Raw genomic sequence first — 130,000 nt, forward strand, 5'->3', positions numbered from 1 at the left:
AAAGTTGCCAAATTCAATTTACTTTCCGCAAATTGCACTCAGTCTGTCTGTTTCCTTTCAGATGCACTTAAAGAGCTTCGTGTTAACTGAATAAAACACGGCAAAGACAGCGGTATCGCGTGTCCTGAGAACACAACACTCTCTCACACACACACACACACACAGGGATGGGCAGTGTTTATGATACATGTATTTTTCATCTGTATTTGAGAAGGTTGATTCAAAAATTGGTTTAATATTTTGTATCGAAATACTTGTTTTAAAATACTGTAAAATACTTTGTAGGAAGTTCTACATGATGACATCATAAAAATGAGGCCTCGGATTGGTGCTATTCAGTAGTTTTCCCAGACCTGCAGGCTGCCAGCTTCCAAATAGGTGTCCAATGATCGATAAATAAATATTTGATTGCTGAATATTGTACCCTCATTAAAGCAGCTGTTTAGTAGGATCATGATTTTGCACACTATTGCATGAATGTTTACCGTATGCATGATATATTATTATTTCATTATTTTTTTTTTTTTCATTTTGTCTTCTCCCGCTTATCCGTAATTCGGGTCGCGGGGGCAGCAGTCTAAGCAGATTCCCCAGACACTTCTCCGTGTCCAGGGATCGGGCTGTCAAGGCCCCCGCCTTCGACTGCCGCCCAATCCTCTCAGCACCGGTCCCTAACGGTCCCTCCTGCAGGTGGTGAGCCCACAGGAAGGCGGCCCCACGTCGCTCCGACGTCACGGTCCTTGATTGATTTTTCTCGTAAGGGTCCCCTGGAGCATAGAGGGTTAAGGGCCTTGCTCAAGGGCCCAAGAGTGGCAGCACCTTAACCGCTGGAGCCACCACTTCCCCATATATATATATATTATATTTATGATTAACAATAAAATTAATAATCAGTAAGAAACTAGTTGCTATAATGCAGGTGCCATCAGTCGTCTTCTTATGAATGACTTGTTTGTCATTGAGTCGGTGTTGCTGATGTGAAGCAGCCCCTCGTTAACGAACACCGAGTTACTAAATTAGGATCCAATTATGATTCATTCGCAAACTGTTCAACATTAAACTGCTGGTTACTTTAAAACTAATATTTGATCTGTTAACTGGTTGCGTGACTCGTATAACGCAATACTATAATAATATACTATAATACAGTAGTTTATTTTAATACATTTATGCCCCTGAGCAGTTGACGTCTAAGGGCCTCACTCAAGGGCCCAACAGGAGCAGCCTAGTGGTGCTTAGATTTAAACTCACAACCTTCTGATTAGAAGCCCAAGGTCTTAACCACTGATCTAACGTTGAACTACCACATCCCCATCATGGACACAATAAACTTGTCTGTATTTCTTTCTGAAACAGATTTACATTATAAAAGGATTCTGGATTCTGATTGGTCAGAAAGTGTTGATTAATGTACATACTAATATTTACTCCGTAAACATTCAGCAGTCTTCAGTGTAGCTATAAATGGATGAAAAGTACAATGTGTTCTATATAATGAAAGAATCTTCGTGGGCGACATGAAATGTAGCTATAAATGGATAAAAAGGGCATTTTACGCGATGCCAAAAAAAAAAATAAAAATAGTAAATGTCAACAAATTACACTTCCGGAAAACAAAAACAGATTTTGTGTTTTCGGGGACGTTCGCCAACATTAAATGTAGCTACAAATAGATTCAAAAACATGTTTGTTTGAAATGCATTGCATGTTAATAAATGCAAATGTAAAATAAAGAATGTAAATGTTAGAATAAAAGAATAAAACACTTTGGAGAAACAAAAACGAGTTTACTAGCTTAGTGGATGTTGCACAACATAGCTATAAATGTATATAAAACTACGGATATATTATTCCATTTTATATAAAAAAAAAATAATAAAACATTGAACATTGACAAATTATGCAAATATTGAAATATTTAATCAAAAGGAATATTATATCTCAAAGCATTCTGGGTAATCAGGGGAAAGTGAACAGTGTGTGGAGCAGGAAAAAAAGGTTACAGTAGTGTTCTTTCTGAAGTTTACAACGTGTTAAGTGATAAAGGTTACGGCGCTATAGCGAGCTTTGGGGTGAACCCGAGCCAAGTGGGTAATAAACAGGAACACGGTTTCTGTCGTCAAAAAGGCGCACCAAAAAAAACAACCATCCAAATGCTGTAGTTACCTGTGGAAGCTTTTAAGCAGCTAGCATGCTAATCGCCGTGTTTTAACGCAAAGGTGACCTTCACGTAGCACAAAACGGACCTGCAGCCTACTGTTCTCATTCACACACTGACTGACGAGGACTGAGACAACGAGGGACACGAGCTGGGGATCAGTTTAGAGATACGGTAGAAATGAGAGATACCTGTAATGAGAAATAATCTCTGTGTACAGTCCAGTGAGGGGATGGAACATATCAATTCTGTCAAGTCGTTGTACACGTCATGATACCTTTTTATTACTTTTATCATATATATATATATATATATATAAATAAAACAATATTAAATAGAAACATACAAATAATATAAATTTAGCAATTTTGAGTTACCAGTTTTGAGTTAAAAGCCTTTTAACCCTGAACTGCTCAGCATCAATGAGAGTAATGTAAAAATAAAGTCTTTTCACTCCTGTATGTTGTTCTGAATGCGTCTCTCGTAAAACCATAAAAATAAGTGGAATGTTTTCAGAATGACTTGCGCGCGCTCTCTCTCTCTCTCTCTCTCTCTCTCTCTCTCTCTCTCTCTCTCTCTCACGCTATATACAGGTATTCCTCCACTTACGATGGTCGTAATATATCGTAAGTTGAAGATTGAGTTTTTCCTGCTTCATGCTGATTTATAGTTTCTATTTTCTGCTCTAAACTGATGCCTTTCCTCTTTTTTTTTTTTCACCAGCAGCAGGAGATGTACTTGGCGAATGGGAGATGCTTTTATCACTAAAATTGCTGTTTGAAACCTCTTGAAACAGAAATAAATACACACTGAAACAACTTTACTCTGTGGACCGCTAGCAAAAGCGAGACATCTCACAGGGCGAGAGATTCGCTCATCCCAGCTGCGTCCAACCTACATATCCTACATCGTACGCTGCGGCCTGTAGAGCCATATTTGAAATATTTTGTCGTATCGATATCGTCATAGTGAGATCGAAAAATCGTAACTCAAGGACCATGTAGAGTAAGTAAAAAGTGTTCTGTATTTTGTGTACATGTATATCCAGACAGACAGACAGACAGACAGACAGACAGACAGACAGATAGATAGATAGATAGATAGATAAATAGATAGATATTCATTCATTCATTCATTTTCTCCCGCTTATCCGTAATTCGGGTCGCGGGGGCAGCAGTCTAAGCAGGCCCCCGCCTTCGACTGCTGCCCAATCCTCACAGCACCGTCCCTTACGGTCCCTCCTGCAGGTGGTGAGCCCACGGGAAGGGATAGATAGATATAATAATTATAATTCTTTTGGTCTTGAAAGTAAAAGTTTACTTCACAAACTGTTTCTCAGAAACATCTCAGCCCGAGGCTAAAGATTAGCGAACTTCTAAAGAATGCATCATGAATATTGTTTACAGCAAAATCTACGTTTCATGACGAATTATATTTATGACATTTATACATCTGGTAAAGAAAATAAAAACAGGATAAGAAAACGAACGAGCAACTTCCTGGTTACGTTTATCGACGGGCGGCTAGGAAGAAAAAGGGATTGTGAGCGATGGCTGATTTGGAGATCAGATTCGATACGAAGAAAAAAAATCTGACCTTAATAAATAAATAGATTCCTGCATTTCTGAGCTGCTTGGAACAGTTTGGTGAAACCCCGGGCGAATATTTAAACCTCATGCATCATCAACCCTTCAGCTCATTCTCACGTCTCTGATGGACTGTGAGCGTCTCGGACTCCCGCCAGTGTTATCATGATCGCTGGATCACGTGGACTTTGGAAGGGATAAAAGAAAAAAACGACTGCGGACAAAGACATGCTGCAAAGGAGACTTAATAGGGTGTGTTGTAGTTTTGTGTATGTGTGTGTGTGTGAGTGTGTGTGTGTGTGAGTGTGTGTGTGTGTGTGTGTGTGTGTGTGTGTGTGTGTTACTTGGGACGAGCATAGTTTAATATTCATAATCGAATAATACAAAAGTTTTGAAAACGTTTTTATATGAATAATTCAAAAATATTAATCAAACATTAACAAAGTTATTCAAAACAAGTCCGCATTCTGTCAATCATTCATACATCCCCGGCTTCCCTGCAATCAAGGTTCAGAGAGGAAATTATCAGCCTGATGGCTTTTAATAAACTATTCAGAATTTAAAATATCACAATAAACTAAAACAGTTCATATATCGATATCAGTTTCACTACGACGATACTGATGTGGGTATCGGATCAGATCGGAATCGGAGTTCCTTCGCCCGTGCCTGTTGTGTCCAGGAAAGCTGAAAGGTTGTCTATGGTACGTGAAGAAAGATTAAACTGTCCTGCGACAAAAAAACTGAAGACTGTCCTGCATCTTGCAAGTTCAGAACGCCTGTAATGAAAAGGAGAGGGAATCGTCCTCCAGCATGAAGACCATTATCACGCAATAAACTACAACAACAACAACAACAACAACAGTAAGCAAGTCTGCACTGCTAGACTTTATGAAGTCATGCTGATCAAAATCCATGTGTGCAACATGTCCTTCCTGAAAAACAGAAGGTCAAAGCAAAAGAATCCAGCGTTGTAGTGACTCGTGAAGAGGAAACGAGGTGTTTAAATGTAAACCTCTTGCACTCCCTGTTCGCTAGAAATCTAACACTTCCGCATGTTTGCTTTATGAACTCAACATAAAGCGATTTGGAGAGTTGATCTGAATTTGACATCTCGTACGCCCCCCACACCCCCCCACCACACACACACACACACACACACACACACACACACACACACACACCTCCAGGCCCAAATGCCTGTCGAGCTCGTCAGGTAAAACCAGACGCGGGTTTCTTCCTTTTAGCCTACTTTCACCTCCTCCTGCGGCACGTTATATCACGCCGTCTGAAGAACAAGTTGTTAAAGTATGAAGAAAAGAAAAAAAGGATAAACCTGTGCATGCACACACACACACACACACACACACACACACACACACACATATATACACACACCTTTTTTTCCACAGGTTAACTCAGTAACTCTCTGCCTGCTCCCTCGCATGAAACGAGACTTTCTTACTTTCTTACTTTCTTACTTTCTTACTTTCTTACTTACTTTCTTTCTTTCTTTCTTTCTTTCTTTCTTTCTTTCTTTCTCTCTCTCTCTTTCTCTGGATCGATCTGGGGTCGGGAAGGTCCAGTGAGGAAATTCAGGAAACTGGGGAATGCGTTGTGATGTGTAAGAAGGCAGGATCCTAATCTCCAGACAATGTAATGACAGGCGTAATCAGGATGGGTGGGCTGCATGGGCTTGACTTCCTCTTTATAGCATACGTACAAGAATATGAAATTGAGGGGGGGGAGGGGGGGTGAAAAGCTTGTAATTCTTTATTGCACACAGGGCATCATGAAACGTGGATCGAATCTGACGTGAGAGAAGAAAGAAACATAATCGATGAACAGATGCAGGCACAATTTAGATATATTTACAAGTCCAAAAGATCATAATCTGGTGCGTGTTTAGATCCTTTCTAAAACGTGTGCATGCTTGAATGTGTGTGTGTGTGTGTGTGTGTGTGTGTGTGTGTGTGTGTGTGTGTGTGTGTGTGGGGGGGGGGGTAGCCAAACAGCAGCTGTATGGATTAAGGGTTTTGTAGGTTTTTAGGTCCCTCAGACTTTTTACATAAAAAATGACATAAATTCAGTGCTGTTTTTTTAGATTCCAGTTGATCCTTGAGATTTCAGCCTCCAGCCTCCAGCCTCAGGCTTGGAGCTCCACCCAGATGTAAATCTTAAACCTTCCCAAAGCCTCCTAATTGCTTGTGTTATGCTGCTGTCAGTGAAAGGACACTAAGTGCTTTAAAGAATTTCGATACGCCTGAAAATTATAGCTCTCGATTCCTAACGCAGCAGAATAAATCTGCCAGCTTCGGCGCATCCCGCCTCGGGCTCCCGGGGGCCAAACCGCAACCAGGACCACACGTATTCTCTCAACAAGCCGGCGCGTGGACCCGCAACAGATCCACCGATCCGACTGACGCATAAACACCGAATCAGTTTGGAGTTTGGAGATCGAATGGAGATTCCTGTGGATCTGAACGCTGACGCAGACTCGTTTCTCATCTCACATCCCACTACATCCTGAGAAGCGTACGGTGGTCCCACGAGCAGGATGAAAAGAGATCAACAGATCCTTCTGTCTTGCTACAATAAACAACCCTTAATGAGTGTGTTGGAACTTTCACTCTAATCGCTCCTGAAACCTGAAAAACCTATTTTTTTTATTCACCACAAGCCTGGTGCTAGATTAATATTTAGCATGTTGAAACCTGTCCCGTGACGCCTGTTGAGGTGTGTGTGTGTGTGTGTGTGTGTGTGTGTGTGTGTGTGTGTGTGTGTGTGTGTGTGTGTGTGTGTTTTGCATTTAAGAACTCTCCAAGCTAATTATTAAGACATCCATACTAATGGAATGTATTTTTATCATCTTGTGAGCTTTATGACTTTTTTTTTTTTTTTTCGAGACTCCAAAAATAACACGTGTTTCTCGTTTTCAGTGTCAAACCAAAAAAAAAAAGAAAAAAAAAGAAAAAGAAAAAAAAAATGTCATGCCTAATTTGATGACCCTGGAGAAAAAAAAAAAGGAGAGTGATGATGTGCTTGTGGATGGAGGAAATGTGGAGAGGAATCACCTGATGTGTGTCTGAAAGCACACATTAATATCTGGAGAGTTCAGTATATATACATATATATGATGCGAATTATTCATGAATAAATCTGGATCTTTAATCTCGCAACTACAGAGTTACATAAGTCTGGTGATTAAGAGCTTGTGTGCATATTTGCATAACTGTAAAAGATATCGAATTCATACTATTATACAGTGCAGCATTTTATGCATAATGTTATAATGAAATAAATCCAAATGCAATGCATCGGTGAATAATTAATGAATCCCTAATTAATTAATATTCAATTAATGAATAGATTCGCACATGCGTAAATTAAATGCGGATTCAAAGCTGCACCACTTTCACTCCAATAACAACAACGCTTAATGCATTTGCATCTAAACTGCAGCCACGCGAACATGATCCGAAAGTTTGTGCACCCGTGCGCAATGCGTTACAATAAGACGGTACGCTGCGCGAGAGCGCGCACACGCACACATACGCAAAAAAAACCCCTAAAAACTAAAAAACAAAACAAATGCACGACTTACTTTTGACTTCTTCATAGGGAACGGGAGGATTTTAGTGTCCACTGTGAATGAAACCCTATTTTATTTTACTTCTGCGCGCAGGAAAGGGCTTCTCTTCATCCCGTTTGCGCATATCCAAAATCATCATAGGGGTAAAATCCAAAGTCAACTCGGGGAAGAAGAAAAAGAAGAGGAAAAAAACATCAACCCTGAAATGACTTCACCTTAAAAAAGAAAAAAGAAACCAAACCGAGAAGACCACACTGCTTGTTATCCAGGAGCGCGCTTCATTACGCACGGTGACGGGGAACGGAGCGCGCTCTCTCTCTCTCTCTCTCTCTCTCTCTCTCTCTCTCTCTCTCTCTCTCTCTCGGTGCGTGCGTGAGTGAGCGCGTGCGTGCGTGTAAACTAACGTGTGACCGTGTGTGCTTGTATATGGCTCCGTTTTCAAGCACGGCCTCCTTTTATGGCGTGACTGCACCCCTAGAAACCCGCCCACTCGCCATTACCCCGCCCATTTCTGCACGGAAACCCCGCCCTGTCGCACTGGTCCTGTTTTCAGAGCGCATTTCATCATTTCTCAGAGGGTTTTAGCTCAAAATGTGGTGAACACATAAGGTGAAGACCTACATGTTCTTGAAACATTAAAACAAAACTAACACTTCTCCAGGTTTGCTTTGTGTAAAAAAATAATCTAATGTACCAGTGTAGAGTTTTTAATTGATAGAGACTCAAAGCACTGGACAAGGGTGTCTGCTAAAATGACACAAATGTCAAAGTTATAATTGTAAGTGTGTCCCTAATGAGCGAGAGAGTGGCGACTGCGGCAAGGAAAATCTGCTTGAGATGGCATAAAGAGGAAAGGAAGGAATCCCATCATCATCCTCATCCTCATCATCAATGTTCATTCATTACAGTTCCATCCTTGTTGAGGTGCTGTTCTGTGATATGCACTTAAATGCCGAACTCTTCATGCAAACTGCAGTCTTGAGCCATTGTAGCAGACTGTTGATATTAATTACAAACAAAATCCATCCCAAAAGTTCTTGAGGTGCTCAGATGATTAAGAAACACTCAGTTTAGTAAAGAGAAAAGACAGTCCATCATCACTTCAGAAAATCATTGGCATTCAATTCAAAAAGTCGCAAAAGTTTTAAATGTATCGGAAGTGCAGACTCCAAAACCGTCAAATGCTACAATAAAACATTCTCTCACAAGGACTGTCCCGGAAGACCTGGAAGCCAAAGAGCTACCACTGCTGCAGAGGATGCGTTTATTAGAATTCCTAGCATCATAGACTGCTGATTTACATAAACGCTATTCTGCATTTAAAGGAATCTGTGTGAGTGAGTTAAGCTTCGGAAAAGCAACAAGAGACTATCTGATATCTTTGGAAAACTTCCCCTTTCGTCTGATGAGTCTCAGATTTTAAGTTCTAACCACAGAGTTGTAGATATGCAAAGGGTGAACGGATGGTTCCTGAATGTATGGTTCCAACTGTGAAGCATGGTGGAGGAGGTGTGATGGTGTGGAGATGCTTTGCTGGTGACACTGTTGGTGATTAGATTAAATCTGAGGGCATAATGAACCAGCATGGCTACCAGATTACTCCAAAAGAGCAACACACAGAAGGAACCTGCTTGGGCCAAGAAATACCTTTTGGTTTGATAAGTCCAAATTTGCTTAGATTACAATGTGTCATTTTAGCTAGTTTTTTAAAGTGCAAATCTACAGCATCCTAGTAAGATGGAGCCTAAAACTGATGCTCCTTCAGGTACAATAATACAATTTGTTTTACACATTTTATATATATATATATATATATATATATATATATATATATATATATATATATATATATATATATATTACATGCATGTATGTAAGGTACGTAATTGGACTCTTTCAGAGTTACTATGTAATCAAAAGGTACAACATGGGTACGGTTGAGTTTTACCAAACCAGTACCAAAGAAGTGAGTTAAGGAAGTGGAGAAGTATTCTATCTGGTGGGCAGATGTTTCTGCTGAAATGTACAAAATTTTTCTCCAAAAAACGGTCTGAAAGCAAGAAAAAAAAAATCACACCACGCCAGATCACATTACTTCAGTTTGGATTTTATGAGGCAGTTTAATATTGGACACATTAAAACGTGTCCAATATGCTGTCTCGTAAACGTGGTGTGTTGTTTGTAGCCAGATTCTCGGAGCACAATAATAGCTTTAGCACATTTTCTTCACACTTTTCTTTTTCCTGACTATGAGCTTAAACATTTTTAGGACATCTGAAGAAGCCTGAGAAACAGCCTGTTATACCAGGAAAAAAAAAACCCCAAAACAAACAAAAGAAAAGAAGAAAAGAAAAGCTAGTAGCACGACAATGGCGGTGTTGGGAAAATATGCTCTTGGATTCGGGACAAAATCTTGCGCCTGATTAATCAGTTTAATCAAAAGGCCCTTTGTAGTTTACGGTTTATCCAATTTGGAAGGTTCCATGTGCTTTTGTGTGGAGAGAAATAATGCACAAAAGCGCCAGACTGAGGTTACTGCATTGTTTTGTCGTTTTTACACAGTCACAATCAGCCAAGAGGACTGTTATTCCTGCTTACGTCTGCATCTACAGTACCAGCTAAAGGTTTGAGCTCACCTTCTCCTTCTCAAAATTGCACATTAATGCTGAAGACGTCCAAACAATGAAATAACTCATGGACTTATATAGTCATCAAAAAGTGATAACAACACAAAGTACAAAATAGCTCCATTTAGCTTTGATCCCAGCTTGGCAGTGTTCTCTCAATAGATTTACGAGAAAGTTACTTTGAATGGTTTTTAATTTACAGGTGAGCCTCGTTTCCCTTTCAGGAACCGGGAGCTGCGTCAACAACGTTTTGAGAACGCCTCCGTGTTGTCCATGCTCTTAATCACGTGTGTAATCTGTCCAATGGAAAAGAATGGCACAATTAGGAAGCTATAAAAGCACATGGAGTGAAGCCGGCGCTAGCTTCTGTTTGTTCATGAAGCGCTCTCTGTTTTGTGTTTTGGATGAACCCAGTCATCGCGTCACGATAATGATGGATGCTTCCCTCATATATATTTCCTATAAGTTACTATTCTATATCTTCTTCTTCTTCTTCTTCTTCTTCTTCTTATGGCTACTCCCATTAAGGGTCGCTACAGCGGATCATCTATCTCAATACCCCTCTGTCCTCTACATCTGCCTCTTTCAAACCAACTACCTGCATGTCTTCCCTCACCACATCCATAAACCTCCTCCTTGGTCTTTATCTCCTCCTACTTCCTGGTGGCGCCATCCTAAACATTCCCCTACCGAAATACCCCTTGTCCCTCCTCTGCACATGTCCAAACCATCTCAATCTGGCCTCTTTGTCCCCAAAATGTCCTACATGCACAGTCCCTCTAATAATCTCATTTCTAATCCTGTCCTATCTTCAGCTTTGTTACCTCCAGCTCCACCTTCTGCTAAATGCCACTTATCACTTCTGCAGTAGTTGCCCAATTATCCAGCATCTCTTCACCAACACCGAGCCCCTGTCTGACCTCTTCCCTGAATCTCATACTACAGTCTTTCTCCTTCAGTTTCCACCATTTTATTCTTCTTTCAGTCCTTATTCATTCGTTCATTCTTAGGTACATCATCTACCACTTCATTGAACTCACTCCAGAAATTTTCCTTCTCCTCCATCTCACAGCCCACTTGTGGAGCATAAGCACCTATGACGTTTATCATCACCCCTTCAACTTCCCGCTTCGTATTCATTACCAGAAACTCTCTTCACATCCACTACACTCTTACCGTACTCTTCCTTCAGGATCACTCCTACACCATTTATCTTTCCATCCACACCATGATAGAACAGTTTAAACCCACCAATCTCCCTGGTCTTACTCTCTTTTTACTTGGTCTCCTGAACACACAACATATCTACTTTTCTCCTCTCCATCATATTAGATCCCTCTCTTCCTTTACCAGTTATAGTACCAACATTTAGAGTACCAACCTGAACCTCCACTCTCCTACACTTCTCCTTTTCCTGCTGTCTCTGTAGACGTCTTCCTCCTGTTCTTCTCCTCCTTCGGCCAACAGTAGTTTTTACCGGTACCCTGTTGGCTAACAATACCTGTGGTGGTCATTGGTAGCCCGGGCCTTTGTGCACTGGGGCATTGTCATGCTGGAACAGTTTTGAGTCTCCTTGCTTAAGTAAAGGGAAAATTACGTGTGTATAATTTGGTGAAAAACCACATACCACGGCTGGAAAATAAGGTGTCCCTATACTTTTGTTTATAGAGTGTAAGTTGATTAAGATAAAAAAAAATTTTTTTATGCATAAATGAAGAAAATAGATCCATTTCATAACATTATTGTCCTGAACAGATACTTGGACCTGGTTATCTGGGTAATTTTTTGATGAATGTTATGGAGGGTGAAACTCCCTGGCCAAGGGGAAGCATTTCTTTCCGATGTAGACATCTCCTCCCTGTGAATTTGATTGGTTTCCTGAGATAAGGAAGTGGCTCAATAATTATCCCAAACCAAACATGATCGTTTATCTCAGGAAAAGTACTCGCCTGTTTTTGATAGGTGTGAGCTTTTATTGCACTGGAAACAAGTGCCAAATCAGTGTCTGGTAATGAAGAATAATGGAAGGCTAAAAGGATTGTGTAAATTATTACTGTTTTTTTTTTTTTATTATTATTTTTGAGCCCTGTGAAGTTTGATTTATAAAATAATTACCAGATTTTTTTTGGGGGGGGGGGAAATTGAAGTGTTTATGTGGTCTTTAAACAAAAACAAAAAACAACAAAAAACCATTGATTACCATTTACAATTATTTCATTTTTTATCATATTTGATACATTGGACATTTATAACAATTTACTGATCACAACAATGTACATGTACTGTATATTTAATAACAAAAACAAACTGATTATTGTATTTGGAACGTCCACTCCTATTCAACATCATTCTTATCTTCCCCTTCAAAAAAGTACATATATTTATATAAAAAATCAGATCAAAAAGATGTCCCTGCCAAAAGACTAGCATGTCAATTTATGAAGTCAGCCATATTGGAAAAACCTGCCTAAAGCCTGCTATTGACTGGAGAGCATAGTTAAATCCAATAGGGGGAAGAAGACAAGTCTAAGATTGTATTCCACGCGATTACACCAGATTACGGTACACAATAACATCCAAACGTGTGCTTGAATTGATGATATGGTGCCACAGCTATATTACATAAACCCTCAAATACAAAGTCAACTAGACTCAGGGCTTCTCTGTTAACAGGTACTGATGCCAGTGAGGTGAGGAGACCTCACAGTAAGGTGCATTCATCTTTCCAATTCATCCTAATGGTTTTCAATAGGGTTAAGGTCAGAGCCTAGATCTTCCACACCAAAATCTACATGGAGAGGGCATAGGGGCATTGTCATGCTGGAACTGGTTTGGGTCTCTAGCTCAAGTGAAGGGAAAATTTAATGTAACCCCATCCGAAGACATTTAATACAATTGTTTGCCTCCAACATTCAACATTCGCAAAGAAGCACATTTGGCTGGAAAATTCAGGGGCCCCAATACAAATGACCTGGTCATTAGTCATGATTAGTGGACTATGACATTCATAATACATCCAAAAGGTACCTTTTCTCTTCTTAACGCAAAAGTTCTCCTCAAAGAACATTTTCATATAACAATTAACAATAAACAAATGGACAGGGAGCCGAAGTAAAGAAGAAAAAAACTATTATTTTACAACCACCTGTCTAAAAGGGTGTAGGTTCCCTTTGTGTCACCAAAACACCTCAGAGCCTTTGAAGCCTGGAATCCACAAGATCTCTAAATGTGTGTTGTGGTATCTGGCCTCTAGAAGTTACAAAGAAATCCTTTAAATCCTGTAAATAGCCTGGACCATTTATCTAATCACTGTTGCAAACCATTGTTGGTAGACCTTTCATGTTAATGGAATTCTCTAATCGCAGTGGCCTCATTCAGCAGGATAATGCGCCCTACATTTACATTCATGGCATTTGGCAGACGCCCTTATCCAGAGTGACTGGAGCAGTTAAGGGGTTTAGAGCTTTGCTAAAGGACCCAGCTTGGAGGTACTGGGATTTGACCATCCTGGTGCATCCAGAGTAAATCTTCCATCACCTTCCATTCCAAAATCCAGTGCATTAACCACTGAGCAAAAACCTCCACCCTCCCTACACATCCACACTGCTGTGGAATAGTTTAAGGAACAAGAAAAAGAGCTATTGGTATTGACTTGGCCTTTAAAATTCCCTAGATCACAATTCGATCAAGTCCAACCAAGTGCCTGCTGACAAACATGTTCTTGACAAACAAGTGTGATGGCCCATTGTACCTAGGTTAGTGGTAGCTCAGTGGTTTGGGATTTTTGGGGATATAAAGCATTTGGCAAATGCCCTTATCCAGAGCAAATTACAACTGAGCAGTTTAGGGTTAAGAGCCTTGTTCAAGAGCCCACCAGTGGCAACTTTGTGGTGCTGGAATTTGATCTTATGACTGAAATACCCCCCTTCTGACTGAACGCTGCCACTTCTGGGCCCTTTGAGCAAGGCCTCAACTGCTCCGTTCTATAAATAAGATATTGGTGAGGTGCTCTGGATAAGGGCATCTGCCAGATGCCAGAAATGCAAATGTAAACTTACCAGATCTGCTTCTAATGTCTTGGTGCTGGACACCACAGGAAGGCATTAAGTGCTGTGGCGAGAGAGTCCAGGCCTTGATGGGTCAGAGCTGTTTTAGTGGCAAAAAGACAAAATACACTATGGACAGGGACATTTGCCTGTAAGCAGACAGAGCATTGCCTAATCTCTTGGTTTTGGGCCTTATCCCAGCAGTGGCAGCCTGGGGGTGCTGGGATTTGGACTTGTGACCTTCTGATCTAAAGTCCAATGCCTTAAACATTTGGGTGATTATTATATTTACTCACATTTCCGTAGTAGTTTTTAAGTAGATTTTAAAACCAGTAGTTTTACATTTACTTCAGCATGTTTTGATGGAATATTGTACTTAACTACATTTTACTACGTAAAAAAAACTGCACTGATGATTTATGTGCGGAGAACAAACCCGCTAAACTCACACACGGACAAGACAGGCGTCGATGATGAGGCCAGCCGAAAACGAAATGTCGTCGAATGGAATGTTGTCCAAAGTGTGCGCTCGATGTCGGAATTCTGAATCTACATTTGAGTTTTCTCTCGTTATCATAAATGACATTATAACAAGAGATTTGATTTTACTGCAAAAGTGCACAACTCACATTAGACTCGTCATTGACTGTTGTGTTTCTGCATTGCACTTTAATATGTAAAAGTGTTTCTTTCTTTTGAAAACAACTAGTTCAAGATTTATATCTCCTTGTTCTTTTTGAACCACACTAGAATCCCCCACCCAAAAATGAACATGTACTGTACGTAAATAAAATTTATTTGAAGTAATAGTAATTTTTACTTGGAGAATAATTTATTATTTGTTCCACCTCTGCCATTGCGCTACCACATCACATCCCATTTGGCAAACGGCAATTTGTAAATTTTGATATTTAGTTAAGCAGAATTCACTCGGGACACAAAGTTTTGGTAAAACTGGACGTTTTGATGCTTTCTCATGCATTCACTCAGGCTCTGTTCTGTCAAGCTGCTTTGCAAAAAAAAAAGGTTTCTTTTTGATTTTCTATAACAGGAACTTTCCAAATGAGCCTTCTAATCTGTAATTCTTGTAAACATTAGTCATACGAGGTCTTTCTCATTGTAATGCTCCGGCTCTCTGGCCAACTGATCTCATGAGATTTGTACAAATCCTATAAAAATACACAATGTTTTGATTGTAATATCACACATGCTACATCTGGAAAGCCATCCAACCTACTTAAATTTTAATAGATTATTTCCTTCTGTTTACTCCCTCACACTGGGTTTAAACTAAAAAAAAAGGTTTATATTGCTCCTTGCTTCTGGTTATTCTTTTCACTGTACTTGCTATGCACAGAGAAAGATTTTGAAGTGAGTTTCTTTAGAGGGGAAATAAATTCCTTCTGTGGGCTGCAGGAAATTACAATCACAACAATATGTGTAGTTGCTCCGTCAACACCAGTGTGCCTCGGGAAAGTGGAGTAAATGGAAAAACATACAAACATACACCATATAGCATAACCTTAAACAAATTGTATTTATAGCAAAAATATCTCATGGCCTATGAAGTGCCAAGGAAATATAGCGATCGCTATGAGTTTAGATCTCAAAGTTATACTTTTGAGAAGCCGAGGTCAGTGATTGGAATGGCTACATGTTGGAAATATTGCATAACCAAGGAAATCAAAACAGTACTAAGCTTAAGTTTCCGCTTATATACGTTCTCTTCTGTCAGATTGCCCAAGCTTGTTTTTACGGGGTGCTAGCTATCTTCCCTCCTGTGTCCTATAAGCATATTTGTCCAAGCATCCTTCAGAAGAAAGTGCACCTTATGGACTACATTGCATCCCTCTGATCACGTTTTTATTATTCCAACTTTCTCCACTTTCATTCCATCACACCATGATACCCCAGTGGGGTGGAAGGGTGGGTGGTGGTGTGTGTGGTGGTTAAAAGGGTTGAAAGAGTGATTGACAAACCAGGCACTCCTCAGAGGGCCACCATGCTTCATGGTATGCTTCTTTACAACCTGATTTTAAGTGCGTTGGATGCCTGCGGAGGCCGGCTCTGATGTTCATGTTTTGCTCTGCCGCTTAGTGAGTGTATTGTTGGGCTGATCGTGTGAGACAGTTGCATAACAGGAGCTAAAGATTTATTTGCGGTATTTAAAACCTCCAACATTTTCCAGCCTTCGGAAAGAAATAAGAAGTCTTATGATAATAAATCAGAGTTCTTGCATTCCACACCCAAAAAAAAACAAAGCAGGAGGGAAAGGATTTTACCCTCTTGAGTAAAAGCATGTAAAACAATTTGCTTCGTTGCTCATTCTGAAATTATAAAGATCAGCCACCGTTTTAGCAAGTTTTTTCAATCCATACCAAGTGACATAAACATGTTATAAACACATAGACCTCAAGCCCAGGTCTAGCTCACAAACATAAGGAAGCTGTGATCAGAGCAAAACTCAGAATAAACATTCAAGCTTCAGCACCAAACTCTCCACAACCCATCAATCTGTCTTAGTGCGGTCTGAATTTACTAATGGATTGGAATTCCATTATAGGTTTTTAAACTACATTCAACCAATCAGCACACTCTTTTAGGTGGTCCCAAACACTCCCATAGACCTACAATGAAGTAATGTCCATAGCATGGCTTTAAGTTTCTTTCAATCATTCTACCTTCATCATTTATTAACTCATTATATCAACTCGAATCAGTTTCTCTCCATCTCCATCCATCTCCATCTATTTGTCACTCTCTTATTCTATTAGACTTTCTCACAAACTTGGTAAAGCTCTCATCAAAGCAAAACTCTACATAAACTTATTTAGCTTGTTATTAATTATGTTCTTCGAGACCCCTCTAGAACTCGCAAGCTGCAACCACCAAACTCACCGCACACCATCGGCTAGTTCTGTCTTAGAATGGCCAATATTCTCATAAAGTTCCTATAAAACTGTTGGACTAATATAACTCCTAAAGTTTTCCATGAACTTGTTCTGTGTTAGTGTGGTCTGACTTTATGAACTGATTGGAATTTCCTTTTTTTTTTTATTACAGAAGCTCAAATTGGGCAAAATTCCTATAGATTTCATCAGGACTGATATAACTCCAAATCCTTTGCTTTAGGTTTCTTTCTATCAATCTACCTGTATCACTCTTTTATTCTTCTGTTTATCTAGACTACTACAGATATACTGTAACTCCCAAACCTTTTCAAGTTAGATTTAAAAAACCCAGCACACACCTTCAGGTGGTTCCAAAAACTGCAAAATCTCTCACAGAAGGAATGAGATTGACTTGATAGACTTTCATTCTATCAATCACCCTGTATTACTCTTTCACTCTTTCTGTGTTTCTAGACTTTTACTGGTATCATAGCAAAAAATTCCCTTAGACTTCCATTGAAACCACTGCATTGATTAACTGTGACTCCCAAACCCTTTCGAGCAAAACCTTTCAGCCAACTCGGCAAACTACAGACTTTCATTAAGGGAATGTTCGGAGCATGGCTGTCTTTCTTTCTATCATTCTACCTGTATCACTTTCTTACTTCACTTCTTCTGACATGAAACACACTCTCTCATCAGTTTATCTCCCAAACGTAGCAAAGCTGTGATCAGGGCAGAACCCAATACAAGACTGTGAGGCAGTTTTTTCTCATGAATAACAAATATACAAATCTATGTGCGATTTGAGGGATTTCTCCGGCTTCTAAGCTTCACTTACGCAAACAGGTGGTAAAATAATAGAACAAAGGATAAACAAAAGCACTGGGGCAAAGTGTTTAACTCCTAAACCTTTTAAGCTACATTCAGCAAACTCAGCACACTCCTTCTGACTGCTCACATCTATTGAGGTCAATTATATTATATATTACATATTAATTATTTACAAAACCTTGGACTTTTTCCTTTCCTGTATTAACCATTAATCATCCATTTACTAGCTGTGAAAACTTTCATAGACGTTCACTGAGGGAATGTTCATGATCCATACTTCTGAAAGAAAACTCTCTTCCAGCCTGAAGCCCTTTTCTTGCCCTCTGAATCTTTCTTCCTGTCTTCCAACTCCAGTCTATCTACAAGCTAATGAAACAGATTTAAACCATCACACTGGCTCTTTAAGGCATCTTTCAGTGTCAAATTTTGTCAGGACGAACTTTGCCTACCGTTGCTGGTTCTACCGGTATCTACAAACACCACATTTACCTTCCAAGACAGGGATGCAGCCAAAGTCTTTATTGCAAACAAGTACTTTTATGACTTCTTCCACTCCCATTCTGGCTAAAGAACACTGCATTCTGTACATCACTAGCATTCACAAAGTTGAACTTTCTGATCTTTCCAGGCTTTTTTTTTTTTTTACTGCTATGAAAATCTTGGCAAGAGTAGCACATGGCTAGTCTCACAGAGTCTTTATAAATAACGCGTCGACAGGACGTAGCCTTCCCATGAGCCGCTTGAGTGTGTTCTTAATAAAACAGCCTGATTTATTCCAATAAGTAATACCACATGGCAGGTGGAAGGAAGAGTGAGTACTTTAGTTAGAAAAGGGGGAATGTTGTATTTTGGAAATGCTTCATCATACTCAGCATACTCAGACCACCCCAAATAAAACAAAACAGCAATTTGGTAAAACAAACAAAAAAACTCACATGGTAGCTGTTTTGTCTTTAACAAGAGAAAACAGCAAAAAAAAAAAAAAAAAAAAAAAAAAGAAATTTAATAATAATAATAATAATAATAATAATAATAATAATAATAATAAGGAAAAAAAAAAAAAAACAAATATATATATATTTATTTATGTATGAGGGACCAAAATATATATATATATATATATTTATTTATGTATGAGGGACCAATATATATTGGTCTAACCCTAACCCTAACCCTAACCCTAACCCTAACCCTAACCCTAACCCTAACCCTAACCCTAACCCTCATGCTAGTTAAGGGTCTTACTAACTAAAACCCTGAATACCCTAAACTCTAAATTAGCTGAGGGGGATTAGACAGTGACCCATGGCTCAACTATTAGACTTTACAGTAGTTACCTGTAAGGTACACACAGCAAATGAGGAAGTTAAAAAGAGAGGGTTGCAGCAGTGTTCTAGATCAGTTGCATGAGCTTAGAGAAAGAGCTGCAGCCGACTATTCTCAAAGTGAGAATAAACTGGACAAAATTCTTTTGAAGCTGCAAGATGTGATCACTTTGTTTTAAAATACTTTGATGGTCATGTTTCTGTTGATATGGGATGTTGTAGTTGATAGGGTACATTTTAGTTAATGGAATATGGTTTGAGTTAATGGGATATGTTTAAGTTGAAGTGGTATGGTTTAGTTGATGGTGTATGTTTTAATTAATGTGGTATGTTACAGTTAATAGGGTATGTTTTATTTAATAGGGTATGTTACAATTAATGGGGTATGTTACAGTAGATGTGGTTTGTTTTACTTAATAGGGTATGTTAAAGTTAATTGGGTATGTTACAGTTATTAGGTTATGTTACAGATGATGGGGTATGTTACAGTTAATGGGGTATGTTACAGATGATGGGGTATGTTACAGTTAATAGTTTATGTTTTAGTTAATGGGGTATGTTACAGATGATGGGGTATGTTACAGTTAATGGGGTATGTTACAGTTAATGGGGTATGTTTTAGTTAATGGGGTATGTTACAGATGATGGGGTATGTTTTAGTTAATGGGGTATGTTACAGTTAATAGGTTATGTTTTAGTTAATGGGGTATGTTACAGATGATGGGGTATGTTACAGTTAATGGGGTATGTTACAGTTAATGGGGTATGTTTTAGTTAATAGGGTATGTTACAGTTAATGGGGTATGTTACAGATGATGGGGTATGTTACAGTTAATGGGGTATGTTACAGTTAATGGGGTATGTTTTAGTTAATAGGGTATGTTACAGTTAATGGGGTATGTTTTAGTTAATGGGGTATGTTACAGTTAATGGGGTATGTTTTAGTTAATAGGGTATGTTACAGTTAATAGGTTATGTTTTAGTTAATGGGGTATGTTACAGATGATGGGGTATGTTACAGTTAATGGGGTATGTTACAGTTAATGGGGTATGTTTTAGTTAATAGGGTATGTTTTAGGTAATAGGTTATGTTTTAGTTAATGGGGTATGTTACAGATGATGGGGTATGTTACAGTTATTGGGGTATGTTACAGTTAATGGGGTATGTTTTAGTTAATGGGGTATGTTACAGATGATAGGGTATGTTACAGTTGATGGGGTATGATACAGTTAATGGGGTATGTTTTAGTTAATAGGGTATGTTACAGTTAATGGGGTATGTTTTAGTTAATGGGGTATGTTACAGTTAATATGTTATGTTTTAGTTAATGGGGTATGTTACAGATGATGGGGTATGTTACAGTTGATGGGGTATGATACAGTTAATGGGGTATGTTTTAGTTAATGGGGTATGTTACAGTTAATAGGTTATGTTTTAGTTAATGGGGTATGTTACAGATGATGGGGTATGTTACAGTTGATGGGGTATGTTACAGTTAATGGGGTATGTTTTAGTTAATGGGGTATGTTACAGTAATAGGTTATGTTTTAGTTAATGGGGTATGTTACAGTTAATGGGGTATGTTTTAGTTAATAGGGTATGTTACAGTTAATAGGTTATGTTTTAGTTAATGGGGTATGTTACAGATGATGGGGTATGTTACAGTTAATGGGGTATGTTACAGTTAATGGGGTATGTTTTAGTTAATGGGGTATGTTACAGTTAATAGGTTATGTTACAGTTAATGGGGTATGTTTTAGTTAATGGGGTATGTTACAGATGATGGGGTATGTTACAGTTGATGGGGTATGTTACAGTTAATAGGGTTTGTTTTAGTTAATGGGGTATGTTACAGTTGATGGGGTATGTTACAGTTGATAGGATTTGTTACATGGGGTATGTTACAGTTGATGGGGTATGTTACAGTGATGGGGTATGTTACAGTTAATAGGATTTGTTACAGTTGATGGGGTATGTTACAGTTAATGGGGTATGTTTTAGTTAATAGGATATGTTACAGTTGATGAGGTACGTTACAGTTAATGGGGTATGTTACAGTTAATAGGGTATGTTTTAGTTAATAGGGTATGTTACAGTTGATGGGGTATGTTACAGTTGATAGGATTTGTTACATGGGGTATGTTACAGTTAATGGGGTATGTTACAGTTGATGGGGTATGTTACAGTTGATAGGATTTGTTACATGGGGTATGTTACAGTTGATGGGGTATGTTACAGTTGATAGGATTTGTTACATGGGGTATGTTACAGTTAATGGGGTAGGTTTTAGTTAATATGGTATGTTTTAGTTAATGGGGTATGTTTTAATAATAGGATATATTACAGTTAATAGGATATGTTACAGTTGATGGGGTATGTTACAGTTAATGAAGTATGTTACATTTATTGGAATGTCTTTTTTTGAGAGTGTTTTTTTTTAAGTTAAATGGGTATGTTTCAAGTAATAGGGTACATTTCCTATGATGGGGTACGTTTTAGTTGATGTGATACTTATCATTTGATAGGGGGTTTTTTAATGATGGGGTAAGATTCAGATGAGAGTATGTTTGCAAATCAAAACTCTGAATTGACAGTTAACTTTTGACTACTTTGGAGAAAAAACCTTAAATGTTTTATTTATTATAAATGATGTGTTAGAACTTTGGTTCAAGTGGAGCTGATGTTTGAACAGTTTTCTTCTCCTGGCTCACTTAATGGCAGTACGATCATTACATGTGCTTATCCATGTGGGATCTGAAGACACCAGCTGGCGAGCCTCAGCTTCAGTAGAGATAATGCAATACAATGTTCTCTGGGCTAATGCTGGATAAAGACTCTTTTGATGCCCAAGACAGGCAGTGTTTATGGCAGTGATCCAGCTCAAGGCTTTCTGCTTTGCAGGGACTAAGACGGTTGAGACAGTTGAGATGATGTCCCATGGCACTGTTATCACTGTTATTAGAGCTTGTAAAGGGAGACCAAGAGAGCAGATACTGCAAGTTAATTAGAATTAAACAAACTTAAATGTCAGCTTGTTATTACTCGCCAGCAAAAAATAATGTGCGAGTCTGTTTATCAGATACTTACATTTAGTGACTTGGTAGAAGTAATAAAACTGCAACTTTTACTAGATAATCAATAAATAATTATTTAGCATTGTGTAACACAAACTTAGATCATAGTTCATGCTGGAAATTTGTCAAGATATAAATAATAATTTTTTAAATCCATAAACAAATACATATATTTAAAAAAAAAGAGTGAAATTATTTAAAATGTTAAACAAACACATACAGATTCGTCATATTCACGTGGCAGCAGTGGTACTGAGAGAACGCGCCTACATCTATATATAAAATATTGATCACAAATTACTGGTCACTTTTTAAATAATACAAGTAAAGCACATCTACTGATATTATATATTAATATAAAAATCTTTTTTTTACAAATGCCAACCTGTATCCAATACAAACCTTTTTAAAGCAATGCATCACATCAATACATTGTTAACTTTTATGCCGATTCTCAGAAGCATAATATATATATATATGACGTGTGAAGGACGTTTTGGAGACAAGGTGAGGGAGGTGAGATTGAGATGGTTTGGACATGTGCAGGGGAGGGACATGGGGTATATCAGTAGGAGAATGCTGAGGATGGAGCCACCAGGTAGGAGGAAAAGAGGAAGGTCAAGGAGGAGGTTAATGGATGTGGTGAGAGAAGACATGCAGGTAGTTGGGGTGAAAGAGGCAGATGTAAGGGGGGGGGGGCGGTATGGAGACGATGATCTGCTGTGGCGCCCCCTAATGGCAGAAGAAAAAAAATAAGTTATTACATTTATTGAACCAGTTTCTTCTTCTTCTTCTTCTTCTTCTTCTTCTTCTTCTTCTTCTTCTTCTTATTATTATTATTATTATTATTATTATTATTATCATCATTGTTGTTGTTTTTATTATTATTATTATTATTATTATTATTATTATTATTATTATTATTAACCTTTGTGATCATCAGCATTTGAACAGTTTACATTTACATACAAAAGACTACATACAAAATACCTGCTGGTTAAATAATATATAAAATCACATTATAGTTATAAAGTAGAATGAATCTAATTACAGTTTTTCTTAGTCTTTTCTCAGTTTTTGCAAACCAGTAAGTACATTTCTCAAAACAATTTGTACAAACAGCACAACACAATGGATTTTCAATTCAATTCCATTCATGTTTATTGTATTGCGCTTTTAAAAATGAATAAGATGTTCTTTATAAGTGTAAGTTATCGTAAAAGCCTGAATGTTGGTGCTCCATGTCACAGCAGTTAATAGAAATAGTGAAGCACCAATGGCCAAATGAACAAACAGGAAAAGACAGAATTCTAATCATGTATTTATTTGTTTGTTGCATTGTTCAAGTACTTCTGAATAATATTAGTTTAGGATAATCAGCACATTTGTGTTGCTTTAATAAAAAGGAAGAACCCAGTGATTTGGAATGTGCATTAAAGCTCACAGTGAAGCAAATGTGTCTTATATATAATGTGAGCAACATATACACAATGTACATGTCTGTGTTGCCTTCTGGTTCTCCCTTTTAGTTATGCTGCTATAGCGAGTCTTGCCGGAGTCCAAACTGCACAGTGACTTTAACTCTCATGCAACAATAGGTACACTTAATAATCCATATCCTTCTCTTCCTGTCACCCTCTTCTCTCTCTCTCTCTCTCTCTCTCTCTCTCTCTCTCTCTCTCTCTCTCTCTCTCTCTCTCGGTCGAGTTAAACATGCTCCTGAGGCTCCAGTGACCACTGTTCCTGCCCCTCTCCCCCCCGTGGCTCTTCCCACTTCATCCAGGCCTGCCTGGATTGGACTGTAGTTGAAGTCAACAGTCTCCTACACTGACTCAGAAATACACTTCGCTTTTGATCATCATCACTGCACCCCGCAACATTGTATACCCGCCACAAATGGACATTCGGTGTAACCCAGATGAGGATGGGTTCCCTCTTGAGTCTGGTTCCTCTCAAGGTTTCTTCCTTATGCCATCTCGGGGAGTTTTTCCTTGCCACAGTCGCCAGTCGCCACCGGCTTGCTCATCAGGGACAAACTTACTCATAAAGAACATATTCATTTTTAATCACCGCATTATCTGTGTAAAGCTGCTTTGAGACAATGTTCATTGTTAAAAGCGCTATACAAATAAAAATGAATTGAATTGAATTGAACATGTGTAAAAGTTTGTCGATCATCCGCTTTTGATTATTTATTTTACCTTGTCGAATACACTTTTTTACTATTATTGATAAAATAAAATATATAATTGATAAAAAAAACTTGATTTGAAAAAAAAAAACTAAATGGAAAAGTTTTGCATTAAAACTAAATGAAATGAAACAGAAATTTATAATCAAAATATGAAATAAAAAAAAATACTAGTCATATTTTGCAAATATCTCTAAAATTGAATGCAGATGCATCAATACGATTTATTAATAAACTTTCTCCAGACTCAGAGATAGCGTGCATACGTCTAAGCTTTTCTCTTTCCCTAGCAATGAAAAGGAAAACGCATTCCTGAGGTAATGTGCCATTATTTCTTCCAGCAACATTCCTGAGATAAAAGCCTTATCTAAGCAAAAAGAACCTAAAACAAAAAAGCTTTAGAAATGTTTTTATTAATTATTTTGGCACAATCAGCTGAGGTATCACAAGGCCAATGTGAACAAACAAATGCAAGAAATTCTTTATAAGCATACTTATTTTGAAAAAATATAAACATTCATATATAATAAACGCACCCTTTTAAATGCACTTAATGAGAATTTACCGGCTCCTGTTGTGCTAGATTAAATTGGCCCTGTGTGTGTGTGTGTGTGTGTGTGTGTGTGTGTGTGTGTGTGTGTGTGTGTGTGTGTGTGTGTGTGTGTTTGTGTGTGTGTGTGTGTGTGTGTGTGATGTCCGGCAATTAACCAGCATCCCATCCACAGAGTATTCCCACCCCAGAACCAGAATGTCCTGGACTTGAAGATAAATGAAGGTGGCAACACCAAAAACAACATGGAATTATAAAGTGATTAATAACACATTATTCTTCTTCATATTTTTTTTTTCAATTAACAAAATCTTTTTCTCCCTGAATTTTTTTCATTTTTATTAGTTTCCCAAATGATCATAGTTTTTCTCCTAAACTCAGGTTTTTAAGGAAAATCAACTTTTTCATAAAAATACATTTGTATATTAGCATCTTCATGACTGTGCTGTCAAATTACATTTTAAAGCACATTTGCCAGCATTTGGTTTGAGAAAATGCTTATTTTTAAGCATTCAATAAGAAAATAAAGGTGATTAATTAAATTAATTTGCAGCATTCTGCTCTAAAAATGCATAGCAGAGTACAGTTTTAGCATAGAATTAGCAAACATACAAACTGTGGTTAACTAGCATACATGACTAGCTAATTGTAAGAGGACTTCTTTTAAACTATTGAAAATGTGTCTACACTATACAAGCAAAGATTGTGGACATCCCATTCCACATTTAGTCCCTATTTGCTGTTCAATAACATTCACTCTTCTGGGCAGATGTTCTACTAGATTTGTGGAAATTTGTGGAGATTCATTCAGCCACAATATTGTTAGTCAGTAGTAATGTCAGGTACTGATGTAGGTGAGGTGATGAAGCCTGGGGTGCATTTAGAGTTCGCATTCAACCCAAAGGTGTTCAGAGCTCTAGAACATAAGATCTTCGACTCCAACCCATGTAAAGCAGATTTCATGGGGCTGGATTTGTTCACAGGGTCCCCTAGTTCATGTGAAGGTTTGTGGTAACAGTTTGAAGAAGAACCACATCTAGCTGAAAAAGTCCGGTTTCCCAAAACTTTTGTGCACATGGTGTGTATTAACGATCGACTCTAAGTCAGCATTATTGTACTTTTAAACCTTTTCAATTGTTATCACTTCTTCTTCTTCTTCTTCTTCTTTCGGCTTTTACCATTAGGGGGCGCCACAGCGGATCATCCATCTCCATATCCCCCTGTCCTCTACATCTGCCTCTTTTAAACTAACTACCTGCATGTCTTCCCTCACCACATCCATAAACCTCCTCACTGGCCTTCCTCTTTTCCTCCTTCTTGGCGGTTCCATCCTCAGCATTCTCCTACCGATATACCCCATGTCCCTCCTCTGCACATGTCCAAACCATCTCAATATCATCCGCAAACAGCATAGTCCATGGAGGCTCCTGTCTGACCTCATCCATCAACCTGTCAATCACCACTGCAAACAGGAAAGGGCTCAGAGCCAATCTTTGATGCAATCCAACCTCCACCTTAAACCAGTCTGTCGTTCCTACTGCACACTTCACTGCAGTCACAATATCCTCATACATGTAATGCACCACCCTCACATACTTCTCTGACACACCAGACCTCGTCATACAATACCACAACTCCTCTCTCCACCCTGTCGTACACTTTCTCTAAATCCACAAACACACAATGCAACTCCCTTTGACCTTCTCTATACTTCTCCGGCAACATTCTCAAAGCAGATATTGCATCTGTGGTGCCCCTCCTCCGCAGAAAATTATACTGTTGCTCACAGATGGTCACCTCTTCTCTCAGCATGGCTTCCACTACTCTTTCCCATATATTAATGGTGTGACTGATCAACTTAATTCCCCTGCAGTTATTCTTAAAGATCGGTACCAGCACACTCCTTCTCTATTCCTCAGGCATCCTCTCACCTTCCAAAATCCTGTGAAACAATCTTGTTAAAAACTCCACTGCATCTCTCCTAAACATCTCCATGCTTCTACCGGTATGTCATCTGGTCCAACCAACTTTCCACTCTTCATCCTCTTAATCGCTGCTGTCACTTCCTCCCTACTAATCATATTTACCTCCACACCATCCAACCTTCTCTCTCTCTCATTTTCCTCATTTATCAGCTACTCAAAATACTCCCTCCATCTTCTCAACACACTCTCCTCACTAGTCAACACATTTCCATCTCCATCCTTTATTGCTCTAATTTGCAGCACATCCTTCCCAGGAGCTCGGTTTCTCTGCCTGGACAATCGCTACAAATCCTTTTCTCTTTCCTTAGTGTCCAACTTCTCCTACAGCTCCTCATATGCCTTTTCCTTGGCTTTCACCACATCCCTCTTTACCTGCTGCTGCATCCCCTTGTTCTCCTGCCTACTTTTCTCAACACTCTGTCGATCCCACTTCTGTTTTGCCAACCTCTTTCTCCTTATGCTCTCCTGCACTTCCTCATTCCACCACCACCACATCTCTTTGTCTTTCTTTCTATTTCCAGATGTCACACCAAATACCTTTCTAGCTGTCTCCCTTATCACTTTTGCAGTAGTTGCTCAATCATCTTTACCACCACCGAGCTCCTGTCTGACCTCTTCCCTGAATCTCATACTTCATTCTTTCTCCTTCAGTTTCCATCATCTTATTCTTCTTTCAGTCCTCACTCTCCTTCTCTTTTTCTTCACCTCCAAAACCATCCCACACACCACCATCCGATGCTGTCTAGCTACACTGTCCCCTGCCAACACCTTACTCCAATCTCCTTCAGGTTGCATCTCCTACATAGAATATAGTCCACCTGTGTGCACCTTCCTCCACTCTTATAGGTCACCCTATGCTCCTCCTTTTTCTTAAAATGAGTGTTCACTACTGCCATTTCCATCCTTTTAGCAAAATCTACCACCATCTGCCCTTCCACATTCCTCTTCATAAAACCATCACCTCCTCATCACCTCTGTTCCCTTCACCTACATGCCCATTAAAGTCTGCCCCAATCACCAATTGTTTATTCCTAGGTTCACTTTCTACCACTCCATCTAACTCACTCCAGAATTTTTCCTTCTCCTTCATTTCACAGCCAACTTGTGGAGCAAAAGCACTGATGACGTTTATCATCACCCCTTCAACTTCTAGCTTCATGTTAATCACCCTATCAGAAACTCTTTTCACCTCCACTCCACTCTAACTAAACTCATCCAGAATCACCCCTACACCATTTCTCTTTCCATCCACACCATGGTAGAACAGTTTAAACACCTCCAATGTATATATATTATATATATATATATAATTAGCATGTATATATAAATAAATAAATAAATATATATATATATATATATATATATATATATATATATATATATATATATTTATTTATTTCACATATACATGCTAGTTTTTACTAATATTTATGTACTCATTTATTTTATTGTTTATTTAGTATGTGTGTTTGTGTTTATTGGAATATTTCTGTAATATGAACCTTAGTAAATGAAAAGTGATTGCATTCCTGTTCTGACCAATTGCATTTCCAATTAATGGCATGGATCTCTCACTCTCTCTTTCTCTTTCTCTCTCTCTTCATAACCTACTAGTACTGAAAAGCTCCTACACACCTTTAACCACTACATTGTTTATCCCGTGTTTTGGCAGCTGTCATGTTACAGCTACCCTCATAAATATCTTTTTGACCTAAAGGTAAAACAACAAAAGATGATGGAAGAAATAATTAGGAAAAGTTAATGAAAGGGTATAAAGTAAATCCTTCAACCAGTAAATCTACTTCACCAACTATAAATGAGGAATGCTGAAGATTAAAGATGAACTGTCAAAGGCAAATAAATAAAATAAGGATTATCTTTGAGTTAGAAGACTTTAGGGCGTCACCTGAGATGTCTTCAGGTTACGTGTGTAACCATGGTTTCAACAACACCTCCAGCACCGGCCAGGAAGCTATAAAAGCACATTGAGTGAAACCAGCGCTAACTTCTGAAAAGAAAATGAAGCGCTGCAGGAATGCAGGCAGTGTGGCATGGAGATGTCTCGTTCTTTATGGGATCCATGGTTACATACCTGGAGAAATTCGAGCTGCATCAACAACGCTTTGGGAACAAGAGTCCAATAACGCCAGACTGACAAATCCCTGCCTAGTTTGCATGGGCACAGCTAGGTTGAAGGACAGAGGGGCCAGGAGTGGCACTAAGGTCAAGGCTATAAAAACTGACAAAGGTCAGTGGGGTGGACCAGCCTGCAGCATTGCAGATGTCTTGGAGGGAAGCACCAGAGGACAAAGCCTTAGAGCCTGCCACACTCAGAGTCGAGTGAGCTCTGGCACCAAAAGGAGTGGGGAGACCAAGGGACCAATAAGAGGATGAAATAGCCTCCACAATCCATCTGCTGAGCGTCTGCTTGTTCGCAGAAAGACCTCTCCTTGGAGGGCCATAGCAGATGAACAGCTGCTTGGACTTCCTCCACTGTTCTATTCTGTGGATGTACAGTATATGTCCAGTGCGTGCATATCAGATATGGACCCAGTCGTTTAAGCTTCTCCTGGTCTGGGGCCTCAAAAAGAGGAAGGAGCCAACCCTTTGGCGAACAGTTTTTGAAGGAATTCCAGCACTGGGCCGACCAGGCAGTTAACTGGATCTAGGCGGTGTTGTTTGCACCGTGCAGGTGACAGGCGATACCTCGCAGCGTACCACCTCCTCATAGAGGGAGCTATGGATTAAAGAACAGTCTATACCACCTCTCTATTACCTCTCTCTCACTCACCAAAAGAAACCTGTAGAGGTGGTGGTTACGGGTTGTCACAGAGATGGTGTTTTACACCTCTCCCTTTTTGTCTCATCTAACCATGTCTTCTTTTGAATTCCATGCAGTTTCAGTTACCTCTCCAATCAACCTTGTCATCATTTAACTTCCTCGAAGTGATCGACTCACTCCTTAGGATTTTCCCTTCTGACAGCACCCCTTTGACAGTTCTTAGTGACTTCAACCTCCAATCTGACAAACTTTATTTATTTTGCCTCCTGACTTTTCTGAATACCTTCTCCTTGACATTTAACATCTGCAACACACGAGGGGGGAAATGTCCTGGACCTGGATTTCACCTGTCCTACCCCAGCTACAGACTTGACTACAACTATACTTCAAATTTCTGATCATCACCTGGTTTCCTTTCCAATCACTCTTCCAATTCTACCTAAAAGCAATTTACATGTCTCTCTTATCTGTCCTAACCTTCACTCCATCTCTCCCTCCTCTGTAGCTTCCTGTACTCTTTCTTCTTTTCCTGACCCTGACTCTTTTTCCTCTCTACCCTTGGACTTTGCTACTGACTCCCTTCTCTACTCTCTTTCCTCAACCATTAGACTTAACTTCTCTGCCCCTTGGCTACGAACCCCAGAAGACTTCTTGTCCCACAATCTGGCTGTCAGAAGTTTTGTGCAGCAATCGACGAGACCTCAGATGAGCAAAAAGGAAATGAATCTCAGATGTAGACCTTGCATCTTACCGTGCACTCCTGACCAAATTTTCTTCAGATGTGAATTCTGCTAAGACTGCCTTCTACAAGGAAAAGCTCAAGGCCTCTGCACAAGATCCTCGTAAGCTCCACAGCATCTTCTCTTCACTACTCAACCCTTCTCAATCAAATACCTTCAACTATGCTTCAGACCATCTGACCAGATCTCCTGCCCTTTATCTCCAAAAAGATCATAAGGTCCTTAACATCTGGCTATGCCAACTACCTTCAAACATGCAAGGATCATTGCCATCTTAAAGGAACCTTCTCTGGATCCATCAGATATCAACAACTACAGACCGGTATCACTTCTCTTCTTTCTTTCTAAATCTCTGAAACGCAATGTTTTTTATCAACTGTCTGTCTATCTCTCACAGAACAATATCTATGATCCAAACCGGTCTGGTTTCAAAGCATCACAATCCACAGAGAAGGCCCTTTTGGCTGTTTCTGAGAAACTGCATGTCAAGTCAAGTCAAGTCAAGTTTATTTGTATAGCGCTTTTCACAACAGACATTGTCTCAAAGCAGCTTTACAGAAAACAACAGTGAAGGTGAATGGTGTGCGTTTGTCCCTGATGAGCAGCCGTGGCGACAGTGGCAAGGAAAAACTCCCTTAGATGATATGAGGAAGAAACCTTGAGAGGAACCAGACTCAAAGGGGAACCCATCCTCATATGGGTGACATCAAAAGTTTGGTCATAAATCCTTCAACAATACAGAACAATTTGTGATCATCATAGATCCAGCATCAGCTTCTCCATGCCAGGGCCTTTAAACACTCGGCATCTACTTCTCCATGATCATCCATAGGTCCATAATCTTCACGAGGTGGGACGTGACTGGAGCTGGCCAAACCTCAGGAAGCCTCGGGATGGGGAGAGAAAGAGAAGCAGTGGAGAGGAATTAGCGTAGCTGCTGTTCATGATATTAACAGCACAAGTTGATAATGTGCATGTGATCAGATGTTCTGGAGCACAAGGTTGTGATGTGATGTGTGTGATGTGTGTTATGTGTAGGCTTTGCTAAAAAGATATGTTTTTAATCTACACTTAAACTGGGAGAGTGTATCTGAACCCCGAACACTGTCAGGAAGACTATTCCAGAGTTTAGGAGCTAAATGTGAAAATGCTCTACCGCCTTTAGTGGACTTTGCTATTCTAGGAACTACTAGAAGCCCAGAGTTTTGAGATCTCAGGGAGCGTGACGGATTGTAGCGTGTTAAGAGACTGGATAGATACATGGGAGCCAAACCATTTAGTGCTTTATAAGTGAGTAGCAGTAGTTTGTAGTCTATTCGAAACTTAATAGGAAGCCAATGTAGGGACGATAAGATTGGGGTTATATGATCGTATTTTCTTGACCTAGTAAGAACTCTTGCTGCGGCATTCTGAACTAACTGAAGCTTGTTTATTAATGATGCAGGACATCCACCTAGTAATGCATTACAGTAGTCTATTCTAGAGGTCATAAACGCATGGACGAGCTTCTCTGCATCAGATATAGATAACATATTTCTTAGCTTAGAAATATTTCTAAGGTGAAAGAAGGCTGTTTTTGTAACTTGATTAATGTGATTTTTAAAAGATAAGTTGCTGTCTAAAATAACTCCCAGGTCTTTTACCGTTGAACTAGTAGTTACAGAACAACCGTCTAAATGCAGGCTGAGATGCTGGAGCTTCTGTGTACTATTTTTTGGGCCGATGAGCAAAATCTCCGTTTTATCAGGATTTAATAGCAGAAAGTTATGGGTCATCCAATCTCTTATTTCTTCAACACACTCAGTTATGCGAGCTAATTGAGCTGTATCGCCTGGTTTGGATGAAATATATAGCTGGGTATCATCAGCATAACAATGGAAGCTAATTCCATGCCTTCTAATAATATTTCCTAATGGAAGCATGTATATTGTAAAAAGCAGGGGTCCCAGAACTGACCCTTGTGGCACGCCATAATTTACTAGCATTATCCTGGATAGCTCTCCATTTAAATCTACGAAATGGTAACGATTGGACAGGTAGGATTTAAACCAGCTTAATGCCTGTCCCTGCATGCTGCTCAATCAGCCAAGCTGTCATCTGTACTTATCTTCCTGGACCTTTCAGCAGCATTCGACACAGTCAACCACAAGACTCTCTTGTCTACCCTAAGGAGCCTTGGTATCCGCAGAACAGCATGGGAATGGTTTGCTTCCTACCTGAAAGGTTGCGCATACCAAGTCTCATAGAGGGGATCCACATCTGCACCGTGCAGACTCACCACTGGTGTCCCACAAGGCTCTGTACTTGGTCCCCTCCTTTTTTTCCTCTATACCCACTCCATTGGTAAAGTCATATCCTCACATTTTCTTTCCACTGCTATGCAGATGACACTCAACTCATCTTTTCTTTTCTTTCCTTCCCTCAGAAACCACAGCTTCCGCTCAAATCTCAGCATGCTTTACAGACATATCTACATGGATGAGTGCTCATAAATTAAAACTCAACCCCAGCAAAACAGAACTGCTGGTCATCCCAGGTGATTCATCTCCAGGTCAAGCTCTCCAAATAACTCTTCATGACTCTCTGTTCTCCCCTTCAGCCACTGCTTGTATCCTTGGGGTAACTACAGACAACCAACCAACCATCTCCTTACATGGTGCTAATGTGGCTCCTTCCTGTCGATTACTTCTCTACAACATCCGAAGCATTTGACCACTTTCTGTCCACACAGGCAGCCCAGGTGCTTGTTCAGTGTCTTGTCATTTCGAGACTGCAACTCTCTGCTGGCAGGTCTTCCTCTGAAAGCTATTCGTCCACTGCAAATGATCTAAAACGCAGCTGCACGACTTGTGTTCAATCTTTCCAAGTTCTCCCACACCACCCCACTGCTGCACTCCATTCATTGGCTTCCAGTAACTGCACATATTAGATTCAAAACATTGATGCTTACCTACAAGGCCAAAAATGGACCAGCATAAGGGTCAAAACCCATTCTACGGCTAGATAGGTGGTTCTCTGTGATGCAGAAAACACACTCTTTTTGGCGTTTAGCCTTAACCCCAGCTCCTTCATGTAAGCAAGAACGAAATCTCGATGCCAGACCTCCAGCTCCTTCGATTGAGCAAATATTGACCAATCGTCGATATAATTTAGAATGCGGATACAAGACTAAATGTAATGACCCGGTATTGGTAAGCTTTGATAGTCCTGCACCACAGCCATGGTGTGCAGATAGCCTGCGGCTTGACCTGCTGAGGCATAAGCCTTGCCCACCAGGGCAGAGGTAGTGCAAAGGGGCATTAAAACGGGGCATAGTCTCATAACCACACTCTTTCGGTCCAACTATATTAGAATATAGCAACACTGAAGAGGGGTGCCAAATACGGCGTAGCCCAAGACCTGGACACCTTGATGTGCAGGTCTGGGAAAACGGGCAGACCCCGGCGTGGAGGCAATGATGCGAGACCAAAATGCTCCTAGCAGTAAAACACAAAAGAATTCCCTTTTATGCAATATTATTACTATCCTCCTTCTTCTTCTTCCTCTTCTTCTTCTTCTTCTTCTTCTTCTTTTTCTTCCACTTCTTCTTCCTCTTCTTTTTCTTCTTCTTCTCATTTACTATTATATTATTTTAAAATTGTATGTATTTTTTTTTATTATTACTATTACTATTATTATTACTATTATTATTATTATTATAGAATTGTTTCTCTTTTCTTATTTTTCCATCTAATTATTATTATCAATATTATAAAATGTAATTGAACAACTACTATTGCTACTACTACAACTACTAATTATTATTATTATTGTTATTGATTAATAACAATAATCATAATAATACAACTACTACTTCTGCTACTACTTCTCCTTCTTCTTCTTATTATTATAGTTGTTGTTTTTATGAATTTTATCATTATTATTGATAAAAATAAGTAGTAGTAACAGTAGTAGTTATTTTATACTTATTATTATTATTATTATTATTATTATTATTATTAATATAAATAATAATAATCATTATAAAATGTATTTTAAAAACAACAGCAATAATAATAATAATAATAATAATAATAATACAACTACTACTACTGCTACTTCTTCCTCTTATTATTATTATTGCTATTATTATTATTATTATTATTATTATTATTATTTTTATTATAAGTAGAAGTAGTAACATTAGCATTGTTAATAATAATAATAATAATAATAATAATAATAATAATAATAATAATAATAATTACTTTACTTTTTTTTCTATTTACTTTCACACAGGTCAAGAGTTTTCAGACTGGAAGCTGAAATAAATGTGAGGTTTTGGCTCAATAAGTTGTTGTATTAGTATTTATTTCTCTTACTATAAAATGTGCTAAAGTTTTTGTAAGATTTTATATATCGATTGCATTTAATTATGAGGAACATTACAGGAAACATCTGTACAAACATCCGAACAAATGAGGTGTGTCATAAAATCATAAAAATCACAGTACATTGTTAATTTTGTTCAGTACACGACGATTACTTTGATTTATACGTTCTTTTAAGGAGGATGAAGGTTTTATAAGCGTGTTCCCAGAGGGGCCAGAGATTTCGTGGTGGGGAGGAAGGGAAGGTTCTGGAGAAAATCAGATTTATGAAGAAAGTTGGTGCAGAAAGGCAGATCGTAAAACGACTGATTGCTGAGGAGCACTGAAGTCCCGCTTTCGACACTTTTCCTCCAGCGCTTTATCCCTCGTTCCTCATCTGTTCCTGTAAACGTGAAGAGAAAGAGTGAGGGTGAGTCAGCTGAACAAATCCATGTAAACTATATGGACAAAAGTATTGGGACATCTGAAATGTTTAGTCACATGTGGTTCTTCCCCAAAGCACAAAGTTGGAGGCACACCATTGTATTTGACGGCTTTTGATGAAGTAACACGACATTTTCCCTTCACCTGAACTAGAAAACCCACTTTAGCACCCAAACCTGTTCCAATATGACAATCCCCAAAGTGTAAAGTCTAGCTCTATGAAGATCTGCTTTACATGGAAGATCTCCTGCTATATAGAGCTCCAGCCCTATCAAACACCTTTGGAATGAATGTGAAATGTGACTGCACCCCAGTCCTCCTCACCTTCGCACCTTCTCACCTACATCAGTACATCAGAGGATGGTAGTTGCTTAGTGGTTAAAGCATTTATCTTTGGATCTGAAGGTCATGAGTTCAAATCCCTGCCACACTAAGCTGCCACTCCTGAACAAGAACCTTAACCTCAAAGCTACTGTATGAATGAGATCAATAAGCCCTGACTTGTGGCTCAATGAGCACAAATCTCAGTAGTCACACTCTCAAATCTAGTTCTACATCTTCCCAGAAGAATGGAGGTTATAAGTACAGCAAATGGTGATTAAATGTTGAATGGGATGTTTAAAAAGCAGCAGATAGAAATCTTATGGTCAGGTGTACATACTTTTAGCCAAGCGTATTTAGTTTTGCTCTGATTGGTTAAAAGGTCCAGATTAATTCACATTATGTTCACATTACATCAGATGCTCCACAGAGACACAAAACCTCATGTTACAACACAAACATTTATGGAAGGAGTCTCCAGTGTCAGAACGTTGTGGCAGGTAAAACTGTAACCTTTTCCATGAGTTCTGGTCCGAGGAGTTGACTATAAATGGTGAAGGAACAGGGGTTTGTAGATGCTATGATGTAGGTGAGGACACATTTTCTCTGGACAGTCTACAACATTAAAATGTGGTTATAAATGGATAAAAATTATGATGATGTTACTACAGACTTTTACTGCTGTATTATACAATGGTTTGTATGGTCCTGTGTGTGTGTGTGTGTGTGTGTGTGTGTGTGTGTGTGTGTGTGTGTGTGTGTGTGTGTGTGTGTGTGTGTGAGACTTCTCTTGTTAGTGTATGCAAAGTAAAAGTCCACTTCCTGTTAAAAAAAAGGTTACTACAGTAAAACTAATGAAATCATCCATGAAAACGACGGAAAAAGGCTGTTATCCGTTTTCACAAATATTATTTTGACTTCAAAAATTCAAATCTCAGATTTGACAGAAAGAAAGGATGACAATTTAACTCTTAGCTAGCTTCGAAGTGAGTGAGCTAGCTAGACTGCGAGTCTGCTAGCTGACGGGTAATAGAGTGGGTGTGGCTACTTATGGAATTGTGTTTCTTCTCGAACAGAACAGAATAAGAACAACTGGCCATATTAGATCCAAAATATCACTTAATGGATATTAAAGTCAGGCCGTACAAATAAAACAGCAGTGTCGCTCTTATGATCATGCCGTTTTAGTCAGAGGAGGGATGTAGGAGGTGGTGGCTAAGTGGTTAAAATGTTGGACTTTTGATCAGAAGGTCATGAGTTCAAATCCCAGCATCACCAAGCTGCCACTGCTGGGCCCTTGAGAAAGGCCCTTAACCCTAAACTGTTGTATAAATGAGATAACTGTAAGTCGCTTTATCAGGGCATCTGCCAAATGCTATAAATGTAAATGTAGCAAATATCGAAAAGGCTGTGATTCGATGTTCAGTATAAACTGCACTCTTGCTCATGAAAGACTAAAAGCTCTGGACTGAGGGATGTGACTCACCTGGAATAGTGTTATCCAAGATGAATCCCAAGAAGCCACCAATAAACATGGGGGTGGTGAAGAGAACCGTGAATAACTGATCCAGTTCTGAAATACCTGTAAACACACACAAACACAACATTCAAAATGCTTACAGTATGTAATACTTAAATCCTGCATGATGAACAAAATGCCTGTAGATCTGCAGCAGTTTCCTGATTATCCCTCGTCTGACCAGACCCACACCAGGCCCAGTTGGTCAGGAGTTCAATGTGTTGGATTAACAATCCAAAAGAGATTGGACGCTTGGACCTAATATGCTTAAGTGGTCTGTATTAAGGGCATGTTTGTTTCTAGTAAAACTCCCCTTCCCTTCCACCATGTTTGCTAAGCACTCAGGAGATAACTGTAGACTTGCGATTGTGACGAGGACACGTCAGTGTCACACGTTCAGCGAGGGGTCATGTCTCATCCCGGCGAAGCAAAAAGATTACGCTTCAAGGAGGATTTACAGATCAACAAGGTCTGACCTTAAGAGCCCAGACAATGCTGCTCAGTGCTGCAGATAATCCCAGAGACCCATCGTTTAATCCTCATCATCACCATCATAATAACCACCTCACTGTACATCGTCACATTGCTCCTCATAAGCAAATCATTACTACTTAATCCTCAAATGTGCTTTAAAAACCAAAATGATGTCCTATAGATATTTGTTTTTTAATGCTCTCCAAGTTACTCCAGTGGAGGGTCGTCCATTTCACACCTGGACCTTCAGTGGTGTCCTGTCTGAATCAATCCACCTCTTAACACCATCATTATGACACTATTATCATCTGCCTGCTTCGCCCCAGCCTGCTTCTGGATGGTGTTCTCTTCGATTGGAGGCCACTCTGTGCAGCTGGGGATGGTTTCTCATCAATGGTCTGGGGATCCATGATATCACAGAGCAACACATGAGCATTAAGGATGGATTGAGGATGGATTGTACTTAAGGCTCAGTACTACAGGTTGTATTTGATCACATGTTTCACTGTAATAAAAACAAAGAAAATGGGTTCCCTCTTAAGTCTGGTTCCCCTCCAGGTTTCTTCCTCATCTCAGGGAGTTTTTCCTTCACCACATTCACCACCGGCTCACTCTTTACGGACAAACTTACAACTATGAGAAACAATATTATTCATTCTTTATTACCGCATTATCTGTGTAAAGCTGCTTTGAGACAATGTCCATTGTTAGAAGCGCAATATAAATAAAAATCAATTGAATAAAAAATCAATTGAATTGAACCACAGATATCTTCAGTATTATAGAGAAGTGCAGTAGAACAGAGCGCTGCATCACACACAGGATCTTAAACAGAGAGAATGAATTCATCACTGAAGCAAGAAACCCAATGAACACAATTTAACACGTTTTCTTTCAATGGAGCCACAACTGCACCTCCACATACATCATCTCCAGCAGAAGCATTGATATTCACCTCATCACATCACCATTGGGTTTCCCTGTGTTTTTGTTTGCATTTTTTCCCTGCAATACAGTTTTAATGGGGATTTACAATTCAGGCAAATTGTATGTTTTTGCAAAAATTCCACTGAAAAGAAAATGCTGTATAAAGTATGAATGGTTTTGAAGTGTTCTGGTCGACGTTTCATCCTGATGTCCAGCTTTAACACGTATTTATTTGTTACACATGCAGGTTGTGAGCTCTGCCTAGTGCACTCTCTGACCATCCAATCAAAAGACGTGAAAATGCAGACGTGATTGGACGACTTCTAAAGTGCCTGTCAGTAAGTTGAAATCTGATTGGTTTGATTGAAGCAACGAGCAACATGGATTGTGAGCTACAGGACACCTACAGGGATCATTGTGAAGGCTCAAGGCAGGCGGATACTGCTGACGCCGGCAACACAACTGAAATCTGATTGGATAGAAACTCAAACTGAAACTTACACTTGATTGAGCCCGAGAGAAACGCTATGAAATGAAAAGAATAAACTATTGGGAATAATTTGATACATATTTTTGGACTAAAATATATTAAAACCAAAGTCAATGATTCTGACTCGTACCTGTGTTGAGGGTGTCGGGGTTTGAATGAAACCACGTTGGCAGAACAAGTCCGGTGAAAACAGAAAACCCAAAGATCAGCAGATTCCTGGAGGAGTTTAAATCAACATACTGCAGGGAAGCAAAACACTTTCATTAGTAATGTTGTGAGGCAGACAGACATTCATACAGAGATGATGAGTGAAGGAACATTTATTGTGTTTCTCGACTATTGAGTGATTTTTATTAAATAATGGAAATCACAAACATCATTTACCAAAAATCCCTCTTTCATTTTCTGTCTTTATTACAGTCATATATACGTTCTTTAATACAACTTTATAACCTGGTTCTCTCTGTGAAGCTGCTTTGAGACAAGATCTATTGTTAAAACCACTCTACAAATCTATTGTAAATAAATATATATACACACACACACACACACACGCACGCACGCACACACACACGCACACAGACACACACACACACACACACACACACGTATGCACACACTTTTACAATTTCACACTCAGTTTCATTCTCACACAATCTCATCACTTTCACACTCACTCTCACACTTACTCTCGCTCTCACACTCACTCTCACACTCACACACACACTTACTCTCACACTGACTTTCATACCCACACTTACTCTCACACTCACGCTCACAGTCACTCTCATGCTCACACTCACTCTTACACTCACTCTTACTCTCACTCAATATCACACTCAATATCACACTCACTCTCACACTCAATATCACACTCACTCTCACACTCAATATCACACTCGCTCTCGCTCTCAAACACACACTCACTCTTACACTCACTCTCACGCTCACACTCATTCTCACCCTCACACTCACGCTCACACTCACTCTCGCTCTCACACCCACACTCACACTTACACTTACTCTCACTCTCACACTCATTCTCACTCTCACACTCACTTTCACGGTCACTCTCATGCTCACACTCACTCTCACACTTACGCTCACACTCACTCTCACTCTCACACTCACACTCACTCTCACACTCAAGCTCACACTCACTCTCACTCTCACACTCCCACTCACACTCAAGATCACACTCACTCTCACGTTCACACTCATGCTTACTTTTACACTCACACTCATGCTCACACTCACACTCACTCTTACACTCACACTCACAGTCACTCTCACACTCACACACTTATTCTTGGCTTGAGCCAGACCACAGATCAAATGCATTTAGGCTTTAACTGCGTGTTGCCTTGTGTAGCCTGCAGCACTGATCTCCAGGCGTATTTCCTGTTTCGACATGCAGCTTCATGCAGCTCACACAGGGACCTCCTGTGTGTGTGTGTGTGTGTGTGTGTGTGCGTACTGCCCATGTGGTCAGTGCTGAGACAGAGAGCACAGAGACTTTCATGTCATGAAAAATAAGAAGAAACAAAAGGAAGGATTTTCAGCAAGAAGAAACGCTTCTAATGTCTCCAGATGTGAAACTGGGGTTTCTCTCTTAACGTTCCTGCTTTACAAAGCACCTTATTTACTTTCTTCTTTTGTTTAGTTCAGTCTTCTCTCACACTAAAAATGTTTGGCATGCCAATAAAGTGCAGAAAAACTCCTCACACCCCTTAGACACTTCTCCACAGACTCGTTTAGGCTCCGAAATATCCTTTTAGGGTTAAAGGGTTAAATTTTTGGCAGTAATCCAGTCAATGACAGTGTGGAGTGGTGTGGAGTAGTGTGGAGTAGTGTGAAGCAGTTTGGAGCAGTGTGAAGCTGTGGGGGCAGTGTGGAGCAATGTGGGGAGTGTGGAACACTGTGGAGCAGTGTAGGGCAGTGCGGGGCAGTGTGGAGCAGTGGGAGCAATGTGGAGCAGTATGGGGCAGTGTGGAGCAGTGAGGAGCAGTATGGAGCAGTGTGGGGAGTGTGGAGCAATGTGGGGAGTGTGGAACACTGTGGAGCAGTGTAGGGCAGTGGGGAGCAGTGTGGAGCAGTATGGGGCAGTGTGGTGCAGTGTGGAGCAGTGTGGGGAGTGTGGAACAGTGTGGAGCAGTGTGGAGCAGTGTGGAGGAGTGTGAAACACTGTGGAGGAGTGTAGGGTAGTGGGGAGCAGTGAGGAGCAGAGTGGAGCAGAGAGAAGTAGTGTGGGGAGTGTGGAACAGTGTAGAGCAGTGTGGGGCAGTGTGGAGCAGTGAGGAATAGTGTGGAGCAGTGTGGGGAGTGTGGAACACTGTGTAGCAGTGAGGAGCAGTGTGTAGTAGTGTGGTGCAGTGTGGAGCAGTGTGGGGAGTGTGGAACACTGTGTAGCAGTGAGGAGCAGTGTGGAGCAGTGTGGGGAGTGTGGAACACTGTGTAGCAGTGAGGAGCAGTGTGTAGTAGTGTGGTGCAGTGTGGAGCAGTGTGGGGAGTGTGGAGCAGTGTGGGGAGTGTGGTGTTTAATTTTGTTTAAGTTGTTTACAAGTTTGTTATTTTGTTTATTTGTTCATTTATTTATTTATATGGTTAGTTGTTATCCACTTAAAAAATAATTATAAAAAAAACAATAATTAATTAATTAATAATATTTTTTTTATTCATTTTTCTCACATGAATCAATCTTCTCACATGTTCAGTTTAAACATGAATCATTGACTTTATATAATGACTCATTTCCAGGTGACTCATTTTTCTTCCACATGTGATTTTTCAGGTGATTTATTCCGTTTTAGTTTCATGGTAAGTGCTGATTTTGTTGTTTGTTGTATTTTATTGTTTGATTTTGATGAGTGTTTTTATGGTGAAAGTGTTACGATCATTTTCGTTCGTTCCGTGTAGGGTTAACGTCGATATCATGATAAATAACACTATGAGGTAAACAGCGCTGATAAATAAACACATTGTGGGAAAAGGAAACGTTCTGTGCGGCCTTCGGTGCGAATCAATCATGTGTTGTCATGCCATCGTTCTTTTGATCTTCGCATGACTGACATTAACAACCACAGGCATAAAAATGTTGCTTAATAATTACTATTTGTCTGAAACCTGTTCTGCCGAGCGAATCTCAGCTTGAACCTTTTTAACTCACGAGCTTCTCAAACGTCAGGGAAGAATCCAGCATATATCAAATAAGCTTTCAGAGTGAGAAGAACTTATATATTTGAGTTGATAACACCTGCAGGTTGGAGATTCCCACAGCAGCGACCATCCCGAACATCACCAGGAACATTCCTCCGATCACTGGCTCCGGGATGGTGATGAACACAGCACTGAACTTCCCAAAGAGTCCCAGAATGAGCATGAGGAGGCCAGCCATCTGCAGAACAAGCCTGCTTCCAACCTGGGGACGTTAATCACAACAGCTCAGATCAAACACTCTGATTAATGCTGCACAAACTTTACTGAGTGCAGCAAAAAAACATGCGAAGTACCTCTGCACCTCTCAGGTTACTTTAATTGCAATAATAATAATAATAATAATAATAATAATAATAATAATAATAATAATAATATTAATATTAATAATAATAATGATAATTATTAATATTATTATTATTATTATTATTATTATTATTAATATTATTAATATTATTATTATTATTATTATTATTATTATTATTATTATTATTATTATTATTATTATTATTAACTATTATTATTATTATTATTAATTTTTTTATTTTTTTATTATTATAACTATTATTATTATTATTATTATTATTATTATTATTATTATTATTATTAACTATTATTATTATTATTTATTTTTTTATTTTTTTATTATTATAACTATTATTATTATTATTATTATTATTATTATTATTATTATTATTATTATTATTATTATTATTATTACATTCTGGACTATTTCAGTTATATGTTTTTTTCCCCCAGATATAAGGAAATATTTGTGGAGACAAAATGCTTTTTTTTCTAAATACGCTAGCAAACTATGTTGCTATTTGAAACTTTCTAGGTATCCAGACACCACTTCCATTAGAGACTGCTTCCATAAATCATTAAATAAAACCACCTTTTAATCAACAAAGACTATTTAATTTCAGAAATTAATGTCAATTAACAGGAACCATTTACACAAACCATGTAGTTAAAGTAGAGATTCAAAATGTGACTCCAATAAAGGTAAAAGTGTCCCTTCAAACTTTCACTCGAGTAAACGTACAAAAGTTTTTAAAATGTACTTAAGTATCCAAATGACTGATTTATTATAACTATAATGTTCCTATTATCAAATGTATCACAAGACTCTTTACTTAATCCGCTCAGTTTATGTGAAAAGACTCGAATGTGACTCTCAGCACACTGATCTATTAATAGAATGATATTAATGACTCAAACCCTGATGAGTCAGTCCAAAACCTTCTTTTCAACGACTTCAAAAAAATTATGTAAATGAGGTCACGTGTGTTGTTGTGAGTTCGAGTCTGGAGTTTCTTCCATCATTTAATCCTTTTAAAAATGTTCTGCTTGATGTTGAACTGATGCTGAACTGTATGTTGGTGATCAGTAGATACACCGAGCGCCGATCAAAACGAGTGTAAACCGGAGCGTGCGCTCGACCCTGATTGGTGGATTGCTGCGTGTTTGACCAGTTACGTTTTTATCCAAATAAATAAAAAGGAACGACTGATTTCACAAAATGTAGTTGAGTAAAAAGTACGAAATTTGATATTGAAATGTAGTGAAATTACAGTAAAAATCTCCCCAAATGGATACACTGTGTATACTCTGAAACAGACACACCCACACACACACACACACACACACACACACACACAGAGTTATTCACTCTGAGTGATTCGAATTGCCTGTAAATGGATGCTTCCACAATGTAGACTGTAATAATAGAATAAGCCTTTAATCATTGACCCACAGGCTTCAACCTTAAAAGTGCTGAACGTGTGACAGGATGACTTTTAATCTCCTTACTGAGCTCGTGACTCATGTTCTACCTGTGACAATTAATCATGTGAACATGAGTAATGCTTAATCTGTTGACACCAACATGACCGAGGTTTCCTTTCTCACAGGGGTCGTAGTTTCACTCGCCGTCTCCCCTCCTTTCAAAACTAACTCTTTTCCTCGCAATCTCCATGCTGTAGCCGTGTGCTTTTTCCTGCATCATGCAACGTGTGTTTATCGCCTTCACGTGATCACGTGATATTACAATCCGACGAGCGAGAACATTCAGCACATTTAATCAACATTCATGGAAGGAAGGAGTCTAAATCTGTCGGAAGTAAAGATTGCTTGGTTGCCTAGTTACTATATTTGTAAAATACGAACAAAAGTGACACCTGACTTTTTATCAGCCATTTGTGGATCTTCTTCAAACTGTTACCACAAACTTGGAAGCACATTATTGTATAAGACATGTGCAAGCATGTAATTTCCCCAGGAGAACTAGGAGGCCTAAACCTGTTTTAACATGACAATGCACCTGTGCACAAAACCAGCACCATCAAAATATTAATTAGAAAGCAAAAAAGGAAACAATGAAGGTTCTTTATACTTGTCCAATGTACTGATGAGTACCATAAAGACTGTAAAAGACTGTAGAAAGAACGTTACTTATAATCTTATACTCCAGCGCTCATGTTAGTTCTCACTCTCCAGTGTTCTGTATTGTTGAAAGATTTATGATCAAACTCTTGATGTCACCCAAATGAGGATGGGTTCCCCTTTTGAGTCTGGTTCCTCTCAAGGTTTCTTCCTCATAACATCTAAGGGAGTTTTTCCTTCACCACAGTCGCCACGGCTGCTCATCAGGGATAAATACACACCATTCACCTTCACTGCTGATTTCTGTAAAGCTGCTTTGAGACAATGTCTGTTGTGAAAAGCGCAATAGAAATAAACTCGACTTGACTTGACTTGAAATGATACTGTACATACCCCTGAACTTGAAACCCTGACCTTCCCATCAGCAACCCAGAGCCTTAACCACTGAGTTCCCACCTTCACATGAAGATATGTTTTACACTTGTTGGAGTAGAAGATCACCACGTTGGCTGCACCCCAGGTCTCCCCACCCCACCCACATCAGAACCTGACTTTACTAACTGCCTTGTAGGTGAATGAGCACAAATCTTCACCAAATCTGGTGGAACATCATTTCAGAAGAATGGAGCTATATGGATGGAATTATAATGGCAGATAGAGAGTAAATGTGGAATGGGATGTTCAAAAAGAAGCACATCCCAATTTTATGCAAAGAAGTTCCCAAACGTTTGTTCACAGAGTGTATATTATAACAAGAATAAACTTTAAATGTGCACATAATGCACACATGGATAAAAAATATGTGCCATTCAAAAGACATACAGAGTAAAACACTGTTCTGCTGTTCTAGGAAAATGTAATGGTGGTATCAGTAACTCCATCACTGTGTGTCATGTGAAGTAAATTGCGTTATTTCCTTATGTACATTTTATTATGTAGCTGACAGAAAGAAAAAAAAAAAACCTTAAGAATGTACCACAGACAGAAAGCAGACGTGGCTGACGTGGGAAAATCCTAGACGTGGCTGGAAAAGCCTGGATTGAAGGATAGCATGCAGACCCTAATTACAGCACTGAGTAAATCCCAAGCATGGGGTGTTGCGTTTCACATCAGACAAATCACCCCAAGGTGAGGGCAGTGAGGCAAACCTCAGCACCCGTTAGCAGGGTATAAGGTGCTAGGCAGGAGGTAACACGGTATGCACTGTGAAAAGCACAAGCAACTGGAGAAGATGGAGAATCGGTGAAACCGAACTGAGCAGACAGAGTAATTACAGACAAGATGACAGAAACAACAGAGGTGACAGACGTAGAAACCCAGAGTGAAAGAGGAACTCTGTGTTAAGGTAATTGGAAAACCCTTATCCAGAAATGTACAGCTGTCCTTGCTTGGAACCCTGTATTGGCAGCTTGATGGTGCTGACCTTCTGAGCAAAAGTCCATCTTCTTATCCACTAAGCTACCACTTCCCCAGTCTGAGCTGATCTGAGCTTACTTATCACTAAACTGGAAAAATGTCTGTGACAGTTTCCAGTAATCTCATTTCAGGAACTCCTAGTCCTTCTAGGAATCATGAAGTTGTGATTCTCAAGCTTCCAATCCATTTCGAATCCATTTCCTAACACCATAAAGCATCAAATATCCATGGAGTTATATAGAAATAACATGTTCCTGAGTGATTAGATCTTTATTGAGGACCAAAGAATACTTGAAGCATTCCTGTTATTACCAGTGGTGTGAAGGATTCGAGGAAATGTACTACAAAGATGTAAGTAACTTTTACTCTCTACTCAACTACATTTCTGATTCAGTTGATTTTGTAGATTCTTCTAGACTTCCTCAGTAAACTTTTTACTCCACTGTATTTAAATAAACTATTAAATTTTGCACCTCTGTTGAAGATGCCATTACACTCCCCCACACACATCCGCTGCCAGTGAGCGACTTTTTTTTATTAACACTGCTGGTCTCATTTCCAAAATGATTGATCTTTGTTTTATCCGGGCGTTTTGAAGAGGCTGTTGTGTTGACCTTACTGTTGTTAATGCAGTGTTATGGTGGACAATTAGACACACAAAATAACTATTTGGGGCTTTTTACTAACACGTGTCTTGGTGTTGAGGACTTGTGCATTTTTGAGCCTACGTTCAATATGAATCAAATACTCATGTTCAAATCAGATACTCAAAGACTTTTACTCAAGTCCTACTGGAATTAATACCTCTGATTAGTATTATTAGTAGTAGTATTTGTGTTATCTGAACACCTACCCTGGTGATTCCCAAGGCAGCAATGTTTTGGCTGTAAGACGTCGTCCCGTTGCCGCTGCCCCACAACCCGGCCAGGATGCAGCCCAGGCCCTCCACCGCAATACCACGGTTAATAGCATGGGTGGGCGGAGTTGGGGCACCAGAAAGCCGCGCACAGGCGTAGTAATCCCCGATGGACTCCATGGTGGACGCCAAAACCCCCACCATCATGCCCAAGACGGACGAGACGCTCACGCTCGGAAGACCCCACTGTCCTGGAGATGGGATTTTGAGGGAAAGGATACAGTAAATCAAAAAGTAACATGCAATAAATAAGTTTAAAAGCATCTTCTGGCTTTCAAATAATAAATATTAGACATATATATATATAAATATATATATATATATATATATATATATATATATATATATATATATATATATATATATATATATATATTTATTTATTTATTTATTTATTTTTTTTATTAATTCATAAACGAATGTCTTGGAATGACCTGCATGTGAATCACTGATTACTGGGTAGGGATCTAAATCTGAATCTGGATTTCTGTAAAGCTGCTTTGTGACAATGTGCATTATTAAAAGTGCTACAGAAATGAAATTTCGTATAATGTCATTTGTTAATCATTAAATAAGTTCAACTCCAATCTATGAAAAGTGTAACTTTATGAAGTGTGCTTTGTGCACAGGGGCATTGTGATGGTGAAACAGGTTTGGGTCTCCTAGTTCAAATTTCATTCTACCACATCCAAAGACGCAATACAGTTGTGTTCCTTTGACTTTGTGGTAACAGTTTGGAAAAGAAACACATATAGCTGTAAAATCAGATATCCCAGTACTTTTGTGTATATAGTGTATATATGTGGCAGCGGGTGCGCGGACGAGTGCCGGTTCGTGAGGCGGAGGGCGGAGCTACACTAAATGAGGGGTAAGAAGCACACGGGTAGCAGATGAGACGAATCAATACGCTGTTTCAGTGTTCAGCGACAAGAGCTAGAACAGGGCTTTAAACAAAAAACTGAAAACTAGAAACTAAAAAAAATACGCGCTCTAACACTGAGACAACTGGACTCTGTCGACCGCTAGCAGGGGAAAGGTGTCTCACAAGACAGGAGCAGCGTCCCGATGTATCGTACCGCATACTGTATGCGCTGCTACGTTTGCCTGCAGCACAAAACGTGAAAAATATTTTTGCATCATCGTATGATCAAAGAAAATCGTAAGTCGGATATGATGTGTTATAATTATGACATATTTACTACATGATCTCTGTATAAACACCTTCAATAGAATAGATGCATTTACAGCACAGTGAAATTCTCTTTTCGCATGGGAAGCTGGGGTCAGAGCTCAGAGCGCAGGGTCAGGAATGATACAGCGCCCCTGGAGCACAAAGGGTTAAGGGCCTTGTTCAAGGGCCCAAGAGTGGCAGCTTGTTGAGGATGAAGATTAAAATAATTTTTCAAATGTGTGTACTGTATAGAAAAAACCTTTTGAACTGTCCCCCATCTAGGGTCGGGAAAGCAAACCTGACCGTGCTGTCAAGGTGGGAGGGGCTTATTCTCTTTCCCCTGTCAATCCCACAATTCTATTAATCTGGGTATGTGAAAGAGGGCAAACACATAGCACTTTTCTCTGAGTGCAATACATAGCCCTGTGATGGTTTCGTTGGTTTTAAGGTATCTCAGATGAAATGTGTGTTGATCTGTTTGGTGGTTGAAAATTTCCCGATGACTTACTCAGGGTATAAACGTCCTGGTTGTGATTGCCTGATGCGGATCGCTACACTCTGCTCATGTACCACACGTTTTCATGCGTCTTTTATAACAATTAACACCCTTAGATCCACCATTTTTCCCCTTCGGCATCAATAAAGAAAGAATCTGTAACTATACAGCTGCAGAAAAGGGTTTAAAACCCTGTCAGCTACTGAGCAACTGGTTAAACTGGGTCCTGTGCCAAGATATACAGACAGTGTCACTGAAAGAATAGTGCCATAATGCGTGTTTATCTCAGCATGCTGCCAAGAACAGATGAAAAGAGAGCAATTCTCCATTCACAGTTTAGACATTAATTCACAACTGCATGTCAATAACGAGTGCAGCACCTGTGTGAGAACTTTAGAGTATTCTAGGTCAAAAAGCTGTTTGCCGCCTGCAGCTCAGCATTTAACACTAAAATTCCCTCCAAACTCATGACCTGGGACCTGAGACAGACCACTGCTGCACCTTTCCACCCAGGTGGCCCTGATCTCCTATTTGGAGAAGATTAAATGCCTGGAGAACTCTTGAATGTTGGGAAGACAAAAGACTGTGGACTTCAAGGTTGTGAAGTTTTCAGCAGGAAGCAGAAAACTGCTACAAACCATGTGTGAAAACTAGGAGCCTTACTGGAGAGATTGAACAGTTTTTAAAACCTTGGTGTGGTTCATGCAGAATCTGTAATGGCCCTACAACATCATCGCGGTGGTGATGTGTGGTCTGGTCTGCAGGCATCTGTTCCACCACACGCGTGAGAGATTTTAAAGTTCACCGCTAGGCACTGAGGAACTTTTACGCCTGCAACATTCTGAGCATTCATCACCAAATCAAAGAAAGTGGAGTGGAGTGAGAAATGGTGTGAGGAGTGGAGAGGAGTGGATTGGAGAGAAGTGGAGTGGATTCATGCAAGGAGAGGAGTGAGAAGTGGAGTAAGGAGTGGAGAGAAGTGGAGATGATTGAAGTGGAGTGAAGAGGAGTGGAGTGAGGAGTGGAGAGGAGTGAGGAGTGAAGAGGAGAGGAATAGATAGGAGTAGAGTGCAGATAAGTCAAGTCAAGTCAAGTTTATTTGTATAGCGCTTTTCACAACAGACATTGTCTCAAAGCAGCTTTACAGAAAACAACAGTGAAGGTGAAGGTGTACGTTTGTCCCTGATGAGCCGTGGCGACAGTGGCAAGGAAAAACTCCCTTAGATGATATGAGGAAGAAACCTTGAGAGGAACCAGACTCAAAGGGGAACCCATCCTCATATGGGTGACATCAAGAGTTTGATCATAAATCTAAGTGAAGATAAGTGAAGAGGAGTTAAGTAGAGTCGAGTGAAGAGGAGCGAGAAATGGTGTGAGGAGTGGAGTGAGGAGTAAAGAGGAGTGGAGTGGAGTTTAGTTGAGTGGAGAGGAGAGGAGTGGAGAGGAGTGAGAAGAGGAGTGGAGAGGAGTGGAGTGGAGTGTGATGGAGTGGAGTGGAGTGGAGTTGAGTGGAGAGGAGTGGAGTGGAGAGGAGTAAGAAGTGGAGTGCAGAGGAGTGGAGTTGAGAGTAATGGAGTGGAGTGGAATGGAGTGGAGTGGAATGGAGAGAAGTCGAGTCGAGAGGAGTGGAGTAAAGAAGAGTGGAGAGAAGTGGAGTGGAGTGGAGTGGGGTGGAGAGTAGTGGAGTGGAGTGGTGTGGACAGAATCGAGTCGAGAGGAGTGGAGTGGAGTGTATAGGAGTGGAGTGGAGAGGAGTGAAGTGGAGTGGAGAGGAGCGAGGAGTGGAGTGGAGAGGAGTGAGAAATGGTGTGAGGAGTGAAGTGGAGTGGAGTGAAGAGAAGTGGCATGAGAAGTGGTCTGTAGAGTGGTGTGGACAGAATCGAGTCGAGAGGAGTGGAGTGGAGTGAATAGGAGTGGAGTGGAGAGGAGTGAAGAGGAGCGGAGAGGAGTGAGGAGAGGAGTGGAGAGGAGTGAAAAATAGGGTGAGGAGTGAAGTGGAGTGGAGTAAAGAGAAGTGGAGTTAGGACAGAGAATATTCTGAATAACACTATGGTCCATTGCGTGTCCTGTCGACTCGGCTATTTATTATTTATAGGCAGATAGTAGTGATTTGTGATCTTCCACCCGTGAGGATAACACAAGCACACACTCCCTGGCCTGCTTTACAGATCCTTGGAGTGTAGCTTTAAGTTCTTGTTATAATTAAGATTTATTTTCTGGCTGGAAAGCGAGACTTGTTCAACGTGTTCCAGACGTGTTCAATGTGCAGGTTTCATGAATGCTGTTCAGCCTGAACACCAAACCCTTAGCCAGATTGGCGGTTCTCAATGAGATATCTGAGGAACTGAGTGTTACAGATATATATAAAGTATTCAAACCCGCTTACAAATAAGCAGGAAATGTTCTCAGGATGACACTATGGGCCTTTTCAAGCGAAAAACATTTTCCTACGAACAGTCTGATACGGATATCCTGAAATGTAAAATAAACCTGGGGAGTTTTCTGAGGCTTTCTCCAAAATAAATAAATAAATAAATAGTCATTATGAAAAAAATGAGTGGTGGCTCCAGCGGTTAAGGCGCTGGGTAACCAATCGGAAGGTCGGGGGTTCAAGCCCCGGTATCGCCAAGCTGCCACTCTTGGGCCCTTGAGCAAGGCCCTTAACCCTCTATGCTCCAAGGGACCCTTACGAAAAAAATAAACCAAGGACCGTGACGTCAGAGCGACGTGGGGCCGCCTTCCCGTGGGCTCACCACCTGCAGGAGGGACCGTAAGGGACGGTGCTGTGAGGATTGGGAAGCAGTCGAAGGCAGGGGCCTTGACAGCCCGATCCCTGGACACGGAGAAGTGTCTGGGGAATCTGCTTAGACTGCTGCCCCCGCGACCCAAATTACAGATAAGCGGGAGAAGATGAAATGATGAAAAAAAAAAAATTTTACATTTACAGTCACCTGAACACATTTAGCTCTAGGAAATATGTATAATATTCCAATACATTTAACAGGAAGTTCTCCGAAGCTACATTTCCTGAAGCTCATAATCGAGATCTTTGATAGTCACCGTGGATCCTTTCAACCGTGCATTTTAACCAGACGCAGTTAAAATCTCTTGTTACCACAGAATTTGTGATCCATCAATGTTTGCAAGAGCAGTTTTGAGTGCTTCAGGAGCTCTTGCAAACATTGAATCTGGAACTCCCTGTACTGTACTGGATTCATTTTGGTTTGTGTTTATTATAAATATTCAGTAGGGGCACCAATAACTTTGCCCCTCAGGACTTTGAGAGAGCACACTAATATTTATGAGAATACATAATTTAATTGTAATGATTTTTATTCTATAAAAAGTAAATCATTTTATTAACTGCATGAGTTTGGAGCATTCATTTGATACAATAGATTTTTTTTATTATTATTATTTTGAAGTATTCGCTGAAAAAGTTGCAATAAAATCATTTTCTTTTCCAGACAGAGTACAAAGACATGTTGATGTGGGTGAGATGAGGAGGCCTGGGGTGCCGGTCCAATTCATTACGCTCAAAAGGGTTTAGGTCAGAACTTCATAGAAGGAGATCTTCCACTTCCACCCATGGAAAGCATATGTTCATCAAGCTGGTTTTGTGCACAGGAGCATTGTCATGCTGGAACATGGTTGGGTCTCTTAGGTCAAATGAAGTTAAAATGTCACGCTACAGTACGATTGTGGAAGTTTGAAAAGAACCACATATGGCCGGAAAATTCAGGTGTCCCACTACCTTTGTTCATACAGCTCTGTTTGTCACCTGTTACCCTGTGCTGCTAGTAAATTATCTTCTCAAGCATGAGTTTTATGTTTAAGTACTTCCTGCTGGTGGATTAGATGAAGAATGCTCAGAGCTCCGGAATTGTAGAAGCGAAGATGGTTCTGTTTATGGTTCTGGTGAAGATCTCAGTGTTGGATCAAGCTTTACTCATATGGATTGCTTAATCTCACACAGAGAACATATTATCTCACTATAGGGAACTACTGTCAGTCCTCAGGGTTCCATCCTGGGATCTGCACATTTGTCCACACGTATGCATTTCTAAACCAATTCAATTTTTACACTGATGACGTGCAGATTTTTTTTATGGTGGAAAACTGCCTCCCTAAATATTAAGGACGATTAGGACGTCAGGACGATGGTTCTCAGATGATGGTTTGTTATGGTTTTGTAATTCACAGGATGTTTTTATTATAAAATCACTACAAATGATTTTGTAGAGTTTTGTTGAGCTCTAGGATTTTTTTTTTTTTCATTTTTGTATTTTTTATTGTAAGTTGATATTTCATGCTTTTATTTTCTCCCGGTTGGATTACCATAATGCCTCATGTGTTCACATCAGTGAAGTCATCTGTCACACATCTGCAACTCGTTTGAAAAGCTGCAGCTCAGTTGTAATTACAAACGAACAGGGATCATGTTACGCCGGTTCCAGTTTCCTTTTGCTGGCTTCCACTTTCACGCAGGATAAATGATTTTTATATTTGTTTTTAATAAACCACGTTGCAAAAGTGTTTCACGCTCGTACAGCGACAAGATCTTTAAGGTCCATTGCACGGCTACTGCTGACTGTTTCTCCATCTCAGCTAGAGCAGGACGCTCATGTTTCATCTGTTACCATTTTTAAAATCAAAGCTTAAATGAGAACGTTTAACTCTATATTATATGCTGTACAATATGTGTGTATGATTTGTGTGCTCAGTAAAGATCCAAAATATGAGACTTTTCTTTTATTGGAAATAAACTGAAGATTTTAGAAATCAGAAGTAACAGAATGTAGCTAAATGAGTGTGTTGCTTATAAACAACTGGAATCATAGTAACATCCAGTTCCAGTTCCATACAGAGTGATAAAGCAATGATCACTTCCTAATGCCCCTACTGAGCTCTAGGAAAGAATTTTGCATTGAGCTTTAGTTACAGTTACTTTAATAAATGCCTTGAGGCAAGAGATGAATTTGACGAACCGAGAAAGAAAATGTTGAGAATGAGAAATGAGAAATATGATGAGAAAAAAAGACACCAAGATTTAACACCAACAGCTTAATTACTAGTAGAGATGCAGCACAAAATCCCACAATAAAGTTTTCCAGTCTTATGCGGTTCATTCCCAAACTGTTAACACAAAGTTGAAGGCACACAATTTTACACAATGTCTTTGGATGTTCCAGTTCCATCCTGTTTTAGAATGACGATGCCCTTGTGCACAAAGCCAGCTCCATGAAGATCTGCTTCACATGGGATAGAGTGGAAGATCTCGAGCTATAAACTGTAATGAATGTGAACACTGATTGAACCCCAGGCCTCCTCACCTCACCTTCATCAGTACCTTACTTTACTAACAGCCTTGTGGCTAAATGAATCTGAACAATTCTCATAAAATCTGGAGGAACATCATCTCGGAAAAGTGGAGCTTATTCCAACATTAAATGTAGACTAAATGTGGAATGAATCTGCCTCAGCTGGAGTTAGTTGCTTCCTTAAACAGGAGTAACACTAACAACAGGCTACATTATTAGTAGAGATGCAGGCCAGATGTTTGCACCTCACTCTTTTATTCTATCCTTCTTTTTCCCATTTTACCACTTTTGCCAGTTGCTTTTAACCATGCTCTATAAATAACATTATGATACATTTACATGTCCAAGTGACTTTAAGATGCTGTATATCCACCTCCTGATATTTTTACAGAACATAGTTGGCATTCTGATTTACTTTGATCATGACCCATGAAATATAGATTTTATTTTGTTTATTAGCCCTGGGATTATATCACATGGATGTAATTTTATTCTCATATGAGATGACTTTTAATAGTATGAATTCAAATAAATGAGAATTTCACTGGTATTGTGGAAAAAAAATATTGGTGCATCCAGTAACCCAGAAGGTATCATTACAGCATCGCTAAGGCACCAACCTGGATAAGGCATGAAGAACCACTCAGCACTGCTAACTGCATCGATGTTGATGTCTGTCCGGGCCTGGTATCCATACTGGTGCGGCGAATTGGGTAGGACTTCGGAGTATGTCAGGAGAAAGCACACCAGCCAAGCTCCAGCCATCCCGAACAACACCTGCCAAGGAGGAGAGGAAACGTTCCTCAGCTTTTCCTCAGAACCAAGAGGAATGCTGAAGGAACTAACAGGAGAAGTAGAAATTGTGAAAAAATGTGACAATGACACTGTGGCATTTTAAATTTGGACTTCAGTCAGTATCTGTCATATCCATGCCCATGCCTTTCTGTTTTATTATGTATATATATTTTATACATAGTATATTTTTTTTATCTTTTATTTTATATTTTATAATTATACTTTTGTTTATACTTAAAAATTTTTAGATTTGATTTCTATTTACATGCACATTCTTCCTTATTGGACAGTTGTTAAAAGCTTTTCACTACATGCTTTTCACTCTGTATGAATGTATATGTGACTAATAACATTTGATTTTACATTCAGCAAACATCTTATCAAATTAGATGTCTCTGTTTTGGAGTTTCGGAGTTTCAATCAAAGCTAAAAAAAAACCTTGAGGGTGATTTTTGACCCAAATGTACCGTTTTTCTCGCATGTTCAGAGTTTACTACTGTATACAGTGTAATCTCAGAAACATTGCGAGACTTATCTTTTTTTTTGGGTTGCTGAAAAAATTATAAATTCTTTAGTTTTTTCACGCATCGATTGCTGTAATGCTTTGCTTGTTGGGGTTTCGAAATCTACGTTAAACAAATGACAGGTTGTCCAAAATTCTGCTGCTAGGATTCTGCGTGACGAGGTCTGGTGAGCAGATTTCTGCAGTTTTGGTGTCATTGCATTTGCTCCCTGTCAGATACCGGATTGTTTTAAAATGTATAATGCTGGCCTACTGTATGAGGCCCTACATGGTACAGCACCTTATTATTTGACAGAGATTTTAACTGTCTACACTTCAAGACGAGATCGTCGTTCCTCTGATTCCCGTCTTTTGGTTGTTCCTCCTAGATGTTTACGCTCTATGGATTTTTGGGCTTTTTTCCCTCACATGCACCAAAGCTGTAAAATTCTCTTTTTATGTGATCTTTTTATTTTGTGATGTATTCTGTGATGTTTATATACTTATTTAATTTATTTCTCTTTTTTTCTTATGTTTTCTCATTACTATTATTTATTTATTATTCTTATTTTTTTTCTTCCATGCTTGGAAAGCGCTTTGACATGTTAGGCGCTGTATGAAATAAAGATTATTTTTATATTATTATTATCTTTAACCCCTTGAGGAAAGCAGCAAATTGACATTGGTGGGATTTGAACTCAAAACCTATTGTTTAGAAGTCTAACATCATAACTGTTGAAATACCGTTTCCATGACATATATATGAACGCAAACCGTGGTTCAAATTTATGGCACTCGTAGAACCTTGAACCTTGCAGAGTTGCAGGATAAACTTCTTAACAGGTTTCTCTGTGGTTTGTCAGAAATCTGTGACCTTTTTGTAATACTGACAGACTGAGCTTTAAAAGAGAAATTCCGTTTTATCTCTCATTAAACTCGTTTTACATTTCTTCTGACAAATGACACACAAAACTTCCTCCATTCTTTTTGTGCGCCAAACTGAAACTAATGAGATTAGAAATGACAATAAGCTGACGTTGTCAGATGAAAAGGTCCAGCAGAAAACGCTTTATTTTTAACTGCTGGGTTTCTTTTCTTTCTAAGAAAACCAGCTGGAACTCACACCAACAGCTAAACAAAAAAAACAAAACAAATTAAACTTACCGAGAACAGGCTAAAGAGCGGATAATGAAACACTATCCATTTCTTGTCCCTGTAGGCAATAAGAGGGACTTTGATCTTGCTGAGATACTGGGAGAAGAGAAGGATGAGAAACACAGTCCTGCAAATACAAAAGAGACTTCAGGAAAAAAAAAACATTCTTATAATTTTTTATTTTCTTCCCGGAAAAGTCTGATTAGTCAGAAGGTGTGGATTAATGATCCCTAACCGCAGCTCTGACAAGTAAATAAATAACCAGGAAATAAATATTCATTTATAATTTCAATATATACTGATTTGCTATGCAGATCAGATGTTGGATTTGGTGTAACTGCTGCTAGAACCTTAACTTTTGCCTCTTCTTGAGTTCACTTGAGTTCACAGTTGCCTAAACTGCTACCTTTTGATTGAACTTCCAGTTATATGTGTTATTTTCCCTTCACCTGAACTCAAACCCATTCCAGCATGACAAAGCCCCTGTGCACAAAGTCAGATCCATGAAGACATGCTTTACATGGGTTGGAGTGGAAGATCTCCTGCTACAGAGCTCTGACCTCAAATATTTCACACAAATGCCTCCAGCTTTGTGGTTACTGTTTGGGGAAGAAGCACAAATAGCTGGAAAAATATCTTTATACAGTGGGTACGGAAAGTATTCAGACCCCCTTAAATTTTTCACTCTTTGTTATATTGCAGCCATTTGCTAAAATCATTCAAGTTCATTTCTTTTCCTCATGAATGTACACATAGCACCCCATACTGACAGAAAAACACAGAATTGTTGACATTGTTGCAGATTTATTAAAAAAGAAAAACTGAAATATCACATGGTCCTAATTATTCAGACCCTTTGCTCAGTATTTAGTAGAAGCACCCTTTTGCTCTAATACAGCCAGGAGTCTTTTTGGGAAAGATGCAACAAGTTTTTCACAACTGGATTTGGGGATCCTCTGCTATTCCTCCTTGTAGATCCTCTCCAGTTCTGTCAGGTTGGATAGTAAACGTTGGTGGACAGCCATTTTTAGGTCTCTCCAGAGATGCTCAATTAGGTTTAAGTCAGGGCTCTGGCTGGGCCATTCAAGAACAGTCACGGAGTTGTTGTGAAGCCACTCCTTCGTTATTTTAGCTGTGTGCTTAGGGTCATTGTCTTGTTGGAAGGTAAACCTTCGGCCCAGTCTGGGGTCCAGAGCACTCTGGAGAAGGTTTTCGTCCAGGATATCCCTGTACTTGGCCGCATTCATCTTTCCCTCGATTGCAACCAGTCGTCGTGTGCCTGCAGCTGAAATACACCCCCACAGCATGATGCTGCCACCACCATGCTTCACTGTTGGGACTGTATTGGACAGGTGATGAGCAGTGCCTGGTTTTCTCCACACATACCGCTTAGAATTAAGGCCAAAAAGTTCTATTTTGGTCTCATCAGACCAGAGAATCTTATTTCTCTGTTTTTTAGCAAACTCCATGCGGGCTTTCATGTGTCTTGCACTGAGGAGAGGCTTCCGTCAGGCCACTCTGCCATAAAGCCCCGACTGGTGGAGGGCTGCAGTGATGGTTGACTTTCTACAACTTTCTCACATCTCCCGACTGCATCTCTGGAGCTCAGCCACAGTGATCTTTGGGTTCTTCTTTACCTCTCTCACCAAGGCTCTTCTCCCCCGATAGCTCAGTTTGGCCGGACGGCCAGCTCTAGGAAGGGTTCTGGTCGTCCCAAACGTCTTCCATTTAAGGATTATGGAGGCCACTGTGCTCTTAGGAACCTTAGGTGCAGCAGAAATTTTTTTGGAACCTTGGCCAGATCTGTGCCTTGCCACAATTCTGTCTCTGAGCTCTTTAGGCAGTTCCTTTGTCCTCATGATTCTCATTTGCTCTGACATGCATTGTGATCTGGAAGGTCTTATATAGACCGGTGTGTGGCTTTCCTAATCAAGTCCAATCAGTTTAATCAAACACAACTGGACTCAAATGAAGGTGTAGAACCATCTCAAGGATGATAAGAAGAAATGTATAGCAGCTGAGTTAAATATACGAGTGTCACAGTAAAGGGTCTGAATACTTAGGACCATGTGATATTTCAGTTTTTCTTTTTTAATAAATCTGCAACAATGTCAACAATTCTGTGTTTTTCTGTCAGTATGGGGTTCTATGTGTACATTCATGAGGAAAAGAAATGAACTTAAATGATTTTAGCAAATGGCTGCAATATAACAAAGAGTGAAAAATTTAAGGGGGTCTGAATACTTTCCGTACCCACTGTATATATATATATATAAGTAACTACACTACTCAGATGGTTTGGGGTAAAGCCAGGCCAGTAACACCTCCAGAAAATGCTGACTTTGCCTTAGGAAATAGCAACTCATATATATATATATATATATATATATATATCCAGTGGAACCTCAATACTTGCGACCTTTATAGTTGGCGGCTTTTCATTTGGAACCAGACTGAGAGTAACTCGTGAAAAACTTTATTCATTTAAAGAAGTAAATAAAACATTTATGACAAGTAATTAATTTTTTTTGTAGAGTTTACAGTAGAGTACATGTACAATTCCCCATCAAAGCATTAAAGGGAGAGAGTCAAAACCTCGCCATTTTTTGTTGGGTCATAGAACGTAACCCCTGCGAGAATTGAGGTTGCACTGTGTATACTGTGTGTATATATATATATATATATATATATATATATATATATATATATATATATATATATATATATATATACACACACACACACACACACACACACACACACACACACACACACACACACACATATACACGGTACAGTTACGGTACTGTAAATTGCTTCGCTTTGATAAATTATGTATACAAACTCATACTGATCATTCTTTGAAGCTCGTGGGTAGGCTAGGCCATGTCTCGACTTACAATATATGAACTACCCATGCTATTAAATTATTAAAATCAATTATATTTTTAATGCTAAATGAAATCTGCTCCAGGCTATGGACTAAATGTAAGGCATTTGGAATGTGGATTGATGACTCAACAATGTGAGTACAAAGTCCACACGGTCCATAAAGAGGAAAAGGTCTTTTTCTCTTTAGCCCCTCCCTTATGCTAAGTGCACTCAGCTAAGCAATGCGCTGTAATATTGAAACATGCATTGAGCATAATGAATGGACTTTACTGATTGGCCTCAGGCTACGAGTCTACAGCGGGGACAAACAAACTCGCATGCACATCCACTCAGACAAAGGCGTGTGCACACAAAGGCGTACACTGCGATACGCATACACACAGAGGCACCTGGAGTGGAGGGCTAATGGGCTGGTAAATGGAGATGCGTAGCCTGCCGCTCAGTGAATGCTGCGCTCTGTGTTACACCTGGCAGACTTTTAAATGTTCTTTTATAGGTCATTAATGAAACAGGACAGACTGGAAAGCCAATCCTGATCTTTAGTAAACAATGCTGAACTGATAGTACTTTCTTATAAGCTGCTGTCACTAGTATATAATGCTGTGGTGTTTGACAGATTTATGAATATCAGGTCATTAGCAGTGGTGCTGTTGGTTTAAACTGCTTCAAAGTCTCAGGTTAACATCAAGGAAATAACTAAAGGCTTCAAATGTCTTTTTCTTCAACCTTTTTACTCAAAAATCTTCTTTTTTAACATGTAATTACTTCCTCAAAATTGGTTAATGGCTGCGTGATCTCCTGCGTCACCTTGAGCTGATTGCCATGTCAATCATTTGCATCAGTATAAGTTAATAGGTCTAGATTTCACTTAAAACTACAGTTAACTCATGCTTAGAAATTGATTTTAGACTACATTTAACTCAAGCTGAGCCAGAAATCTAAGCTAGAATAACTCCAACTAAGGCAGAGGTTTGAGACAGAAATCTCTTCAAGCTTAGACAGAAATCTGAGGCAACAGTTACCTCATTCTGAGGCAGGCATTTTAGACCACATTTAAGTCAACCTGAGGCAGAAATTTGAGACAGCAATCTCCTCATGACAAAGCAGAAATCTGAGACAGTTAACTCAAGCTAAACCCAAAAAATTGAGGCAACAGTTAACTCCTGCTGAGACATTTTAGACTACATGTAACTCAAGCTGAGCCAGAATCTAACTCAAACTAAGGCAGAAGTTTGAGACAATGATTAACTCAAGCTGATGCAGAAATTTGAGTCAGAAATCTCCTCAAGCTGAGGCAGAAATCTAAGGAAACAGTTAACTCCTGCTAAGCAGGCATTTGAGACAGAAATCTCATCAAGCTAATGGCGGAAATCTGAGGCAACAGTTAACTCAAGCTGAGGCAGAAATTTGAGACTAAACCACACAAATGCTGTGGCAGAAACAAAGTTTAAATGTTGGATTTAACTTGAGTTAACTGTGTCTCAGATTTCTGCCTTAGATTTAATTAACTGTAGTATTTTCTGTTTTAGCATGAGTTTGGATCTGTCTGGGTTTCTGCCTCATTTGGAGGAGCTTTCTGTCTCAAATGCCTGTCTCAGCATGAGTTAACTGTTGTCTCAAATTTCTGGTTTAGCATGAGTTAAGGGTGCCTCAGATTTCTGCCTCATTTGTCTTTAATTTCTGTCTTAGCATGAGTTTGGTTCTGTCTCAAATTTGTGCCTCAGCTTGAGGTAACTGTTTTCTTAAATTCCTACCTCAGCTTGAGGATCTTTTTGTATTACATTTTGGTCTTAGCTTGAGTTAATCATTGTTTAAACCTTCTACCTTAGCTAGATTTAGATTCTTGCTCAGATTTCTGGCTCAATTTGATATTCTTTGTCTTGAATATCTGCCTCAGATTGATCTAAATGTCACTAATTTCTGTTTTAAATGGCCATGGTTACTTTCTTGGAGAGTATACAGTACTGCATTCACTTCTTATGAGTAAACTTCTTCCTCAAACCTCCTGCCCTAACCTTACCTAGTGTCTCACACTACAAGCTGACTCACATAGCTGAAATGCCCCAGTGTGATCCTGACTTCTTCCCAGCTTCGATGAAGAGCGACAGACCAATCAGATTAATGGTTGGAGCGATAGACAGTGGTCCGATGAACTTCAACACAAATCCCACCATCCCTGAGAGTCCGAGCACAACCTGAAGAAGCGATGCCACCAGGATGGCTCCCTGGATCTGGGAAAGGGGCATTCATTAAACACAAGCACTTTTTCTTACACCAATGATGGAAGGTTCTCAATCTCAGTGTAGTTTGGTTTATATTACAAGCCAAAAGCTTGGTCAAACTTGTGAGGTAGCTCAAGAGAAAGTTTCCTCTCAGTATGGATTCTAAACCAACTAAACATATGTATATTTCATTTCTGTTGCATGGTTCACTGATCTCACAAAGAATTCCTCAGCTCTCTCTCACTCTGAATGGGTGTGTGTAGGTCTCATTGGGTGTGTCCCCTCATGCCATGAGAGTGCCTTTGGGGTAAATCTGTAGTTCCACCTGTAGTATTATTCCAAAGTCGCATCCTTTGTACCTCTCCTGCATTGTGACTGCGATGTGTGCGGTATTCTAGCACTTAACTCGAAACCGTATGTTATTTGTGGTTCCCTCTGTTCTTCCTACAAACAGTTTCCACTTGTTTCTTGTTTACTGGTGGAAAGTTACTGTCACTATCAGCTCTTCACCTGTAAGTCATTTCGAATGAGACAAACAAGGGCCCTAGAGAGGGGGAAGTGAGGATGTTACACCGCCCCCTAGTGGAGCAAGTACAAGGCATAGTTTGCAAACCCTGTTTCTCAATATCATCGTCTTACTATTAGTCATTAACCATTGGTTTCTGTTACAAAAAATATATGAATATTTAGAAATATTGATGGATGTGTTAAAGAACCACTTCAGTACTCACTAAAATAGAAAACTCACTTTTCCAACCTTCTTTAGTTATTCACATATCAACGTGTAAATATCTATTAATTTACTCACTTACATGCTTAATTGTATAACGTATGCAGGTATTTATTTACATAAAAATCGTTACTGTATTTATTTAATAAATTACTCATTCACTCATTCAATTGCTTTGTTTTTTGATTGACATTTGTTTAATTACATGCTTAATTAATTATTTATTTGGTGTAAATGCAAATTTCCACCCACATGTTTGCATGGGTGGAAAATATCCGCAAATATTTTTCTGTTTCCGAGAAAAACCACGATATGAATCACCAGGTTAGATCGTATCACTGTCTAGAAAATAGGAGCATGTAAACAAAGTTGTTAACACGCCACGATGATGCAAGTAATCAAAAAACAAAAAAAAAAATGTTTGGACTCCTGGGTTGAAAGCATGCCGAATGTGTACCTCTCGTATGCGCATTTTCCACACTTCCTCAGGGTCTGTATGGGAAACAGACGCCACTGTGGTATTAAAGTCAGGGGTCACGCTCCCCTTCGGGCATTTCCACTTGGGCAGTGCCAGGATAGCCAGCGTTGGTGTGACGAAAGTGAACGTTCCTCCTTGCAAGATCGGCAATCTAGACAAACATGATGATTTAGAATTTGTGTATAATATACCTTGTGTACATTAAATACCAAGGAGATCATGGGAAGCATGTGGAAGTAAATGAGCAACCTGGTCCCAATGGTGGTCTGAAGCATGGTGCAAATTCCTGATACGAAGAAAATGGTGGAGACCAGCTGGCTCTTGGCCGCGTTGTTGTCCTTAATGCACAACGGCTCTGCGAGGATTAAAGGGATGGCCAGGATCCCACCGAAAGCCAGTATGTAATGCTTAAATAGAAGACAGGGGAAACACTAATCAGCTTATGCAGACATTTGTTGAATAAGGCTCTGAGGAATTTTTCACTGACATCAAATTCTCACACCCTTTTATTCGTAATCTCCCTGTACACCTTTTAGTCGAGGAGTATGACCTCTCTCATCCTGCCTAACAGAACCTCCTCACACTTCACATGTAGGAGCAGATCTCATATGTATTCCTCTCTCAATACAATCTGAGCTGAGCTTCATGAAGTTCTGGCTCGGGGGTCTGTTTCCCTCAGAATCAGGAAATAAAGATGGAGAAGAGCATCTCATCTGCATCTACATACTGGAGCTAAGAAAGAAAGTAGAGCAAACCAACCTTTCTTTGACAATTGGGGCAAAAAACAATATTAAATACTGTAGGAATTTGTTTTTAGAGGGTTATGTTACAGAAAATAGTCATTTCAGGCTGCCAAACATTCGGCAACAACTGTGACATCATCTCAAACATTCCATAGTACGGGGATGTGAAAAAAATCAAGCTGCATCACTTGAGGTCACATGACTTTTACTGGAATGATGCTTTACTTCCATTTTTTTGTTGCTCTGATTGACATGAGAAAATGTGTTACCATGGCAACACCACTTAAGATATGATCCGATTCTTTGGCGGATTGAGATAGATCATGCAAGCCAAACCTGGGGAACGTGATGGACTCTTCTTGGTACATTTACATTCACAGCAACTTATCCAGAGCGACACAGATCTCATTCATACACTGAGAAGTAAAGAGGTTAAGGGCCTTGCTCAGGGGCCCAGCCGTGGCAACTCGGTGGTGCTGGGATTTAAACTTATGCCCTTTACAAACAAACAAAAAAGAGGAGAAGTGAAAAAGGAATAAAAAAAAGGAGGAGGAAGAAGAGGGAAAGGAGAATACAAATGAAGAAGTAAAAGAAAAAGAATAAGAAGAGAGAAAAGAGAAGAATGAAGAGTAGGATGAATATGAAGAAGTTGGAATATGAAGAAAAAAAGATGAAGAAGAAGAAGAAGAAGAGCATAATGAAAAGAATTTGAAGTCAAAAAAGAAGAGGAGGATGACTAAGAAGGAAAGGAAGAAAATGACATTGAGGAAGAAAAAGAATAGGAGGAGGAGAAGGCAGGGGAGGGAGGAAAAACCTAAGAAAAGAAAGATGAAATAGAAAATGAGGATCAATAAAAAGAAAAACAAACGTATGAAGGATGAAGGAAAAGGAGATGTAGAAGAGGAAGAAGTAGTGGTATAGAAGAATGAAAAATAACAGGAGACTAAAGAAAAAAGAGGATGATAAGAAAGAAGAAGAAGAAAAGGCTGAAGAAGAGGAAGAAAAAGAGGAGGTCATGGAGGCAGAGGTTGTGGGGGTGGGGGTGGGGCGTGTAATAGGGTGAAATGTTCTCTCTGAGCTAGCATACTTTAAACAGATGTTTAATTTCAGCCATGAACTAATATTGTGTTTCCCTGGTAGCCTTCAGACAAACATTCATCTGGGCAGAAGACATCTCCTCTACAATGAAGAGTCAATAAAGTTTTGCTAAAACAACTTCATGTGCTTCGATTTGCACCGACTTTGCACTCTAAACCAAAACTTAAACCAAAACAAATGATTCGAGTTGAACATCTTAGCAGAGCCATGATGGATCTCTGCCAGAGAACCCATGTTAAGAATGTTCTGGAACAAACTTCGTCTGTGTTTTATTAGCATGAGTGTAACCAGATATTTAATTAGCATACAAAAAGCTTCAATAATATAGAACAAATGTAACATTTTAATACTCAGAACCTTCTGAAAGCTTTTAAAAGCATCTAACTGTGTTCATCTTCATTTTTATTTCCTTTTTTTTTTTTCACCGCTGTTCAGGATATATTCCTTAATAAAACACTCCATATCAATAACATCTGGGCTGAATTCTCACATCTGGGTGACACTGCATCCAGACAAGATGGGGAGAAGAAGAAACAAAGAAGAAAAAGAGGATACATAAGAAGAATATAAAGAAAAAAGAAGAAGAATTGAAAGAAGAAGAATATAAAGAGAAGGGAAGAGAAGAGAAGAAAAAAAAAGATTATAAAAGTAAAAAAGAATTAAGAAGAGAAGAGAAGAGAAGAGAAGAGAAGAGAAGAGAAGAGAAACAATTTTGATGAGAATATATTATAAGAGGAGACCAGAGAAGAAAAGAAGAAAAGAAAAGAGGAGAGAGGAAAAAAAAAGAAAAGAAAAGAAAAGAAAAGAGAATGCTGATGACACTCAGTTCATCTTTTCTTTCTCACAGCTTCCGCTCAGATCTCGGCATGCTTGGTGGACATATCTTCATGGATGAGTGATCTTCAACAAAAACTCAACCCCAGCAAAACAGAACTGTTGGTGAAGAGAAGAGAAGAGAAGAGAAGAAGAAGAAGAAGAAGAAGGAAGAGAAGAAGACAAGTCCTGCTTAATGCACATGCCCTTGTTGATGTTTTACCACTTTTTTCAACACAATTTTTTGTTGTTGATATTTTAAAAATAGCTGTTTTTATGGAGCAGAGATCAGAGTGTAAATGAAACACTCCAGCAGCAGCAGTGATCTGACTCAAGCCGTAAAGTGTTTACTTTGTTTTTACATTTACTTTACATAACAGTTCAATAAAAGTGAATGATGTGAACATTTATGAATAAAAAAATAAAAAGCAAGATTTTTTTTTACAAAATAAAAAATATAAATCAGAATCGAATGACCCCATGGAAGATTTGGGATCAAAACAAAACATAACAAAGGAACACTGAGTTCTCTTGATTTATTTTGGTCAGATTAAAAGAAAGTATTGGGACTTTTCCAGCCATATGTGCTTCTTCTCCAAACTGTTATCACAAACATGAAGGCACACAATTGCATAAGACGTCTTTAGATGCACTTCAACTTGGAGAACCAAAGCCTGTTCCAGCATGACAATGCTCCTGTGCACAAAGGCAGCTCCATGAAGATCTGTCTTACATAGGCTGGAGTGGAAGATCTCCTGCTATAGAGCTCCAAACCCTATTGAACACCTTTGTGATGAATGTAAACACTGACTGCACCCCAGACCTCCTCAACTTCTCACCTACCTCACTACCTGAATGAGCACTATTCTCCACAAAATCCAGTGGAACATCTTCCCAGAAGAGTGGAGCTTCTTCCCAGAAGAGTGGAGCTCATTAGAACAGCAAATCAGCCCTAAATGTGGAATGGGATGTTCAAAAAGAATCGTATGGCCTTCAAACATTTGTCCATATGTATGAATGTATGAATATCAGTTTTGAAAAAAAAAAATTTATAAAAAAAAAAAAACATTTTCCCGTCTGGAAAAAACTAACATTTAAGATATAATTTTAAATATACAGAAACTTTAATTAATTGAATTATTAATCCATGGACTTAAATATTTGTTCATCACTCTGTAGACCAGCCTTTTGCGTAGATTTTATTGGCCGATTAATATTTATTTTGAAAACAGCATCATTTTATCTACTTTGGCATCAGCAATATCTAAGTGGTGCTGATGGAACGGCACCGTCCTGTGATTTCTCAAAAAAACATCTTCCACTTTTGGAAGCCAGCTGAAGTCTGTTTTAATCACCTTTTCTTTAGAAATCAGAGCTTTGATCTCGTTCTTTCCTTTTACATAGTAAACATACACAAACCCATTTAGATTTCAGTTTAAATGTAGCCAAGAGTAACAATGAGGAACTACAAATATCTACAGATCATGCTCAGGTAGTTGCTTCTAATGGTATTTAAACCACAAATCAAAATCAAAATCAATCGAAGCTAACCACCGTAATCTGCCAAGATTCATAAAACCAAACTCGTGACTAGCTCGCTAACTCTGCTAATCATATGATGCTAACGCTATTGTAGCCAAAATCCACAAAAAATTTAATAAATTCTAAATGGGATTTGTTTTATAATACAATATTAACTCAAAATCATTTTATTTCCAGTTTTCCTTCGCTGGATTCTTTTTTGTGTGTTTGTGTTTCCTGTGTCGCAACAAGCTCTTGATTATGACCGCTAACTTTAAAAGGTCGTTTCAAAACAAAAAGGAAAAATAATACAAACTCAGTGTCGTATGGATTATTGAGAGATGATCATTAGATGCCTTTGTGAGGAAAACACAAGAAATTAATACTTTAAAGTATGTTAACTTTGGGACATTATATAGACACGTGTGCCTTTCCAAATCATGTCCAATCAGTTCATCACAGGTGGACTCCATTCTAGTTGTAAACATCTCTAGGATGATCTGTGGAAACAGGATGCACCTGAGCTCAATTTTGAGTGTCATGGCAACGGCTGTGAATATTTATTTACGTGATTTATATTTCATTTTTTTAATACATTTACAAAGATTTTAAACAAACTTCTTTCATGTTGTCATTATAGGGTTTTGTTTGTAGAATTTTGAGGAAAATAATGAATTTAATACATTTTGGAATAAAGCTGTAACAAAACAAAATGTGGAAAAAGTGAAGCGATGCGAAAACTTTCCAGATGCACTGTACACTCAGTTCCCCATAATGACAATGTGAAAACAGAATTCTAGAAATGTCTGTAAATTTCCTAAACAAAAAAAAAATAAAAACCTGAAATGTCACATGCATAAATAATTAGACCCTTTGCAACAACACTTAAAAGAAGCTCAGTTGCCTCCCACTTCTCTTGTTTGTTGCTGAGATGTTTCTACACCTTGACTGCAGTCTATCTGTGGAAAAGTCTATTGATTATTGAATTGGAAAGGCAGCAACCTCTATATAGAATTCCTCACAGCTGCCGATGCAGATAAGCAATGAGGTCAAAGGAACTGCCTGCAAAACTCAGAGGCAGGATTGCTGCAAGGCCTAGATCTGGGGAAGGCTACACAGAGCACAGTGGCCTTCATAATTCTCAAATGAAAAAAGCGTGGCACAACCAAGACTCTTTCAAGAGCTGGTCATCTGGCCAAACTGAGCAATCAGGGGAGATGGGCCTTAGTAAGAGCGGTGACCAAAAACCTGATAGTCGCTCAGACTGAGTTCTGGATATCCTGTGTGGAGAAAGAAGTTCCAGAAGGACAACCATCACTGAAGCCGAAGCCCTCTAAAGATGTGGGCTTTACATTTACGACATTTAGCAGACACCCTTATCCAAAGCGACTTACAACTGAGCAGTTGAGGATTAAGGGCCTTGCTCAAGGGCCCAGCATTAGCAGTTTATGGGTGCTGGGATTTGAACCTATGACCTTCCGATCCAGAGCCCAATGCCTTAACCACTGAGTTACAACCTTTTCTTTATGGTAGAGTGGCTAGACGGAAGATTCTCCTCAGTGAAAAATCCCATGGAAGTCTGTTAGAAGTTTGCCAACAGGCACCTGAAGGACTCTCAGACTGTGTGGAACAAGATTCTTTGGTTTGATGAAACCAAGATTTAAATGTTTGGCCTCAATTCAAAACTTGAGTTCTGGAATAACTCAGGCCCTGCTCATCATCTGCCAACATTCTCATCAGTGAAACATGGTGGTGGCAACATCATGCTGTGGGGGTGTTATTTTTGCAGTAGGGACTTGAAAGATTACTCACACAGTACTCAAGACTTCAGTTTGGGCCACAGGTTTACCTACATAACAATGACCCTAAACACACAGCAAAGACAACAGAGGAGTGGCTTAGGGACGACTCTTTGAATGTTTTAAAGTTGTCCAGCCTACGAAACATCTCCAGAGAGACCTAAAAATGGCTCTTTACCAACGCTTTCCCTCAAATCTGCCCCAGCTTGAGAGGATTGCTCTGAAGAATGGCAAAAAATCCCCAATCCAGGTGTAAAAAGCTTCTTGCGTCAAACCCCAAAAGGACTTGAGGCTGTAATTGCTGCCAAAGATGCTTTAACTAAGTACTGAGTAAAGAGTCAGAATATTTATGTACATAAGATATTGTAGAATTCTGTTTTCTTTTTGTCTTTGTGGGGCACTGAGTGAAGATTAACGGGGGAAAAATCATAACATTACATCACACTGAAAACAGTGAAGTGGATCTGAATACTTTACTATAATATTTTTTACCACTTTGGAGCAAACATTATTCAAAGGAAATAGGGATTTAAAAAAGACCTTGTTAAACGACCAGGGGGAACCTTGAAATCTGCATAAACATGGAGAGAGGACTGGCAGAAAGTTACTGACATGATATAAATTTTACATCTTTGTTACAGAGCCATGTCCAAGCTGCCACAGGACCCACAAAAACTAAAACCAAAAAGGAAATTTAATTAAATTTTAATTAATAATTTTTTTGTATGCAGCTTTAACAATGGATAATTGTTCTAAGGAAGATTAAAAAAAGATCCAAAAGTACACTATCATGCTGTGCAAGATCCCATCTATCCCACATTACACACTGAATTTGGAAAACTCTCCATATTATTCCTGTTACTTCCACATCAGGTCACCTGCATAAAAATGGAAAGAGGAATGGCTACATGTCAGGCGAAAGAACGTGCCGAAATCCACAAGGCTTTTTAATGAGCGATAACAGGGCAAAGAAAGGGGAAACCGTAATGAAACCCCAGGTTTGCTAAACCAGGTGAGAGCTGAGATCAGACAGATGCAAAACAATACCACATAGAGTCACGTAGCCAACGGTAAACTATGCTGTGGCGCTTGGGTAGTCCGACAGTGTTCTGTTGCCTAAGCTGTAGAACGGACAATGAGATGGTGGAGGAACGGGGGTTAGATAGCATGGGAACTGATGAGGGCCAGGTGTAGCTGATTAGTAAGTGGGAGAGTGGCTTGGAGTGATAGGTGAAGGTGTGGCTGGTGGATCCCTGACACTACAACAGACTTCCTGTATCTCCTACGTTAATGGAACCATGATCTAATCCTGCTAGGTAAACTAATCTTGCTCCTGAGCAGGCTTGATTTTACTGAGCTGTTTCTATAGCAACTCCAAGATGAACTCCTGAAACATGTCAAATAGTAAAAATCTATTCGAGCTAATTGAGTAAGAACCGGTCCCTGATCAAGAATTACAAAGACAAAATCAACAAAACCTGAGGCCCATAACAACATGCATGGAAGACAAATGTGAGACAATGAATGCAGAAGGGTCTATACACCAGTTATAATCAAGAAACCATGTGACAAACAAGGAAGTGCAGTGGCTGTTGGGTAATATAGTGCTTAGGCTTGACACAGGGGAATCCAATATTTTAAAAAGAAGTCCATTTTAGCTGATGATAAATCGAACACAATACTTGATGACTTTACAAATAAAACCTGCATCACTTCGTTCTATTGTTGTACAGCATTTTGTCATTGTTTGGATATGAGAAAAAAGTAGGCCGTCATGATTTAAAAAAAAGAAAATAATTCAGGGGTAAAAAGCTTTCATACACACAACATGTGGTTTGAGACAAAATTGTGCTGCAAGGAAATCTAAATTTATTTACATTTGAGGAATTTGGCAGACATTTATCTCATGTTAGCATCTGAGCAGGGTTGGATGGTGAAGACTTGGCAGTGCTCTGGTTTTAACTCATGACCTTCTAATCAGTAGCCCAACATCTCAACCACTAACCACTTACCACTTAGCTATCACTGCCCTGGGGGGTTAGTCCATTTCTGTCAGCTTTTGGCAAGCTTCATTGTTTTAAATCTGATGCGGCCAGCTTTAGGAAGCCAGATGGAAAACAAATGGACAAGTTGAATTTCTCCAGTCTGAGTATTAAGAACTGAACAAGTGGTTGATGGTGGAGAGGCTGATATTGATTTCTGATATTGTAGATGAGAACTCTGCAATATCATGAGCACAATGTGATTCATTTGCGCACAACTTCCCCAAGGTTGCATACACCTGCCCAAGTTCTCCCACCCCACCCCACCTCTGCGCTCTCTCCACTGGCTTCCGGTAGCTGCATGCATCAGATTCAAAACACTGATGCCTACCTACAAATCCAAAAATGGGCCAGCACCCTCTTACCTCAAAAACCTCATCACTGTTTGCACCAGGCTACCTGAGATCATCTACCACTGCTCAACTGGTCCCACCCAGTTTGCTTTCTCCTTGTTTATATTTATTTGTAAAAAAAATCCTCTTAACAGTGTTGTAGTCTGACGGTATCTTAAGTTTGTAATCTAGCAAACCAGTAATCATTGATTCATTGATAGAGACTTAAAGCACTTTTGTATGTCTCTCTGGATAAGGGTGTCTGCTCAATGTCGTAAATGTAACTGCACACTAACAGTTGGAGGGATCCTGAAGATCATTACACGAGGATGCATCTCCTGGTATATATGGTATTTTAAGCTTGCTGGGAAATAGTTGCTGGTGATGAGATGCCATCCATGCTGGACAAGTTGAGAACCTTCAAACTTTAGTATCTGGAGCAGGAGGAGTTGTGTTTAATTAGCAAAGCAGGGGTATGAAGAGCCACATGAGAATAATGAATTTCTTCACCAAACTGTTACCACAAAGCTGGAGGCATACAATTGTACAGGACTTTCTTGGATGGGGTCTAATAAACTTTTGAGTTCACTTGAACTTGAAAACCCAAACCTGTTCCAGCATGACAATGCTCCTGTGCATGAAGATCTGCTTTACATGGTTTGGAGAGGAAGATCTTGAGTGGCCTGCTATAGAGTTAAAATTTCATTCCTATTCAATACGTTTGGGATAAATGTGAACGCTGACTGCACCCCGGACCTCCTCACCTCACCTACATTAGTACCTTACATTACTTACACCCTTCTGGCTGATCAACTAAAAGCACATTCCAAAATTTAGTGGAACATCTTTTCTGAAGAGTGGAGGGAAATATTAGAACAAATTGGGATTAAATGTGGAATGTAATTCTCAAAAATCACATACCATTCTTTTGGCAATATATACCTTCGTATTCCATGTGATGTCAATATGTCTGGAAAAATCATTGGAGACCAGAAAGAATTTGTTATACATGTGCACCATGTTGCCCATTTTACCCACCTGATCACAGAGAAAGGGGAGGTGGTAGCTTAATGGGTATAGCATTGGACTTTGGATCTGAAGGTCATGAGTTTGAATCTAAGCCACACCAAGCTGGCCCCTGAGCAAGGCCCTTAACTCCATAACTGCTCAGTTGTATGAATAGAATAAATGTAAGTTGCTCTGGATAAAGGCATCTGCCAAATCCAATAAATGTAAATGCAGAAAGACTAAACTCTCACTGGTGTCAAGATGAATGGATGGACCAATTAGGAACAGTCACACAACAATATAACTACGTTCTAAGCCCAACAGATGTTCTACAAACCAGTAGTATAGTGCCTCAACAGCTACTGGTTTGAAAGATCAGTTTCAAAAAGACAAAGCTGTGCTAGGACTTGTCATTGTGTCTGCTATGAATGGAGACTTGGAGTGCCCGAGGAACTTCCTCAAGAGCATAACACAAAACTGTATCCGGCATGGAATCTGATGTCAATTGTGTAACGAAGTCTGCAAGGTACTAAAGCAACGAGAGCTCGCTTTCAAGAAACTGTTTAACAAAGTGGCAGGAATAATTGATTTCTTAAATATAACACCAGTTGGAGTCACAAAGAACAGACAGCTTTAAAAAACTCTTTTCAGGGCAAGCATGAGAGGGATTCCATAGAAGACAATTTGTTTGTAGTTGACACACAAATAGATGGCAGGTTCCAGCAAGACTGCTTTACTGATTATTTAGGAAATATTGTTCTTAATGAGAAAGTTGATATCGCACTCAAAGGCTGATCCTCCATGGTCTTATCTATATTCAGTCAAATACAAGGTGTACTTCCATTCATTTAACTGTAGAATGGTATGTTGTAGGTCTCAAGTTTTACTTTTAACTTATATATTTAAGTGTCGAACTCGCTCCTGTGCCGTTAGCTATTCATGCGTAATTACATATCTAACCAAGAATAAAGATTGTTGCATGCATGACAACATGAAATTATTTTAAATGGCAGTGTTGACATAAGAGAGACTGTGTGTATGTAAGACACGAGAGTAAATTTCAAATGTATCACCGCCCCTCTCTGATGGCTATTAGCGACGGTGCCAACGTGCTGTACACATCATAAAACATAATTTGTTTTCTTTTTTAAAGGTATAAGGGAATGCATTGGTTCCCTCCTGGTTTTTAGGTCTCAAGAACAAGTTCCTGCACATATTTGCTGATCCTTTAGCACTGTGTTGCTCACCATTTGTTCTACCAGACAAAATCTGGAGCTTGAGCTTTATCAGGTGCAGCATCTATTTTGGAAAAAATCCCAAATTCTTAATGCATCTCATTCCTTTTTTTTTCAGCTATCTTTTCACTTTTATGCCAGATATCATTCTCAAATGTTGAATCTGGTCTCTTTTTTTAATTTTTCAGATGACACTGACTTCAGTGCCTACACTACTTGGATCTGCCAGCTTCGTCCCAGTGCCCTGCCTCTGGATATGGGCTTCTCTTTGATTGCAGCCGGGGATGGTTTCACATCAGCCCAGTCTCACAACACATCGTCACATATCGACGTGGCCTCGGATGGCGTAGACATCCGATGCAGAAGGGAGCCCCTTTGCGTCGCTTTTCAACGTAGATGGCCGTCCTATACACTTAATCACTTATTATTTATAATAAATATTATTTATAATAATAAACACTTATTATTTATAATAATAAGTGTATCGGATTATTTATACTTTGTAAAGTTGCTTTGAGACAATGTCCATTGTTAATAGTGCTCTACAAGTACAAATAAATTAAATGGAATCGACTACTCTGACAAACATCTGTGGCAATCTGGATATGATTTTTAAATTGTCTGTAAAATGTTTAATTAACATTCAATATTCAGATCACAACTGATCAACCAGCATCTGATCCACGGTGTATTCTTTCCTTACACAAGGCATTCCAAAGGATAAGCTTTGGATCCACCATGATCCTAACCAGGTTACGGCGTTTCCTGTAAATGAATTAACGAGTGAATAAATACTGTATTGGTCAAACCACATTCAAATTATTTACATAAGTTCTCACAATGTTTTGAAGACTTTAGTTTAAATCCTTCAGCCTGATTAATGACGAGGTTGTTGCTTTTGGAGCCGTGCCTTTCAAATCAGCAAATTCTGGTTTTAGGCTCCATGCTACGACCTCAGTTCAGCCAAGACACATATGTGAACATTGTAAATGCGAAGGATTTAAACACAGCACATAATTGTTTGCCATTTAGGACTGCAATTGTCCCACTTTTTCAGAGAAAGTCAAGTGAAGTCAAGTCAAAAAGCTTTTAGTGTCATTTCAAACATATAAAGGTGATGCAGTACACAGTGAAATGCAGCAACGTTCCTCCAGAACCCTGATGCTACATAAAACAACATTAAACAATGTTAACAAAATATTGTGCAAAAGAGCAAATAGCAGCAATCCAAAATAAACAAAAATGTGCAAAAACTTAGTTAATGTGGGGACATTTCATTTTCTCCCGCTTATCCGTAATTCGGGTCGCGGGGGCAGCAGTCTAAGGAGATTCCCCAGACACTTCTCTGTGTCCAGGGATCGGGCTGTCAAGGCCCCCGCCTTCGACTGCTGCCCAATCCTCTCAGCACCGTCCCTTACGGTCCCTCCTGCAGGTGGTGAGCCCACGGGAAGGCGGCCCCACGTCGCTCCGACGTCACGGTCCTTGATTTATTTTTCTCGTAAGGGTCCCCTGGAGCATAGAGGGTTAAGGGCCTTGCTCAAGGGCCCAAGAGTGGCAGCTTGGCGATACTGGGGCTTGAACCCCCGACCTGCCGATCGGTAACCCAGCGCCTTAACCGCTGGAGCCACCACTCCCCCTTGATGTGGGGACATGAGTTGAGTAAAATGAGTTTGGTGGAAAAGGGTGGCGCTGAGAAAAGAAATGAGTGATAAGTAATGACACCTGTTCTGTGTTACAGTGAACAGCAGCAAGGATTAAACAAGTGAAAGAGGTGTGAGCTGCACCCATACAGCACTTGATGATGCTCAGTGAACTTGGACACCCATCACCATTCTGACCATGTCCCCACCAATCCAGGGATCCTCTGTAACATGGAAAAATTTCTATCCTGGTTGAATTTTGTAACTGGAAAAAAGTTGTTGAGGTCTGATTCTACATAATATGTATAAAATGTCATATTTCTGCATCATTTACAGATTTCTTACAACAATGTCAGCTGCTTTAGACCAGATATTTTTCAAGCCTAATCTCTTCTACTTGAGCAGCCTAGGCCTAAAATTATCCTCTGTTTATTTTGTTCTTTTTGCTTTGTTTTTTTACCCTGAAAACATCCTGGGTTTTTTTTTAATCAAGTTTACTTAGCAGTTGAAGCGGCATAAATGTTTTATGCTCCAATGCAATGTTAAGTTGGAAACAATTATACGCTGTTGTTATCTTCTTTGCGTTTGCAATGTTCCGAAATGTGTCTTGGCAGGAGTCTGGTAGGAGCATGGAGACTAAATGACAGACAGAATTAGGTGATTTGGAAGGCATTAAAAGGAATTCAGTAACAGGAATGAAATTAAGGGTCCAAAATGCATGTTTTTTATGCTTTACTTCTAGTTCTTTAGTTCTCACACTGGCAGTTATTATTTATTAATTTAATAATTCATTCTGACCAGGAATTATATCCTGGCTATGGTCACGAGGGGTAAGATGCCATTTAAATAGTAGAAATCATATCCAGGATGCCACAGATGTTAATAAGAGTAATGCAGGCATTGATGTTAACATCATCTGAAAACATCAGTGCAAATGTTTAGAAACAATTTTAGAAAAACAAGAATACATTGAAATTATAATGCATATTTAGAGCAATGAAACAAGAACATTACAATAAAAAATGGGGTTAAAGAAAAAAAGAACCTTTTTGTGTGGACGAAAATCATTTACCCCGCTGGCATCCATCTTGGTCCATTCGTGAACCTAAAGAAAACCTATGAATTCTCGCATACCTAACATGCACCTGCAGTCCTGATTGCACATTTATTGTATTTAATAAATATAATGTCTTGGCATTGCCTCACTCAGTTGTGTTCCCTCTGTAGATGCATCAGAACGGGATCACTACAAGAACGGTTCGTAGAAGTATGAAGCGTTTCCAGTTTGGGAAATTCTGACAGTTTTATGTTTGATACTTACAGCACATTTGTACCTCTGTTGCCAATAGCGATAAAAAAGAGCTGGTGAAAAGGTTATAATTTACTCGCATGTCTTACACAAACACACGCTGTAATTTAAAACGATTTCATGTTGTAATGAATGCGACAATCTTCAGTCTGTTTTAGATCACACGTAAATGGCCAAGGGCACAGGAGAAAGTTAGATACTTCTTCTTCTTCTTTCTGCTTCTCCTATTAGGGGGCGCCACAGCGGATCATCCGTCTCCACCCCCCCCCCGTCCTCTACATCTGCCTCTTTCAAACCAACTACCTGCATGTCTTCCCTCACCACATCCATAAACCTCCTCCTTGGTCTTCCTCTTTTCCTCCTTTCTGGTGTCTCCATCCTCAGCATTCTTCTACTGATATACCCCATGTCCCTCCTCTGCACATGTCCAAACCATCACAATCTCACCCCCCTCACCTTGTCTTCAAAACGTCCTACATGTGATGTCCCTCTAATAAACTCATTTCTAATCCTGTTCATCCTCATCACTCTTAATGAACATCTCAGCATCACCAAAATACATGTCAGATACTTGTACATATATGCGACATATATTTCAAAATTATTTAAAAGTAAAAAATTGCCCATTTTCACACACACACACACACACACACACACACACACACACACACACACACACACACACACACACACACACACACACACACACATTCTTAAAAAAAAAGTGTAATTGCGAATCATAAAAGATGAGGTCATCAAGGTATTTTAGAAAAATATAACAATACCTTATAAAAAAGGTTTCATTTTTTTTATTCATTTTTTTTTTTGTGATTCATTTTTTTCAATCAATTCCCAAAAGTTGCTTATCCACACTGAATCATCTAAAGATGCTCACTTTCCTGTACGCTGTGGGACGCTTCATTCTGCGTCATTTCCACCTGACGTTTATTTATTTACGGCTCTTTGAAACGTCTAATGACTAAACTAATGTCTGCGTTTTCAAAAGGTTGAGAGAAAACAAAGAAAGAAATATGTGCTTTCAAACGTAAATTTATTAGCGTGGTCATGGCCTAAAGGCCTAGATTTGCATCAGACACAGCAGATATATGTGTTGATTTTATCTAACACTTCAGCCATGACAGCGAAAACACAGGCAATACAATCTGCTGTGGCTCCTAAATGCGAAAATCTTTCGCACTATAGCCTGTTCAAATATTATTTTTAACATGAGACGAATAAAATGTGGCGGCGAGCCATGTTTTCACACCTGTGGTGCAGAATTGAGGGGTCTTAAGGGTACAAATATGGCACATTTTACTAAACAGACAAATCAAATTTACCGTCGCCAAGCTGCCACTTTTGGGCCCCTGAGCAAGGCCCTTAACACTCGGTGCTCCAGGTGTACCGTACCATGGCTGAGTCTTCGCTCTGACCCCAGCTTCCGAGCAAGTTGGGAAATGCGAAAAGTAGTAATAAAGGCTATTCAAACACATCCTAAGGAGCTTCCCTATAAATTGTGCATACCTCCTTTAAAAATACACCCAAAGAAAAAAGTTCATGGAGTGTGTCCTAGAAAAGCAGCAAACTAATGAAAAATGATTGAAAACCTGGGTAACCTTTTTGACCTGACTTTTGATTTTGCTATAAAAATGGATCTCTATTTATTGTGTTTCACATTCAGGTCATTTTAATTTCCCATAATCACTTCCATCTTGAATTAAATCAAACTGGTTTTCCATTGTTTTGTTATTTCCGGTTTTCTTGGCTGTCAGAACATAAACGGTCCTGTCAGACAGCCCACTTATCAGAATGATAGATTAGCAATAGACTTGCCTAAATAACTGTAAGGTTCACAGGCCAGAAAATGTGTTTGCAGCTGTACAGGTTGTTCACCCAGCAGGCAGGAGATATTTCTGCTGAGAACAGATTTTTATTTGACAGGTGAAAAATTACATTTCTAAAGCAGTTGTCAAGCCGTAACACAAAGCACACTGGATGGTATCCAGTGCACCACTCGGCTCCCAGAATACTCAATTATTTTTCTAATTTTTAATCTTCTTTAAGGAATATGCAACATTCCTGGCCCTACATTCTCCAACTGCCTGGTGTAGTTTCTCCTTCAGGTTCTAAAGGTCATTATGTCACTAAAAGTCCGTGGTGAACAGTAAGGAAGTAAATGTAATTCGTTATTGTACTTAAGTAGCTTTTTTTTTTTTTCGTATCTGTACTTTACTGAAGTGTTGCCATTTGGGAAGACTTTTACTGTAACTTCACTACATTTCAAAGTCAAATCTCTTCATTTTTTCTCAACTACATTTTGCGAAATCAGTCGTTTGTTTTTATTTATGAGGATTAAAAACTGGTCAAACACACAGCGAGTCACCAATCAGAGTCTAGCGCATGCTCTGTTTTAAACTTGTTTTGATTAGCGCTTGGTGTACAGTCAAAGCCCCGATAATTCGCGCCTCGGAAACTCGCAACTCTGAAACTTTGTGGGTTCTCATTTGGAACATCACTAGCAGCAAGTTGTGGATTATCTTAAAATTCTAAGAAATCCGCAGGGGACAGAATGTTCAGGAACATTGGGAATAAAATTTTTAACTATGTATTTCAAATACTGTACACTTTTACGTTTATAAAGTGACATAATGTTTGATTGTTGGGGCGACCTGAAAGCTAATCCTGGATTTTTCTTTCAATGTCAAATAATTTTGAATTGAATTTTTGTTACAGGATTCCATGAGGTGAAACACTCTACAGAGCGTTCCTTGTCTGTGCAATTCAAGAGCTATGGTATTATTAAAACAGACTGTTAGCCAGGAAGAACATTGGTTAAGGTTCTGGGTTACTGATCAGAAGGTTGGGAGTTCAAACTTTGGTATCACCAAGCTGCCACTCCTAGGGCCCCTGAGCAAGGCCCTTAACCCTTAGTGCTTCAGGGGTGCTGTATTGTGGCACATGACCCTCTGATCTGACCCCAGCTCTTTTTTTTGGGATATGCAAAGAAAGAATTTCACTGTGCTGTAAAGTTCATTTAACAATTATAAAACAGCCTCAGACTAAATGTTCATTTGTCACAAAGAAAAGATTTTGGAGACTAAACAGAGCCTGACTCACTGGCTGGTAGATATCATCTTGGTCTTTAAGTGGCTGGTCTTCACCCATCGTTTATCCAGATATCCAGTGACTCAGCTGTCTAAAGAAAGTTCATTCCCCTAAAGGGAAGTTCAGGGGAAGTCCAGCACTTGATGCCAGAACAGTAAAGAGTCTTGATGTATATCTACCCATTACCCTGAGAGATGGTGGGACAGTGGAGCAGTGCTAGAAGATCAGAGGAAGTGTGGGGCAGTGCAAGAAGTGATGAGTAGCAATGGAAGTATGAGGAAGTCTGAGTTTCTGCGCCAATATAACAATTTAGTAAGAACTCAGGGAAGAATTTCCAGAGAAAGATGGAACATGACAATAAAATTTATTGTAAGAACTGCCTACTTTATTTGTCACTTTTGTTACTTTTGTCGAAAAGACTCAGCATGCATACACATGCATCTGGAAAGGCACCACAGTGGTTCAGTGCCTTTAGCAATTATCCTTTGTTTAAATACCTAAATGAAGCCAAGTCTTAGTCTCAAAAAACATAATTGTTTTCAGTGCCAATTTTAAACCGGTCTTACTTTCATTAGGACTGGAACTGATAACAGTTGTCTAGACAACAGCCCGACTTTCACACTATCACTGTCGGGCCCTTGATCAAGGCCCTTAAACACATTGGTGGACACAAACCATGTATTTGAGTTATAGTAGAAATGTTGTGCCAAATAAAATAAAAAATGTTACCTTTAAACTTTCACTTGAGTAAAAGTACAAAAGTATTTGCTTTCAAATGAACGTAAGTATCCAAAGTACTATGATTTATTACGGCTATATTGTTCCTATTATCATTTTTATCACAAGACTCTTTACTTAATCAGCTCAGTTGATGTCAAAAGACTTTAATGTTATTTTCAGCACAACAATTTATTGTAATAAATTGTAATGATGTTAATAACTCAAACACTGATTCATATCTATAAAAAGCCCAAAACCTTCTTTTCAACTACTTCAAAATAATTACACAAATAAAACCATGTGTGTTGTGGTGAGTTCGAGTCTGGACTTCGAGTCTTCCATCATTTATTCTTCTCTAAATGTTCTGCTTGATGTTGAACTGATGCTGAATTGTATGTTGGTGATCAGTAGATACACCAAGCGCCAATCAGAACAAGTTTAAACCAGAGCGCACACTCGACCCTGATTAGTGGATTGCTGCGTGTTTGACCAGTTTTTATCCTCATAAATAAAAACTAACGAATTTTGTATAAAGTAGTTGAGTTAAAGATGCATGAAAAAGCTACTTAAGTACAGTAACTAATTACATTTACAATTTTACTGTCCATCACATATTAAACACGATGTAAACGTTTAGCTCAGTTGTAAGCTGCTTTGGATAAAAATGCAGATGAAAGAAATACAGTGAGGATAATAAATATTTGAACACCCTGCTATTTTGCAAGTTCTCCCACTTAGAAATCATGGGGGGGTCTGAAATTGATTGAATTTATTGAAACGAAGATTCACAGGTCAAACGAAGGTTTTCAACAGATGGAACTGCTAGTCAATGGCCACCTAGATCCCCCACCTAGATATCATGCCCTGCCAATTTTTTTACTGTTGAAGCATCAAACATGAAGTGTGCACCACTGGTGAGCATTGATAATTTGTGTCAGCAGTTGCAAAAACTGTCATACAGTAGGTTTTCTCTTTATTTCCTTTGTTAAAAAGTCTGCATGCACACACATGCAGTGATTCTCAGTGCTTTTGGCTGCCAGCCATATTTTCACTAAAATATTTTTTCAGTTATTATCTCAATTATACATCTACATATTCTGTCATTATAGAAACAATATTTCCTATCAGTGCCAGAATGTCCCTCACTGGTGTCCCCCTGATTTAACATCCTACTTCACATTTGTGACAGTAAGTTTAATCCAAACATGGATACGGCTGATTTGTTTTGCTGCCAAGGAAGCCCTCTTAGACAGAAACAACCTGCTGTGGGAAAAAGAGTTGAAAAGAAGTAGCTTAATGTCAGGCGTTTGACACTTTTTCTCCTGAGAAGACCTGTGCACCATAAAGGACACCATTACTTCTTACAGCCTAGTTATGGGCGTCATTCCATGTGAGTCACATCAAAGACTCGCGCAAAATGAAGGGATCGCTTCTCGCCGGACAATACGATGTGATTACTTCTCTGAAAACAAGAGAAGAAAGCCACTGGTTTGTGGTGTACATTGCTCTTCTCTCTTGCTTCGCAAAGGATGTCAATCTCCCTTCTGGCATTTTAGTGGCTGTTGCCCACATGTCTTCCCACTGGTGTTGCAGTGCTTGTCACATCACACTCATGTACTGCCCTGAGCTTTGCACCACTCAGCAGTGATGCGGGGGAGCTTTTATTGCTTGGATGTCATTTCTTATAGTTCACCATCATAACTAGGGCCTCTAAAGACACTTTTAATGGAGCAGAAACATCTTTTCTGACTGCCCACAACTCACTTTAACTGTGTTTAGCTTTTTAGGAACAGCATGTGGACAGGGTGGTTCTGTCATGGTAGCACCCAAATGCCACAGAAATAAATTTCTCAATCGCCCCACCCTCTCTTGTTGTACCAGGATATTTTGTATTCCTGTTTTGCTGTTAGTTCCATAGTCTTGCTCTTAGATTGCACGTTTTGCCTGACGTCTCTGGGTCAGGCCTTTGATTCGTGTTTTTGCTCTTTCAGTACTGGTCTGCACTGTTTATAAATAGATCTGCATTCGCATTCACTGCTGTCGAGTCCACATTCATGACAAAGTCCTGCATCTCCCAAAAGATATTGTGGCTCTCATTCATAATTAATGTTCATATGAAGTCATTTGGATTCTGAAACACTGTTAAGTGTTTCTGCTCAACAGTTGTTTCCTGTTTGTCCGTTCTGTTTTGCTCAGATGTTTGAAAAACAGAAATGTCTATCTTTGGGCCACAAATCACAAATCTGAATAGACACAAGATGCTGAATAATTTAAGCTTTCTGACATCTTCAGGATTTGGTGCATTCTAGATTTTCTATGATATTAGAAGCTCTTTTTTCGTTTTGTCTTAACTTTAAAAGAGAGCACAATGAAAGGCTGATGAAGGAACAGCTGATTACATCTGCTTTATCATAAATGATAATTTGCCTCAATTATTCTGAACTTAAATATAAGAGAATAACGATAATGATACGTTGCTGAGTAATGCATTTTGTTTATGAAGAAGTGTAGAGAAGTTCAAAAGGCGTTGGATTGTGTGTTTGTGGATTTAGAGAAAGCGTACAACAGGGTGGAGATAGGAGTTGTGGTATTGTATGAGGAAGTCAGGTGTGTCAGAGAAGTATGTGAGGGTGGTGCAGGACATGTATGACGACAGTATGACAGCAGTGAAGTGTTCAGTAGGTTCACTGGTTCAATGCGGAGGTTAGACTGCATCAAGGATCGTCTCTGAGCCCTTTCCTGTTTGCAGTGGTGATGGACAGGTTGAAGGACGAGGAATGGGCTTTAATCTAATAAATGTTGCGGAAGTATTTAGACATTCTTTTTGAATGATTCTCTGTTTCAGGTGGGATAGAAGTGTGAGGGATTCCAGGAACAGCGATATGAGCTCAGTGCATGTTTTTATTAGAAATGAAGGAATAGTGAAAAACAGACTTGAGTAAAGTTGAAAAGGATGCACTGTTGTGTAGATTAAACATACACGTTATTTAAAAAGAAAAGAGTAAACTGGTAAATTACATCTTTAATACTTGTCTTTAATTTAGGAAAGTGCATCCTGATATCTTAACAATCTTTCGAAATCTAACATGCCATGATAATGTTGGTGCCATGGTCTCAGGGCTGTAGGACTCAAATCCACTCCTGAGACATTTTTCCAGTATTAAATGAGACGTGTTTCAAACATATTGGAATTTGTATTTGGACTTGGCTCAATCTTTGGCATTGTTCTTGCTCGTTTATAAGAAAAAAATGTTTGCAGGATTTCCTTTTTGGAAATCAGCCTAATCATGGACCCATTACACAAACAAAGCTGAAGCAGTTAAATGGTAAATTTAGTCTTGATCTGGTTCTGGATTTAATAATAGCGGTCTTGACAATACCACTGTTGGATCCATGATCAAGGCCCTTCAACCCTCATGTGCTCAGCTCAGTTTTAGTTGCTTTGAATAAAAGTGCCTACCAAATAAATAAATAAATAAATAAATAAATAAATAAATAAATAAATAAATAAATAAACGGACAGACGGACGGATGATTAAATATGAATAAGTAAATGAATAGATAGATAAATAGATAGATAGATAGATAGATAGATAGATAGATAGATAGATAGATAGATAGATAGATAGATAGATAGATAGATAGATAGATAGATAGATAGATAGATTTATTATATTTTAAAAGTTACACCAACTTATTCTATTCTATTCTATTCTATTCTATTCTATTCTATTCTATTCTATTCTATTCTACATTCTCCATAGTTAGCAGCAGTTCCACAAGTTTGTTTTCCATTGTGTTATTATTGGCTAATGAGAATCATTGAATCAAGTCAAAAGAAATAGAAAAGAACAAAGAATCTAATGTAAACGTACTGACCACTCGTGATGTACTAACTGCAAAAGTGATTGCTTCTTACCTGGAAGCCCAGGAGAAGGCAGAGATACCATGGTGGACGATCATTGATGGAGTAGATGAGGTTACCTCCAGACTGCTGAGTCAGATTTTCCTCAGTGTTAGACTCTGCTGGAATGACATTGCTGGCCAGGTGGATTTCATCTGATATCTGCGGAAGAAAAATGGACATCAAATCATTAATAATTAAATACAAATATTAATTGAATTTATTTTTTTTACAAATGATTGTTCATATCTACTCTATATGTAAAAAGTGTTGGGACACCTACCTTTTTTTAGCCATATGTGGTTCTTCCCCAAACTGTTACCATGAAAAGGTTGGAGGCACACAATTGTATAGGATGCCTCTGGATGCTGTGGCATGAAATTATCCCTTCACTTAACCTAGAAGACCCAAAAAATTTTCCAACAGGACAATGCTCCTGTGCACAAATCCAGCTCCATGAAGATATGCTTACATGGGTTGGAAGGGAAGATCTCCTGCTATAGAGCTCCAAACCTACTGAACCATCTTTGGCATGAATTTTTGCACCCCAGGCCTCCTCACCTCACCTACATCAGTTCATTTACTATCACCCTTGAAGCTGATTGAATCTCCACAAATCTCGAAAAGATTTAGTAGAACCTCTTTCCAGAAGAGTAAAGCTTATTATAAGAGTAAATGGAGACGAAATGTGGGATGGAATGTACAAAAAGAAGCACATACCCATTTTATGCTCAGGTGTCCACAAATGTATTAATATAGTGTATGTATATGTCTCCATTAGCATGACTGAAAACACACTTTTACAAAATCCAAGCCTTTTTCTACCATATTTCTGTACAAACCGCTGCAATATGCACAAAATACATTTCTTTTTTTGTCCAGAGCCAAAAATCATCATCTTCTACATTTATAGCATGTGTTTTTGATCCTGTTCATGTTCTTTTCTGATCTTGATTTGTGATCTGCAAGAATGAAAGGGAAAGTTTATAGGACTGTGGTGAGATCTGAGATGTTGTTTGGTTTAGAGACAGTGGCATTGAGTAAAAGGCAGGAGGTGGAGCTGGAGGTAGCAGAGCTGAAGATGTTAAGGTTTTCTTTGGGAGTGACGACGATGGACAGGTTCAGAAATGAGTTTATTAGAGGGACAGAGTATGTAGGACGTTTTGGAGACAAGGTGAGGGAGGTGAGATTGAGATGGTTTGGACATGCAGAGCAGGGACATGGGGAATATCAGTAGGAGAATGATGAGAATGGAGATACCAGGAAGAAGGAAAAGAGGATGACCAAGGAGGAGGTTTACGGATGTGGCGAGTGAAGACACGCAGGTATTTGGTGTGAAAGAGGCAGATGTAGAGGACAGGGGGGTAAGGAGACGGATGATCCGCTCTGGCGCCCCCTAATGGAAGCAGCCGAAAGAAGAAGAAGAAGAAGAAGATGTTCTTTTCTGATCCTTATGAAATGGAACAGAACCCAAAACTATAACTCTGGCTAGACCCAGTTCGTTGATTTGAAAAAATTACAAGATAATTCTATGGCTTATTGAGTTCCATTAGATACAAATGTTCCCATAACGTCCCATAACGTTCCCACTACTTCTGGATCGAATATGACTTTAGCTATTTCAACCCCCCAAAACCAGACACAGAGGGTGTCACTGCATTACACTCGCCCTTTATTATCTATACGTTCCTTCATATCTTTGGGACGTAATTGTGCAGCACTGTATCACCACCTCGTACATCAATCGAACAGATTTTTACAGCTTTGGGCTTCTACAGCACATAGTTAGTGATTAATCTGTTGTGCTGGCAGCTCAGCTCATTGGAAACACATGAATCCTGAGCGCAATCCAGCGACTCGGCTTCAACAGGAAATGATGACTTGTCACAGGCAGAGAGGTTAGAGTCCCAAAGTTCAACCAGCGCAATAATCCTCACCGTCAAAAACAAGTCCGTTTGGAGAAACGAAGAGGACCCGATGTTGGGAAAGACAACATGATAATGTCTGTCCTTCAAGCGCACGGGATGCACGCAAATAGATTAACAATGCTCTAAAACGGTATTAGAATTTTATTAAAACATATCCAAATTGCTAACACACACAGACTTCAGTTTAAAATGCAGTATAATCATTCAAATACATAAAAAAAAAACTTCTAGCCCTTTTCTGTAAACACTTACAGAGGTTAAAATTGTATATTTGAGTTCATTCACACCAGGACAGGAAGTTGCATTGTTTGATCCTCTTAAATATCATGGTGGGGGGAGTTCTTGCCTTCTTTCTTTTATGGACAAAACGTCTTTTTTTTCCAGTCGTATGTGATTTGTTAGCGCAAGAGTTGAAGGCACACAATTGTATAGGGGGTCTTCAGCTTGAAATTTTCCCTTCACTTGAACTAGGAGACCCACAGCTGTTCCTGCCCCTGTGCACAAAACCAGCTTCATGAATACATGCTTTGAATGGAGTGGAAGATCTCCTGCTATAGAGCTCCACCCATATTAAACACAATTCATTAGAATGAATTTTTCATTTAAAAAACATACATTTATTATTTTTATTTTTAAATGCTTTAAAACTTTTAATGCCTGTCTGAAAAACTTTCAAAAGTTACAACTGTATATTTGAGTTCATTCACACTAGGACAGGAAGTTGCCTCATTTGATCCTCCATGCATTGGAGGATGGAAACTTATTTTGCAGCCATCATGAGGTTCCTCCCCAAAGTCTCAGCACAAACTTGGATGCGCAACAGTTGTATAGGATGTCTTTAGCAGGAAGTGTTTTGTTCACGTGAACTAGGAGGCCCAGACCTGTTCCTGCCTCTGTGCACAAAGCCAGCTCCATGACGATATGCTTTCCATGGGTTGGAGTGGAAGATGTCCTGATCTGAACGCTGACTGCACCCCAGGTCTCCTCACCTCACCTACATCAGTACCTTACTTTACTAACATCCTCATGGTTGATTGAACCTTCACAAATCTCCACAAAATCTAGTGGAACATCCTCCCAGAAGATTGGAGGTTATTATAACAGGAAATGTGGACTTGGATGTTCAAAAATCTCATCTTGACAAGATTGTTTTCAGAGCACAAGCCTCAAAGCAAATGATTCATTTCAGCATTTTTTTCTTCGATATAAAGACGTTTATTAAATATTGGGGTTACAAGGTGTTATATCACAGCAATACATGCGATATTGTACATCGCAACCCGAGGAAACGATGCGCACTGAGTAGATTTTGCTCAAAATCACGAATTTATACTTATAATTTGACAATAAAGTGCAATAGTTTTTTTTATGCGCTGATGTTATTGATTTATATCCTCCCTCACATCGGAGCTTAATTCATAACATAGTGTAATAAATAACATTCCCTCTATAACCACACACACACATTTTACTCTTTGGAGGTTGCTGAGCCAAGAGAAGGAATAGCTGAAGCTTTTTCACGCTGGAATAACAACAGAAAAGCAGCACCCTCGTTTCTCATGCACCCACGCACACATGTGCACGAGCAGACCTCCGTAACACTCCAACCAGCAGGGAGGAATGAAATGATGAGGACTTACTGTCACCTACTGGTATGAAAAACACTTTTTTCGAGATGAATTTCTCGGTTTCATCTGTCCAGCAGTGTAGACAGCAGTGAAGTCATTTAGTCTTCATTAGCTTTGATTATAAGCTCCACTCTCCTGGAAAGATGCTCCACTAGATTTGGTGGAGATTTGTTCTCATTCAGCCACAATAGTGTGAGTAAAGTCAGGTACTGATGGAGGTAAGAAGGTGAGGAGGCCTGGGGTCAGTTTTCTCATTTAATAGGGTGGGAGCTCTATAGCAGGAGATCTTCCACTCCAAACCATGTAAAGCAGATCTTCATGGAGCCTGTTTTGTCATGCTAAAACAGCTTTCAGGTGAACTCATAGTTCATTTGAAGGAAAAATGTCATGCTCCTGTATCCAGGTTCTATGAAACCTGTTCCAGGTTAAATATTCCACTCCAACCCACGTAAAGCATATGGAAGCGGTAGCTCATTGGTTAAGATGTTGGACTTCTGATTAGAAGGTTGTGAGTTCAAATCCCAATAAAAACTGAGCTGCCACTGCTGGATCCTTGAGCAAGGCTCTTAACACTCAACTCAGTTGTATGAATTATATAATTGTAAGTCACCAAATGCCACAAATGAAGAGCAGATCTTCATGAAGCTGGCTTTGTGCACAGAAGCATTGTCATGCTGGAACAGGTTTTTGGGTCACCCAGTTCAAATGGAAAAATGTCATGCCACAGCATCCAAAGACATGATATTAATGAAACTATTCTGATTAATCTCTGATTAAGAGAAAGCATACGACAGGGTGGAGAGAGGAGTTGTGGTAATGTATGAGAAAGTCAGGTGTGTCAGAGAAGTATGTGAGGGTGGTGCAGGACATGTATGAGGACAGTGTAACAGCAGTGAAGTGTGCAGTAGGAACGACAGACTGGTTCAAGGTGGAGGTTGGACTGCATCAAGGATCGGTTCTGAGCCCTTTTCTGTTTGCAGTGGTAATGGACAGGTTGAAGGCTGATGTCAGACAGGAGTCTCTGTGGACTATGATGTTTGCAGATAATATTTGTGGAGAAAGTAGGGACCAGGTTGTGAAGAGCCTGGAAATCTGGAGGTATGTGCTGGAGAGAAGAGGTGGAGAAGGTGGAGGAGTTCAGGTAACTAGGGTCAACAGTGCAAAGTAATAGAGAGTGTGTTAGAGAAGTGAAGAAAAGAGTGCAGGCAGGGTGGAGTGGGTAGAGAAAAGTGATAGCAGGAGTGATTTGTGATAGAAGAGTATCTGTAAGAGTGAAAGGGAAAGTTTATAGACCTGAGACCTGAGACCTGAGATGTTGTATGGTTTAGAGACAGTGCCATTGAGTAAAAGACAGGAGGTGAAGCTGGAGGTAGCAGAATTGGAGATGCTGAGATTTTCATGGGGAGTGATGAGGATGGACAGAATTAGAAACGAGTTTATTAGAGGGACAGTGCATTTAGGACATTTTGGAGACAAGATGAGGTGTGATTAAGATGGTTTGGATATGTGCAGAGGAGGGACATGGGGTATATCAGTAGAAATGCTGGGGATGGAGAAAAAGAGAAGGCAAAGGGGTTTTGAAAGAGGCAGATGTAGAGGACAGGGGGAGCAGCCAAAAGAAAAAGAAGAATCTGATTAACCTCAAAAAAAGTTCAGTTGTTGCTGTAGAGCTTTTATTTGACCATTGAAGTCAAACAGCTTCCAGATTCTCCTTGTTAAAATGAATTATTTAGGAGAAAGATAAAAAACATTTTCTAAACATGTTCTACAGAACACTATAAAGTCCATCATCAACAACATTTACCCCATCATGAACAGGACGTCCAAAAGATAAAACCTTTCCAGGGAGGCGGCTATGAGACTTATGCCAACATTAAAGGAGTTGCAGGAATATCTGAAGAGAAATGATTATTCTCTGCATGAGACAGGAATCTCATATATCTCTCACATGGGGCAGAGGGGTAGGGCGGATAGAATCCAAGCTTAAGTGGGAAAAAAATCACCACAAACCATGAGGAAAAAACCTGTTATGATCTGATGAGGCAAATTCAGGGATGCCAACATCAAGAAAAACACATCATAAAAAGAAAAGCATCCGTCTATTGAAACATGGTGGTGGTAGCAGCATGCTAATGGGTTGCTTTCCTTGAGACTTTTTTCCTCAACATAAAGGTCTTTGGATAAGGTAGCATGACATTTTCTTTTCACTTGAACTAGGAGACCCAAACCTGTTCCAGCATGACAATTGTGCACAAAGCAAACTCCATGAAGATCTGCTTTACATGGGTTGAAGTAGCCTCCTCACCTCACAAATCTCCACAAAATCTAGTAGAAGAGTGGAGGTTCTTATAACAGCACATGGAGTCTAAACGTGGAGATGATCAATCTTATGATCAGGAGTCCACAAAAGTTTGTCCATATAAGCGATATTTGTGTTTCTCGACACCTACTGAGGCTGTTTTAGACTCACATCTTCACCCGTTTATGTTTGTGTGTTCATGCTCATGTGTGTTTGCCTGTGTGAAGGATGGAACCCTTCTTAAGCTTTATTCTGTCACAAAAGCCCATCTGGAGCCTGCTTAATTGAGAACAACTCCATAAATCATACTCACTTCAGAACCTTTTCTCCCAGAACGCACCACAGGAGGCTGGACCGAGGCAGCAATGCACCGTCCAATCCCCAGCGTGGTTCCCATCATACCAGTGATATTTATTATTCTACGGATAAGTTTTTTTACAGAAACTTGACGGGGGAAGATGAGGTCATTCTCCTGTTGTTAGGAATGTCCACGAGTTTGCATGCTAGAGACGACTTTGAAACGCGATCTGCGAACGTGAGTCTGCTTTCGCACACGTGGTGGTTCTTGCTAATGTCACAAAAGCCTGAGTGTTCTGATGGAGCGAGCAGGAAAATGCTAATCTCTAACGACAAAGAAAGGACACGGACATTGTATCGGATATGAACGTGTTCTCAACGTCTGTTTATTCAGCTTCAGGAAATGTGTTTGGGTGAAATATGGTCGAAATAGAGGATGTGTGAAGCCACATCTGAGTCAGCAAATGATTAAAGAAAGGTTTTCTTTAAATGGAAAAAAAAAATGTTTTATGTGTATTTACAGGAATTGCTCTGGGAAGGGTCTAGTCAGAATTCCTTCAGGTGGGGGTGGGGGCAGGAATGTGATTAAAAACATCCTCCAGTTCATTTTATTAAGTATAAGCACATTATTATTACTATTATTATTATTTTTATCATTTTATTATAATTATAATTATTGTTGCTATTATTATTATGATTATTATTATTTAAATTTTTTATTTTATTATTATTATTATTATTATTATTATTATTATTATTATGATCATCATTTTATTATTATTATAATTATTGTTGCTATTATTATTATTATTATTATAATTTTTAATTTTAGTATTATTATTATTATTATTATTATTATTGTATTATTATTATAATTATTGTTGCTATTATTATTATTATTATTATTATTATTATTTTAATTTGTAATTTTATTATTATTATTATTATTATTATTTTAATTTTAATTTTATTATTGTTATTATTATTATTATTATTATTATTATTATTATTATTATTATTATTATTATTATTAGATCCTACAGCACTCAAGTGTTAGAATTTATCCAAAGTAAAGAGTCAATACTTCAATTGTACATGTGAATATTAAGAACCCGGGCCGAATTTACGGAATCGAGGAGAGTTTGTGTTAGGTGTGTTATGTTCATACTTTATGCATCTGTATGTTTGTTGAACTTCAGTATTTATGAGGGAAATGTGTCAGATTTTGACAAATAGGGCACTTTATCCCAGTCCAGTTTATGTTTAATTTTTAATATGTGTAATTTTTAAGATCATATAGGACAGAACAAAAATGGATAGGGCAGGAAAATAATCCAGATATTACGAAGAGATATATCTATATCTTTTATATATATATATATATATATATATATATATATATATATATATATATATATATACACACTGTATATTTATTTATTTATTTAAAACAAACAAAAAATAAATAAATAAATAAAAATAAATATATAAATAAATACACAAAACATGACCTGCTTCACAAAGCCGCATCTCCTGACAAATAAGTTTAATTTTTAAAGTGTTGATAATATTGAAAAACCTGGAATCTCTGAACTGCGAGCTACATGTAGGGGAGTTTTTTAATAAATATTTTAGATTAATAATTATTTTTTTTATCAGATTTTAAAACCCTGAATGGTCTTAAGCAGGTGCACAGCCCCTCTCTGAATATGCCCAACCTTCCCAGTAAACCGGTGCAGGATAAGGGCCTTTGCTGAGGGGCCCAGCAGTGGAAGCTTGTTGGTACTGGGATTTAAACTGACCACCTTCTGAGTCGAAGGCCTGTACCACAACCCCTGAATAATCACTTCCATACATTTGAACTCGGCTCCTTGTTGATCTTTCTGCTCTTACAACAGCTCTCTCAGGAGTCTGGTCTGAAGCTGTCTGTATGGGAAGTGCTAGATGATGTGATTGGACTCCACCTCAAATCATTTGGAACAAGCTATACGATAAGTAAAGACTTATGGCAAGAGTCAGTGTCTGCCTTTTCAGACATTCATCTTATAGATTTAGAAACATGAATCTACCTTAAAAAAGTTTCCATTTTCTTCACACACTAACCGACCCCATTATAAAATAATCAAGGCGACTCTGACAGCTTGATAAGTACGAGTAGAAGAATTTGGCCCTGACTCGAAGCGAGCGCAGAAGGCAAACGGCACGTCCATTAATCTAGTCGAGCCATTAATTATAATCTTTGCTGATTGCAATCCATTTTATTCACATCAATAAAATCCCATTACATCATACCACCAGAGGCCAAAGTGTCAAAACGTCCCCAAATTTACATGACATATGTTTTACACAACATATAATTATAATTTTTATATGTTTTATTTGGCAGCAGAATTTCTTACAGTGACTCAGACGTTGTGAACTTTGTCAAGACCAGACGAGTTTTCTTTTATGGATCATGTTTATCTCTTTACTGTCACACGTCGAAAACGTGGACATGACTGCACACCTAGATATCTAGATCACCAATGTGATTCTCAAATGCTCTGGATCTGACATCTTTATGACAAATTATACAGACAAAAGGTAGGGAACCTGAGCATAAGATCGGTATGTGCTTTATGAGCATTCCAGTCCACATCTAGTCTCCATTTGCTGTTATAATAAGCTCCACTTTTCTGGCAAGATGTTCCCCCTAGATTTTGTGGAAATGTATGAGATTTAATTCATTGTGAGGAGGCTTGGACTGGAGACAGCATTCACATTCATCCCAACGGTGCTCAATAGGATTGAGGTGGAGCTATATAGTTTCCAATCCATGTAAAGCAGATCTTAAGGTAACTGGTTTTGTGCACAGGGGCATCGTCATGCTGGAACAGGTTTGGGTCTCCTAGTTCAAGTGAGGGGAAAAAATAATCCTACTGCATCCAAAGGCATTCAATATAATTTTGTGTTTCTATATTTGTGGAGGAACCACATATGGCTAGAAAAATCTGGTTTCACAATGCTTTTATCCATATAGTGTATGAGGTGGTATTAAAAGGTATCAAGACAGGCTCTGTTTACAAGACAGTACTATATTGATCTACGTTTACACACTATAACCTTCAAAATAGTCCCATTGCACAGCAGTACCCCAGTGAACCCCAGTGTTTCTGCAGTGTTCTGGAAATCTTCTTTTTGAAGCGCGTCAAACACCTTCTGCGATTCGCACTGGATCTGTGTAATGGTGTCAAAACAATGACCTTTCATCTTTTGGAAGATGGTGAAGTCCGCAGAAGGCAAAAGTAGGCTGGGTGCGGAAGTGAGATCATGTAGATTGTTCTCGGACGATCATCATGCACAAGTTGCCGAAAGGTTGTATAATTTTGGGGGTTGAGTTGGCTGAAGACCGTCAACGAGCTCGACCCCCGAAAATGTCGAAACCATTCTGCATCTTGTGCATGATGATCTTCAGAAAACAATCCACATGATTTCACTTTCGCCAGATTTGGCTCCTGCTGTCTTCCCCCTCTTCCTGAAAGGGAAGATCCTGCACATAGGTCAGCATTTTGACACTATTACGGTGATCCAACACAAATTGCAGAAGATGTTTCTAAAAGGAGACTTCCAATACACATTTCAGGAGTGGCAGGAACACTGGGAGTCTAGACTAGTTTATATAGCCAAGAAATCCTTGTAGCAATTTATTGATTTCATATATTAACTATTTTTGTTACTGGGTGCCAATAATTCTGTAATGGGCTTTTTTATGGCACTATTTATACTGAAATGCTCAGTAGATGTTGTGTACACATACTTTTGTTGTTGTTCAAAATATAATGAAAAATAAGTTTAAATGAATGATATCGAAATCATAAAAAAGTAGAAAAGAAATGAATAAATCCAGAAGACGAACAGATGGTAAGAGCAAAATAATAAATCAGAACCTGTTACAAACTCTTTTGCTGCCAAAAAACCCCACAAATCCTCTATCACATGCTGCATCTTTTATCATTTTGGGAGCAGAGATCAAGCCAGAGCTGATAACTCTTGGAACATGTGGAAAGCGTCCCGAGAAAAGATTGGTACGCAATAGAACCTCGGTAATGTTCAGTTCTTCATTCCTGGCCTGGGGTGCAGTCCACATTCATGGGGTTCACATTCATACCAAAGGTGTTCAATAGGGTTCAAAAGATCTATAGCAGAACACTCAAGATCTTACACTCCAAGTCATTGAAATGAATAAACAGGAAATATAAAAGCAGAGCTTTCATTTTAAAGTTCCAGCTGCTTAATGCAATGCCAGTTCCGAAAAAGTTGAGACACTGAGTAAAATGTCCAGAAGTACAGAATCCAAGGATTCACAAACCTCGTAAACAAATATTTAATTTCAAGGTAGAACATAGAAAACATATCAAATGTTTGAACTGAGGAAATGTACCATTTTAAGGAAAATTCAACAAACCATATATACGTCTTAGAACTGATGAGACCAGTTGCTAGAGCTTTAGTTGTTCTCTATGTGTCAGGATTCTATCTGCTCAACTGTCCTGGGACTTCTTTGTTGTATTTTTTCTTTTATGACACCAATTGTTTTTAATTGGTGAAAGGTCTGGATTGTAGGCAGGTCATTTTAGCACCTGGACTCTTCTAATGTGAAGCCTTGCTTGTGTAATAGATGCGGAATGGGGTTTTGCAATTTCTTGTTGAAATATGGAAGACTGGAATCCTTAAAAATCTGCAAAAAGCTGCTGAAGATGTTCTATTAGACTGTTGTAGCGAATGCCCTCTTCTGTGCGGCGGTGTCGAGAAGAAGGATGCCTCACGTCTGGAATGCTGGTGAGGAAGCACTGAGCAGATGCAGAGCAGGCTCCTGTCAATCATGGACAATCCACTGCATAGCATCATCTCCAGGCAGAGAGGAGCTTCAGTGCTAACCATTAGATCTGCATCTTATTGTAGGTTCTTGCTTCCATAAAAAAAAAAATCGTTTTTTGAAGAGTTTAAAACTTAGCACTCTGACTTCACTTTAAATCTAGATATATATGTATATGAATGAGTGGAGGCAGGGTGGAGTGGGTGAAGAAGTTGAGATGTTCATTGGGAGTGACGACGATGGACAGGATTAGAAACGAGTTTATTAGAGGGACAGCGCATGTAGGGCGTTCTGGAGACAAGGTGAGGGAGGTGAGATTGAGATGGTTTGGACATGTGCAGAGGAGGGACATGGGGTATATCAGTAGAAGAATGCTGAGGATGGAGCCACCAGGAAGGAGGAAACAAGGAAGACCAAGGAGGAAGTTTATAGATGTGGTGAGAGAAGACATGCAGGTAGTTGGTGTGAAAAAGGTAGATGTAGAGGACGGGGGGGGGGGGGGGGCGCGGGGTGTAGACGGATGATCCGCTGTGGCGCCCCCTAATGGGAGCAGCCGAAAGAAGAAGATGAATCAACTACAGGCTTGTGCGATGAAGTGTGATTATGTTTACACTGTTTACACTACATACATTTTATTTTATATGTTCAATGTCATGGTAAAAGTGAGGAATGCCAAAGCATTGAGCCTTTTATCTCCTGTCTCTCCCTAACCAACAAGATTCTCTTACAGCTGGTAAAAAAAAAAAAAAACAGTCTACCACATTTTTCTCCATGTAACTGTAGACTCAAAGAATGAAAATAGCTGATGCTTGTCTTAAAATTGAACTTCACATCAATTAGAGAAACCTAAGATTCTAAAATACTGAATGGAGAAAAAACTTTTTACAATCTTTCATTCTGTGTTGCAGATTTCTAGTGTTTGCACAGAGCAACACACATGCACAGATTCCAGATTAGTAAATGAGTGTATACTTTACTATATTGGAATTTAATACAGTGCCTTTTTAAAAATGTGGAAACACTGAGCCTTTTATGGTTCACAACCATGTTCCTTTTGTTTCTATGCACAAACTCTGTAATGAAACTTTATGAACATTTACTTTGACCAACCATATTTAATTGTCCAGATGTTCCACTTTATTTTCATTGAAAAATCCTCTCTTAGCATGAAGAACAGCTTTACAAGCTCTCGGCATCCTGACACTTCGTTTCTCCAAACATTCAGCTGCTGTGCCTCTTGTAAAAGTCACCCAAGATGTTCTTCACTAGCTGGAGATTTCTGGGCAGTCAATTCCATGATAGACAACTGTTTACTCTCTAAATAACACTTACAGAACTCAGACGTACGCTTCGGCTCATCGCCTTGTTGTACGGTGAAGTCAATGAGCCGCAGTCCAGACGGAACTGCATGGTGTTGAAATATGGAATGGGAGCCATGTTGATTCAGGATTTATTTCACTTTCTGGAACCTTCCCTGCTCCAATACAACTCCAAACAACCCCAAACCATTAACTTCCACCTTCTTGTGTGGGTGTGGGGGGTGAGGGAGTCTGATCACATCTTCTCTCCTGTATACACCATTGCTCTTTACCCCTTTTTCCCCCCACAAATAAATGTACATACAGCACAATTTCAGAAAAGATCATTTCCACATGTAGAAGTTCAGCTTACTATGTCATTTGCTGTTATGTCAGAAAAGTACAGTACAAGGCAGCACACAAGTTTGTATTGTCTTCTTGCTTGGCCATTTAGTTGTGTTTTAGTTGTGTTTCAGTTGTGTTTTAGTTGTATGTGTAATCATATTTATATTAGTCTATGACTTAATATCATGTGCTAAAAGCTTCTTTATATTATTATGTCACTTTTTTCTTCTTTGGGCTCCTAATTGGTCATTTAGTTGTGTAAATTGTAATCATGTTTGCGTTATTGTACAGAATGTTTCGTTTATTCCAGCTGTGCAGTTCCGTACCTGCATGCTAAATGTCAACTGCTGATATCATTTTAAATAAAAACTCCTTATGTTCTCAGGCAAACTTGGCCATTAAAGCAGATTCCGATTCTGATTCTTAATGCGAGTATTACACAAACATTTCCCGAAAGTTTCTATGGGGGAGGAAGTGAGAAAAGACCAACTACTTGTGATAACAGAGAGACAGCTAGAGAAAGGGAAAAAAGAAAGCAGGCTTTAACCAAAAATGTGACTCATATTTAAGTTCAAAAAGCTGCGATGGAGATGTCACATGATGGTTTCATGTAAAATATAAATGTTAAATATAATGTTAAATGTTATGCTAAATATGGGTTAAATGTAAATTAAGGACTGTTCAGTTTAAGTTGTTGTTGAATGAAGTTGCTATGGAGACAATTTGTTGAATAAGTAAATAAATAAGTGATTGTTCCGATCATATAAATATACAGTGTATAAAAGTTTTGAGATTCCTACTATAGATGTTGGACAACAACTAAACTCTTTTTTTTAAAAAAAGTAATAATTTATGTTTGTGTTAAATCACATTTCATAATCCAAAAGGTATCCTACAATACACAAAGATTGTGTAAACCTTATGATTTTCATCGATTGAACTTCTAAATTTCTAGTTTCTGATTGGTCAGAAGGTGTTGATTTATTTGGTAAAACAGCAACAAAGAAAGTATGACTAATCACAGATTTATATCAATGCACCTGTTCTCATGCACTCCACAATATATGGACAAAAATACCTTCTGTGGACACCTGACCATAAGATTGGTGTGTACTTATTTTTGGGCAACCCATCCACGTTTAGTCTCCATTTGCTTTTATATTATGGGGAAGTGGCAGCTCAATGGTTAAGGTATGGGCTACTGATCGGAAGGTCGGGGGTTCAAGTCACATGTTTTACAAAAATAAATAAATAATACATCAACAAAACGAGCAACGCAGTGGCATGAGTTTGCAGATTTTCTCTTGCACTTACTGCAAATGACGGCTCACTGGCAGGTTTTTCTTTCGTCTCGTTGTCCACGGTTCGCCCCTCTTCAGTTAGATTCATGGCTGACCTGGCTTAAGTATAGACAATAAAGAGAAGAAGGAAGAGGATAAAGAGCACCCAGGTTTCTGCACTTCACTTAAATGAGAAAATCAAAACAAGCCTGGCCTTCAGAGCTTTCAGAGGGTATGTCCAGCTGGTGGTCAGGGTTACCAGAGCTGCATATTGCCCCAGGCTTCACTTATAGTCTCTGTGATCACCAGCCAGACTGCACGGTTGTGTTTTCAGGCTTTTTGTTCCTAATCCTACGTCAGTCATGTGCCTGGTTAACCACTCCTCCTCGAATGCTCAGTGGACTGACCAGGCACAAGGGTGGTGTTTATTTTTCATACAGTTGAAAAAACATTCACACAGAACAGACTCAGGGCATCTACCTGATGATTTAACACATTCCAAAGTTATCATTTACCCAAAGGTCACTGATTTATAGGTAACTTGTGAGGAATATTTCATAATCCGAAAGGTATACTACCACACTCAAAAACTGAGTAAAAACTCACAGGACCGTTGCTCTTGATTTCTGGGTTCTGATTGGTCAGAAGGTGTTGATTGATTGTCTAGAACCACAGCTCTAAATGTAGGTCCAATCACAGTGTTATACGTATCAATGCTGGTGACACAATGGCTGTTTATAGCTGCTATAACATCATTAAAGCACATCTGTCAACACTCCTGATTTCACACCCATCTCCTGCCCTCCTCCAATTTTGTTCCTCTCAGAAGAACTATTAAATTGTTTATCTAATTTGTATTGCCCAGACCTCCTTATATGCATAATCACATCAATATTTTATTCTAAGGTTTTCCAGTTGCTAGAAATTGTATACAAATAAAATGCATACAACCTCACACAGCACAATATACTAATTTCAAGCATTTATGACCTCAACCTGGCAACCTACACTCCAGTTGCACTGTTGATATCTACGCAGGTAGTAGACGCGAGTAGTTGAATTAAAGATCAGTGGTAGAAATGGAAGGAGAAAGATCAGATGTTACTTTAGCTCCCCCCCCAAAGAACATCGTTTATCTGTAATAAATGGACATTCGGTGCAACCCAGATGAGGATCGGTTTCCTCTTACGTCTGGTTCATCTCAAGGTTTCCTTCTTATGCCATCTCGGAGAGTTTTTTCCTTCACCACAGTCGGGTTTTTTAATTTTAATGACATTTTATTCAAAATGTATGATCCACTAAATCCAGATTTTTTTTTTTTTAGCTCAGATCGAATTTTGTTCTGCTTTCATGTCATTCTGCATGTGCACACAGCACCTTATATTGTTTCTGTTTTTGGTTTTGATATTTTCCTACTTCATTGCATTCCATACAATTTGTACTTCTATTTTGCAAATTAAACATATTTGTACTATTTTTACCCACCGCTTTATCTTTATCTGATTTATTTTATATTTATAATTCCTTTTATTTAATGCACAATGTTTTTCAGCAGCCGATCAAGTTTACATTTCACTGCAGGTGTTATTCTGTATATAAATATGCTTATGACAAATAAAATCTTGAATCTTGAATCATATCATCTGCCTTTGCTGTATAACTTCACTTGTAGAAAATCTGTTTTTGTCACCAAGTGTGTTTTCAATGTTCTTAAACATCTGTTCACACACAGGAGGGTGTCTGGTGCACGATTCCTGCATAAACACAATGCTCGATAGTTATGTTTTTATAAGGCAGTTTAAGGACATCTTCCATGGTTTGTATAAATCTCATGTAAATATATATTGCTGGAATAGATTTCCACTTTGCATTTGCCTGATTGGTGAAGCTCTGCCTGTCTTTACTTTTGAATAACTATTGATTGATGATGTAACACTATTAATACCCGATCATCTTACTGACCTGTTGTCAATTAACCTCACAAGTTGCAAAATATGTTTCCAACTGTTTAAACTTAACACTTACTTTTTCCAGACTTTTGTAGAATCTGTCTCGAATTTTATTGAGAAGTTTTGCAGACATCAAATTTGAAAAATGACCTTATTTTTACCTCAAAATAGTAAATTTCTTCAGTTCTTCTTTGTTTAATTGTGAATTAAAAATCCAGTGATGAGATTTGCGAATCATTATATTCTGTTTTTATTTAAATATTACACAGAACATATGATCACATTGACATTATCAACTTGTGCTGTTAATATCATGAACAGCAGCTACGCTAATTTCCCTCCACTGCTTCTCTTTCTCTCCCCATCCCGAGGCTTCCTGAGGTTTGGCCAGCTCCAGTCACATCCCACCTCATGAAGATTATGGACCTTTGAAGAAGTAGATGCCGAACTCGCAAACATCCCGAACCATCTAGAGACGTACCAGTGCCAATTGGATCCCACTACATGTGTGGAGTTTTGACATTGGACCTCCTGGAGTGTTTAAAGGCTCTGGCATGGAGAAGCTGGTGTTGGATCTGTGATGATCACAAATATTGAGCTCAGTAGCTCCTAGTTTTATAACCATAAAGACTGTAGAAAAGACATTTACTTATAATCTTATACTCCAGTGCTCATGTTAGTTCTCACTCTCCAGTGTTCTGTATTGTTGAAAGATTTATGATCAAACTCTTGATGTCACCCAAATGAGGATGGGTTCCCCTTTTGAGTCTGGTTCCTCTCAAGGTTTCTTCCTCATAACATCTAAGGGAGTTTTTCCTTCACCACAGTCGCCACGGCTGCTCATCAGGGATAAATACACACCATTCACCTTCACTGTTGATTTCTGTAAAGCTGCTTTGAGACAATGTCTGTTGTGAAAAGCGCAATAGAAATAAACTCGACTTGACTTGACTTGACAGTGTCCCAACTCTTTTTGGAATTAGGGTTATATCTAGGTATATACAATATACATACATATATATAAAATACAAAAACTTTGCACATATTTTATTAATTACTTATCATTCATTATTTAATTACTGTGTTAATTTGCACAATGTGGTAAATCAGAGGCTCTGAGCGTTGATGTGAAGTATCAGATATGCATAGAAATGAGATGGAGGATTGGAGAAATGGGAAATGATGTAGAAAAATGTAGGAGTTTGGTCACCGGTTGCTTTACTTGACGGCATGTTTTCCTTTATGGTGTCACCTGTCTTTATATGTACAGAATACCTGACAATGATCTATATTTTTAGACTCATCCCCCTGCAGCATTACTCCAAAATGACATAAAAGCGGTTTAATCCACTGTCAACACACCGCCATTATAATTATTACCGCCGGCAATAATATCTGTCTATAACAGTAGGCCTATTCATCCCCCTCTCATGTGAAGTGTATGTTTACGCTCCTTATATACTGTTACACCCATTAAAGCTGGCAGCTGTAATAAGTTTCATAAAGACATGTTATAAGGTTAAATGTGCGGAACCGGTCTTTTTAAACGTCAATCACGATCATAATTACACTGTCGACTTCTATTCACTGATCTACACTTGCAATTTGATACCTGTATTACTTTTTCTAATGCTAATGAATTTTCTATGGTGAATGCTAATGATAAACAAAAATGATAAAAAGATAAAGCAATGTCATGGTGAAGTTTTGATTGAAGGAGGTGTTTGTTTAGCATCTAAGAAAGGAGTTTTCTCTTTCAGAGACTTGTATTGAGGTTAAAATCAGAGCTAAAGCTGTAAAAGATGAAGATCTGCTCGTGAGGGAGCGTGGCTATAAGATAAACGAGAACAGATTGCCGCTACATGAGGAGAAAATGTGTGTTCGTGAAGCGAAAAAGTGTCATTGTTGCCAAACCGCTGCGGTATAAGAAGAATAAAACACTTCAGGACACACTGTTGTTGATGCTAACAGTAACTCTGCTTAATCAAACCATCGGACAATTGAATATTTTCATGTTTTATTCCTCAACAGGTCACTCATCCAGGAAGTGTTATCTTTTTTTTTAAATATGTTTCGAAAAAAAAAAGAGAAAAGCTTAAATATGGCTGACTACGATTTGTGAGGTTTTTGTGATATGTGTAAAAATGTGTCTGAGATGTAAACACCCCTCACTCGGGGTCAGAAAGGTCAGCATGTTGCGCTGCATTGGCTGTGTTTGATTTGTGTTGTTTTCCTGCTGGAATCTGAAAAGTTTGTATTTTTAGCATTTAGTTCAATTTGTTTTTAAACCCAAGGGTCTCACCCCCTACAAACACAGCTGCTTTCTCCAATATATACTGTATATTCAGTGTGTGGACACCCGACCATGAGTCTGGTATCGGCTTCTTTTTAAAAATCCCATTTCATTTTTATTCCCCATTTGCTGTTATAATAACTTCCACTCTTCTGGGAAGATTATCACTAAAAGGTTTTTTGTGGAGATTTATTCAGCTGCAAGGGTGTTAGTAAAGTCAGAGAGAGAGAGGGAGAGAGAATTGAATGAAAACGCTGAATATATTGAATGGATTCTGCTATCTTGTACTTTAGGCAGAATAAGAAAAAATACTTAAGGCAGAATGAGTGAGTCAGAGAAAAACTGACATTTTTCAGAAATGACGAAATGGTTAACACGTCGGTGAGTACGTCTAAAGTCAGAATTGCGAGATAAAAAGTCTCAATTCTCGAAAAAAGTTTATTTCTCGGAATTCAATATATTCAGAATCCATTTAATATTCTCACATTTCATTCAATACATTCAGAGTTTTCCTTTAATTCTCTCGTGGATAATTTCCTAAATGGCATTCCATAATATACTTGTATATTATATACACACACACACACACACACACACACACACACACACATATATATATATATATATATATATATATATATATATATATATATATATATATATATATATATATATATATATATATATATATATATATATATATATATATATATATATATATATACAGTGAGGAAAATAAGTATTTGAACACGCTGCTATTTTGCAAGTTCTCCCACTTAGAAATCATGGAGGGGTCTGAAATTGTCATCGTAGGTGCATGTTCACTGTGAGAGACATAATCTAAAAAAAAAATCCAGAAATCACAATGTATGATTTTTAAACTATTTATTTGTATGATACAGCTGCAAATAAGTATTTGAACACCTGAGAAAGTCAATGTTAATATTTGGTACAGTAGCCTTTGAAAAGCTTTTCAAAGAATCTACAATTTTCATAGTCATGAAAATAAAGAAAACTCTTTGAATGAGAAGGTGTGTCCAAACTTTTGGTCTGTACTGTATGTATATGAATATGCGCCATGTTATCCTATACATTTGTTTGCTGACAAAAAAAAAACGTAATGCTGAAATCAATAAATTGCATCTACATTTCACTCGTGAAAAAATAAGAATTGCTAAAATAAACAAATAATGTGTAAAAGTGATCTAAAAATACATTTGTCATTAAAAAACGAATGTAAAAAGCATGTTATTAGATACAAAAATATATATCTAAAAATAAATAAGGCCATGTCCGCTCGAATACTCTTTCTGTTGAAAACGCATATTTTTCTCTGCGTTTTTAAAATCATTTGTAAATATGTTAAATAAATGAATAATGTGTAAAAATGATCACGAGTGTACTGTATTCCTCACTTCATTTATTCATGATCATAAACAGAACTAATCAACAACACACTCAACTTTGAAGATGACTATAACATCGATTCTCCGTTCGACAAAAAGAATTTCTGGAAAGGAAAGAAAGAATTCTCCTACAGAGATGAAAGACAAACGAACAAAATTCCTGAAGTATGTGCCAATAAAGCGAGAGGAAACACAAAGGGACTCAACTAATGGGAAACTCGTGCGACGTGAGGAGTGTGATGAGGATTGGAAAGCTGTAAATAGACGATACGGAGAATCCAGTAAAGAAGTTGTGTACAGACAGAAGAATTGGCCATGTGACTACAAATGGTTTGTGTCAAATTTTGTCTACAGGATGAGAAGAGATGAAAATGCAGAGAGTGCACACGTTCGATTCTCAGGCGGTTCCTTGAGAAAACAAAATAAATATTTAATCAGAAGGTTACCATGGTGTCCGTAATTGCTATTGGCTGATGATTAGCTCTGCGTTATTCCTGAGCAATTCGTAAATTTCCAACATTTTGGTGTGTCTCAGGACTAACGAGTCGTCTCAAAGAACGATTTGTCCATTTTTAACGCAACGTCCTTCATGAAAATTTGATTATTTTACTGTTTTGGATCTTCAAATTCATTTAAAGTTTATTTCTATTGCTCGACATGTATTTATCCCAGATGAGAAACCTGGAGCGACTGTGCCAAGGAAAAAGTCCCTTAGATAGTATGAGGAAGAAACCTTATGAGGAAGGAACCAGAACTTCATGAGGAAGGAACCAGAACTTCATGAGAAAGGAACCAGAACTTTATGAGGAAGGAACCAGAACTTCATGAGGAAGGAACCAGACTTTAAAAGGGAACACATCCTCATCTGGGTGACACCAAGAGTGTAATTATACTTATTTAAAACATAACAAACACTGAAGAGTGAGAAATCTCATGAGCACAGGAGTGTGTGATTATGAGTCATGTCCTTTCTACAGCTTTATACAGTCAGGTACAGTTGTGGAACCTCCTGAGCAATAAAGCATCTGAGCTCATTATAGATTCCACACCAACTCCTCCACCTTTAAATGTTCAATGATGAAGAAAAATCTTGATAATTAACAACCCCCCCCCCCCATCCGATATCACCCCCCATGTTTTAACATCTGTGCAAACTTCTGATGGTATTTCAATAAAGGAAGAAAAAAAAAAGATCATGCAGTCGAGAACAAATAATGAGGAACAGGAATGATTCATTCACCACTCAGCTCAGTGATGCATTTGTTCTGCGGCACATGCACAACATTCTGTTTATAGCATAACACCAGGATCCGTACAGGAACCCGAAACTGGAGTCTTTTGGTCCGAGTCGATCTTTCGCTGGACTCTGTACAGGAGACAGAAATGATTGCCTCCTTCTGGTGCGAGTCAATTTTTTTTTTAATGTGTACAGGAAGCAGATCGGCTCCTCGCTGCAGTTACAACCTTTGGCCAACATAAAAAACATGTTAGTGGATGAATCATTTCAGTTTCTCATCAGCTTTCTTGGTCATCATGTCCATCGTGCAGCCGTGTCATGGGAACTGGTTCATGGGTTGGCTGATTTCATGAAGCAAAAATTCACCATGCTCTCTGGGTGGGAGGGGTTTGTGTTTTCTTCCCTGTCAATCAAAGCGAAACTAGCCAATCGTGTACATCTGTGAGGTGTTGTACAAAGTGGTATCAAAAAGTTTCAAGACTAGTTTTGTAACATCCCAATAGATGGCAGCACAAAGCTGCACTCACAGTCACAGGAAGCACCGAACTCCATAGGTCAGTGTGCCAAAAGACATTGTCCTGTGTATTCCTCATCCACCTAGCTAGCCCGGCCAGCTCGCTCGCTTTATGTTGAAGTGGTAGCTCAGTGGTTAAGACATTGGGCTTTTGATTGGAAGTTCATAGCTTTAAATCCCACCACCACCAAACTGATACTGGTGAGCCCTTAACCATTAACTGCTCGACTCCTCAAGTTACTCTGGATAAAAGCATCTGCCAAATGCTATAAATGTATGTTTAATCTCCTGCATCTTCAACACCTCTACCTGCAGTTACAATGTTAACCAAATGTTGAGTCCTGGTCAATGATGGACTCATTGTTGTGATTTGAACTCGAAATCTTTGGAAGATGCCCCTTTTAGGAAACGGACTTACCCCAGCCTATCTTCAGATGTTGTTCATGCATATAACATAAGGCCCACCAAACTGCCACTGCTGGGCCCTTGAGCAAGGCCATTAGACCCTCAACTGCTTGGTTGTAAGTTGCTCTGGACACAGGAATCGGTTACCTTGCCTTCATTTTATTTACTTAAACATTTAGGGCATTTGGTATATGCCCCCTTATCCAGAGCAACTTACAATTATCTTATTCATACAGCTGAGTGGCTTATGGGGCTAAGGGCCTTGCACAGGGGCCCAGGAATCAAAGCTTGGTGTGGCTGGGATTTGAACTCATAACCTTCGAATTAAAAGTCCAATGCCTTAAACACTAAGCTACCACTTCTTTAGTTGATGTGCCTGTGTGTGTGTGTGTGTGTGTGTGTGTGTGTGTGTGTGTGTGTGTGTGTGTGTGTGTGTGTGTGTGTGTGTGTGTGATAATTACGAATAAAACTACGAACAAAAAGACCTCATCCACTAAACACATTAAAGATCTGAATCAGTCCTGAACTCAGTCCATCATAAAAAGTCTACAAAAGTGATCCACATTCTAATCAACAACATACTTATAATAAATCAAGTGCATTTGTCTGGTATTTCTGAACCAATAAACCTCTATAATTACCGAGGTATGCAGGGCTGTAATCACTGTACCACCCGTTGGCACGACAGGGCGAGTTACAGTTGGTTTTACAGCGTAATTAGAATAAAGCCTGACTCTATCTAATCATACTTTCTTTATTATAGCTGCATTATGAGTCATGATGTGCCGTTTGGTGTTATATAACCCGTATCATTCAAATCAGATTAGAATGAAAGGAGGCCAAAATGTGCGTGTGAGTGTGTGAGACCTTTCCATACTGATCTCAATCCAGTAACTGTATTAAATGAAGTTCTGCTTTCCAACATGCTCCAGATCTCGCTCCACTGTGCATGACGTTGCTATTTAAAAGACCATCAGCTCATTGTGTCACACTCGTACTTTCTCGAGCACTCAAGGTCAAATCCGGATCATCATGGAAATAGTGTCCATAAATAAAAATAATAATAATAATGATTATTATTATTATTATTATTATTATTATTATTATTATTATTATCTTGAAGGTGATGATTAATAATAATTATTAATATTAATAATTATTATTTTAATTTTTATTAAACCCAAAAAGCAGTTAAACCTGTTTTTATAGGCATTTACCAGCAGGTGGCAGCATCACACTGTTTTAGATTCACTGTTTTGCTCCACAATAGTTTTAGCCACAATACCCACAATGCACTGTAACAAACAGTAATAAAAATAACTCTCTCTCTCTCTCTCTCTCTCTCTCTCTCTCTCTCTCTTTCTCTCTCTCCTCTAAGATTGAATTATTGCTTATATACTGTTTCGTGCAGTCAGTTATTTCAGATGCTGCATGCTGACATAAGAGGGGGTTTATTCATTACATTTACGCCATTTGGCAGATGCCCCCAACTTATGTTTTTTCTCATACACACAACTAGGCAGCTATGGGGTTAAGGGCCTCACTCAGGGGCCCAAGAGTGTGTGGTTGGGATGTAAACTCATTACCTTCGGATCCAAAGCCCAACACATGAATCACTGTGCTTCCACCACCTCATTTATTAATGTGGGAGAATTCAGAAATAATCATAATAATTATTGGATAGAAACAGTATGATTTTTAATCCCAGCACCACCAAACGATCAATATTGGGCCCCTGAGCGAGGCCCTTAACCCTCAGTGTTACTGGATAAGTGTGTCTGTCAAATCCTGTAAAATGTAAATGTAATTTCCAGAGAATGATAATCGTTTCTACAGTAACAGCTCATTAACAGGAACTTGTATGATTTTAAAATAAATCCAAGGCTATGAACCAATTAATACAATAAACCAATTTAAAACTAAATAAATATAAATAAAGGGATATTTAAGGAGAAGTTTCTCTGGTGTGTTTAAGCTGTAACAAAAGCCAGCTCCATGAAGATCTGCTTTACATGTGTTGGAATGGAAGATCTCCTGCTATAGAGCGATAGATAGATAGATAGATAGATAGATAGATAGATAGATAGATAGATAGATAGATAGATAGATAGATAGATAGATAGATAGATAGATAGATAGATAGATAGAATTTGCACAGTTGCTACTATCTATCTATCTATCTATCTATCTATCTATCTATCTATCTATCTATCTATCTATCTATCTATCTATCTATCTATCTATCTATCTATCTATCTATCTATCTGTAAAACTAGTAGTTAGCAAGGAGCCAGCATGACTAGCTTGAAGCATGTGATCATCAAAACATGGATTTTCACACAGATTCGAGTTCATCCAGATTTTGTATCTCTAAAAACCACTGCTGGTCTTTCTTCAGGCCACACCCACAAGACACAAGGGTTTGGTTTGTGCCCACATGCAACATTGCAGGTCTATAAGTACTGATTGTAGCTACTCTGCTACAATGTATTGGCACCCCTTTACCCCATGCGTGAGCTGCTCACTAATGTCCAGACTCTTTCAGAAAGTCCAGAGTGATGAAGCGCATTTAATTGATTATGTGCCATGTTCTGTTTTTCCCATGTTACTATTGACTGCTTGTGATGTGTTAAAAGGATGTTAAATAGGGTCATTCTTTTTAGCAGTCAGGATCGATCAGTGTGGAAAACACACTTTATGGACTCAAGGTTGTGGACCATAAGATTTTGTGCTTCTTGAACGTCCCACTCCACATTAAGTCTTCTAGTAGCTTAACTAGTTCTATTAGTTCTACTACTTCTTAGTTCTAGTAAGGGTGTTAGTAAAGTCAGGTACTGATGTAGGTGAGGCGATGAGGCCTGGGGTGCAGTCAGCATGAGAAACGTATCCTAAAACGGTTCAATAAGGTTTGGAGCTCCACAGCAGGAGATCTTTCACTTCATCCCATGTGAAGCAGATCTTCATGAAGCTGGCTTTGTGCACAGGGGCATTGTGGTGCTGGAACAGGTTTGGGTCTTCTAGTTCAAGTGAAGAAAATATTTCATACCACCATCATTCAAAGACATCCGTGTGCCTCCAAGTTTGTGCTAAGGGTTTGGGGAAGAACCACCTATTTCTGGAGGTGTCTCAATAATTATTTCAATTATCGACAGCTAGAAGGTGAATTATGAAGGTAGGTATGAACTCAAAAAACTGCTCTCTGATTGAAAGTACGAGTTCCCAGTCACTTGTAGAGTTAAGTGTGTTTAATGGCAAGGTAGAGAGCTGTGATGAGGAAGATCTCTCATCCTCTTCTGAGTAAAAGCACATGGATGGGATTATAGATCATTATCTAGGTGTAGAAATGAAAAGATGAGCAGAAGTACTGAGTGTGTTGAAAGAGTGAGCATTTGTGAATCCTGGGATGTGTACAGAACAGTGTTTATGACTACAGCAGCAGCTCTCGGGGCAAATCTCCAGTGGGATCATGAGATTGAAAACAAAGGTGCTTTGTAAAGGAGTGTCTGTATGGGAGGAGAAGGCAAGGAGCAGAAACAGGACATGGGGATGAGTTTCATCACCTACGCATATCAGTGTAAATTATATATATATATATATATTCATATTCTGTATAAGTCCAAATGGCTGGAAACAATCAGAAAAAGCAAACGTCCATTTTACACCAAATTTATTCATTCATTTAACATCAAATTCATCCATTTATCAGTAAATTTATCTTGAGTGCTTGTTCGGACTTTCCTTCCTGATGCTCCTTTAAACTCCACAGTATGCATTTATATTCACTGTTATTATTATTATTATTATTATTATTATTATTATTATTATTATTATTATTATTATTATTATTATCATCTGCACTACTTTTACTATTTTCTTAATATTATTATTGTCATTATATTATATTATATTATATTATATTATATTATTGTTTCATCATTCTCATTCTCATTATTATTATTATTATTATTATTCATTCATTCATTCATTCATTCATTTTCTTCCGCTTATCCGCGGAATGTACCCGCAATGTAATATCCCGAATATAATTATTATTATTATAATTTAATATAAACATCATGATCATCATTATTACTATTAATTTGTAAATTTTATAGTGATTACTATTATTATAATCATTATATTATATTATTATTAATTCTATTAATGTTATTACTATAAAAAATATATTTTTTAACAAAACCATATTACACTAATTATATTAATTACATTTTATTACACCTATCATTATATTTTTTACATCATTATCTCATTTAGAATCATTATTATTTTATTTGTATTAATATTTTTACATTTTAAATATGATATTATTATGATATAATATTATTTAAATTATATGATATGATATTATTATTAATTAATTTTATTCTTTTATTTTAAGCATTTTTCATTTAAACATCGTAATTCTCCTAAAATGTGGCGTTACAGTGCGCCGCTGGTGCAAAGTGTCATAATGTTCACAGGGTGTGACTGCACACTCATAATCTCTCGCTCTGTCTCATTCACACACACACACACACACACACACACACACACACACACACACACACACACACACACACTGCAGCACCAACCCTCCCCTTCTGGCTGACTGTCTCTTTTTTCTCAATGGATTCTAAGAAAGAGATGCTGAATGAAACCTCCATCACTCTGCAGCTCCTCGACTGTACCTGACTAAGGCATGGAAGAAAGGATGCATGGGAGGAAAGAGGGATGAAGAGTAGAGGAGGAGGAGGAGGAGGAGGGATGCTGAAGGTATCGGCATCTGCTGTCGGCATGATATATTTAAATATGTACACGCAAACATCCGGCCTAGTTTTCAGAAAACGGAAGCAGATCTGTCATTCAAAGCCCCACTGGCTGAGGATTACAGCCCATAATCTGCACGGCAACAGTCTCCACATCTCTCTTTCTCTCTCTCTCTCTCTCTCTCTCTCTCTCTCTCTCTCTCTCTCTCTATTCTCTCCCTCTCTCACCCACAGTGAGATAATGGAGAAAGAGAGGAATCAACAAGGAAAAGGAGGGGGAAAAACTTGAGAGTGGAAAAACGAAGGGTGAATGAACGAGTGTTAGAGAGATGGCTGTTGATTCATTCATATATATTTTTTTCACCTCCTTTCATCCGAGAGTGGCGAAACGAAGGGAAGACGGATTGGTCTGAGTGGGAGGGTCTTATCATTCAGTCAGCCTCACCCTATCCCCCACCTTCATCACTGAGTGAGGATGAGGAGTTTGATGACGTCACTGCTGCGCTGTGGTAAATGCAGCACAGTACATGGGGCTGGATTCTGCAACAGCACTGCAGTCTGACACACACACACACACACACACACACACACACACACACACACACACACACACACACTCACACACACACACTTTGAATGCTCAGATGACAGGACAATAACATCAATGTAATTGTCTACAGTATGAGTTTATGAGAACTCAGTGCTGACCATGGAGAAGATGTAGAAGATCAGGGTAGCACTGGAGATGGAGATCGGACCAGGAACGTATTTTTTCTTCCGTTAAGCCTGAGTGCGCAGTGAAAGCAGGCCAGCGCCGGTGTGTTCGGTGACGTTTGTGCTCGACGTAGCCTAGATGACATCATCGGGTGCAGTCAGACAAAAAAATAATAATTTTATACAGCACTCGCTCGCCGGGCATCAAGATGAAGACGGTGAACAAAGAGAAGAACAAAGTGTTCCTAAAAAAAAAAAGAGAAGAGAGATTCGAAATGTCTTTGTTGAAAAATGCGAGATGTGGATGGTTTTGGAAGAGATTTAATGGGCCGTGTGCTGGATTCATGAAAAAAAAAACAGATCATCATCATCATCATCATCATCATCATCATCATCATTATTATAGTAGAGATATCAGGCGAGATGGTGATTTCTTGGTTGCCATCCGATCAGTAACGAAGAGCTTTAACCTCTGAGCACTGAGCACCTCTTCACTACGATGATGAAATTGTTCATCGAAGTACTTTTACTCAGCCGCAGAATTGATGCAAATGTTCAGAGAAGTCAAATCTGTTTCCTCCCTATTCCAATAGGCAGATGATGATGACGATGACGATGATGATGATGATGATGACAAATGGCCCCTGAGGCTACATGAATTCAGATCAATTTGGAAATTTCTCCTGATTGGCTCACTTATGTAGTGTAAAGTGAGGGAAACCGTTCCGTATTTTCATTTGATGTGGTCATGTGACACATTCAATTCAAAACGAAGGTAAAAAGATGGCGGACACTGCAATCGTCGGGCCTGAAATGCAGTTTGATCCGGTCGATAAAGATTAACGTCAATTCGTAGACTCTTGGGATCGAATTTCATTTCTTAAGAAAACAAAACAGAAGCTTCTGTTTACAATATATGGATGTGAGGCATGTTGGGGCATTTCACTGTGGACCACTTAGAGCTTTGAAGTGAACACGATCGATCCTGATTCATGTGAACGAAGTCCAAGACACTTTCTTTTAAAAGGTCAAGCCAGTGATTGTTGAGTCTCACCTCATGAAGATTCTGGACCTTCAAAAAGAAGATCCGGACCCTGCCAGGATCCTGAGATGTACCAGCTCTAGTTAGATGTCACTTCATGAAGATTTTGGACCTTAAACATAAACAACATCTTAATCAATACTCAAAATAACCGTCTACATATGCTGTTTCTCCATCATTGAACATTTTAAAGATGGAGGATGTTGGTGTTGAATCTATAATGATTTTAGAAGTAATTTATGAGATGCTCAGAAGCTCCTGGTTCCACAACTCCAACTGACTGTGTAGACTCATAATCACACACTCCGGTGATCGTGATATTTCTTGTATATGTTTGTATTGTCTGAATGGTGTCTTGGTGAGGACGGGTTCCCCCTTTTGAGTCTCTCAAGGTTTCTTCCTCATACCATCTAAGGGAAGTTTTCCTTTGAAATAAATACACATACTTTAAGTATAAGTTTGTTCTATAATTCTTACGTTCTTTTTAAAGCTGCTTGAAGACAACGTCCACTGTGAAAAGCGCGATTGAAATAAACGTGAATTGAATTGAATTTAAAAAGCAGCCAGAACCATTTAGAAACATGTGTTTCCACAGTAACACATTGGATTCTTGATCTAAAGGTTGTGAGTTAAAATCCCAACCACGCAAACCTGTCAATCCCGGGCCCCCGAGCAAGGCCCTTAACCCCATCGCTGCTCAGTGTATGAATGAGAGAAATGTAAGTCGCTCTGGATAAGGGTCATCTGACAGAAATGTAGTTTACTTGTTGCTAATTTTACGATCACAATATCATAATGGCTAATTAGCTTTCGTACAGCAAGCAACAGAAAGAGAACTGAATAACGAGCAATTAAACCTTCTCTCTCTGAGACTGTGGTGAAGGAAAAACTCCCCGAGATTGCATATGGAAGAAACCTTGAGAGGAACCAGACTCAAGAGGGAACCTCATCCTCATCTGGGTTGCACCGAATGTCCATTTACTAGAACTAGTTTTTCTGCATCCTGTAACGACACTATATTTCTCATTTTAGCAATATTTTTAAGGTGAAAGAAGGCGATCCTGGTAGTGTATGAACGAGAGAAATGTGCCTTCCATAGAACTCGTGAGGAACTCAGGAAACTTTCTCAGGAAAAGTGTGGGACACAGCTGGTCATTTATCAAGGACGGAACGAGCAGTCAAGCGTTTTAACTTTGGCCGCACAGAAAAAAAAAGGTCCAGGGTCATTTGGAAAACAATACGGCGCCTAGAAGGGCCTCAAACTTCACCGCTGGCGCCTGCAGATCTCTGGGACATCTCAGCTGCTAACACCTTCCCCCTCTCTCTCTCCTAGAAGCACTCAGGGCTCAAAATAAAACTCAGGCAGCGTCGTGATTTCCGGGAGAAGCGCCCTGTAAAAGTACAGGAAAAAGAAAAGAGGGAGGGGACGAACGAGGGGACGAGTGATTCATCCCGTTCTGTAGGCAGATTATTTCGGTTTCGGTGAGGCAACAAACTTTAGAGGGGGGGGAGATGGAAAGAGAAAAAGAGAGAGAGACTTACGGCTGGAGGAGGCTGATGACGCTGTCAGTGATGCAAACGCAGAAATCTCCACCGCAGTGTGGATGGAAATAGGACAGGAAGTGGGATTTTTCTTCTTTATTGTTTTGAAGAGCAACACCAATGAGGATATTAATACACGCCCACAAACGCTTACTTACCCATCATTCAACTCGAGGAGGATTTCCTCGCCATTCTCTCACTCCGTTTCACCACCGGCTCCTAAACATGATTCGTTTTTTAGCTAATATTGGACCCGGGGGTGACGTCAAAACCTGTACAGTCACACAGAAGATTACAGATCCATCAGATGCGTACGTATCTGTCACGTACTTACTCATGAGGAACGTAAGTGCTGACATTTACGCAGCTGAATTTCAACTTATAAACATCCATATACGTTAAAGACTAATAACGAGAGAAACTTCTTCAAAGACTCGTCGCTGTGAGAGAAAAACAACAACCGAATTCAAAAGTCCAAAAAAATCTAAATCATTTTTTAATCATCTCACACGTCACATACGCCACACATATTTTTACTCTGTTACTATAGAAATGGTAACGTATTAATAGAATAATGTATTATCTTCCATTTTTTATGACGTAGGAGCGTTTTATGAGAAGACGCTCCTCCATTTTGTATGATAAAAGTGTCCTTTATTTCGAACGACAAAACAGTCCTCCATTTTTCTACGGTGAGAGCGTCTTCCATTTTATATATAACGAGACAGTCCTCCATTTAACGCTATCGCTCTCCATTTTGTTTTGTATAAGGCCACATCCACACTAATACGTCTTCGTTCGAAAACGCATATTTTTCTCTCCGTTTTGGACTTTCGTCCACACAGACGGTGGATTTTTAACTAAAGAGAGAAACGAAATACCTCGTTTTTTAAAAACGCTCTCCAAAGTGGATACATTTGAAAACTACGTTTTTTTCCGTCACAGTGTGGACCAAAAAAAAAAAGAAAGAAAGAAAGAAAAAAGGCTTTCAAGAACGATGTCGCCTTTTTAGTCATCGCCGCGACGTTTCAAAGAGTCGGAAATCAAATACACGCAGGTCTGAGTGTCTTACGTTCACCTCATGCGCAGTACAGGGACGTGTTTCAGTGTGGATGAGCGACTTTTGGGAAACGATTGAATATTAAGTCTGGATTTAAATCCAGTGTTTTAGATTTTTGTAAATTTTTGTACAATGAAAATGTTTAAAATATAATATTATGAGAACATCCTGTATGACAAACGTGTCTTTTGTATGACATGAGCGTCCTTTATTTTTTAATTTTGATTTGTATATTGATCGGTAGTGAAGATGCAACCTCAATATGAAGAAGAAACTTTGAAAGGACCAGACTGAAAGGGATACTGTCCTCATCAAGACACCAGATTCTACATAAATTATAAAGATATGGTCAAGAATGTATAATTGTGTAATCAGTAAAATTATAGTTAAGTTCCTCCAGAAGGCTGGGGACCCACTGGGTGTTCAAGGATCCTGCTTTTGATCTTTTGCTACAAATATAAAAGGTCTGGAGATACCACTGATTCTGGAATTGCCGGAGCCAAGCCATTCTGCTGAGGATGTTCTCCAAATGGACACATGAGATTACAGTGGATAGTAGATCTGGTGTCTGGGTGAGAATAGGTTTGCTTTGGGGTCCGGGTTCAAGAATTTAAAAGTTATATTCCCGAATGTATTTATTTCTGTCAAGCAGCTTTGTGAAACGCACTATGGAAAAAAAAAATGTAAATTAAATTCTCAATGTTGCTTGAAGAAACCAAAAACCCTGTGAAACAGAACCTGGCTGTTCTCTTCTTTTGCCAACTTTTTCCCTCTTTTCTCTCCTTTTTTTTACACTTTCCATACTCGTACCTCCTTAAAAAAAAAAGGAGACTTTGAATGATTGATGGCGGTGAACTTTCACAGCGTTTGATCTTTATTTAAGGGAAGTGGGAGGCTTCCAAAAAAAAAAAAAAAAGAAAGAAAGAAAGAAAACGATGGGAAAAAAATGCAATCCGCAGCCCATTGAGGAGCACCGAGAGGGATTCTCTGCACTTACGTAAACCATTAGTCATCCTGGCATGGTTCATTTTTCTCTCTCTCTCTCTCTCTCTCTCTCTCTCTCTCTCTCTCTCTCTCTCTCTCTCTCACACCCCCAGTTCAAGTCGAGTTCTTCAGCTGGAGAGGTTTTTTTTCAGTGAGTGTTCCTGGTTCCAAGAAATGTAAGGCAAAATGTTTAATCAAAATGTCCAGAGCGACAAACGAGTGTGTGATGATTTACTCATTCATCTGTTTTACTACTGTTCATTTTCCCCAAATAAATAAGAGACATTGGATTTCCAGCCATAAGTTGGAGGAACACAATGGTGTAGGACCTTTGGATGCTGTAGCATGAAAATGTTCCCTTCACTTGATCTAGGAGACACGAAACCTGTTCCAGCATGACAATGCACCTGTACATAACGATAGCTCCATGAAGATCTGCTTTACATGGGTTGGAATGGAAGATCTCCTGCTAAAGAGCATAAAACCTATTGGGATGATTTGGAACAGCACCCCAGCCCTCCTCACTTCACCTACACTAGTACGTGACTGAATGAATCTCCACAGATTTTCAGATAATCTAGTGGAGCATCTTCCCAGAAAAGTGGAGCTCATTATAACAGCAAACAGAGACTTAATGTGGATGTTCAAAAATAATCAATCATATGTTCAGGTGTCCACAAAATGTGTCCTTATAATGTTGAATGGGTCTGAGCAGAGAGTGTGTGTGTGTGTGTGTGTGTGTGTGTGTGTGTGTGTGTGTGTGTGTGTGTGTGTGTGTTGGTGGTGTAATTTCAGTTACACACAGTGCGAATATCCTCGAGTCATTTCTTCTCCACCAACACTTCGCCCTTCGGAAGGAAATAAAAGTTGTTCTGTGAAGTAAAAAAAAAAAAAAAAAAAAGCTTCACACAGGATTGTATGGAAGGAAAAAAAAAACGAGAGCATGTGAAAACCTTGTCCTTAGAAGCTTTTTGTTACAATGAATAACAAAGGGTTTTTCAGAAGGACATGATGTGAGGCGAGATCTCGATCTTCTTCCAGCTTTACACCTGACCTTTTGACTTCCATCAGACTTTCTCTCTCTCTCCCACTCTACCTGCATGAAGGTCTGATGCATAACTGGAACTCATCACACGTTCAGCGTGAAGCACCTCACAGTGGAAAAGGACAGTGTCCGTGAGGACGAGCCAGATCGTGTGTGTGCGTGTGTGTGTGTGTGTGTGTGTGTTAAAGTCAGCAGGTATGTGTTTGATCCAGGTTTGCAGGAGAGGTGAGATATTTCTCTCACACATCCAGTCCAGGGCGCAGTAGAGACAGTCTGACGCCCTGCGCGTCTGTTTTGTCTTCTTTTCCCGGCACAGACGGGAGGAGGTTGGCCGTGGAGATGTTACATCGCACAGATTGCTGTGTGCCTTCACGGTTTGGAAGCTGAAATCTTCTCATGCATGTGTGTTTTCAAGTAGGTTTCTGATTTCTTTCTGTTTGTATTTGTGCCATTCGTTTAATAATAATTCAATTTCTCTGATCCTGAGAGAAGAAAAGACATGAGCATATATGAGCATATATACAGAGTTTCTGCAGGTTTTAGCACATTTGAGACTTTTTAAGACCCCTTGTGTATGTACGAGTGTGTCTTTTCCATATGACTATATATAAGATGCAGTAGAATTACATTTTCCTTCACTTGAACCCGTTCCAGCATGACAATCCCACCTGTGAACAAAGCCAGCTCAATAAAGATATTCTTTACATTGGTTTATAAGTTGGAGTGGAAGATCTCCTGCTATAGAGAACCACAACCCTTTAGAACACAATTGGAATGAATGTAAACACTGACTGCCTCCATCCCAGGTCTCCTTACATCACCTACATCAGTACCTGACTTTACTTATAGCTGAATCACAAATCCCCATACAATTTAGTGGAACATCTTTCCAGAAGAGTGAAGGTTATTAAAAGGGAATATGGAGACTAAATGAGGAATGATCAGGCATTCCATTCTGACATTAGAACATTCTGAGTGGTGAAGTGAAGAACACTGATGATCTCTTCATCATGGAACCTGTTAGTGCGTGGATTTATTTATTAGGCAGCAGGTGTACATTTTCTTCTCAAAGTTGATGTTAAAAGCAGGAAAAATGGGCGAGCGTAAGGATTTGAGCGAGTTTGACAAATTGTGACGTCTAGACGACTGGGTCAAAACTGCAGCTCTTGTGGTGTGTTCCTGGTCTGCAGTGGTCAGAATCTATCAAAAGTGCTCCAAGGAAGGAACAGTGGTGAACTGGCGAGAGGGTCGTGGGGGACGAGGATCATTGATGCACGTGTGGAGCGAAGGCTGGTCCGTGTGGTCCGATCCAACAGACGAGTTCCTGTAGCTCAAACTGCTGAAGAAGTTCATGCTGTTGATGCTCCACGAGTCACGACTGATTCAGCAGTAACAGGGGGACCAACACAATAATATGCAGGTGGTCATAATGTTACACCTGATTGGTGAATATATATATTAATCTAAATGATTCATTATGAAGGTTTTTCTATGCTAAGAAACTCATCACAAAGAACCTAAACAAGCACCACAATCATGAAACCATCCTGATCTTCCTGAGACACGAATCCTCACCCAATCAGGAAGCTCTCAAGAACCTTCATCTCTCCCAAACACTGAAACTGTACAGAGTTCTGGACTGAGGACTGGAATAGATATGGAGGATTTCTTAAAGTTTAAGTCTCTATCACTCTCACACACACACACACACACACACACACACACACACACACACACACACTTGAAGAAGAGGTGGTACCAAGGCAAGCTTGCCGTATGGCCTTCATCTTCTCCAGCACTGCTTCTGACAGGAACACACAGACCGGACTAAGAATAACCGCTCACACTCGCAGCCTAATCTAACACCTTTCAGGACGTGGGAATGTGTGTCACACACAATTGTCCAGAACAGGCAGCAACACCCCTCCTACTCAGCTCTGGTGTGTGTGTGTGTGTGTGTGTGTGTGTGTGTGTGTGTGTGTGTGTGTGTGTGTGTAGAGTGAAACAGAGAGAGAAAGAGCGAATCCGATTTGTACAAAATGGCAGCATATTGTTGTTTTCTTGAAATCGAAATAATACAATAATACTATTTTTGCTTGTCTTGATAGCTAACTGTGCTAGCTATCTGTGCTAGCTATCTGTGCTAGCTAACTAAACCTGTTGCAGCTAATTAGCTCGCTCATCATAACATCGTGGTGTAATGTGATTTGGTACGGTATAATAAGCCAGAGCCGTGTGTGTGTGTGTGTGTGTGTGTGTGTGTGTGTGTGTGTGTGTGTGTGTGTGTGTGTGTGTGTGTGTGTGTGAGAAACACATTAGACAGGTTAGTAAATCATGCTGGCTTACACACTGACAAGGTGTGACGTGAGGTTTGTTGATCGGATGTGAGTGGAAATGAGAGGAAGAGGAAGAGTTACTGATACCTTCTAGATCACTTCTGCACATTTATGGCTGAACAACAAACACACACTAGATCCTGTTATCTCTCTCTCTATCTCTCTCTCTCTCTCTCTCTCTCTCTCTCTCTCTCTCTCTCTCTCTCTCTCTCTCTCTCTCTCATTAATGCCTTTTTCTTTCGATCTTGGCCCAATATGTTTCTCCCTCTTTCCTTAATCTCAATGTTTCTCCTTCTATCCCTTTGTCCCTCTGTCGATCCCCCCTCTCTGTTTCTCTGACTCTATCCTTTATGTCTCTCTTTCTTTCTCCCCCTCTCTTTATATCTCTTTTTTTCTTAATCTCTCTCCCTTGATTGCTCTCCTTAATTCCTTTCTTTCTGCTTCTGTCCTAAATGTCTTTCCCTCGCTCTATTTATCTTCTTCTATCCTTTCTTGCTGTCCATAATGTTTCTCTCTCCCAACACTCTCTCTCTCTCTCTCTCTCTCTCTCTCTCTCTCTCTCTCTCTCTCTCTCTTTCTTTATCCTTCTTCTTAATGCCACTCTCTTTCTTTCTCTGGCCAAAATGTTTCTCTCTCTTCTCTTTTCCCCCTCTCCCTTCCCTTAATCCATCTCTCTCTCTTTCTCTCTGTCCTTAATGTCTCTCTTCCTCCCTTCCCAAATCTCTCCCTCTCTCTTTCTTTCCTTAATCTTTCTCCCCCTCTATCGTTCTCCTTAATACCTCTCTGTTCCTATTTCTTTCCTAAATGTCTCTCCCTCTCTCTCTTTACTTACTTTATCACTCTCTTTCTCTTTGTTCTCAATATCTCTCTCTCCCTCTCTCCCATCTGTTTCTCTCGCTCTTTTACCCTCCTTTCTCTCTCTCTCTCTCTCTCTCTCTCTCTCTCTCTCTCTCTCTCTCTCTCTCTCTCTCTCTCTCTCCATACATCTGATCACTTCCTGGACTCTGGGGAACGAGGCCTGGACGTGCCTGAATGTGAGCCTGACAGTGGAGCTGAAAGCGCTGGAAGCCATTAATCGATTCTCTCCTCTTTCAGGATGTTTCTCCATCGAGCTCCAGGCTTCCAGCGGCTCCTGTTACTCACTTTTCTACTCTTCCTGATGAGGTTTCCATCCATGTTGTGTAACAGCAGAATCACACAGCTGTTCTGTAGATCAGCGAGACTCTACCTGACGCGTTACACACATTTAAACACACCGCGTGACGCAAGATTGCGTAACCGCCGAGTTTGGAAACGACAGGAAAATCAGCATGAAGATGATTTCGTAGTTCAGTGTTTAATCCGGAGTGTGTTTTCACTTCTTCTGATCCTGAATATGCTTCTACAATACAGTGTTCCTGACCAGGACAAAGTCTTTCTCATGCTCTAATGAGAGAAAAATATGAAACAAATAAACACATCAAACTGAATTGAGTTGAACTGAAATAAATGTCTAATAGGATTTTAGTTGATTTTCCATCACATGAAGATCACAGTCTCTGGTCACCTTCATCACTGGTTTGATTGAACGCTGCTCGTTGTGCGAAGGATGAAATAATGTTTTTTTTCTAATTCGATGGCTACAACACGTTTCAAAAAAGTTGGGACGAGGCAAAAAGGTCAACGTTATTGGAGTTAGAAACATTTTGCAATGAATGAGGTAAATTGACAGCAGGTCAGTGAGATGATCGGGTATAAATAAAAGTCCCTCAGAAGTAAAGATGGGCGGAGCTTCTCCAGACTGTGGCTAGAAATTGTGGAATCATTTCAGAAAAATGTTCCTCAACATCAAATTGCAAAACGGTTGAATCTCTGATAATTTACTGAACATAACATCATCGAAAGATAAAGCGTGATGAGGAACTCATGACCTCCAGTTTCATCTGCTTGTGTCTTCAATGAACATCTGCATCCTTCAGTGTGTGTTTGAGTTGATGAGTGATGCAGTTCTTCCTGTGATGAAGGATGAGATGTAGAGAGAAGCAGTTTACTGTGTGTTTACCTCATCAAGATTTCAGCTACACTGCCCTTTCTTCCTCCTTTCTTCCTCCTTTCTTCCTCCTTTCTTCTCTCTATCTGTTTCTTCCTCCATTCGTCTCTCTGTATCTTTACTATCTTTCCCTCTGTTTCTTCCTCCTCTCCTCTCTCTATCTTTTTCTATCTCTCTATCTGTTTCTTCCTCCATTCCTCTCTCTATCATTTTCTCTCTCTCCATCTGTTTCTTTCTCCTCTCCTCTCTCTATCTTTTTCTATCTCTCCATCTGTTTGTCCTACTTTCCTATCTCTATCTTTCCCATCTCTCCATCTGTTTTGTCCTCCTTTCCTCTCTCTATCTTTTTCTATCTCTTCATCTGTTTCTTTCTCCTCTCCTCTCTCTATCTTTTTCTATCTCTCCATCTGTTTATCCTACTTTCCTATCTCTATCTTTTTCTATCTCTCCATCTGTTTTGTCATCCTTTCCTCTCTGTATCTTTACTATCTTTCCCTCTGTTTCTTCCTCCTCTCCTCTCTCTATCTTTTTCTATCTCTCTATCTGTTTCTTCCTCCATTCCTCTTTCTATCATTTTCTCTTTCTCCATCTGTTTTGTCCTCCTTTCCTCTCTCTATCTTTTTCTATCTCTCCATCTGTTTCTTTCTCCTCTCCTCTCTCTATCTTTTTCTATCTCTCCATCTGTTTGTCCTACTTTCCTATCTCTATCTTTTTCTGTCTCTCCATCTGTTTTGTCCTCCATTCCTCTCTCTATCTTTTTCTATCTCTCCATCTGTTTCCTCCTCCTTTCCTCTCTCTATCTTTTTCTATCTCTCCATCTGTTTCTTCCTCCATTCCTCTTTCTATCTTTTCTATCTCTCCATCTGTTTCGTCCTCCATTCCTCTCTCTATCTTTTCTATCTGTCCTGCTGATTCTTCCTTCATTCCTTTCTATATCTTTTTCAATCTCTCTATCTGTTTCTACCTCATTTCCTCTCTCTATCTTTTTCTATCTCTCCATCTGTTTCTTCCTCCTTTCCTCTCTCTATCTTATTCTCTCTTTCAATTTTTTCAATCTCCCTCTCATAGCCTTTCTTTTCCACTCTCTCTTTCTTTATCTATGTCCATCTCATTTCTTCTTTCTGTCTCTCTCTCTCTCTCTCTCTCTCTCTCTCTCTCTCTCTCTCTCTCTCTCTCTCTCTCTTCTCTCTCTCTCTTTCCCTCTCACTCCTTTCTTTCTTTCTTTCTTTCTTTCTTTCTTTCTCCATCCTTCTCTCCCTTTTTTCTCTTTATCAGTCTCCCATTTTCCTTCAATTTCCCTCTCTCTGTAGAAAATTCTATCTCTCTCTTTATCTTTACCTATTATTGCCCCACTCTCACGCTCTTTCTCTCTCTCTCTCTCTCTCTCTCTCTCTCTCTCTCTCTCTCTCTCTCTCTCTCTCTCTCTCTCTCTCAGCACTTGAGAGGAGCTGATTCTGGCATCAATTGGCTTTAATGCAGTCTTTACTCTTTGGCTTTAATGCTCTCTTTGCTCAGTAACTGGAGAGCAGGGTGAGTAAGTGCATGGCAAGCTGAAGCCTGAGCAAACAACACACACACACACACACACACACACACATACACACACACTTTCACACACTCCGGATCTGCTCCGGAAACGTGATGCATCCACATTTTTCACAGTATTCTGCACATTTTGGAAAAACAGCGTGACAATTTCACTTTGACTTCCAGGGGTTTTTTTTGTAACGCATTCTTACTCATTCTCTCCCACAGCTGTCATTTTTCTCCTACAAAATTCATTCTAGAACTATTTTGAGATATTACACTCTTTGGGCAAAAGTATAGTGACACCTGACTTTCCCAGCCAGATGTGGTTCTTCTCTAAACTGTTCCCACCATGTTGGAGGCACACATTTGTATCATTGGATGTCGCTGGATGCGGTAGCATGAAATTATTCCTTCACTTCTACTAGGAGACCCATACCTGTTCCAGAATGACAATGCTCTTTTTCTCAAAGCCAGATCCATGAAGATCTACTTTGCATGAGTTGGAGTGGAAGATCTCCAGCTATAGAGCTCCAACCCTACAGAACACCTTTGGGATGAGCTGGAATGGTAACTGCACCTTAGGGCTCCTCACCTACACCTGACATTACTAACACCCTTGTAGCTGAATTCAGCACAAATTTCCACAAGATCTAGTGGAACATCTTCCCAGTTCTTCTAACAATCAATTGAGGCAAAATTGGACATTCTGAAACGATCATCATTAAAAGCAGGAGCATGGTTCCAGCACCTTTGCTTTACCCCACACTGTGTAGACGTCACTATCCTCCTGTTGAAAAGTTTGAATGGAGCCCTGCATGTGCTGGCTGTGGGACATAATGTAATCTCCTGCTTATCAGGTGTGGCCTTCTTCCTGCTCCTTCACGCTGACCTTTTGAACCTCCTGCCAATAGACAGAACATTCAGCACTCCAACAGCAAGCAGAGCACAGAGGAATTTTTATTACTGGTGATAAAGTGGTGGTAAAGGAAAGAGGGAGGGATGGAGGGATGGAGAGAGAAGGGGAGGTGTGATTGAGCAGGGCCAGAGAGGTCTAATGTTTGCGTCAGGTGTTAGCAGATCGGGCAGAGTTATAGATTGTAGTAAGTAGATATGGTATAGAGAATCTACATAAATAGACATAGATATGTAAATAAGCACATGAATAAGTAAGCATTTAGTAAGTAAATATGTAAGTATGTAAATGCATGAGTTAGTATTTAAGAATGTAAGTAAATACATGGGTGAGTATGTAAGTATATGAGTGCACAAAGAAGTGAATACACAAGTAAGTATGAAAGTAAGTGCACGAGTAAATACATAAATATGTAACTAAGTTAGTATGTATGTAAGTATATAAGTAAGTATATGAGTAAGTAAGTATGTAAGTATGCATGTATATGAGTAAGTACACAAGTAAGTAAGTACATAAGTAAATAGGTATATAAGTGAGTATATAATTAAATATGTAAGTAAGTACATGAGTAAGTCAGTATGTAAGTATGTAAGTGAGAATATATTTGTAATTAAGTCATTAAGAAAAGATAAGTATTTAAATAAGTAAATATGTATGTAGGAAAGTATGTAAGTAAGTTTTAAAATAAGTAAGTAAGTAAATAATATATGTAATATCGGAATATAAGTAAGTAAGGATATAATTAAGTAAGTATGTTAGTAAGTACACATGTTAGTATGAAAGTAAGTGAGTATATAAGTAAGTAAATACATGAATAAATACATATGTCATTATGTAAGTAAGTACATGAATAAGTTAAATACTTGAGTAAATACTTACATAAGTAAGTCAGTATATAAGTAATTATACAAGTAAGTATGTATGTAAGTAAGTAAGTAAGTAAGCAAGTAAGTATACAACTAAGTACATGAGTAAATATGTATGTAGGAAAGTATGTAAGTAATATATGTAATATAGGAATATGAGAAAGTAAGAATATAAGTCAGTATGTAAGTACACACGTAAGTAAGTAAGTAAGTATATAAGTAAATCCATGAATAAATACATATGTATGTCATTATGTAACTACATGAGTAAGTAAAGTACTTGAGTAAATACTTATATACGTAAGTAAGTATACAACTAAGTACATGTGTAAATATGTATGTAGAAAAGTATGTAAGTAATAAAATAAATTAGTAAGTAAGTAATATATGTAATATAGGAATATAAGTAAGAAAGAATATAATTAAGTATGTTAGTAAGTACACATGTTAGTATATAAGTAAGTAAATACATGAATAAATACATGTCATTATGTAAGTACATGAATAAGTTAAGTACTTGAGTAAATACTTACATAAGTAAGTCAGTGTATAAGTAATTATACAAGTAAGTATGTAAGTAAGTAAGCAAGCAAGTAAGTATACAACTAAGTACATGAGTAAATATGTATGTAGGAAAGTATGTAAGTAAGTAGTAAAAAAAGTAAGTAATATATGTAATATGGGAATATGAGTAAGTAAGAATATGTCAGTATGTAAGTACACACGTAAGTATATAAGTAAATACATGAATAAATACATATGTATATAATTATGTAAGTGCATGAGTAAGTAAAGTACTTCAGTAAATACTTATGCAAATGAGTAAGTATATAAGTAAGTAAGTAAATATACAACTATGTACATGTGTAAATATGTATGTAGAAAAGTATTTATGTAAGTAATAAAATAAGTAAGTAAGAATATAATTAAGTATGTTAGTTAGTAGACACGTAAGTATGTAAGTGAGTATATAAGTAAGTAAATACATAAATAAATACATATGTATGTCATTATGTAAGTACATGAGTTAGTAAAGTACTTGAGTAAATACTTATGTAAGTAAGTCAGTATGTAAGTAAGTAAGTAAGAAAGTATAAAACTAAGCACATGGGTAAATATGTGTGTATGAATGTAAGTCAGAAAGTAATATATGTAATATAGTAATTTAAATAAGTAAGAAAATAATTAAGTCAGTATGAATATAAATAAGTAGGCAAGTAAGTATCTACATACTGAATAAGGAAGGAAGGAAGGAAGGAAAGAACAATCCCACGATGCATATTACAATGTGTGTAGGTGAATCAGCCTCGTCATTAATTTTGTGATGACTGTAGTAAAAGTTCCTGGATCACCACCATGCATGAATTTTATTGTTATTTTATATGCTATTGGCACAGCTGCACACATCACATTTTCCTTAGTTGTGCTGCAATAAAGATTCTGTTCCAACCATAAAACTCTATTAATCAGTACATAAAACACAATAGTAAGGGTCGTGGGATCAAATAAGTGTGTGTGGGTGGGGGGGTGTCAAAATTGAAAAATATGAGTCTGAGCAGTTAAGGTTATACTGTGGGTTAGTGGTGGGATCTAAATCCCGTGAACAGCAGAAAGTTGCTTTCCGGTTCCCCGTATCCTATAATGTAGAAAAATCAATAAAGAAGTGTGTTTTTCTGGCTAATGTCCTCTTTACCTGCTCAACAGATTTATTTATATTCACACTGTGAAAAAATGTAATATTTAAAGTTTGGAATATGTTTTTTTAACCAAACCCACATTGTAGGTTTGAGAATAACTTGGACTTGGACACATGTTTGAATCAACCTGAACGCATTACATCCCATAATGAATGTACCCCATGTATAAGTTCCCCAATCAAATGCACAACACGTTCTGACTCAGAGGTAATGCAACAGGTAAGACGGCTCGGTTCCACAGGAGAATCGAGTTTTATTCGATTTCTGTGTTGAGTTCTGGGTCCGATCTGATCACAGCATTGGTAGTTTAAACTTTTGGCTCCAACTTTTAATCTGGTCACCTTCAATGTTTCCTGTCCTGAATAAAGCTGGACTGAGATGAATTCAAACACAGCCAGTGACACAAAGCTCTTCCCTTGATGAAGCTCATGAATAGACGTATTTGTCTGGTGGTCATGTGGAGCCAAGTACAAGAGTTATCTTCATAACTGGCCTTCATTTTTTTCTCTCTATCTCATGACATCAACCAAAATACAAGCAAGAAAGTAAGCATATTAGTAAGAAGGAATGTACGTACAGTACGTTTGGGCAGAAGGAATTAAGTAGCTGACAAGGGTGCAACTGCACATTTGCTGAGGGGTAGGCAAGATCAATAAATACGCTACATGCAATGGCGCCCCCCATGTGCAGCACCTCTAAGCACTACATATACTACATATCCCATTTTTGTACCACTGCTAGGTGAGAAAGCATGCAAGTAAGTAAGAAAGGAAAGAAGTAGGGAAGTAATGACACAAGCAAATTAGTATGTATTATGTAAGTAAGGACATAAGTATGTAAGTAAGTATTTAAGTATGTAAGTAGTATAAGTAAATAAGGTAGATGAATGTAGGTGAATCAGGCAAAAGTAAGTAAGTAAGGAAGTAAGGAAGTAAGGAAGGAAGGAAGGAAGGAAGGAAGGAAGGAAGGAAGGAAGGAAGGAAGAAAGAAAGGAAGGAAGGAAGAAAGGAACATTTAATAGTAAGTCAGTAAGTAAGTATATAAGTATATAAGTGTGTATTAGTATGTATGTTTGTATGTAAGTAAGTAAGAACATAAGTAATGAAGTGAGTAAGGAGAGAATTATGTGATAAGTACATGAGTAAATAAGTCAATTAGTAAGTAACAAAGTAATTATTTATGTAAGAAAAAAAGGACATATAGTATGTAAGAAGTAAGTATGTATATATGTACATATATAAGTTAGGAAGGAAGGATGGATGGAAGGAAGGACATACATAAGTAAATAAGTGTAAAAGTACGTATGTAAGTATGTAAGTTAGTAAAAAGTACATGTATAAGTAGGTAAGGAACTTTGAAGGAACTTCATCAAAATCACTTTGACCCTGACCAGAAACGAAGTCAGTATTTTGCTTTGTTTATAAACATGTGCTTTATAGTTTTTCCTGCTCGTTTCCACCTGTAGAAGTAAACAAACCTCTTAGTCATGTGATTTCTTTCTGTTGTGAGATCCCAGTCCCAAGTCCACACCTCAGACTTAAGTTTTATTCAATTTTCCCTCAAACTTTCTTGTAAAGCCCCAAAAATGTATAGTATCTATTACTCTTTGTGTCATAGGTTTCTATCAAAGGACAGGAGAATGCATTTGGATTCAGTTACAGCTCTAGTATAAAAATGGATATTTTAGTAATAGGAGAACAAGCAAACACACACACACACACACACACACACACACACACACACACACACACACACACACACTGAGCAATCTCACGCAACATCATTAACAATCCCAAAGCTCTGATTTCAGCCTGTACAAAGAGCAGTTGTAGAAAATCCATGATTTCACTAAAAGCCTAAAGAGCTCCAGAGTCCCGATTCTGGCCTGGATACTAATACAGCAGGATTAAAAATAGTTCTCGGGTTTTGTGACTGGACCATGCTTCAGGCGCTTCTCTTCCTGCAAAATGAAAGTGTTCTTTATCTCAGAACATAAACCGGATTATCAAATAGCCATACGTCATTAGCAAGCACACAGGTGCTCTCACGATATGCTGACGGCTCGGGGCCTTCCTGAGCAGGAAGTGACCTCAGTGACATCATATCTCTCCTGGTACCAAGTGTTACAACAAACAGAACAGCAGTGGTGAAGCAACAGACTGGTTACTAGGACACATGTTACTTCTTTTAGGGAAACTAGAACTCACTTACTTACTTACATATGTCCTTCTTTCCTTATGTAATGTATGTAAATATGTACATATGAGTGTATATATGTAATTATGTAAGTAAGTTTGTATGAGAGTATATATGTGTGTGTGTGTGTGTGTGTGTGTGTGTGTGTGTGTGTGTGTGTGTGTGTGTGTGTGCATATTAAAGTGTCTATGTAAGTATGTATTAATATTTGTAAGTATGAAAGTATATAAGTACATATGTAAGTATGTATAAGTGTGTATGTAAGTAAGTTATGTACGTATGTATGAGTGTGTGTGTGTGTGTGTGTGTGTGTGTGTGTGTGTGTGTGTGTGTGTGTGTGTGTGTGTGTGTGTGTGTGTGTGTGTGTGTGTAAGTATGTACATATAAAAGTATGTAAGTACATATTAGAGTATGTATGTAACTATGTATGTATAAGGGTTAATATATGAGTATGTAAGTACATGAGAGTGTTTGTATGTAGGTACATATGAGACTATGTGTGTATATAATGATGTGTATAAGAATATGTATATGCATGTAAGTGTTAAAATAAGTAATTGGAGACAAAGAAATAAAAAAATAAATCTCATGATCAGTAAAATAGACTTAATAACTTCCCAGAGAAATTGGTTTCATGTGTGTATATATTTTGTGCACAAACAAACAAGATTAGATCCCATAGAGACCTGTAGGTGTGAACTGGAGCGGGGAAGTGTAGCTGAGGTTGAGGATACGTCAATAGCCAGACTTTTCACACTGCGCTGACTCTTTATTCAATTCAGAACCAGAAACTAGAGAAACTAGTATTTTAAGCAGTGTGTGTGTGTGTGTGTGTGTGTGTGTGTGTGTGTGTGTGTGTGTGTGTGTGTGTGAGTGTGAGTGTAATATTTATTTATAATGTTTCCCAGAATGTGTGGAATGGTTCCTTTTGAATATTTTTTTTAAAGAAATGTTTATGGGATACTAAGCAGGTACACACACATTCAGGTGTGTTTCTACTATAGAGTTGTTTGGAGTCCTGGTCATTTGTCTGTGTGGATAATGGTTGAAGATATAGACAATGGTAAGACCTTCCTGGATGAGAACATCAACTCCTGCTGCATGAGAAGACAAGTGAGGAATTTCCCAGGGCCTGGGTTTTAAAAAAGAAAACGATCCACAAGGGTTCAGAGTGGCGCCTCAACCATTACTTCATCTTCTTAATGACCTCATATCTCCTGTTGGTGATAAAACTTCTGAGCTAAGACAGACACGCCAAGGCCGCTGCTCATCAATCATTCATTCCTTCATGCTTCAAGGCTGGTTTAGGCACGGCCTCAAATTAGAAGGTTGGTTGTTGTTGATAAGCTCACACACACACACACACACACACACACACACACACACACACACACACAAGAAACACTCCGCAATAACGCCACGTGAGACAAGCAAATGCCTCGGCATGGCTGCCCATCCTTTCCACAACACAGGTTCCAAACAGACATGTTCTTCTATCCAGACCTCCGCTCTCTACCTCATTAAAGTGATCTCTAAAGGACCACTATGCCGGAGATCTCTCCGGTTCCACTTCCTTCCCCTCGCCTGTGATTAGCGCTGCATGCTAAGTTTTACAGATCTCCCCTCTAGCTATGACTAGCTGTCTCGCTCATTAGGTCCCACACAAGGTAAACATT

At 38.9% G+C, this 130,000-nt stretch overlaps 2 protein-coding genes across 6 annotated transcripts in view; both read right to left on the reverse strand.

Annotated features, from left to right (window-relative positions):
* kitlga (kit ligand a) overlaps positions 1-7,771 on the reverse strand; it is a 27,394-nt gene extending 19,623 nt beyond the window's left edge. The window contains exons 1-2 of one of the 4 annotated variants that reach the window (XM_083561260.1): positions 7,709-7,771; positions 7,349-7,658 (exon numbers count right to left, since the gene is read on the reverse strand). In XM_083561260.1, coding sequence (XP_083417386.1) covers positions 7,349-7,363 — 15 coding nt within the window. In that variant the 5' untranslated portion in view covers positions 7,364-7,658; positions 7,709-7,771. The other 3 variants (XM_083561263.1, XM_083561262.1, XM_083561261.1) reach the window with 3 other exon arrangements.
* Positions 7,772-34,717: 26,946 nt separating this feature from the next.
* On the reverse strand, positions 34,718-98,141 carry LOC310737051 (solute carrier family 23 member 2). Of its 2 annotated transcripts, none has more exons than XM_083561208.1 (12): positions 97,835-98,141; positions 83,886-84,032; positions 62,851-63,008; positions 62,581-62,752; positions 61,221-61,402; positions 56,289-56,406; positions 54,448-54,604; positions 46,777-47,030; positions 42,160-42,324; positions 39,037-39,145; positions 36,983-37,078; positions 34,718-35,134 (listed from the first exon to the last, which is right to left on the reverse strand). In XM_083561208.1, exons 1-12 carry the CDS (start codon positions 97,907-97,909, stop codon positions 34,944-34,946), a joined length of 1,824 nt encoding a protein of 607 aa, XP_083417334.1. In that variant the 5' UTR covers positions 97,910-98,141; the 3' UTR covers positions 34,718-34,943. The 2 variants fall into 2 exon arrangements, with proteins under 2 accessions (XP_083417334.1, XP_083417335.1); XM_083561209.1 differs by lacking the exon at positions 34,718-35,134 and adding an exon at positions 35,164-36,040 and having other exon boundaries at positions 97,835-98,122.
* Positions 98,142-130,000: the final 31,859 nt, after the last annotated feature.

This window comes from Silurus aristotelis, assembly GCF_946808225.1.
Source record: "Silurus aristotelis genome assembly, chromosome: 14".
NCBI classification, from domain to species: Eukaryota; Metazoa; Chordata; class Actinopteri; order Siluriformes; family Siluridae; genus Silurus; species Silurus aristotelis.

What these genes read in the sequence shown, in the direction of transcription:
- LOC310737051 (XM_083561208.1), bottom strand. Translation starts at nt 97,909, where the DNA reads ATGAATCTAACTGAAGAGGGGCGAACCGTGGACAACGAGACGAAAGAA. An exon ending in CGCTCTTTAGCCTGTTCTCG is followed by an intron (nt 54,605 to 56,288) that starts GTAAGTTTAATT and finishes CCTCCTTGGCAG; the next exon opens with GTGTTGTTCGGGATGGCTGG. An exon ending in CTTGGATAACACTATTCCAG is followed by an intron (nt 35,135 to 36,982) that starts GTGAGTCACATC and finishes TCACGTTTACAG; the next exon opens with GAACAGATGAGGAACGAGGG.